The 144179-nt window shown below is 39.0% G+C and overlaps 3 protein-coding genes and 1 non-coding gene across 4 annotated transcripts in view; 2 read left to right on the forward strand and 2 right to left on the reverse strand.

Annotated features, from left to right (window-relative positions):
• The first annotated feature begins 20472 nt into the window (after positions 1–20472).
• On the forward strand, positions 20473–22720 carry LOC113925871 (V-type proton ATPase subunit e 1-like). Its single transcript, XM_035726420.1, has one exon. The coding sequence runs from the start codon at positions 21953–21955 to the stop codon at positions 22175–22177; it is 225 nt and encodes a 74-aa protein (XP_035582313.1). The 5' UTR covers positions 20473–21952; the 3' UTR covers positions 22178–22720.
• Positions 22721–23725: 1005 nt separating this feature from the next.
• NDNF (neuron derived neurotrophic factor) lies at positions 23726–64623 on the reverse strand. Its single transcript, XM_027600542.1, has 4 exons — positions 64112–64623; positions 37305–37493; positions 27706–27830; positions 23726–25772 (listed from the first exon to the last, which is right to left on the reverse strand). Exons 2-4 carry the CDS (start codon positions 37490–37492, stop codon positions 24379–24381), a joined length of 1707 nt encoding a protein of 568 aa, XP_027456343.1. The 5' UTR covers position 37493; positions 64112–64623; the 3' UTR covers positions 23726–24378.
• Positions 64624–110051: 45428 nt separating this feature from the next.
• On the forward strand, positions 110052–110158 carry LOC113926060. The gene has a single exon (XR_003521145.1). It is a non-coding gene; the product is annotated as a U6 spliceosomal RNA (small nuclear RNA).
• Positions 110159–112014: 1856 nt separating this feature from the next.
• Positions 112015–144179, reverse strand: part of LOC113924546 (TNFAIP3-interacting protein 3-like) — a 33796-nt gene continuing 1631 nt past the window's right edge. Inside the window, exons 2-11 of the mRNA XM_027598436.2 lie at positions 142223–142303; positions 140463–140528; positions 138871–139002; positions 136811–136939; positions 131346–131465; positions 128008–128133; positions 123963–124013; positions 122973–123071; positions 120014–120074; positions 112015–112627 (exon numbers count right to left, since the gene is read on the reverse strand). Coding sequence (XP_027454237.2) covers positions 112596–112627; positions 120014–120074; positions 122973–123071; positions 123963–124013; positions 128008–128133; positions 131346–131465; positions 136811–136939; positions 138871–139002; positions 140463–140528; positions 142223–142303 — 897 coding nt within the window. The 3' untranslated portion in view covers positions 112015–112595. The remainder of the gene's footprint in view (positions 112628–120013; positions 120075–122972; positions 123072–123962; positions 124014–128007; positions 128134–131345; positions 131466–136810; positions 136940–138870; positions 139003–140462; positions 140529–142222; positions 142304–144179) is intronic.

Below are 144179 nucleotides of genomic sequence, written 5' to 3' on the forward strand. Positions count from 1 at the left end.
ACAAATAAATAAAATAAAGCTAATGGAATACCTTAGGCCAAGGGAAGTTGAGTATCGCTGAAAGCATTGTTAATCTTAGTTTTAGAATTTTATTTATTTATTCTACTTTTCCTGAAGATTGAGGGTGAATTTTTTGTTAATAAAAGCCAAGGCTTTGCAAAGTTCATTTAATAAGAGTCCTAGTAAAAGGTGTGCCCTGTCCCTGGAAAGATGGGCTAGTTAGATTTCCCCATATCAGAAACAAAAAAAAATCAAACAGATTTTTCACCACCACTTCCTTTCCAGTGCCAACAAGCCTCAACGCATCCTGAGAAGAAGCAAATAATGACCAAAAGATACTTTTTGCCCATTTGTGGGGGTGAAGAGGGCTGGAGGAATATAATGGAGCTCTGAAGCAGTGATTCCTGTCCGTGTCCCATCTTTACAGTCTTCCTGGGATTATGTTATTGGCAAGTAAGACATATAATGGAAACATCCTTGGCAATACCCTTTAGAAAATGAAGCATTTTTTTATAAACCCAAGAAGAGCATTTTGCATGATCAGACAACAGTTTTGTGAACGACAATTATCTTTAAGCAGTGTGTATTATGATTTTTGCCAAAGTTTTTTTCTTTCTTTCTTTCTTTTTTTCTTTCTTTCTCTTTCTTTCTTTCTTTTTCTTTCTTTCTTTCTTTCTTTCTTTCTTTCTTTCTTTCTTTCTTTCTTTCTTTCTTTCTTTCTTTCTTTCTTTCTTTCTTTCTTTCTTTCTTTCTTTCTTTCTTTCTTTCTTTCTTTCTTTCTTTCTTTCTTTTTCTTTCTTTCTTTTCTTTCTTTCTTTCTTTCTTTCTTTCTTTCTTTCTTTCTTTCTTTCTTTCTTTCCTTTTCTTTTTCTTTCTTTCCTTCCTTCCTTCCTTCCTTCCTTCCTTCCTTCCTTCCTTCCTCTTTCTCTCTTTCTCTCTCTCTCTTTCTTTCTTTCTCTCTTTTCCTGAACCAGGGGCTTACCTTTGGCAATGCATGACCTTTTTGAAATTCTCCAAGGCTTTTCTTTTTGAGGGGTATGGGTGCAATAATTTTAGTTATTTCTGCAGAGTTCAGGAAGCCTCTTTGATTCTGAAGCATTACCTACATCACAGCCCATCCTATACCCTTACCTACTATTGGTATAAATATTTGCACTTTAACTTGTGTAACTTGCTTGTCTCAGAGGAGAGTGATCAATTCAGCCATTTGGCAGATTGAACTTTTGGTAGAAACTCATACTCTAATGGTGAAGTTTGATCTGTGATAATATAACCTGTGTAACGTTTTCCATTTTTTATTTTTGGATACCGTCAAAATTAAATCAGGATTATCTAAGGGAGTTTCCAAAAATAATTTTTCCTACAAAAGTCAAAGATTATGGGATTTTCCTTCCTTAGGTAGAGAAAGGAGTGTTGCTGGGTTTCAGGGATTATAGCAATGGATACAGATATTTAAAAGGGAAACTAACAAGATTTCCTTGAATATTAGTAAGGTACCTAGCTGAGAATTACTGACATCTGCACATTATGGGGAGTCATCATATTCGAGGAGACAATAGAACTAAATCAGTTGAAATATTCACAAGCTCTGCTAGTAGAGCTTTCATGTGGTGGTGGATACACACGGGCCAACAGACCGAAATAAGCAATGGCTTCCTGATTGTTTTCTTGCAGTTGAGTCAATGTCCCAATGCCTGCCCAGGACATTTATGGTAAAAAGAATGAAGAGTTTGTAATAATTATGTAATATATGTAATATACATATATAAGATTGGGGGTTGTTGGAAAGCTTTCCTTAGTTTAAAAAAAGTGCGATCGTGTTTGGTTTCCCAAAGAAAATGCTGAGTGTGATCTCAGCAGAATTTAGCATTCTGTGCCTACAATGTCCACCTAGCCTTAAAAGTCCCACATGCCTTTTGGTAACTGATCTAGAAAATTCTTAAATTATACAGTTGACTCGTTTTTTTTTTTTTTCTTTTTGGGGTAATGGCTAAATGTGGCCTGTTTCTGGTCTTTTGCTATTAAGATAAGGATGCCATAAATACCCTTGAATATTTCACAGGTGTACCAGTCTATTTAGAAATGGTAATGTCTTCAGAAATAGCTGGATCTGGGGAAGATGAATGCTGGAAGAGCCAACTTCTCTGCCCATCCCGGGCTTCCTTCTTTTAGGCAGGCTCTTCCCACGTCGCCTAGAGTGGCTCTGCAGGCACAACTCCCCAAGTTTAAATGCTGGCTCTCCCATTTACCAGTTGTGTGATTGTGGAAGTTACTATATTTCTCTGTTGCAGTTTCCTCATTTTAAAAATGGAAGTAAAAATAATCACCATTTTATATGATTATTTGGGGGATTAAATGAGATTATACATGCAAATTATTAATACATGTTTTATTAGGGTTCCTGGATCATAGTAAACACTGGATAAATATTAGCTATTATTATTGCTGTTTTTTTAAATGCTTATTGAACCAATCAAAGGCTAAATGCTCTGATGGAGAAAAATCAACCCAGCTAAACTATATGGATTAAGAATAGCAAAATTTCTCAAAAGAGGTGCTAGAAAGAATAAAACGGTTATATAAATACACATATATTTACATACATATGCCTAATACATCCTATCATAAAGTACAACATAAAACTAAAATCTAGGCACCTGGGTGACAGAGTTGGTTAAGTGTCCAACTCTTGGTTTTGGCTCAGGTCATGATCTCGGGATCCTGAGATCGAGCCCAGTGTCAGGCTCTGTGCTCAGTGCAGAGTCTACTTGTGATGATCTCCTCTCTCTCTCTCCAAAATAAATATTTTAAAAAAAACCCTAAAATCTGAATAAATGTGCATAGAGAATGAAAACAAATTGTCAGAAATGTAATAGTGCTTATGTTTGAATGGCTGGATATTGTTTTTTTTTTTAAACTCCTATTATGTTTTCAAAAATGTCCATGACAAATATGTACTGATTTTATAATAACATAACCAATAATCCATTCAACAAAATCTGTTGGGAGTTCCTATTGGCTAGGCTCTCATCTGGGTGTAGGGAGGTGGGCAAGAGATGAAACTCCCTGCCCAGTGGAGCTCACATCTAAAGACAACAGCAATGTTACAAATTAAAAGAGAAGCAGACATGGATTTGAGGATAGAATTGCCGGCACAGTCTTAGCTCTGCTACTTGCAGCTGTATGACCCTCAGGAAGTCACTTAACGTCTCTGAGCCCCACTATCCTCAACTAAAAGGCAGGGATAAAAGACCTATGTAACAAGGTTACACTGTACCAATATATAGGGTGTGACTAGTGTGGGGTCTTCTACACTTGTACAGTGAATACTGTCAAATTTTTTTATGACAAAATGTGTCTTTACGAAGTACTAAATGGTGCAACATTTAAATCCTTTTTATTGGACTCGCTTAGTAGTGTGAACAGCTACCTGAATGTAAAGTTGCATCTTTAATTACGCTGGATGAAGAAACTGGGTTTTAAACTATCCAAAGTCTCTTTTATTACTTAAGACTGGAAACATGAAAGAATCTCTGGGTAAAGCTCATAGCCAAAGTTTTTATTATCTAGGAAAACTGTCAGCTTTTTTTACCACTCCTGAAACACATTTCCTAATTCTGCCTAATTTGCTAAAGTTTTATGAACTCTTCTTCATTTAGATATTGCTGCATATATAAAATGTCGCTTTTTTGCTCTGCCATTTCCTTTTCATCAAATATTATTTTTAGTGATTTCATGCAAGTAAAGCGTGCATAGAATCATTTATATTATGAATCAGAACTTTATTATTAAGTCACCCACAGCCAGTGAGCCCCGCCCCCCACCCCCTACGTGGGGCCCAGGGGATTTGACTCCTTGCCTTGACTCCTTGCCTCCCAGCGCCGCTTGGCAGGCGGGTTAGGGCTGGTTCTGTAGGCGGCCAGACAGCGAGACCTGCCAACAGCCTATACCTTTCTGTGGGTAGAGGCTCCCCGGGCTCGAGCACTGCCCCAGTGCTGTAGGAAATGAAACCGGCATAGTTACATTGTTGGATGACATCCGTGCTGTTTTCCCATAGAAATCATTACGATTTCTGTGGTTGAATTTTTTTTCAAAGGTGGCTTAATTGAATTTGTCTTTTCTCTTTCTCTTGGTCCCAGTTGCATTGTGCCCCACATGCTTCCCTTCCAACAATCAGGCTCTGGAATTCGAGAGGAGAGCAATAAAACATTTCCCTCTCAGCTTCTCCTTTCGGGTTAGATTTATACCTTCATTTAGAAGGAAACAAGAGGATATCTTCTGTAGTGTAAACTTTTTATACTTACTTTTTCAAGCAGCCCATGCCATGAGTTATTGCTAAGATTCTAATTTCACCCACTAGTCTTGCTTGAAATCCCCCCAATCTAGATCTTAGAGACAGGAAAAACAAAACCAACAACAAAAGCTTCCAGAGGTGCTCCCCACTGGTGCCGGGAACCAGTGTGGTCTCCTGCCAGGACTATGATAGCTGGAGAGACGCCGAAGGCCCGCCGCAGAGAGCTCTGCGCGGGCTGCACCGCGCTCTGCTCTTCCTGCTCTGCAAGGGCTGGCCTCTCCGGAAGGCCTCTGCGTTAGTCCACATGTGACAAAACCCAGCAGCGGCATCCTCTCCTCTCCCCGCTGAAGCCACCCTTCTTTTGTGCTGTTTGTGGCTCGTTCTTACTTGAAAGGACGGAGGGATGTAGAGTCTCTGGTTCTGCACCAGCTCTGGCATTTATGAGTCCACGTTGCCTTTGGCTCTGACAAGCCACGTGTTTAGTTCCACCCAGAAGCCTGCAAACAACTGGTACCTCGTAAGTTTCACACGGTTGTTACTTCTGATTACCGCCCCTCTGCACCTGGGTTAGTAGGAACTGGTCAGGACTCATTTACCGAAAGAAAATAGACTGATTAGACCTGGAATGCCGCGGAAGTGCGGCTAAGAGGATAACTGATTATGGCACATTGGTAAATACTATTTCTACAGTAAAGCTCCAATGTGAGTATTTCGAATGCGCGATGTTATTGCAAGTTGGAAAAGTGGAGAGGAGTGGAAGTATGTGTATATATATATATATATATATATGTACGTATATATATATATATATCCCTGACCATCACTTTTCCCACCGAACTCTGAAGTTTATGCTTGCATGGAGTTTTGATGGTTAAACATCCTTCTGAAAAATAATAATGACTATCAGGTTAAAGTTTGCTAACTCGTTTTGAAATTGCGCCTGTGAGTGGAGGAGTCAAACAAAGGAAATATTGTAGAAAAAAAAAAGCCTTTGAAGACAAATCAAGGAACAGCCTCTGTAACTTGCTGTGTGACCCTGGGCAACCTGCTTAACCCTCGGAGACTATTTCTTTGACTTTAAACTGAGGATGTTCCACTAGATTAGCTGAGAGAGCTCCTCCAACATTAATTATCTATAGGAGTCTCTATCTCTTGTTTTATGACTTGCTAGAAATTACTTGGTGTGGAGGGGCAGGAGTGTTTCCATTCTGTTTCTGAATTCTTGACAAGGTATATTATTCATGTCTCATCATTTGAGCCCGTCCGTAACACTGTAGATTTACAGCCCTTGTCTCAAGGCACCCATGTTACCTATATTGCAAATGTGGAGGGTCACAGAATGCTTTTAATAAGTTAGGACTGAAACAGCAGGACCATTACATAAGCTTCTCAGAACAGGGACGGGTTAAAGAAGCTAATCACAGAAGCTCAAAGTCATAACATTAAGCAGACCCCAAAGAGGGGCATTTACCCCCTTTTGCAATGTCATTTTTAGGTGGCCCTCGGTAAAGTGTAATGGTTGGACAGTACATTTAAATGGTAGGGTTGGCCAGGTCCCCATGCATAGGTTATTATTAACACATACTTTTCTCTTCTTCTATAGAAGTGATAAATTTTCCACAGTTGTTTTGTGATGGAGGCCATGGGAAGTCATTGGATTTTTATAGTTTCAAAATGGAAGTGTTTTCCGAGACTCTGCTAGCTGTGTTTTCTGGGGACTCCATTCTGGTTTATAAGTAGGCAAAAGAAGTGTGAGAGGAAAGTGTAGTAGAACTAACGTCAACACAAAGAAAAAATCTGAAGGCTAACGTTTAGTTTCAATGCAATTTTCTCTTTTGATCCTGATGTCTGCAATGGTGTCAGCAACCTCGAGCTTATTTATGGCTCCTTGGTATAATCTAGCTATGTGTGAAAGCCTGGTACCAGCCTTCCCTAAATGCCTTGGTGATAAAGGTCAGTCCAGAGCAGAGGTATGAGGGGAAGCAACTATCTTTACTCTGTTCTGTTTGACCTAGCAATAACACATCTGGCCGAAGTTAGAAGTGGGTTTCTACAATAGATGAACATTTAGAGGCAGATATATAGATGTGTATCTTATAGATTAATACATATATACTTAAATAGGCATTCAAATATGCCCTGGTAAGTTGAATTTGGAAAGAGAAGGCTGAGGTCCAAAGTAATAAAAATTCAAAGAAATGCAATGCCCCAAAACATTGTATTAAATACAATTTTTAATTGTATCTTTGGGTCTGCAATCAACGCTAATGCTTAAAACCAAGAGAAGAAAGTCAACAGCACAGAGGGAGTTTCCACATTCTTGAGTTTCTGGAACTTAGATTTTATACCTTCCAGAAAACTGACTCCCTTAAAATTTTGACTTAACATTTGTAAAATTTTCTTAAACAATACAGCCTCTACCTAAACCTGAAGATCGAGTATGAAATACAGCTGAAATAACACCCCTAAAGGTTGTTTTGTTTAGTAGCATCTTTCTTTTATCAATTGGAAATGAGGAAGAGATATTTGTTTGGGTTTCTAAATTCCATGTGCTCTGTTAAAACAACATTGCAGCCAAAAGACCCTAATGAAAGTTTCCCTGTGACAAGCCTAAACAATGATCCAAGAGGAATGAAAAACCAAACTAATGAGAAAATGATGTAAAAGGCCAGCTTTCTGCTCTCCCCACAAGGATTTTAATTACAGAGAAATCAACAGCTGTGCCAGGGGTAACACGGGAGTGCTGGCCATGCAAAATAACACCTTGGAGTGGAATGAATTTGAAGTAAATGGGCTGGAAATATTGGCTCTCCAAGCAATCAACAACAACACATGAGGGGAAACATGGAGTCTTTAATTTGGTGAAGTGTGCTGATCGCAGACTTCTCTGTAGCAGCTGACTCTGATGAGTGCTCACATACTCGCGATCCCTGATTAATGGGAAAATAATCTTTCGCTTAAACTGTCCATCACAGAGCTGGGAGAGTACAATGATGTTCAGGATCTTACAAGCCCTTGTATACTTTCTCCACTTATAAAAGTGAACGTTCCCTTGACTTTATGACTCATTGTAGAAATATATTATTCTTTATCGTCATTGACTTTTTGGGCAGCTCAGCTTAGGCAGAATATTTTAAATAAAAGTTTTCCCTCAGTTTCAGAGGGCTTATATCTTTCCCCCTTGCTGTTTCTTTCTATAGGAAGGTTATAGTGAACTTAGGTAAATTACCTAAAACATGTTCTTATTAATCAGCCCACTAATGAGATGGACAGATATGCCAGTGAGTATCTGAAATACTGTTGCGTCAACCAAAAATGTCATGGGATTTCTCAAATGGGTTCAACATAGTAAAATAATGCAAAATCCAAAGAAAAAGAGAAGTTGTTTTCAGCTTTTGTGACTAGAGAGTAACCCTGACCTTTTATTATTACTTTAATTTTTTACATGACTACTGGAATACCCCTCATTTACTTGAAGGTTCTATTATACGTTGCAAAATGCAAGAGAATCACTCCAGTTGAGGGAACTGATTCAGCACTTTAGTTCACCAGTGCGGGGCATGGCAAGGTGTGGCCCCACTCACTCTGGACCTTCTTCTCTTGGGGATAGGCATCTGACCCTTTGTGGGGACACTGCCCAGTCCCTCAGGGTTCTCTGCTCAGGAAGGCAGCTCTGGGAAGTGGAAAGGGCCTGTGCATTCAAGTCAGAATGACTCCGAAGCTCAGCCTTATGATCTGGGCAGTTTGCTTCACCTTTCAGAGCTGCGGTTTGCTTAACAAAGCCACTTGTCCAAGGTGACCTTGTTAGTAGATGAAGGAGCTGGTATTTGAATTTAAAGCTGTCTGACGTTAGACTTGTGCTAATTTAAGCTTTATTTTCTTGGTGAAGAGGCATAGCTCACATGTAGTCAATATAGACGGGTTTAAGCATATATGGGTTTCACTAGAAGGCTTTGCTTCCTTCCTGAATGCTTTGCAAAATTCTGGCTGCTACTCAAACCATAGCAAACTGGCTCCCAGCTCCCACACCTCTGGGCTCTGACTGAGCGCTCTGTGGCTGTGCCCTCCTCTGCCCCCCGAGACCCAGGCTCTGCTGTGTGCTGTGACCAGGAGAACAAGGCCAAGGTGGAGAACTTCCACATTTTCACATGTATGCACATGTCAGAGTCCAGGCCAAGGTCACTCAGCCCCTGAAAAACAGGGCAACATTCTGTCAGTTCCTTTTACCTCCTTCTCTTGTTTTATTTCAATTATATCTTAATGATTGAGACGGCTTATAAAGAACTGGATGCTTTCTTCTCCCTTTCCTCTCCATGCTAAAATATTTAGGACTCAGAAAATATTTGGGCTGGACTTTGGCTCTCTTGGCTGAACATTGCTACTGCTGGAGCCAGGAGTAAGCTCAGTGGGTATCTGCCTCAACTCGGTTGTCAAAAAGAATAGTTGAGTGTTGGCTAGACTACACTTTCTGGGAAGGCAGTGATGGTATCTGGTTTTTCCCTATTATATACCAAATACCTAGCAGGGTGTCTAGTCCATAGATGGCACTCAATAAATATTTGCTGAATGAGTGAATGAGTAAAAAAAAAACAAACAAACCAGTGACTTTAGTTTTACAATGGTTTATATATTCATTTACTCATTCAGCAAGTATTCAGTAATCCGAATACAGTGGATACATCCATTTAGGAACTTAGGGATATATGTACACCTAGAACATTCTGATGGATTCACTAGAAAACTATATTTTTCAATACTTGACCATGTTGGAATCATTTTTAAGGTTTTTCTAAGGTTAAGAGGCAACATTTACTTCTTTTAATATATTCCACTTTTTCTTTTATTTTTTTTAAAGATTTTATTTATTTATTTGACAGAGAGAGACAGCAAGAGAGGGAACACAAGCAGGGGCAGAGGGAGAGGGAGAAGCAGACTCCCCGCTGAGCAGGGAGCCCAATGCGGAGTTTGATCCCAGCACCCTGGGATCAGGACCTGAGCTGAAGGCAGACGCTTAACAACTGAGCCACCCAGGCACCCCAATATATTCCACTTTTTTTTTAAAGATTTTATTTATTTATTTGACAGAGAGATACACAGTGAGAGAGGGAACACAAGCAGGGGGAGTGGGAGAGGGAGAAGCAGGCTTCCTGCTGAGCAGGGAGCCCGATGTGGGGCTCGATCCCTGGACCCTGGGATCACGACCTGAGCCGAAGGCAGATGCTTAACAACTGAGCCACCCAGGTGCCTCATCTATTCCACTTTTTAAAACAATTTTAGATTTACTGAAAAATTGTGAAGATAGTACAGAGGATTCCTATACACCTTCTACCCAATTGTCTTATTATTAGCATCATATATTACTATAGCACATTTGTAACTATTAATGAACCAATACTGATGCATTATTATTAACCAAAGCCCATACTTCACTGATATTTCCTTAGTTTTTACTTAATGTCCTTAGGCTCCTCCTAGCTGTGACCATTTCTCAGATTTTTCTTGTTTTTGATGATCTTGACAGTTTTGAGGAGTACTGGTAAGGCATTTTGTAGAAGGTCCCTCAGTCAGAATTTCTCTGATGAATTTCTCATGATTAGCTTGGGGCTATGGGTTTTTGGGACCCGGGAAGACTATGGAAGATGATGTCAGGTTACTTGCTATCAAGATCAGTATCACTGTCGATGTTGACCTTAATAACTCGAACCTGAAATTCATATATTGAAAACCTAATAGTTAAGCTGATGGTATTAGGAGGTGGGGCCTTTGGAAGGTGACTAGCTCTTGGGGGAAGAGCCCACATGAATGGAACTAGTGTCCTTATAAAAGAGACCCAGTATGTTAGCTCATCCCTTCCACCACGTAGGGACACATGGAGAAGTTGGCAGTCGGCAACCCCTCCTAGGGCCTTCACCAGAACCTGACCATAATGGCACCCAGATCTTGTGCTTGTAGCCTTCAGAACTGTGAGAATTAAATTTCTGTTGTTTATACACTACCCAGAATAGTGCTTTGTTATAGTAGTCCAAATAGACTAAGACAGAAACCAAGATCTGGGTGTCAGCTGTGCTTATTGCTACTGGGGTATCATTGCTTCTAGGCCCTCTCAGCTGACAAAGCATGGAAATAGATGTGTGTATGGTCATCTGTGTATCTATATTGATAAATTTTTCCCAGCTGTCTTAATTTAAACATGAGTTTATAATGGCATCTCCAACTCTATTCCATTACCACATGGATCACTCTAGCCTCCTTGTCTCCTTGCTTATTGGTAAACTCCCATTCCAACTCCCAGTCTTTCTATCTGCCATACATTTTATCTAATTGTACAATTCCAGTATACAAGCATAGCAGTGTTAGAATTAACACTTAGCCTAATGGGAAACAACTTTATCAACTGAACTATAGTGCTCACGTAGTTTCTTTTGCTCTCAGTCTTATACACATTTTCCAAAGTAGCTTAGGTCAGCAACTTTCCCCCCATTCCCTACAGTGGGATTGTTTCATACATCTGTAATACAATTAGATTCTCTGGTCAAAATCTGTATTCCATTCTGGGATTCCCTGACCTCTTAAATGATTTCTTAAAATTTGCATGCGTTTAAGTAAGGTATACTGGTAGAATATAACGAAGTAAAGATAAATAAGCAAAGTGATCAACTCACGTGATTTAAAAAACCGTATAAAAGCAAAGAAAGAAAAAGGAAGAAAGAAATGGAGTTAACATTAGAAATTAACATAACATAAAACCCAGCGGAGGTGGTCCAAGATGGTGGCAGAGGAAGATACTGAACTCACTTCCTCCCACAGACACACCAAATCAACAGTTACATATGAAATAATTCCCTGAAAAAGACTTGAAAACTAGCTGAACAGCTCCTTCACAACAAATGATAAAAGAGCCACATCAAGATGGCCAGAGAAGCAGAGAAGCTGTCTCACAAAAAACCCACCCCAATGCTGTGACCTATGATCGGGAGGAATCTCACACATCTGGAGCTTCTTCCTGAGGAGTGAGGGGTTTGTGCCTTACCTGAGACATCCATACCCTCGGGTCCTGCAAAGGAGGGACGAACCCCCAAAATGTCTGGCTCTGAGAACCAATAGAGCTCACATCTAGTAGACCCAAAGAGAACCAAGGGCTGTTGGGAACCGAAATCCTTCTCAGTTAGAGCCAGGCGGAAGGGTGATGGGGGTGGGCAAAATGCATGAAGGGGGTCAAGAGGTACAAACTTCCAGTTATAAAATAAATAAATTGTGGGGATGTAATATACCAAAAGGAATGAAAGAAAGAAACAGTTTAGAAAATTTAGAAGATTAAAAAATTTAGAAGCTTCTGCTTTCTTTGAGAAAAATAAAACAATAAATAAGCTCATGAGAAGCTTTTAAGAAAATAATAAGACATAAGTAATTTGAAAATAAAGTAAACTATATAGAGAGAGAATATTTAAAGACTGTAACATAATACTATGAACAGCTTTGGAGCAGGGTATTTGAAAATGTAATGACAAGTTCTATAGGAAAATATGAGTTAAAATTTTGATTGAAGAGGGAATAGGAAAACTGAGTAGAATACTATTAGTAAATAAACAGAGTAAGTAGTCATAAGGTTCCAAAGGATAATAGAACCAGATGGTTCCCAGGTGTGTTTTATCAAATATTCAAGAAACCAAGAACCCCTAATATTATTCAAATTGTTTCTGAGGATAAAGAGAAAAGGAAAGCTCCCCGATTAATTTTGTGAGGCAACGATAACTTTTGTAAGAAAACCAGACAAAGGCAGTAGGAGAAAGAAAAATTAGAACGCATTCTCATTCTGGAACACAAGAGTATAAATCCAAGACAAATATTTTATGGTTATTATATTCTATACATGCTTTTTGTAAATAACTTCATATCCTCTGTGTATTTACATAAGATACATATAATTTTTTGTAAATACATATAAATCAGATGTACAATGAACCAGATGTTGGCATAAACTGTGTATTTTATCTTACCCTAAATGCAGATGTAGTAATAATTTTTATTATACACTCTTTAAAAATACTTTTCAATTCTTAGTTTAGTCCAGTATAGGTCCCTTGAGAGTAGTTTCATTTTACTTTTTTATGGTCGCTTTGTTTAATCAGAATTTGGAATGAGCATGAAATAGGAATATTAAAGCTATTTGCTCAAGCTCTTGTTAGAGAAGAGTGTGTTACCCTAAATAAGGAGGTAACTGAGGCAAGCTCGAATGACCAAAAATTGAGCTTACTTGGGAACAGCAAAGGAATTGCAATTCAGGAAATGCAAAGTGCAGTAACCTGTAAGGAGGCCATTGAAGATCTGAGGTGTGTTGTACTTATGGGCGAGGACTGCAGAGAACAGGAAGTCCAGCCAATTCCGGTCAGTAAGTTCATTGGCTTGAGAATGGGGAGAGATCCTTGTCAGATGTTTGGTGGTCAGGATATAAGTTTTGGTTTTCTGTGGGAAATCAGTCTCTCAGTTCTTAAGTTTCATTTTCCTTAGGGTACATCCTCAAGGTTTCCCATTTCACATCCTCTGGTTCCATTTTAGATTGAAATCTTTTCACAGGTGGCTTTCTATTTAACTCCCAGGTGACGGAGACGCTGTTGGCTCTCTTTCGTGCCTGCCTTATCAGTCCCCACCCTGAATGCTCCAAGAGCAGCAGACAAGGAGAAAGCCCCGAGGTGACTTGGCTGTGGTTGTCATTTGCACCCACGGCAGAACTGTTTGGCAGTAATGGTGGAAAGATAAGAGACTTCGCTTCCTCACTATTCCTTCCCCAAGTAGGAAACTGATTTTAGCTCAAGACACGTACAGAGTGAAGAGTCCTTTGAAAGGACTCCTTTCCTTGCTCTTATTGGACTAAGTGGGTTGGGGGGGGGGAGGTTTGTGAGAGCGATAGTCAAAGAGAAGCCAGAGGGTAACCTGCTTTTAACCCAACCTCTATGTCACATGGATTCGGGGACAATGTAGGTCGTCATTTTTACTTGCCAAATGTCAACTTGATTAGCGTGGAACAGAAACACGGATCATCCCAAACAATGTTTAATATAAATGTTAACATGAAAATCCCTTAACCTGGGCTTCAGAACATTTTCTTGGAACTCACATTTGAGTATATTTCTCTGTTTCTTAGAATTATGTGTGCGTTCACCCCTAAGCAAAATTCCATATTGTGGGGGTGAATACTCCCGCAAAGATGCTGATGAGGCGTAAGATGAAGACAAGTTCTGAGAGTTTTTACTTATGTTAAAGAAAGTTATTCTGACATCTGTTAAAAGGGTAAGACAGACTTTATTCAAGACTGTTATGATAGGTCTTAGAGACTACTGCAGTGGGGTTTTGCAGTTGGAGAGAGAGATCGAGCTAGAGTCCAGATATAACAAAGAGAAGTAGGGATTCACAGCCAAGTGGCAGGGTGGGGAAGGGGTCTGTGGATGGAAAAGGACGATAAGAGGATGGTTATTCTGGCTCAACTGACCGAATAGGACTCTTGCTGCAGGCAAGCCAAGACGATAAGATATTATCTGGGGGGTGGTGAAGAATGAGGTTTGGTGAGATATCAAGAGTATCAGATATCTGGGGTGGGGGATTCTAGCAGGATTCTTTTTTTTTTTTTTTTTGAGAGATAGAGATAGAACATGAGCGGGAAGGGTTGGGAGAAGCAGACTCCCCGCGGAGCAGGGAGCCCTATGCGGGGCCCGATCCCATGACCCTGGGATCACGACCAGAGCTGAAGGCAGGCACTTAACAACTGAGCCACCCAGGTGCCCCTCTAGCAGGATTCTCGCTAAAACTGGCCAATGCAGAACCTACCAGGAGGACCCTTAAGTCCAGGCCTTGATGGCTTTAGATGACAAGCCTCGGGAGTTAGGTCAAAGAGAGTCATTGTCACTTGTTGGGAGAGAAAGCTCATGTGTCACAGTGGACACAGGGGAGGTAGGTGCTGATTCAGCACTGAATTTGAGGATGGTTTCATATGTAACTGAGGTAGGTCAGCATAAACACCAGGTGTTTATGCTGATAACAGACTTCACACATCTGAGGGCCATGTCAGGGAAGAAGCAAGGTTTTAAAAAAAAAGAATGAGTGGTCCTCTCTGGCATGGGCAGCATACAAATGGCTAACAGACACATGAAAAAATGTTCATCATCATTAATCATCAGGGAAATTCAAATTAAAACCACATTGAAATACCACCTTACATCAGTTAGAATTGCAAAAATTGACAAGGGAAGAAACAACAAACATTGGAGAGGTTGTGGAGAAAGGGGAACCCTTTTACACTGTTGGTGGGAATGAAAGTTGGTACAGCCAATTTGGAAAACAGTGTGGATGTTCCTCAAAAAGTTAAAAATAGAGCTACCCTATGACCCAGCAATTGCACTACTGGGTATTTACCCCAAAGACACAGATGTAGTGAAAAGAAGGGCCATATGCACCCCAATATTCATAGCAGCAATGTCCACAATAGCCAAACTGCGGAAAGAGCCGAGATGCCCTTCAACAGACGAATGGATAAAGAAGATGTGGTCCATATATACAATGGAATATGACTCAGCCATCAGAAAGGATGAATGCCCAACTTTTGCATCAACATGGATGGGACTGGAGGAGATTATGCTAAGTGAAAAAAGTCAAGCAGAGAAAGTCAGTTATCATATGGTTTCACTTATTTGTGGAACATAAGGAATAGTATGGAGGACATTAGAAGAAGGAAGGGAAAAATGAAGGGGGGGAATCGGAGGGGAAGATGGACCATGAGAGACAATGGACTCTGAGAAACAAACTGAGGGTTCTAGAGGGGAGGGAGTGGGGGATGGGTTAGCCTGGTGATGGGTATTAAAGAGGGTATATACTGCATAGAGCACTGGGTGTTATGCACAAACAATGAATCATGGAACACTACATCAAAAACTAATGATGTATTGTATGGTGACTAACATACCATAATAGAAAAAAAAAAAGAATGAGATCAAGCTGACATGGAATGAGGGCCAAAGTATCAAGTTTGATGGTAAAAGCCAGTTACAAAACTGTATATTTAGTATAATTCCATATTTGAGAAAAATGAATAATAATAATAAATATTAGTTTATGTACAGGGAAGGAGAAAGCATTGGCATGTGAACAGAATTGTTAGAAAGTAGTTTTCTTTGGGGAGTGAAGATTCAAGTTTCATGTTACGTGTTTTAGTCATGTTGAAGGGTTTTTTAATACCAAATGTTGCCTTAGGAACTAGGAGAAAATATTTTTAAAGTGGGGGAGGGGCAAGAGAGGCAACAGGGCCCTTATCCCTCCTTAGATTTGTCCAGGAAAAAGAGCACTACTAAAGAAGCCAGCCACATCAGCTAACTTACTAGCCCCAAGCGCAATACCTGAATCTTGTTATCAGCTCCTTCCTTCCCCATGCAGGGCACAGAGTTCACCAGCTTTCTGTCTGGGACTCAGGCAAAACAGCTATGTGAGCTTCTTAAATGCGAAATACATAGGAAGAATTTGTATGGGAGTAAAGATGTAAGAAAGTGTATCAGAAGAATATTAATAGCAAGTACCCAATGCACCAACAAAGCAAATCCTTAGTAGAATGAACACAAGACCAACATACTTTAAAAGTAAACGTGTGCCAGTGGATGCCATAGAAACCAAAAGGAAGGAACAAGAGTCATCCCTTCCAGCATTGGCTTTATCTATAACCCTGGATTTGACACTGGGCTCTAACCCTTATTAGCTGTATGATGTTGGGGGAGCACCTTAACTTCTCTGACATTTGGTTTGTTTCTTCATCAGTAAAATGTGGACAATAATAGTATCCACCTCATAAGGCTGTCCTGTGAATTAATGCCATAATGCCTCAGCTCAGGGCTTCTTCTATAATGAAGGCCCAGTAAGTTTCTGCCATTAATAAAACAATAACAAAAGAAGGCAAATATGTATAAAGGCAAAATTGAAACAAACTAAAAACAACCACAGACACCTGTTTATATGCTAAAACACAAAAGCGTTAAGTAAAGGTTTATTGGCATCATATTACTGACACACATTATATCATATGTAAGTATTACAGCAAATTCTGCATAATAAGGTCTATAAGCAAATACCGAGCAAGGTTGTTGTGGTATAGTATAAGACATCATTAAAGCGGAAAAACTCTGCCCAGTAAGAGGAATTTGGCAGTGTTTTGTGAATTATTTCTCTTCTGTCTCTAGCTCTCTGTATTTATCTATGTCAAAGATCATTTGTTTCTGAATGTCCAGGCCAAGCTTTAAATGTATTTTCACTTTTCCCCATTTTTATCAATCTACTCCTCATGTATTCTATTCTGATAAAATTTTGGTTCACTAATGAGCACTAGAGCTCACAACCACACAAGTGGGAGGAGAAAGGTGCACGACTTTGGAGCCAGATGTATCCACTTTGTATCCACTTGGTGACCTTGAGCACATTCTGCAATTCCTTCCTTCTTTAGGTTACTTGTCTGTTCCGTGAGACTACAATAATGTCTTCATCTCAGAGTTGTTAGGATTAAATAACTGTATTTCCTGTGCCTGGCACTCAATATGTGCTTAAAGGTTGTTCGTTTCCCTGCTTTTCCAAAAGGAATCTTAGAGATCATCAGTCTTCTCATTTTACAAGTGAAAAAGCTCAAGTCCACAGAAATTAAAAAACAAAACAAAACAAAAAAAAACCCCACACACCCAAAGTCCTGTTTCTACTACACTCTTGCACTGTCCTTTCTCCTAAAAGCTTGTTTAACTTCAATGGAGAAGAGAAAACTCACTGGAATCAAAAAGTATTCTTTTCCTCTTTTTAATATAGGTAAGCCACCAAGAAATTTTTAAAGTGGGAGTACGTTTTATGAAAGGTAATAAGTAGACTAAGAACTGTCTTAAATCCATAGAGACATTAAAAACAGAAGTTCTGTGCTTCCAAGATTTCCATAGCAGAGCATAAGTATTCTGTATGCTTTGGCACCAAAACCCCCTGAACTGAGTATTTATCTGCACATTTCAGCTCAGGCCTCCCGGAATGCTTGCCCGTGGAATTGGCAAAGGAGCGGCCGTTCAGAATTTAGAGCAGTCAAGTTTGCTCAGCACACAGCTGTATTTGAAGCACGGCTCTATGCCATTAGTCCATGGACCTTGCACAAAACACAAGCAATTTAAATGTCAATGTTGTGATCTTACCCTGCTGTCGAATCTTTGTCATCTTGTTCCATGCCTGAAGAGATCACCCGTGGATAACCTGAGAGATCCCATTATCATGTACATGATGGAAAAAAGCAAAAATTCGGCAACCTGTAATTTAGATCTTGGACTCTTTCTTTGAGAAAGAATGGCAAGCTTTCTTCAGCAGGAAGGAGATATTCAATACTACCATTTAAAAATAGCCTGCCAAAAGAGTTTGTTATTTCTTTAAAAACTGTTCTTAAAGTGCCCTTTTACCATAATAAAACTGGTTACATTTTATCTGGTTCTTTAAAAAGTATATCCATACTTGTTTGTCTCTCTCACTTGTCTCTCATACCTCTTGTCTCAGGTATCTTTCTTACTCCATCCAGAAAGAGCAGGACATATTAAATGTAGCTGCTATGATACACGGGAACACAGCCATTGGAAATGGGCCATATTTGTGACTATACCAGTTGCTCTTAGCAAACTGCTCATGTGGCAAACTAGATCTGTTGTTAGAACCATTACATGGCTAAGCCACAAGCTGGTCACTTTGCTCTGTGGATCTGCAGATGAGCATGAAATGGGTCAGACACACAGAGAGGCCTGTGCGATATTTCTGTGGCTCTTGAGGGTAACAAGCTGCTTCTAAAAACTGCTGTTGTGCTGGCATTGTGGGACCTTTCCAGCCTGAATGTAAAAGTAGCTATTACATTAATCTTATTTAATAGGTCTGAGTTCTTAAATTTAATGGGAAGGGATGAGACCGAAGTCTAACCTCTAACCCCGCTGTGTATTAATGTACTTGGTGCTGTTTGCTATGAACAGTTTTTCTCAGAAGCAAAACCCTGTCAGTTATAATTAAGAATGGACATTTGGGGTTTTGTCAAGTATATCTTTTTAAAACAACTGCATATGGGGGGACCTGCGGGGCTCAGTCAGTTCAGCGTCTGACTCTTGGTTTTGGCTCAGGTCATGATCTCAGGGTTGTGGGATCGAGCCCCGCATTGGGATCCGCGCTCAGCGCAGTCTGCTTGAGGTTTCTCTCTCTCTTCCTCTGCCTCTCCCCCCACTTGCACTCTGTCTCTCCTCTAGAATAAATAAAATCTTTAAAAAACTCATTTAAAAAACTGTATATTATTCTGTGCTGCCTTATTTACACAAGTTGGATGGGTTATACCAAGAGCTAACTATAGATAAGAAATAGATAGATTTGCTTATTTCCAAATTGTGGCAACATTAATCTTGGCAGGTATTTACACAAAAAGAGAGAGAACCAAAACATGTTGAAATTGCTGCTTAAAACTCAGTTTCTGACAATAATATCGGACTCAGAATCAAATAATATCAGACTCATCACATCTCTTATTATAAAATGATATTTTTTCCCCAGATCTTTCTGTCTAGATCTCATTACCCAGTGAGAACTGATCTGCTCCGACTTCTCTGTATTATACCTTTGTCTCAATTCAAATATTATTTCAAATTCTGAAGTCTTGGGACACAACCACATCCTGGGAGGGTGTTTGATGTGTCCTTGGCTCGTGGTCTCTAAACTTTACATTTCTGACAATTTTCAAGAAAACCTGAAGCTTACCTGAAATTCTCCCCTGTAGCCTAATGGGATGATGAGTTACATTCATCCTTATTTCTGTTTTTTTAATGAGTCTTTTCCTAGGACTCAGTGCTCCTTCTTGAACTACTTTCCTCCCCCTCTAACACTCGTGGGGTAGCTGATGCCATTGTATCTTCAGTAGTATCTGAAAAATGACAAGATGGCAATATAACTGTGCCTAAAGGCCGTGCACTCTTCAATCTTGGAACCAATCATTTGTCTGTGATGGCCATCAATAGCCTTCTATTTATTTTACACTTGGAAAACATATCTAAAAATATCTTTGAAAGAGGTAAAGGGTGGATATGAAAAGCCATTCTAAGTAACTTTATCTCTAAAGTTTGATTACTAAATTTGTTTCTCAAAGATTGGGAAGGGGGAATGTGAATAAACAGAACTGAAAATCTTTCCCAAATGACATGGTCAACACTTCCGAGGAAATGAGAATGTCAATCAGTGGATACAATTTTAATAGAGTGGATGGTGATCTAGGTCAAATTTTCCAGGTTAATTTTGCACATAAAACAGAATCCAAAATCTTAATAAAGTTAAGCTACAGGAGATCTCTTACTGTCCTTGTTCTCTCAGACCCCTTAGAGAAAGAAATTAGACAAAACCCTAATTTTCTCCATGCTCCATTTCATCTCCCTGCTCTCCTCTCTCCCACTTTCCATCTTCAAAACAACAAAGGCCCAAATCCCAAACCACTGTATATTTTTCCGGCTAAAATGCTCTGGGAAGAACACAATGATGAGTGTGCCCTGATGCTTCCCAGGTCCTATGGACAGATACAAACGGAGGACAGCTGAAGTCTGGCCATGGTCACTTCTCTTGGTGCTGGTGAGAGGACCCGAAGTCAAGTTCCCAGACGATTTTATCTCTATCACACCATATCGAAGTGGGGAAGGAAGTGGTTGGAGATGCTCCAAATGACCTTGTTTTTCAAGTTAGATGCTAACGTGTTTTGTTTTGCTTTGAAGCCAGCCACGGAATAGAGACAAAGAAGTATACTCTGGATGAGTCACTGCATGCTTTCTGAAGTAAAGAAATGCTTAGAATTAAGTCCTAGGGTGAACGTTAAAACGGGAGTATAGGAATCTGGGCTCTCGTCTTATTGGGCCTCAATTTTTTCATCTGTAAAATGAGGTAGTAGAAATAGATGATCTCTAAGAGGGGTTGGTAAAGTATTGGAAGAGATCCTGATTAGTTTCGGGTCCATCAAACCCTTGAATTGTATACAAAACTAAGTGCGTGTGTGTGTGTGTCTCTGTGTGTGTGTGTGTGTGTGTGTGTGTGTGTGTGTGTTCACGGAATGCATCTGGACCTCCCAATCTATTAAGAATCATTAAGCTGATTTCAAACTGTAAAGTTCATCTAAGAGATTTTTTTGTTTATTGAAGTCATTTCATTTGGCTTTTCGAGATGCCAAAATCATAATTTTTTCAAAGATACTCTGAGTAACGAAAATAAGAAATGGATATATCCTTTCCAGCACATACCCTTTAATGCATGCACATTTAGAAAATTAATCTAGACATTAATTGTAAAGTAATTTAACCAAGAAAATAATTTGCTATGATTTTTTTATAGATTCTGAATAGTTTTAGATATAGGGCTTATCATTACAATTGATTAATGATCTCATAGCCTGAAGTTTGTGTGTGCATGGAAACCTAAAACACTCTGTGTCTTTGAAAATAACTAAACAATTTTTTTCTTACACGTTTGAAGTTGTCAGTTATAAGTTACACACATATTCTTAAGAAAATCTGAAATGGCCTTTAAGAATAAGTTGCTTTGCAATAATAAATAAGACAAAAAGATTATTTCCTTTTGGAAAATGACCCACAAGTGACTCCCCTCCTCCCCCAAGAATTAGTGATCTATATTCAGTAAGTATTTTGGAATCTGGGCAATTCCACTACTTCTCTGTTTCGACTATGAGAACTTTATTTCTCTGGTCTTCAATTTCTTTTGCACCTGAAAAATAAAGATTGTGACCTTGAACTAAATGTCCTCAAAGATTCTTCCCTCTTCGATGATACTGTGACTATCCTTGGGATTCTAAACGCCCTGTTCTCAAAACAGCTATCCTAGGATTTTAATGAAGACAAGGTGGTGCTTTTATATTAGCGACTTTCTAGTTCTTTGTTAATTAAGAACAAGTTTCTCTTTCTTGACTCCAGTTCACCTGAGTGCTCCTAAAAATCTAACACATTAGTAAATGAGATCTTTATTTTTAAAAGGTTTTTTTCCCTTTCTTTATGAGTGATAGAAGTTTCACAATGTGTACTTAATTTTCCTGTAAGTTCTAAAAGGCAAATTTCACTGGGGCCATGAAAGAATTCTCAAATTTATCCAGACTATGTAGAAACCACCATCACAGCTGGCTGAAAGGTAAAAGCTTGGTTAAATTGACTTGGCCGGGTTCCCAGGGGTTCGCAGGCATTAAGCAATAGCTGAGAGTAAGTCCATCGCCTTCAGAAGCTGCAATAACTCTTTGATCCACTGCCTTTCTATTTAGCACGCTGCTCTATAATAACGTATTTGTGAGTAATAGGAGAAAGTCGATTCTCCTTCCAAATGCACCACATTTATAGCCTAGGATGTAACATCTCTGGGATGTTGTCAATTTTAAAGTTCTCCTTCCAGGTTGATTGGCTACATGGCCACTGGGCACATGTCCTTTTTTTTTCTTTTTAAACATTCTTTCTGGCATCATTACTGTTTTATATAGATACGATCAATTTTCTTTTGATTTCATAACCCAGAGGAATTGGATGGTGGATTTTTAGGGGAGATATTCTATCCTCAGGTGATCAGAGGACCTTTCAAAACGACCGCCACAGAGCTCCGGCGGCAACCATGGCGTATAACGGCCTCACGGTGCCTCTCATCGTAATGAGCGTGTTCTGGGGCTTTGTCGGCTTCTGCGTGCCCTGGTTCATTTCTAAGGGTCCCAACCGGGGAGTTATCATCGCCATGCTGGTAACCTGTTCAGTTTGCTGCTATCTCTTTTGGCTGATTGCAATTCTGGCCCAACTCAACCTTCTCTTTGGACCACAGTTGAAAAATGAAACCATCTGGTAGCTCAAGTATCATTGGCCTTAAGGAGGAAGACCTGCTCTCCAGTGTGCCATCATTGAGGTCACGAAGAGAATTCCTCTAGATGCAAAATCAACTCCAAACCCAGACCACCTTCTTTGACTCACCTCTTTTGGCCGTCAGCTGCCTTAAATATTCACACCATGTTTGAGTATCTTATTCTACAATGCAGTATTTTTCCTGTCACCTTTTTTACGTTTTGACGAATTATGTGCCTACTTAACCTAAACTGTGCTGACTCTGTAAAGTGTTTATGCACTCTTCTGAGATAGAAGGTGCTATTCTTCTGAGAAATACATTGCTCTCTCCTTGGAACCTGTGAATTTGGAGATGACTCCTGCCTGGTCACAACATGGGAATCAGCAAAGTGTTTAACTGTCACAAGACAGAATCCAGTGGGGCAATCAGTAGAAGAGCATGTTCAAAGGGGCTGTCGGTCCCAAAAGAATTGCACCAAAGTATATTTTCAGGATGACTTTCTTATTTCTGCCATCTACTGGAATAAATTATTTTTCTCTGTGGGAAAAAAAAAAAAAAACAACCGACCACCACATACACTACCTCAGCCATAGTGATGCTACGCTCCGTAGGAATGCCACTGACGCATGCCTGCCATAGGAAGGGTGGTGCCAGCATGTAGGGGACAATGCAGAGGTCAAGAGATTGCATCTGTCCCCACTGGTAGTTACAGAAGCGCTTTATATTTTCAGAATCATAGAATTCTACAAAAGACAATGTCTTATAATACCAAGTATCTTCTGATGTCATCTTATCCAAATCTGTCACCACCCAATTTATAAATGGGCAAGGGGGACAGTGGGAGTTAACAGATTTTCCTAAAGTTATATAGCTTAGGTGATTGCAAATTCTACACTCTTCTGAATCCTGATCTAATGTTCTCATGACAGTTCATGTACAGAACTGTGGAGAATGAAATTATCTAAGGGTGTTCTTTGTGCAGTCTTTGCTAAATGGTTTCCGTTATTATTTGCCTAAATTTCATCTTACGCCTGAATTACTTTGTGAAAGTTCGTGAAAAACCAAAGTATCGGATTGTTAATGTTATCAAAACAGTAGCTTCTGTCGTCTCCTCATTAGCAAATAAAGTCCTAACTGGTGGTTGCTAGATTGCTTCAGATGGACATTGAAATCGTTATCTTGCTAATATTCAAGCAGATGGAAAATACTTGGGATATCCCAATATTGTACTTAGAATAGATGCCTATTTTTAAAATAAATGTAATGTATTTTTGGCTCTTAAGAACGACTTGTTGAACCCTTATTGAGCTACAGTGTTTGGCTTAGCCTATCCTTTTAAAACAAGTCTGTTGGAACTCCTTCAACTCTCATGACACCTGGCTCCAATTCAGTGTCCAAAAGCGAACTGTAGTAACTATTTCTAATGCCACAGTAACTTTAGAGAGATGCAGCATGCTCTCTTAACCATTACAAAATGGGTCGATTCCGGTGCCAAATTATATAAGGGCGCAGTTTTATGAACAGAATAGAAATTGAATACACCGTGGTAGCTACTTGGGAAAATGAACAGTATATAATCTAATATCTTTAATTTTATGTACATGAATATAATGTATGTCAACTTTGTACATGAGATACATACAGTATTTAAACATTTTACTCAACAGATAAGAATTTACAATAGCAATATAACTGACTAGAGGGCTGTCCACTTAATTATATACTTAGATTAGATCTGTACTTTAACAGGAAAAGAATTTAATAGTTTACAATCATAGAAACACTGACATTTAAAACAAGACTTTATAAAATAATTTATATATATCCTAGCATCTATAGAGAGGAATGATTTGCATTTGTGGATGTGTGCAATGAATGGCATATTTTAAACTTTCATGTAGTAAAATAATTTAGAAGCAGTTCATGCAGTGGTCAAAACAAGGGATGGCAGTTCCTTCCAGATGCCCTCTCGCTGTGATAGCAACGGGCAGCAGACGCACACTAGGTACCACCGAGGCACACTAGACACCAGGTCTTCTCAACAGTTACTCATATCAACACCAACATACACAAGTTGATATCCTTCCCTCCGTGGTCCGACGACCAGTCACCACTTCTCTCAGCCGAGGGATGAGTCAGTCTATCCTTAAAGTGATTCCATGTCTCTCCTGCAGGTCTATGGAACAGCATCTCTCCAGACGAGGTAACTAACAAAACTTCCTGGTTTTCACGACTTTGCTCTGATACTTCACTGAGTGCCCCCCGTGTCCGATGACATACACATCCAGCAGGTAAGACTTTCCGGGCAGAAGCCCTTTAATTGTTTCCGTGGTCACTGCTTTCTGTAGGTTTTGACTGTGGAAATATTTACAGAGGACTTTTTCCGACTTCTTCCTTGTGTCCGGTCCTAGGCATTGGTTTTGCTCTCTTCTCTTCTGGTCCTGATTGTAGCTGTCGTCCACTTCCTTTTTGTAGATGCAGAACTTGTTCCTGTCCTGAGTGCCCAGCCACGCCACGGTGGCCGAAGAGCAGGTACGGAGCTTGTCGAAGGCTTTAATTCTTGTGTCTTCAGGAAGAGAGGGAAAAGGCTGCTTGCTGGGCCTTGTGGTAGCCAGTATCTTCAGCATCGATGCTCCTTTCTTGTGTCCTTTCAGGCGGATGAGATACTTCGCTTTGGGCTTTCCTCGAAGCTGAAACTGCCGAATGCCTTCCACATTCTGAGACAGAAGAAGTTTCCCGTCCCTCCTCACTTGGATTTGAACAGCATCCAGACAGGAGTGAATAAAGAAAGTGACTTTTTGGTGAGAAGAGACTGGCGCAAACCGTAAAAACTTCGCTCCCTTCCGTTTGACGAACACATCCGTAACTTTCCCGTCCTTTAGCTCAACCGTCTTCTGTTTTGCTTCCTCCTTGGTCCTGGCAAAGGTGCCCACGTACGCCGTACTCATGTTGCTGTTGCTGTTGGCCACGAAGACATCGAAGTAGTACTGGGTGTCGGGTTTCAGATCTGAGACGGTGAAGATGTTCTTGTTTCCGATGCAAATTTTCTGAATGTCGACCTTGGGCCTCGAGTTGACGTGCCGCCCCAGTTTTGGAGAAGGCTTTGCTAGGAAGCTGCGTTCTTTACCCGAATTCTCTGAAGGAAACCCAAAATGGGCAAAGTCAAAGGGGCTGAAGTCCAGACCGGGTTTTGGAGCCATCATGAAAGCATCATCTGCGCTCAGTTTGGCTTCTACTGCACAGAGGCTTTTGAAATTGTGCTCTTTGTTGATGACCACACAGTACTGAATGGGTTGTTTCAGCAAGGAGGCCGTGGGGCTCGGTTTCCAGGCCAGAGTGACTGTGGTGCGTCCCAGGGAGGTAACATCTACCCTTGGGTCGTAAGGTAATTCGGGGTAGGGCTGATCAGACTCTGGAGTTGTGGTGGCATAGACTTTGAAATGGGTGTCTTTCTCTGTTGAAAGAAGCTCCAACTGATATAAACCAGATGGAGAACTAGAAGATATAAAATACTCCACATCGTTGCCTTTGTAGGAGAATAATTCTGTGCCTTCCTCATTAATGATCTGCTGCCTCTGCTGCTCCAGAGGCTCTGGGTCACCTAGAAGACACGAGAAAAACACAAGCTACATGTCAGGGTACGTACTGTGGCTTGCTGATCTTAAATTCTATTTTCAAAACTATCTTCTTTATTCTCTGTTATAAAAATAATAATGTGGGGCGCCTGGGTGGCTCGGTCAGTTGAGCATCCAACTCTTGAGTTCGGCTTAGGTCATGATCTCTGGGTTGTAGGACTGAGCCCCATGTCAGGCTCCATGCTCAGCGTAGAGTCTGCTTGGGATTCTCTCTTCCTCTCCCTCTGCCCCTCTCCCCACTTGTGCTCTCTTTAAAATAAATAAATAAATAAAAATTTAAAAAATTATAATGTTCTCAGTAGATAATTGGGAAATAGAGAAAGAGAACAAGATAAAAAATCATCCATTAATATTTTGATTCATTTCCATTCAGTCCTTTACATATTTTTATGCAATTGGTGTTGTTTTTCATCTTTCTCTATAACTTAGTAACATTTATTCTCATACATATATGTTCCCAGACAAACCTCCATCTTGAATCCTGTCTTTCTCACTTAATATTATTATTATATAATAAAATAAAAATTTAAAAAAACAATATTTTCATAAATATGTAGATAATACTGTTGGTCAATTTTTGACCGTTTAAGATAATGCCTATATACATATATATATATATATATATATATATATATATATATATATATATATATATATATATTTAAATTTAGGCTTCAGGATAGACTCCAATTACTGGAAGTTTCAGGTCAAAGACTGTAAACCTTTTAGAGATTAATCCCTACCATCAATCTGCTTATCAAAATGATTCAATCTGATTGCATTTTGATGGCCAGCCTTTTCACTACTTTTACTCCTGTTACTAGGACTGGACAGTCTTTCATTAAAATATAGAATATAAAGCACCAGTAAGAGTACCTAATTTTCAGTGTAGAGAACACATGCCTAGGAATAATAGGAGGAAAGTATTGAAACCAAAGTAATTTTTTCTGTCTTTTTATTGTTAATATCAGATATCCTATAGATGCCAGATACGTTTACAGGACTTAGTGAAGGATTGAGTAGCCAGTGTGGGAATGTACCTTGCTCAGCTTATTGCTGCAAGTTGAGTGAGGGATGTAGAATTTCATATTCCTAAACCATGAGATGAACAATCTCACGCAGTTATTTATTCTCTGTCTCCCCTGATGACATACTTCCCATCTTTTCCTAGTTACAACTCTCTGTCATCTTATCCCTACAAGTAGCGCATCTTCCTAGCATCCTTTGCGTGGCACCAGTCACCGAGCCTTCACATTTAAGCTATGATGCCTTCACCCCTTAAAGGGAGCAGGTCACCCCAGGGCCTCATATGGACTCTTCTCATTTCCCTGTATCTTGGTATTTGCTTTCCACTATTGGCATCTTCTTTAAATGCCTAACATACCCCTCTTACTGACTTTCTTGTCATCCTGGCCTTTCAACAGTGCTCAATGCCTTTTTACTCCTCTTTCTGGTGCCACCCTTTACTCCCCAGAGATCTTGGCTGCATACCGGAATCACCTAGGGGGAGATTTTAATAGTCCCAGTGTCCAGATCACACTCCAGGACAATTGAGTAAGAACCTCTAAGGGTGGGATCCAGGCATCAGTAGTTTATAAAGCCCCCAGTGTTGATGCCAGTGTTTGGGTGGGATTGCAAACCACAGCTGGAGAGGCTAGTCCCAACCTTTCCATTTTCCTCACTCCTCAGGCTCCAGGTCTGCCTCCCTTAACTGTTTATTTTACCAAGATCACCGTCATTCGGTGCCATCCCCCACTTCTCTCATCCCCATTGTGAAGTCTCCGGCGTCTTCACCTATGCATCCACGCTGCTTTTACTTACAGACCGAAGGCAGTCTATGTCATAGGTCTTTTAGCTATCCATTGAGCAGTCTGGGGCCAGACTTAGCATGCTGCTTACCGGAGCCTTCCCCGCTTGTCTCCTCTGGTAGCTCTTGGAGACTCAGCTTCCACTCTAAAGGTGCATCACAGGGAGTCACTGTGACTGATAATGGAGTATTGTCTTCTTCAACCACGAAGAAATACCTGTGGGGAAGTAGACCAATTCAGACTGAGCTCATTCGTGCTAGGACTTATAATCAAGAGTCACTGGAAAAATCACTGGTTTTGTTTTTATTCATTTAATAGACCTACTCTGACCCCTTAGGGGAAATATCACATTCCTACCCATGAAGCTCTCCTTCACACTTCTTCATTTGTCTTCAAAGCACTTATCACTACCTGACATAGTATCTATTTCTTTGTTTACCTTTTTATTTTTCCATCTCCTCTAACTAGAATGAAAGCTATAAGAGGGCAGGGCATTCAGTTCATTGATGAAGACTTAGAGACTAAAATAATTCCTAATAAATATTTGTTGGATGAATTGATGAGTATTTTAGACTTCAGCTTTTTGGGGAAAAGTCCTTAATTGTTTGCAGAGTCTAAAACTTCCTCAGTGATGGGGCCCCTGCCTACCTCACTGGCCTCTCCTCTTCTGTGCTTGAATCACATGGGGCTCCCCTAGTTTCCCAGAATCTACCCCATATTGGCACCTCTGGGATGTTGTTTCCTATGCCTGAAATGCTCCCCTTTGCCCTTACTCATATTTAAGTGTCACTTCTGAATTCAGGGCTGTGTTTTCTGACTCCTAATTCTGGGTCTGGTTCTCGTATACTCTCAGAGCATCCTGTACTTTTCACCTGGGGCACTTATTAAAATTTGTGACTATATATTTGTATTATTTGATTGTCATTTTCTCTACAAAGGCCCACTTAGAGTTCCTGTGCCATGTCATTGTATTCCCAGCACTTAGCACTGATTTCTGCATGTAGTAGGTACTTGATAAATATTTTTGAATGATCAATTACTAAATTAATGAATAGAACCCAAGAATCCTAACACCAACCCTATTGTTCCAGCTCCAGGAGACTTACACCTCAAGTCTGTTTCTATCTAAAGATACAGAATCTGAATGGCACTATCCAGCACTTTCCCCCCTCACTATTCAAATAAGAATTAAAAGAAGGAGGGTAGGAGTCAGGCAGTGGGAAGACAAAGACTCTATAAAAGTAAAAACAACTTGTTCATAAAATAATAAAGTCATCTAGACAAAATAACTATACTATTTACTGGGTAGGAAGTCTATGTATCATAAGCATCTTTCAAGACAAGATGGCTTAATTTTCAATTCAGTCTACTTTCCGGACAGTAGAATTTTGCTCCTTTGGCCAGGCTGCATGGGATATATTAACAATACACACACAACTGAACCCATCTATATTACAAAGAAATAGGTACAACAAAATATTTTGTTTGGCATCATGGAAGTAAAAAAATTTCAAAACTTCTAGGGTTAGATTTTTATGTGGGTAGCAGAGCTAACTGCTGAAGCCGAAATCAATGTGTCAGTTTATCTACTACCTTCTGTTCTCATTTCAAACAAGGAAGTAGCTTATTTCCCAAAGTAACTGTGTCTTACTAACTTAAATACAGGCCATAGGCAACCAATGACAAAACAATTCTTGCATTCCACAAGGTATTCATTATACATACAAAACAGCAGGGAGTCCCTCTAACTCAACATTTTCATATGGAAGCATTTACGATTAGGGATAAAAGATAATCTGAATAAACTTTAACAATTTGACAAACATTTGTTGGCTACCATACACAGAGCATTTGTGGAAGAGAACAGCAATCAAAAATAATAGGGCCTGATCTATGTGCTCCAGATATTTACTGGCTGGTGAGGTAGACAGAAATGTAATGAATAACTAAGAAAACATGGCCCCAAATTATAATGCCAAAGCTGAGGGATAAACACTCCATGAACCATTTAGCCTTTGGAATTTATGTGTAAACATAAGAATAATTAATGAAAAAAGCTATCCACTGCTGCTACATTTTATCTGGAATTTCATCTTTAGTTGTAATATCAACAATGTCTGTGAGTGCCTCCCACTGTGTCTTTCACTCCTAGAAATGATGTTTCTATTGTTGTTGTAACTCTCAACTCAGTGTGAGGTAACATTTCATCCCAATGTAGATATCAAAGCCCCTGATCATTATTTGTGGGGGGGAAAAAGCCAAGAAAGGATAAACAAATATATATCATTTTTCAAGGTCAAAATATTTAGAACTATTATGTGTGAGCCCAATTTGTTAATGGAGTAAAGGTAAAGGAACTGTGATAGTTTTTACTACAGTTTGGTTTAATATTCTCAGAACCTAATCATATTGTTCAGAGAAATATTATTATTATTATTATTTTTTAATTTAAGTAGGCTCCACACCCAGCATGGAGTCCAGTACAGGGCTCGAGCTCACGACCGTGAGATCAAGTCTTGAGCTGATATCAAGAGTCAGATGCTTAGGGCACCTGGGTGGCTCAGTTGGTTAAGTGACTGCCTTCGGCTCAGGTCATGATCCTGGAGTCCCAGGATCGAGTCCCACATCGGGCTCCCTGCTCAGCGGGGAGTCTGCTTCTCCCTCTGACCTTCTTCCCTCTCGTGCTCTCTATCTCTCATTCTCTCTCTCTCAAATAAATAAATAAAATCTTAAAAAAAAAAAAGAGTCGGATGCTTAACCAACTGAGCCACACAGGCACCCCAGAAATATTATCCTTATAATGCAATAAACCCTTGAGGAATCATATGTATTCATTTAATTTCATATTTTTTTAGCTATTTAAGCCCTGTTTTATTGAGATACAGTTGGAATATATTAGTTTCAAATGTACAAAATAATGATTTATGTATACATTGAAATGATCATCACTGTGAGTCTACTTCCCCCTTGTAACCATATAAAATTACATAATACGCAATATAATATTGACTGTAGTCACCATGCTGTACATTACATCCCCTCATTTTCTTTGGATAGATACACAGAGGTGGAATTGCTGGATCATATGATAGTTCTAATTATAGATTTTTGAGGGACCTATTACTGTTTTCCATAATGGCTGTACTAATTTATACTTCCACCAACAGTGCCCAAGGGTTCCTGTTTCTCCACATTCTTGTCAATCTTTGTTATCTCTTGTCTTTTTGATAATAGTCATTCCAACAGGTGTGAGGTGGCATCTCATTATGGTTTTGATTGCATTTCCCTGATGATGAGTGATGTTGAGCATTTTTTCATGTACCTATTGGCCATCTGGATGTCTTTTTTGGAAAAAGGTCTATTCATATCCTCTGCCCATTTTTAAATCAGGTTAGTTGTGTTTTTATTTATTCTTTTTATTTATTTATTTTTAAATATTTTATTTATTTATTTGTCAGAGAAAGAGAGAGAAAGAGCACAAGCAGGAGGAGTGGAAGGCAGAAGGAGAAGCAGGCTCCCCTCTGAGCAGGGAGCCCGATGCGGGACCCGATCCTAGGACCCTGGGATCATGACCTGAGCCGAAGGCAGCTGCTTAACCAACTGAGCCACCCAGGCGTCCCAGCTGTGTTTTTATTTTTAAGTTGTATGCATTCTTTATATATTTTGGATTTTAACACCTTATTAGATATGTGATTTGCAAATATCTTCTCCCATTCAGTAGGTTGTCTTTTTATTTTGTTAATGATTTCCTTCACTATGCAGAAGTTTTTAGTTTGATGTGTTTATTTATTTTTGCTTCTGTTGTCCTTGCCTTTGGAGCCAGATCCAAAACCAACCAACCAACCAACCAACCGACAAACCCAAACAAACAGAGAAAAAAAAGAACCCAAAACATTGTTAAGACCAATGTTAAGGAGCTTACTGCCTATGTTTAGATTAGTGATCCAGTTTCATTCTTGGGCACGTGGCTATCCAGTTTTCCCAACAGCATTTTTTTAAATAAACTGTCCTTTTCCCATTGTATATTCTTGGCTCCTTTGTGATGAATTAATTGACCAGGTATTCATAGTTTATTTCTGGGCTGTCTATTCTGTTCCATGGATCTATGTATCTGTTTTTATGCCAATACCGTACTGTTTTGATTACTATACCTTTGTAGTATGGTTTGAAATCAGGAAAAATAATACCTCCAGTTTTGTCCTTCTTTCTTAAGATTGCTTTGGTTTTCAGGGTCTTTGTGGTTCCATACAGCTTTTAGAATGATTTGTTCTAGTTCTGTGAAAAATGCCATTGGAGTTTTGATAGGGATTTCACTGAATCTATAGATTGCCTTGGGTAGTATGGACATTTTGACAATATTAATTCTTCCAATTCATGAACACAGAATATCTTTCCATTTATTTGTGTCTTCTTTAATCTCTTTCATCAGTGTCAGTTTTCAGTATACAGGTCTTTTTCATCCTTGGTTAAATTTATTCCTAGGTATTCTATTATTTTTGATGCAATTGTAAACAGGATCGTTTTTATTATTTTCTCTTTCTGGTAGTTCATTATCAGTGTATTTAAAAAAACAACAGATTTTTGTATATTGATTTTTGTATCCTGCAACTTTAATAAATTTGTTTATTAGTTACAACATTTTTTGGTGGAATCTCATGGGTTTTCTATATATAAAATCATGTTGCCTGCAAACAGTGAGTTTTACTTCTTCCTTTCCAATTTGAACACCTATTATATCATTTTGTTCCTAATTGCTTAGGCTAGGACTCCCAATACCATGTTACACATCAGTAGCAAGTGTGGGCATCCTTGTCTTGTCCTTGATCTTAGAGGATAAGCTTTCTTCTTTTCACTGTTGAGTGTGATATTAGCTGTAGGCTTGTCATATATGGCCTTTACCAAGTGGGGGTACATTCCCTCTATACCTGCTTTGTGGAAAATTTTTATCATAAATAGATGTTGAATTTACCAAATGCTTTTCCTGCATCTGTTGAGGTGATTATATGATTTTTATCCTTCATTTGGTTAATGTGGTATCACACTTATTGATTTGTGGATCTTTAATCATCCTTGCATCCCTGGAATAAATCTCACTTAATGGTGGTGTATGATTTTTTAATGTATGATTTGAATTGGTCTGCTAATATTTTGTTGAGGGGTTTTGCATCTATGTTCATTAGGGATATTGGTCTGTAATTTTCTTTCTTTCTTTCTTTCTTTTTCTTTCTTTCTTTCTTTCTTTCTTTCTTTCTTTCTTTCTTTCTTTCTTTCTTTCTTTTTTTTGTGGTGTCCTTATATCTGGTTTCAGTATCAGGGTAGTGTTGGCCTCATAAAATGAGTCTGGAAGTGTTCCATCCTCTGCAATTTTCTGAAATATTTAGAGGAGGATAGGTATTAGATCTTCTTTGAATGTTTAGTAGAATTCATCAGTGAAGCCATCTTGTCCTGGACTTTTGTTTGTTGGGACTAGCAATCTTGCTAATAATTGGTCTATTCTGATTTTCTACTCCTCATGATTCAGTCTTAAGGATTATATGTTTCTGGGGATTTGTCCATTTTTTTACTAGTTTGTCCAATTTATTCGCATATAATTCTTCATATTAGTCTCATATCTTTTTGGTATCAACTGTAACTTACTTTCTTTCATTTCTGATTTTATTTGAGTTCTCTCTTTTTGTATTAGTGAGTAGAGCTAAAAGTTTATCAATTTTGTTTATCTTTTCAAAGAACAAGCTCTTAGTTTCATTGGAATCTTTTCTGTTGTCTCTTTAGTCTCTATTTTATTTATTTCCACTCATGTTTATTATTTTCTTCCTTCTTTTAACTTTGGGATTCATTTATTCTATTTCTCTAGTTCCTTTAGGTATAAAATTATTTATTTGAGTTTTTTTATTTCTTGAGGTAGTCCTGTATCACTAAGAACTTCCCTCTTAGACCTGCTTTTGCTGCGTCCCATAAATTTTGGTGTGTGACTTTTCCACTTTCATTTGTCTCAAGGTATTTTTTTATTTTTTCATTGACCTACTGGTTGTTCAATAGCATGTTTTTAAATCTCCACATATTTGTGATTTTTCCAGTTTTCTGTTTGTGATTGATTTCTAGTTTCAAACAATTATGGTCTAAAAAGATGTTAGATGTAATTTCAGCCTTCATAAATTTACTGAGACTTTTTTGTGGCCTAACATGTGATCTATCCTGGAGAATGTTCTGTATGCACTTGAGAAGAATGTATATTCTGCTGCTTATGGATGGAATGTTCTGTATATATCTAGTAAATGGTCTAATGTGTCATTTAAGGCCAGTGTTTCCATATTGATATTGATATTCTGTCTGGATGAGCCATCCATTGATGAATATGGGGTACTAAGTCCCCCTACTATAATTGTATTGCTCTCAACTTCTCCCTTTAGGTCTGTTAATATTTGTTTATATGTTTAGGTGCTCCTATCTCTATTGGGTATATAAATATTTACAAATGTTTAAAAAGTTAAAAAATATATTTACAAATGTTTCATCTTCTCGCTGGATTGACCCCTGTATCATTATGTAATGCCCATCTTTGTCTTTTATTATAGTCTTTTGTTTTAAAGTCTATTTTTTTCTGATATAAGCATAACTACCCCAACTGTTTTTTGGTTTCTATTTGCATGGAACACTTTTTCCCATCCCTTTACTTTCAGTCTCTGTGTGTCCTTACATCTAAAGTGAGTCTCTTGTAGGGACCATATAGATTTAAATCCATTCAGCCACTCCATGTCTTTTGATTGGAGAATTTAGTCCATTTATGTTTAAAGTAATTATAGGTAGGTGTATACTGCCATTTTTTGTTGTTGTTGTTTTTCATTGTTTTCTGGCTTTTTTGTAGTTCCCTTCTGTTCTTTCTCTTTCTCTTGCTTTCTTCCCTTCTGGTTTGATGGCTTTCTTTAGTGTTATGTTTAAATTCCAGTTTCATTATCTTTTTTGTATATGCCATAGGTTTTTACTTTGTGGTCACCATGAGACTTACAAATATAAGCCTATGTATATATACCAGTCTATTTTAAGTTGGTAACAAGTATGAACACATTCTGAAACTCTACATTTTTACTTCCCAGTCCCACATTTTATGCTTTTGATGTCACATTTTACATCATTTTGTGTATATACCCTAACTAATTGTTGTAGTTTTAGTTATTCTTTCACTACTTTTGTCTTTTAATCTTCATGCTAGCCTTAGAAGTGATTAGTTCACTACCTTTAATATATATTTACCTTTAGCAGGGAAATTTTTACTTTCATATGGTTTCTTGGTACTAGTCAGTGCCCCTTCTTTTCGTCTTAAAGACATCTCTTTAACATTTCTGGTAAGGCTGGTTTAGTGGTGGTGAACTCCTTTGGTTTTTGCTTGTCTGGAAAAGTCTTTATCTCTCTTCAATTCTGAAAATCTTGCTGGGTGAGTAGTCGTGGTTGGAAGTTTTTTGCTTGCAGCACTTTGAATATATCATGTCACTCTCTTCTGGCCTGCAAAGTTTCTGCTGAAAAATCTGCTGATCATCTTGTGGAGGTTCCTTTGTTTGTAACAAGTTTTCCTCTTGGTTTTAAGATTTTCTCTTTATCTTTGAATTTTGACATTTTAATGTGACATATCTTAGTGTGGATCTCTTTAGGTTCATCTTATTTTGAACTCTAGGTTTCCTGGACATGGATATATGTTTTATTCTCCAGGTTAGGGTAGTTTTCAACCATTATATTTTCAAATAAGTTTTCTGTTGCTTTCTCTCTTTTCTCTTTCTGGGACCTCTAATATGCAAATATTGTTCCACCTGATGTTGTCCTATAGGTTTCTTAAATAATCTTCATTTTTTCAGATTATTTTTTCTTTTTTCTGCTCTGTTTGGTTGAGTTGCACTGCCCTGTCTTCTGGGTTACTGATCCTTTCTTGTGCTTTATCTAGTCTGTTGTTGAACCCCTATAGTGTATATTTCAGTTCAGTTACTGTATTTTTAAGATCTATGACTTCTGTCTGGTACTACTTTCTTATATCATCTATCTCTTTGCTGAAATTCCCTCTGTGTTCATCCACTCATCTCCCAAGATTGCTGAGCATCCTTATGACCACTACTTTGAACTCTTTATCAGGTAAATTACTTATCTCTGTTTCATTAAGGTTTTTTTTTTCTTTTTCTTTTATTTTTCCTCCCTGGGGTTTCATCTTATTCTTCATTTGGAACATATTCCTCTATTTTATTTTTGTTTGTTTGTTTGTTTTTCATTTTGTTCAAGTCTCTGTGTTGGTTTCTATGCATTAGGTGAAAGAACTATCTCTCCCTGTCTTAAAGGATTGATCACAGGACAACTGGGGTGTCTCAGTCTTAGTCTTTGCAGTATCCTGGTGGTGGTAGCCTGCCAAGAACTGTCTCCCTGATTATTTTAATCCCACGGGGCTCAGAAATGTAATCACCCTGGTCGGTCACCAGACCCAGGAATTCAAGGGGCATCCCCTGTGTGGCCTGTGCACATATGCTGGCTTTGGTTGGGCTGTGGTAGAGTGCCAGGCTGGGGCAAGTCCACCTGTCAGGTTTAACAATGTGGTAAACAGGTTTACCAGTTAGTGGTGCTAACAAGGTAGAGGGAGAAGGCAAAAATGATACTTGCCAACACCTCCATGCCTCAAAAGAGTTCCAAGAGACCCCTGCCCTTCCAGCAGACACTTTTAGATTAGCCAGTGAATCTCCTTTGTATGTAGTCTAGGCATTTTTCAACTTATTATGTTTGCACTGGGTCCTGGGGTGAGTAAATCTGTGCATATGCCCTTAAAGAGTGGAGTCTTAGGGAGCGCCTGGGTGGCTCAATTTGTTGAGTGTCCTACTCATGGTTTCAGCTCAGGTCATGATCTCAGGGTTGTGAGACTGAGACCCGTGTTGGGCTCCACGCTCAGTGGGGAGTCTGCTTGAGATTCTTTCCCTCTGCCCCTCCCCCTGCTCTCTAAAATAAATAAATAAACCTTTTAAAAAAAAAGAGTGGAGGCTTAGTTTCTCATAGCCTTTTGGGTCTCCTAGATATAAGCCAGATGTTTTGGGGATTTGTCTCTCTGGTGCATGTCCCAAGGGTTGGGGTGTCTGATGTGAGGCTCAAACCCCTTGCTCCTCAGGGATGTGCTCTGTATTTGTCAGAGTCTTTCTGTTTGTGAATTGCCACACTAGGGGTAGGGTTTTTTGCAAGATCATGCCTTTGCCTCTCCTGTCCATCTCTATGTGGCCTTTTTATCCTTTGTGTGGAGGAACTGTTCAGCTAGTTTTCAGATCTTCTTCAGAGAGAATTGTTCTATATGTAGCTGCAGTTTTGTTGTGTCAATAGGAGGAGGTGAGCTCAGGGTCTTCTTATGCCTGTTTTGAACCCTGTTCTTGATTAATTTCACCTTAATCCTACAGAACCCTTCTTAGAAATTTCCTGCTATCCCAAAGATAAGAAAATAATCACTCTAAAATGTAAGAACTACAAACACTGCTCTCTCCATCCCAAAGGAGATCACAATCAGCAAGGATCAAATAGCCTCTACTTAATGATTAAAAGTTGTGTTGTCATTTTCTTTTCTTAGAGAAAATAGGCAATATTATTCAGAAGTTGATTGTAAATTATCTAATCTAAGTCTAAATGGTTACTTTGCTTTTAATGAACTTATTGATAAAGAAGGTACTGTAGAGGGAATACCTTTTGGGTGTGTCTCTAAAGAGATAACTGCTAATTTCAGCTCCATCTGGAATTACTGATGAATCATGAAAAAATGCTTTGTCCCGGATCTGCATCTGAAAAAGTTCCTCATCTCGAGTGGGTAACTTCTGAGTCCTTGAGCTGAGTGGTAATAGCAGCCACAGCAGACACCAGTGGAGAGGCACCATCCTGGGGCAACAGAAATGATTGCTTACATTAGTTCTGCAGGTAGACACTTGGGCAAGTTGCAAACTTTCTAAAGGGTTAAGAATATTTTAGTTTTGACAGAAAGTTAGAGTTGTAGTGTGTATTTTGGATACATACATGATCTTGAAGACAACCTTCCTGTTTTGTTTTGTCTTTTCCCGAAGTATTTCATGGAATTGATAACAAATTCGCTAGAATTTCAGATATGAAAAAGATTTTGAAATGAAAGGACTCTTGGTGCATTAACTTCTCTGGATATTCAGAGAGAAAATCTCCACTTCACTATGGTAGAAGCCAATATGGTTCTTGTAGAAATGGGTATACAAATGTCTCAACGGTTGAACCATACCATAAAAAGACACACGACTCACTGAGAGTCCATTACCATTGCACAATTATTTTTATTCTTCCTTGAAATTTGACTAAGGATTATACATGTATAGTATTATTCTTGTTTCCAAGATCAGATTTTCATAAACCAGAGGTTTTAAGAGATGATAAAGTTAATTTTGTTATAGGTTAAGCAATTTGTCCAAAATCAAAAGATAAATTATTTGCTGATGTCTAATTATTATTCATTAGTAGACTCTTCAACACAACATTTAAATGTAAACCTTTGCCATATTAGAAGTGGGCTTGGATTCCCTCTCTCGGATCAAGTGAGACCGTTGGAAAGTTGTATAGTTAGGTCATTTGTCTTAACCTCCAGCAGAGTTGTATATTTACTACTCCAGCAGAGTATTTTCACTGAGTTACATTTTGGCATTCAAACTGACTTTCATCAAAGATCCTATAGGTAATTATGGATCACTCTCTACTGCACGCTGCTGTGGGGATATTGTCAAGGACACCATCTTCGACATGTCTCAGTGTCCCTAACAGGAAGCCTCGTGTAGGCAAGTTCTTTTGATGTCAAGTACTGGCGAAAGGCTTTCTTTTCTCTGTGGACTTGGTGCCTTTCTCCCTCACAAAAAGAACTCTGTAAGAAGTTGTTTTCCCTTATCTCTTTGACAACATACATCAGGGATTTCAAGCATTAGGGAAACATAGTGTGTTTACACTTAAGTACTTTAAATAGTGAGAAAGTTGAATGAAAATATTTGCAATAATTTGAAATGAAGTGAAAGCCAGTTTTATTTCTAAAGAGTCATTACTACAGCTATGAGATCACCTCCACTTAAACCATCATTTAACTTTAATTTTATCTTTCTTGGAGTGCTATCAAAAATAGATTCATATAACTAAAAATATTTTTTGAAGGGAATAAGCTTTTCTTTTTTTATGAGAATGTGAGAAGTAATTTTCTCACAGTGAGCTTACCCAAAAAGTAAATTTAACTTCTTTTTTCAAAAAGTTTTTTTTTTTTTTGCCATGTGTTTTGCAGTTTTCCATATAAGATATCTATAGTAATTGAGAGTTACTATGTGCAAAACAAGGTGCTAAATTCAATAGCTGCATTATTGCCTTTAGTCCTCACAATAACCTGGTGAAGTAGGTACTCTTCTCATGTAAGAGTAAATCACCACTTATGTAAGCGGTGAAAGGATATAAATCCAGGTGGATCTGACTGCAGAGCCCAAACGTTTGTCCTCTGTAATATCTCTCAAGAAAGCCATCATAATTTCTTACAAGGGGCTCTTATTTCTCATCCTTATTTCTCAATTGTATTGTAATTGAATGAAAACTTGACTTGAGAGCTAAGAAATCTGACTTTTTAGTTGCAGCACTAACTAGATGTTTAATCTAAGGCACTACAGTTAGCCATTCCAGATGGACCTCAATTTTCTGAAGGGTTAAGGTAATGATCTCTAAACTTTGAAAACAAATGATGATTCTGAGACTGAATCCTCAACTCCTCCTCCCAACTAGCAATTTAGGAATAAGACCAGGCCTTCTTAAGTTTCATTAAGTAATATGAACCTCACATATCCAGATAATTGTCAGGATGGAATCGAAGGGAAGTTGGGGATGGAAAGCGGGAGCTCATATTAGTTACGAATAGCAGATGAAGCTTATAAGTATAAAAGATGGCTAGATGGATCAAAATCAAAACTCAATGAACCCATTTGAAACAAACATGGACATGGTTGACCAAACAGAATGGGACCTCTACTCACAAACCTTAATCCCTCCCCTCTGATGCCCTCCTCCTGTAGCTAACAGAAGTGAACAATTTGATATGCTAGAATTTGCTTGGCTGCCCCTGTTAAGAAATAATTATTATTTCAGCATAATGGAATATATCCAGTTTACTTTGTAGTGGCATCCCCGAAACTTTGCCTCCTGAGAGCAGAAGCCAGACAATAAACTTGGTCTCTAGAAATGGTTAGAATTTGGCTTTCCATACTTATTAGGAACTTAGAGCAAACGTGCGATGGCAGCCCTTGAGTATGAGATACTCAGGTGTATTTGCTCTAGAACCACTCTCAGGCAGCTTGACCTCATTAGGCACTAAGTTTGCCCAGAAAGTTGTCAGTTGCACAGTACCACAGTATGAATGAACAGGACAGGCTGCCCAATGCCCCAGGATATTTGGGATATTTAGGTCAGTTCCAGAGTTAGGGAGGTAGCTAGTTATGATTGGTGGGAATCTTCCCAGCTTCCTTAGCCATCCATGGGAAGAATTTTCTCTTTATTAAATCAGTGAGTGATAAGAAATGAATTTTGAGTTAAAAACAACAATATTAGTAAGTTTTATTTTATACATGCTGCACTCTTCTAAATGCTTTATATATATATATATATATATATATATATATATATATATATATATAATCTCATGTAATGCTAGCAACAACTCTATGATGTAGGTGCTATTATTTTCTCATTTCAAAAATGATCAAACTGAGGCTTGGACAGGTAAGATCACATAGTGAATACAATATGATGTAAGAAATACAAACTATTTTTCACGAGTAAGTTAAAAAATATGGAAAATAGGATTATTGCATATTTGCCACATCAGCTACTTTTTCACTTATAAATAAATAAACGAATAGCAGTGAACAGCTTCAGATGGTAGGATTCTACAAAGTAAGTGTAGAGAGATAATTCTCCATGGGTCTCTGTGCTTGTTTTTGCACATCTTGGGAGCAGAGGAGTTCACTCCCTTTGCTCCAGATTATCTTCTCAAGGATGTCTGTGCAACGAAAAGCCTTGGAAGATAAAGTTTCCTAAGCCAAGAGCAGACATGATCACTATACCATGGAAGATCTGGGCTCCCCAAGTTCAGGGTTCCTCTCATTAAAAAACAAACAAACAAACAAAAAAACCTATTTGGGGCTGGTGCTATCTGGCCCTCTTTTCATCTGTGGGAATTGGGGGTCAGGGAGCCAGTGGGGGAAAATGTTAATACTGTGGATTGTGCTATGGATGGCTCTGAGTTGCTCTGAGTACTGCTTTTGTCTCTGACCCGGGAGTCTCATGCCATCTAGCATTGATGATGCTGTGTATGACAGGCTAACTTGTTAGCTTACAAGCAGAGTAAAATCTCAAACTCTTCACAGTTCTTGACACTCCGTCTTACTTGCTAAATTATTTTACTGGCTTATCTACTTTACTGGCTCAGGCAGAAGTTTTTATTTAGATTACCACCAACAGGGAGTAGACTCAACTCTATTTTTTGCTTTCTTTATAAAAAAAAAAAATCATTATTTCTCCAGCTAAAATTCTATCAGGTCAGCTTTTTGTTTCTGAAACAATTTTCACCATTTTAATTGCCATATATTATGGGCAAAACAGACACTTTTTGGAAAAGTGTTTAAAATTAGTATGATCTTTTTTTCTTTTCTTTTTTTTCCTTTGTATCTCTATAAGAAGACGGATGTTAGCTAAGCCTATTCTGGTAATCATTTCATAATCTATATAAATCAAACTATCATGTGTGCACCTTAAATTTACACAGCGATATGTGACAACTGTTGTTCAAAGAAACTGGAAAAAATTAGTATGATCCCAAAGCACAAGTCTTTATATTCTATAGGATTATCTCTTTCAAAATGTTATTTAATAACATTCATCTGTTGTTGGGGAAAAGCATACTCAGTTATTAGGAAAAGTTAACCATTTGATCAATTTGATCAGGTTACAGGCAGAATTATTTTAAACAAAATGTATTTAAAAGAAGCATCAAAGATAGCTAATCAAAAAACTATTATGCAGACAGACTGTATATATTTTTACAACTTCTATTTACTGATTCAGGTTTCAAGTGTCACTTAGATATTGTTTAAAGGATTGTTTTAAGATGCTATAGATTTTTTTCCTCTACCAATAAAATACTCTCTCTGACACTCAGCTTAAGAATTAGTCATTTTAAATAAACAACTAAAAATACATTCCTCTTAAGAATAAGACTTGGGTAAGCTAGTCTATAAGAACTGACTTTTCTTCTAAGATTACAAAAGTGCCCTCTAATGGCGTAACTTTTCCTCTCATTTATTTTTGTTACTTCTAGGTATCCAGAGCTTATCTAGATTTAAAGTTTAAGTTAAATAACATTTCTCAGAATTTCTCTTTCAGCATTATTTCTTTTGTCACGGGCGTCTGGTAGTAATCTCGGCAACCTATCTGTATAGCAAGAAACCACGCTATCTTTATATAATCAAGGGTCTAGTTCCAACAGAAGTAAGAAGTTGCTAGGATGATTCCAAATATTTTTATTTTTCTAAGCAGACCAATCAAGTTGGTCCCATAATTATTCACAGCCCAGAAAAACTAGCTGGTGTTATCCTATTACTGAGAAGATTGACTTTGTTTCAATTAAAAAGAGGGTTTTAGAGGGGAGGGGGTAGGGGGATGGGTTAGCCTGCTGATGGGTATTAAGGAGGGCACGTATTGCATGGATCACTGGGTGTTATACGCAAACAATGAATCATGGAATGCTACATCAAAAACTAATGATGTAATGTATGGTGATTAACATAATAATAATAAAAGAAAAAAGTTCTAATGGATCAAGTAATATAGATTCTAATCTAAAACTCTGACGTTGTTGATGTTGTCAGAGGCATATTCATATTTGGCACACACTTTCAGATCCTGCCAAGACTGAAGTGAGAAAAGAAAAATGATCTAATGATTTGATATACCTTGACCTTTAGTCTAGATTATGAGTAATCTAGGTTATTGGATAGTTTTATTCTTTGGAAAGCCCATGTACCCTAGATTAAAAGGAGAGATTGTTTTTGAAATATAATTGCCCAAAGATTAACCGTGAGTTCTCTACTTACAAAGTCAGAGAGAGGTGTGGGCGCTATAAAGTAAATAACTCTAAATATAATTAATTTATATGGGGCACACACACACACACAGACACCTAAGGTCAAACTATTTGGAAACATTATATGAGCCCAGTGAGCTGATGTTAGAGTAAAGGTAAATGAGCAGTCGTTCCAAAAGAAGAACTTTTACGGATAAGAAATTATTTTTATATTTGCTGCCCCCTCTCTGGCCAGTGGGTAAAAGCTACAGATCAAGAAGAGTGGACAGTGGTATTCTTTGGGCTGTTTTAGGGATGAGGACCAAGGTTGCTTCTCCCACTCCTCTCCTCCATCTTCTCTGCAGGGCTTTCTGCTCCCCCAGTCCACAGAGGGACAGGGGGAACAGTAGAGAGCCCAGGAAATGAACTCAAGACTGGTTCTGAAGGAAACGCCAATGAAGAGATATGAAGCATTTATGTTGTTTCCTAAGGGGTAAGGGGTAGAGCATATGATGGATAACTGAAAACCTGCAGCTCATTCTAAGACTTTATTTTCAGCAATCATTCAAACATTTTATTCTATCGAGGTTTTAGTGCAGTGAAAATAAATCGTCAAACTGACCTGGCATATCCTTTTACCACAAACCTGTGGTAATGTTTGAGAACTGTAAAATAGTCTAATGGTAAGCAGGAAAAAAAAAAAACATTAAAGGAAGCTCAAATAATTTGCCAATGTATCAGCTAAACACCCAGGATGACCTCTATCACCACAAAAACACAGTATGCTTAAGAGCAATAAAACTTGCCCCGGGGGTGTCTGCAGCAACTTCACTACTGTCATTTGGCAAGATTTGTCTTTCATTACCTAAGACTGGCCAATTAACCATCTTGGTTAATCCACTGGGTCACTTAGTGAACATAAGAATTTATTATTTGAAATTGTGTAAGCAATGATTATAAATAAATAAATTGCGTTATTTTTTTCATTCCTTTTAAAAAGTATATTAGGTGTACTTGACCACAGTCTTAATTGGTAATCTCGTCTTAAGAGTAGGGAAAGACTTCAAGCCACTAAAATGCTCCCCTTTATATTTATAGACCACTGTTTAGCTGTATTATCTCACTCATGTAAGGAATTTGCAAGTGTAGTCAATAAAAAGTTGTTTCAGGTTTTCAGGGACTGTCCAAGCTCTCTGAGTAGAAGGTGTCATGCACGTATTAAAGACACGGCGGCCTTGCTCCGCGCTGTAGGCTCCTCAGAAGAGCAGCCAAGAGCTCAGCCCCCCTGCGAGTGGTATGCTCAAAGCTAATGCCTCTGTCCTGGCACCACCAACCACCGAGGGCCGGCACGTCCCTTGCAAAAACATGTGACATATTGGCAAAAAATGTCCTCAAGGTCTTACAGATATTAAACGTTGCAAAGCTCTGTAAGATCAGATTCATCTGTATAAACAGGCCATGCCAAGCGACCGATTAAAGAAAAAAAAGTCTCCATACTGTCATTAAGATTCACTTAAAAAACGAGTCAGTGCACCCAATACATGTAGGCCACAAACATGAAATAAATTTACAATCGCCAGAAAGAAGGATGGGCATTCCGAATTTACTTGCGGCAAATGCATCTGGAGTAAATGAAATCTAATGTTTAGTTACAGGGAGTGGGAAGTGCATGATTATAATTGAGTGAGGATGACTTCAAGAAGTGGTGGGCCTCAGAGATTTCTGTTCTTTTCCTTTCCTTTTTAAGTGCAAATATTTAGTCTCTCAACTTCTATTTTTAAACTCAAGGGCATTTGTTTTTGTTTGAATCATCCACGCCACATCTGATAATAAATCTGAAGCATTTAATGTAGCTGTAAGGAAAAAAATGTAGCGTTCACTGGGGGCCCAGCCCCCGTGTCTGGCACAGCCTGCTCTGTGAGCGAGGGGGTCTGTCTGTGCTCTTTAAGAGCACGATGCCCAGCATGGACACACAGCTGCCCTCCAGGCTGACATTTAGCAGTGAAAAAAAGCTGAATTCCCAGGAGTCGTCCTGTTCTGTTGTCTTTTGCAAACAATGAAAATTGCAAACATGAAAAATATTAAAAACAATAACTGAAATTAGTCAGTCATTCTTATCCATACAGAAACATCCTCTGCTGTGGTTGAAAACTGGAGGGAAATAGGGCATCTTGTGGTTTGGGGTGTTTCTATATTAGCCAAGGGGAAGATGAAGCCAGCGGGAGGAAAGGCCCGCCTCTAAGGAGTGTTCTCTGGCACGTGCTAGGTGAGCTCTTGCTCTGCCATGACTGCAGGGCCCAGCTGCAATGTGCTAACCCCAACAGAGCCAGAGCCAGAGTTAGGCACACGATCCACCGGCTAAAGCTCTCTAAATGCAGTCTGTCATTACATAGTGGAATGATTATTAAGAGTTTTAGGAGTTCATTATGTCAATAATCTATGGATTAGGGACCCTCACGTGCATTTCCATGACAATGATCCCAACCTCCTCTACCACTTCTCTAAATGATTGCCAACTTTCATTCTGGAAGGAAATTAAATTAGTATGAAAAAGCAACGTAAAATTAAAACATGCCAAAGATCTGAATAAAGTTTCCATTCTCTCATCTCCTCCCCTCTGATCCTCATGACGTGTAGTTCACAGCAGGGCCGAGTCTAGGGCATTCTAATTGTAAAAGATGGTCATGCCTATAGAATAAACTTGAAAGGGGATCAGATTTTAGAGTAAGTGATCCTGTATTCTCACCATCACTAATGCCAACAAAAAGAATAATGAACAAGAGAAATGGCCAAAATAAGTGTACTATAGATAAGAGTAGTCTTTGATCCAGGAAGCCAGACCCATTTTACTAAACGAAGGAGTAGATCTCCTAAAAGGCATCTGATTGGTGATTAGAAGATATGATAAATTCAAAAGCGACAGAGAAGATAATACAAAGTAAAACTGGAACAAAAGGCGGAATATCTTCCTCCTATCAAACTTTGCTCTGCTTGTGCAAGTGAGATAGCTGGAATAATTTCCACTATCTTAGGAGAAGCTAATGATTCCTGGAATAATGAAAGATCCTAAGGGGGGAATAATATGCTTGGTTGCTTTTCTTACTGTAGTTTGGCAACTAAGCCTTATTTCCTGTTGATCTGCAACAAAATGAAAATGACTTCCTGTGCAATGCTCCCCAAAGCAGTTAACAAACTGAACACCCCATCCTCGGCTGAAATTTAGCTAAGATGTAACATGACAACATGCCAGGAGCATCTAGCAATAGCACCTATCAGCCCAGAAGATAAGACATGAATTGTCATGGGCAACAAATACTGAGTCCCTGCTGTGTGTAATACACTAAAAGCACAAAGTCATTTCATATAGATTCAGACTGTTCTGCTGCTTAAATTGAATTAAGTGAACATTAATTCCAGATAAAAGTACCCTGCAATGTAAGATACCAACAGGAAACCAACAGGAAACAGGTGGCTCATATAATAAGTGCTTAACAGAGGTGGAGTGAAGACAGAGCAAAACTCAGAGAGAGAGAGAGAGAGAGTGTAGGATAAGGGGAGAAGAGCTAGATGCGGGGAAAGGAGATAGATGGAGGTGGGAGCCCAGGGGCTGAAGCACAGAGACAGAACTGCATCAGTCAGAGTTAACAAACAAATGTTAATTGAGCACTTCCTTTGTGCAAGACACTGAACAATGTGCCAGTCATATAAGACGTCCTCTCTTCTTGAGGTATTTATGGTCTAGAAAGAAGTGAGGAAGAAAATACTTCTAGACGTAGGTAAAGCGAGATCAGTAGGGAACTAATTGTAAAGGTTCATAAAAGCAAAATGTCCCCTTATAAAGGCTGGGAAAACTTAGAAAGCTAAAAGGTGATTATCTAATGGTTTACCATCTATGTTTCTTAGCAACTGCTGCGATTCCTGGGAAGAATTCTGAAGAGGGGCCCTACAGTTCTGCATCACGTCCTAAGACCACAGGGAAAGACGATGGGACAAGAACAAGTATTTCCTCAAGACAGGCTACTTTTTCCAGAGTACTATTTGCAAAACTTCTCTTTTCCACACAGAATTTCCCTCTCCTGCACCCCCAAGGTTAGGAAGCATGGTTCAGTGGGAAAATCACAGATTGAGTTAGGACACTTCCACTGCAGGCATGAGAACTATCCACATTGGTGGCTTATTGGCCCAGATGTTCTCCTCAGTGCCCTGCAGTTGTGAACCCTTGAGAGTCTAGGTTAGCGCATCACACCTCTTAGGGAAGCTGGCAACGTGAGGCAGTAACTAAGTTTCACAAAGATGCACACTATGACTTGGGTTCCTCTCTAATTCTAAGACAAAAGAAGAACAGGCTAAAGACTGAAGTGAAGAAAAAGCAACCTACTTTTATGGAAATCTGTCCATCCATTTCATGTACTGAGTAGTTACTGCTGTACGTTAGCCTTGGGAGAGGGTTTACCACAACTGCGGTAACAGCCCTTAGAAGAGTATTAATGTGAATTTCTATTAGTGAGTAAGCCCACTTCCAATTCCTTTGGAAATAATCATTAGGACAGTAGAGGTGAGTTGTTGTAGACTCACTGGAGGTTAAGACGATAGCATGTCAATTTTGAATTTGATATTTTACAGTTATTTTAACCAGGAAGGGAACTTTTCAGTAAGATACTCCATAGACTTCTTAGGACACCAAAACAAAATAAGATTAAAAGAGCTAAAAATCAAGAGAACAGGAGTTTTCCAAGCACTGACTCCATATTCCGAACTGAAGTAGGTAACATGAGGACCCAAAAGACATATCCTTGGAATTTATAACTTACTTATAAAAACAAAACTTACATATCCAAGCAGCAGAATCCAATAATGTCAGTATATTCACTCATTCATTATTTTTTTACTCAACGTATCTGTCATGAGTCCTTGCTACATGCCAGACACTCTTCTAGGGACACTGATAATCTCATGAAGCCATGTTCTAGTGGGGGTGACAGCGCATACACAGAAACATCAATAACCAAACACTACTAGTGGCTGGCATTCACTGCTCCATAGAGAATTAAAATAGGCCTGCATGAGAGAAAGCGATGGCTGCTTTAGGTGGAATATTTAGAGAAGGTTTCTTGGAAGAAATGACATTTCCTCTGAGATACGAACCAGAGGAAGCGCTTCCAGTGAAATAAATGTCAGAGGAAAGAGCATCCTGGGCAGAGAGACAGCTGTGGTGCAAAGGCCTGAAGTTGGCACTAGACATGAGTACGGATGAAGGAACAACTATCAGTGTGGAACAAAGTGGGCAGAAGGGAGAGCGGAAGGCAAAGGGCAGGTCACATACAGTTCTGCAAACTATATTAAGGAGTTTGGATTCTATTCTGAGTATGAGGAAAAGCCTTTAAGAAGCTCAGGATCAGGACCCTTGGGTGGATCAGCGGATTAAGCATCTGCCTTCAGCTCAGGTGATGATCCCAGGGGTCCTGGGATCGAGTCCCGCATCGGGCTCCCTGCTCAGCGGGGAGCCTGCTTCTCCCTCTGCCTGCCGCTCCCCCTGCTTGTGTGCGCGCTCTCTCTGACAAATAAATAAATAAATAAAATCTTAAAAAAAAAAAAAGAGCTCAGGATCATGATCCAATCCATGTTTTTTAGGAATAACTCTATTTTGTAGAAAATGATGTTAGGGAAGAGATAACTATAAAAGCAAAAACCAACCTCATCTTTGTAAAAGCAACAAGATCAGAAGAAGGCCACAGCAGACACGGTGAAGGTTTAAACCTGTGGGGGAGACAGAGAGTAATGGAAAGATGGGCTGTGTCTTAACAGTCACCGTCACCAGAATGGGCAGGTGAGTTGGAGGCAGGAAGTGAGGAAAAGATAAGAATCAAAGATAACACCTTGATTATAGGAACGTAGGTGCAATAAAATAACAAAACGTTGGAAGAAATCAGAGAGAAATGAAATCAGTCGGGCAGAATTTCCAGATGGCATCAAATAATTCATGAATGGCTGATCATCTTAGATGCAGTTTTTAAAAGCTAATTCTTATACTGGATAAGGTATTAGAAAAGACAAAAACAGGAGACACTGTCTTGTTGTTAATAAGAAACATAAGGGAGCACCGGCCAAGGTGGGAAGTAGCAAGATGTGTGGGTTGAAAAACCAAAAATCTTGAGGGGATCCGCTGGATGCAGGGAAGGTGGATGAGACATACTGGGGGAAGGCAACAAGTATATGTGCGCGCGCACACACACACACACACACACACACACACACTCACACACACTCACACTCACACACACTCACACACACACTCACACACACACTCGCACACCAGAGCTGCTGCTTTGAATTTAGATGTCCAATGAAGGGTGCATATCATCCGAGGCTAACTAATTTATCAAAAGTTCTGGTAAGAGGTTGTTCATGGTCAGTGAGGAGGAAGCTAAGAGAAACAGATATGGAAGTTAAGAAAAAAATGTGACCAAAAAAACACTGCAAGTTGGCATGTAACCAGACCTCTTCCTAGGCTATGTCCAGATGGACAGGCTCAATAAAACTTAGGACTCTTCCTAAGAGCCCACATCTGCCAACGCCATCTCACGGATTCTATTGGGCACTTTTCCGCAGAACGCCGCCGTCCATGGAGGACGAACTGCAAACACAAGAGGCTGATAGGAGAATGAGGGGAACTGCGCAGGCAGGCGGTGAGCTCAGTGACAGGCAGGAAAAAGCAGGCTGGAGAAAGCCAACAGGTCAGTGGTGGGGTCATTAGGACAGACACCAAACTTTGAAGTGTAATACTCCAAAGGAGAAAAGTCAGCAATCTTTTCCGGACATTCTGTAATACACATAGCAAGGGTTTACTAAATACCAATTGACTGGTGGACCAAACTGAGTGATCACATCTTCTGAACGGAGATCATTACAAGTTTTGTGTGCTGGTGACAGCAAGGATAAAACAACAAGGGTAAAACTGTAGCGGGAACAAAAAGATTCCACAGATAATCAAGCTCTTCACTCATCCATCAGCAACAACCTTACATTTTTATGTATTTTCCCTCTATCTCAGGTAATACATACCACCTTCTCAAAAGAACTTCAAAATTTAAAAAGCTTTTTCCGTTCTACTTACCATATGAACAAAACCAGTTACTTTAATTATTCAGGCGCAGTGATATTCCTGTTCTGATGACAAACCTGGTCTCAAAAATTGCTTTGGTAATTCTGCCAGCTATGTCTGCTGAACACATGGGCTGAATCTTCCATAATGAGGTTTTGATCAAAGAAATCTTTATAACCCAGCTTCTAGTGATGTAATAAAAAGCAATACTCATCAACAAGGCAGTGACAAGAGGAATTTTTTTTCAAAGAGCCAGCATGATGGAATTGCAGAATTCATTGGCTGATGCAACAAATGTTTATTGGGCACTTACTCTGTGCCAAGCACCGCCTGAGATACTGGGAGCATGGCCTTGGACAAGATGTGTGATGTCCGTGTGCTTGCAAAGCTTGCACTTTGGTAGGTAAGGGAGAGGATGAGCAAGCAAACATCAACATATAACCATTCCAGAGAGCAGCAGCATGGGCTGCTGAAGAGGTTGGAGGGGAGCCACGCGAGGAAGGTTGCGGGTAGGGAAACCTTCTAGGCTGAGTGGTCATGGAAGGCCTCTCTGAGGATGTGACATTTCAGCAGCGACTTGAATGGAGAGGAGTAAATCATGGAGACTGAGGGGGGAAGGACCTATTTGGTCTGCTGCAAGTTATGTCCAGGCATCTTGCCCCACCTGTGCCTTAACCATAACCCTCAGCCACTAAAGGGGACACAATCGCAAGCCACAGAGACCAGAAGACAGCCCTGACTCACAGAGGCAGCTGAAATCACATCTGGTGAGGAAGGAATGGCCAGTGTTAAATCCAGGAATGCAGGGATGGGCGGTGACACCAGATGTTTTAAGGCCTGTTATCAGATGAAAGAGGGATTACAAGCAGTCTGGCTGGCCCAGCTAGTCCCAGCGGCTGGCATGGGACTATAAGGAAGGAGTTTGGGACTAGGTAAAATAAAAGACTCAGCTGACAAAGCCGTTAAACTGAACAGAGCAGTTTAAAAAGTAGAAGGTGTTCTGACAGAGGAAGGAGGTTCCTGACTTTCTGGAGTAAGACACCAAAAGAAAAAAAAAAAAAGCTACAGGAAGAATCTGTAGGAAGATTCTTAATAGGATTGCAGCCACGTGGTATTTACTTAGACGGTTTGCTATCTGAGCTCTCTCTGTACACTGTCAGTAAGTGAACTAGTGTTTATTAGTTGCCTATTGCAAGTTCCCTGGGGACATCAGAGGTGGATAAGGCAGAATCAAGGTCCTCCAGTGAGACCAGAGACCTTGATTCTTATGGCACTTTCTTATCTCACTTGAATTATAGCTATTTTTAATATTTTTTCTTGTCCTTAAAAAAAAGCTCTTCATAAGGCTTTCATAACATGAGTTTACTCAAATAAGTGCCCCTTAGAAAAGATTTTTTACTCATCTTTCTATCTCTTATATAGACTTCTGTAGTTCTTAAAGTAGGCACTAAATAAATATTTGCTTAATTATACTGATTTCAAGAAGTTTATTGCAAAGAGTAAGGTGGTCTGAAATCTCTCTCATCAGATTCTGGGCTATGCAAGGAAGTTGGGGGTGGTTGTTTGCCAAGGCCTCAAGGCTGATTCTTAGCTCCAGACCCATTTTTCCTCCTGATGCCCAGGACTGAACACTCAAAGGGGTGAAGTGGCTCAGCACTGGCCTCACCAAGCCAGACTTGGGCTGCAGTGGGAATCTGGGCCCTATTCCTTCCTCTGCCAGAACACTTCTATACCCTCGAGTCCATGGGCAGATTAAGTAACTGAGACCACTCCTGAGCTGCCTTGGTTTCTTCCTGTGTTTGTTGACTGAAATGGAAGAGTAGTTCTCGGCAAGGCTGCGGAAGGGTCATCGGATGCTGCATGAAAACCAGCACACGTGAGTTTTACCTCAGCAGCACTGTCCTGCCAGGTGCCACACTAGGAACCTCAACATTATCCACTTGTTTTCAATCTCCATCCCCCGCTAACCAACAAATCCTGCCAGCCTCCCTGCTGCATATTCCCTCAAATTGGTTCTCTCTTCTCTATCCAAACTGCCAGTCCCTCAAATGATCCACTTACCGCTTCTCATACCCACAGCCATTTCCCACGTCTCTCCTTGATCATTTTGCACAGTACTGACATCATTATCTTTATAACCAAAAATGTTTCCTTCTTCTGCTGACAAAAATAAAAAAGTCAGATGGTTTCCTGTGACCCGGAGGATGAAGTGCATGCACATAAGGTCCTTGCCCTCACTACTCGCTCTACCAAGCTCATTTCCTACAACTCCCCACACTTGGCTTCCCCTTCCCAGCATGTGCCTGCCACCCGCCCTGGGCACTGGGCGGCCTCCTTTGTAAGGTTGTCTCTGCTGCTTCTCTGGGCCGCAGACTCCTACTCATTCTTCACGACTTACACATCTACAACCACAGGGCAACTTAGCTGTGCACTTTTCTACTGTGCATCTTTCTATTGCAGACCTTTTCAACTTCTGTTTGTGCATGTTCTTGAGATGCCCAGGTTCTGCAGAAAGGAAATGCTCTCTTTACAGCAGGTATAATGCTGATCATGGAACCTAAACACCAAGCAGATGTTCATGGCATTTTGTGGGTAACAAATGAAATCGAAAATAGTAAGATTGATTATTATTGCTGAGTTATGGAATTTGTTTTGCAAGAGATATTATAAGCTAAATAGGAAATAAGTTATGGATGCTTTTGACAATTTTATGGGTATACTTTGTAAAACCTAAATACTTGGGAAGTATTTCTTTAATCTTTTGAGGTGGACCTCATGGAAACCTGTTGGCTGGTTGCTATTAGATGGGTGGTATGTGCTGGATGGTCCAGGAACCTGGTAGAAGGATGCATTTTTTTCTGTCCTTAAAAACACAGACATGTCCTAGTAAGAATAACATAGTGCATTACTCAGGAGGACCTCTTTCCTCTGAAAACATGTAGAATATGGTTTGGTTGGGATACATTCTGATCAGAGAATAGAACAAATACTATGGACCAGTGCTTCTCAAACCTGAATGTGCAGTTAGGACCCAGCTTTCCTGTTAAGTTGCAGATTCTAATTCAAAAGGTGTGGGGTGGGCCCTGTCACTTGGCCTCTCTAACAAGCTCTGCAGTGATGTGGATATTGATATTTCATGGGCTGCACATTGAGTAGCTCTGTCTCTTCCAATCACATGACTGATTATCTGGTAATGGTGGCACTATGATTTTCTTCTCCAGTATTTTCACTGTTCTCACTTTTTAAAAAATATTTCTTTTTAAGTAACCTCTATTTGAACTTACAACCCCAAGATCAAGAGTTGCATACTCTACCGACTGAGCCAGCCAGGCACCCCTCCCCTCATTATTTGAACTTTCTGATTTCTAATTTTTACCCATTACCAAATGTTAATGTTTTCAACATCTGTTCAGCATGGATGACATGGAGATTATACACACCCTTTCCTCCTTTTACTTTGAGTACTATTATTACATCCACACAATTTCACAGCTTTCGAGGAAGAAGAAGAAGAAGAAGAAGAAGAAAAGAAGAAGAAGAAGAAGAAGAAGAAGAAGAAGAAGAAGAAAGAAGAAGAAGAAGAAGAGGAAGAGGAAGAGGAGGAGGAGGAGGAGGAGGAGGAAGAGGAAGAGGAAGAGGAAGAGGAAGAGGAAGAGGAAGAAGAAGAAGAAGAAGAAGAAGAAGAAGAAGAAGAAGATGATGACGGCGACAATGATGACAGGCAGGTATTTTGCTCTGGGGAATATGTTTATATTAAAGCCCAATAATGGCCTAGTGGAATTTTTTAGGAGATGGTGCCAAGATTCTAATTTGTTCATATACTTAATGGAGTTGGCAAATACTAAGAAATAAGATGCTGTCAAGAAGAAATCATTATTACTATAGAATAATAACTACCATAGACTAAGAATTGGCATTTGATTCCATGGATCCAATCCCATATTTTCCCAAATACCTGATGGTCCTGAGCTTTGCCTCTTCCCCTGCCCCCCGCCCCGGCACATATTTTGATAAGACAGCAGTAAAGGCGGTCTGCTGTTGAAGAGTTTTTGAGGTGGCCTCCAGGGCCAACGCACAGGACAAGATCAAGGTTCTGATTTAAAAATAACTATAATCAGGATAATATAATCCAAAAATAGAAGAGTGAGAAAGATGTACCAGGAACCTTAAATAGTTAAAATAGTTAAACCCTAAATTATTCTTATTTCCAGAAAAAAGAAAAAAGTGGGGGGCACACAAGTATGCAGTTGTCGTGTTCTTGTAAAAAGCAGTAAGTTAAAATAACAGTTTTCAAATATGTATTTCTTCTGTGATCCCTCTTACAAAATCCAAGGCCAAAACAAACTATAAACGTAGAGCCCTGTCTTTGGAGAGATGAGATAATACTCTCCAAGGACACTGGTTCGTGACAATCTCGCAGTTGAGAGAACCTCAAAGAGAGGGTGGTTAACATATCACCTCTTTTCTTTCTGTAGCTCATTCTGTGGTCTCATGTCTCCAAGTTTGGGAACAGTTAAAAGGCTGCCAAAGTAAAACAGAAAATGATCGCTGGACTTCGAGTAAGAAGATCTGAGTCAAAGAAGTTCTGACTAAACCATTATTGGCTTTTGTACTTTGAGCAAGTCTCTTCATCTCTTTTGGTCTCTGTTTCCTCATCTACACAAAGGAGACAATTATTCCCAGAGTTGTTTAGAGGTTTAAGATAGTGGATGTGAATGCCCTTTTTAAATAAAAAGAGGTCCTATTTAGCTATAAATAGTATGAAGCAGCTTCTCTAACTAGTTGCAAAATTTTATTCAACAACAAAAGATACATGTTTTGACCTGCTCTTTAAACAGGTATCAGAAGGTGTCTCAGCATGGGGTTATTCTATCTGAATTTACCTAATCTATCAGGTTAAAGATTCTTATTTCATCAAAGACTGACAGAGGAAAGGCCAAGATGTTGAGTTTTTAAAAATAATCACATAAACAGTAGGAAATTCTTAATATTCTTTTTGTTAGCCTTGATAGACCATATCTGAGGGCATCAATATTGTTTAACAAACAAAGATGGATTCAATGGATTCAAAGGTGAGTGTGCTCGGGCTTTTTAGGGACTAGACCTAGCAAAGGATTTCAGACGCACGTGTTGGGATTAGAGAGCTGAGGATCAGGCTCAGTTCCTGGGATGTTCTGCATTATTATTTCTGGCTTAAGAGATGATTAAAGAACAGGGCACTCAAAAGGCAGATAATGCAGGCAGACCCCACGGTCACTTTTAATGAAGAGTTTATAGTAAATTATGGTGATATAACACAAACACATAAGTCTACAACAATCAGAGAGATGACAAACCACACAATGCTGGACCACAATTATTTCACCCCTTCCTCACCTCTCCCCAAAAGTAAGATATACAGTTAGGTGTGCTTTTTCTTCTTTAAAAAATTTTTTTAAGGGACGCATTAGGGAAAGGCTGCAATGGTGAATGTTGGGGGTCAACAGTGATCAGTGGTCATTACACAACATAAAGCCTGCCCAGAGAAAAAGATGTTTCAAAACTGCCTCTTTGTTGTCATTGCTTTGTAAGTGTGAATAAAACTTTAAGTATAGGTATTTTTTTCAATTAGAGACTGAACTTGCTGGCTGAAGTGTTAATATGTGTGTGTGTATAAATATTTTCACTGTTGGAGCTTACTTATTCCTCATTACGTTTTAAAGGGCTTTAAATATCTAGGATATTTGGAATATCCTATCATATGCGTCCATAATAACCCTCATTACTCCACTGAAATGTATAACTTCACGCAATTTGGGGGGAAATAATTCATTAAAAAATTTTTAAAACAGATCTAACTTCAAATCTTATCTCTTAAAATGCCGCTGTATTATTAGTAGAATACTGGAATGACTGTAGAGGTGAATTATTATGAATTACCACTAATTTAAAAAGGGATTCTGCAGATTATTTTTTCAGTATTGCACCTTAATACACACTGATTTAAAAGTGGAAAAGTGTAATCATCTTCCTTTACAAAATTACCTAGTAGGTTAACTATTACCAAAACCAGTAAACATTTAGCACATAAGCTGTCTACGATTAAGGTCTTGTGAATTTAGACTAAATTAATGATATTTTTGAAACACTAAATTGTAACCAAAAAAAAAAAAAAATCCAAGCAAATTGTGTCCTTGCAAATTAACTTGGATACTAATCTCAATTTAAAACTTTTAGACATTTCCATCAATTTTGCTTCTGGAACCAGAGTCCCCACTTTATTTTAAAAGTTTGTGAGTGTAGGTAAATCTCTTAACTGAAACTGAGTCTCAGATTTCTCAGCAGTAGTATCTTCCTCACTGGGTTCCTGTGAAGATTAAGGGAAATGATGGATGTGGCAGTACCTTGTAAACAACTGAGGGTTTTACAAAGTTATAATATTGTTAATAAGTAGGGTAATTTCCATTCATGTTGTGAAATTCAAAGCACAGAAACAACTTGAACATAAGTTAATAGCTGGCAACTTTACTGAGAGACAATAAAATTTTAAATAAAAATTTCAAAATGTAACACAATATATATTTTTACAAGAGCATTAAGCAGGTTAGATTTTTTTTTTTTTTTTAAGTCTTAGAGTACTGAATTTTTCAGAACACAATGGAGTGTATTATCTGTTGACTGGTAACAGAGGAATTATCAAATGCTTATACATATAACTAAGAATACTTGAAGATAACAGTGACTAATTTATTTGAGGGATCTTTCAGCTTTCTGTTTAAAACCTCTGGCTCTGTAATGTGTTGTTTCCAAATCTTTTAGAATTGGGATTTAATGTACATATAACTTAAGGCATTCTATACTGTGATGAGTATCACAGTTGATTATATTGGATGAACTCCTATACTGCACATCTTTTTTCTGGTTAACTTGTGGGTAGGGCTGACTTCTTGTCAGAGCTGATTAGAATGTCATTATTTTCACTGTTATTTTTACTTCACAGAAGCTGTCACCTCTATCATTATTGATTTTTCAATGACCATCCAATATGCTGAGTAAGAGTGCCTTTGTCAATAGATATATTACATAATGTTAAAAAACTTCTTTTCCTTCTTTATATATAAAAGTAAGTGTAAATAGAGTTTTGATATTTTCTCCTTTCATTACAAGGAGACATCTTGTGAGGCAAAGAGGACACTCCCTCTTAGAGACCACTGCTTTACAAGATCAACACTATCAAAAGCTAAATACCTGTTCAGTATCTCAACTGTTTTAAAAGTGTTCTGTTTCTTTCATTTTACTGAAAAGATAAGTTTTTAAATACAAATAGTCACTAGACCAAATCTTGCAAAGAGAATCTCAAATGTCCTTACCAATTCCTTAACATCAAGAGTCCGTATCTTAAGTTCACATCAAGGTAGAAGGAAGATGAGTTACTTATTTTGTGGGCCCAGTATACAATGAAAATTTGTGGGGCTCAGTGCAAGACCTCTTGTTCAAAAATTAAGAATTTCAAGATGGGGACAGAGGAGCATTCAACTAAGCACAGGGGCCCTTCCAGGTGTGGCTTATGAAGCGGGCCCTGGGTATAACTTATACTAGAGTATAAGAAACTGAGAAGCAATGATCAAAGGAAGAGAAAAAAAGAGCAGGTGTACTCTGAAGTTAGGCTGTCCAATGAAGAAGGAGCTAAGAGATCCAAAGATCAGCATCTCCCGTCTCTAAAATTCTGTCTTCAGCTAGCCTTCCCATCTGGCTTTGTCTAGCTATTAACATCTTTTTAAGATGTGAACTGATAGCTGCTTACCCTGTTTCTCATCCTAGGGGTATTTTCATATTTATAGCGGACACTGAAAAACAAAATTACTTTAAAAGTGAAAAATCATCTTTTCACATATAGTGTTTTAGTACCCCGAGAGGCCCTGGTAACATTTGGGGGCAGGGTGGCTTCCCCAATATCTCAGGCCATCTCCTATGGGACCTGCCTGCTTGCCTGCCACTGGGATCATCAGAGGGTCAAATCCTTGTCTTCTATTGAAGGGACAGTTTCATTTTCCATTAAAAAAAAGGTTATATATTTTCATAGCACATTTTAGCAAACTTCGAAGGATCACCCCTAGAACTAAAATATCTGAGCCTTGGGGAGGCCAAAAGATAAATGATTGCTGTTTTTTCTCAGTTTGCCAGGTGTTTTAGCTACCACTGCTGTTTCTGGTCTCTGTCACCACTGCTGGCAACAGATCTCTCTTCAGTTACAGGATCCAGTTACTTCTGAATCAATCCCAATTTGAAGTTTTTGATAGTATCAGTGAATTTCAGTGAATGCTGTGATTTAATATGAATAGCAACATATGAATAATATTTAGACTTCAACCAAGACTATCTACTAGCGTATCCTTATGAGCGAAATGTATTTATTATCTGTCTTTAAATGTATTTTAAACAAGATAACCAAAAAGGATCAAGTACATTTATGCTTATGTGAGTTGGGTTTTTGTTTTGTTTTGTTTTGTTTTGGTATGACTCTGATAATTTAATCAGAAACACATTTTATTACAGAAATAAAATGCATAATGTTACATTTGGCAATGCCCGTGAGCTTCGAGTACACATGACCTGAACAAAAGGGAGTAATCAAAGCCATCTCCTAGGTTCGTATGGATTGCTGAGGTTTATTTTTCACTTGGACGTGCTGTGAATTGTAACCATCTATACTCCAGGAGCCACCTAACATGTGCAGCACCCAAGTCAGAGAAATTAACCCTAAATAAATTAATCCCTTTCACACTAGCTTTTCCCTTTTAAACATAATATTTTCAAGTAAGTATCACAACGTCGCCCCTCATTTAGTTTGTCAACTCTCTGGACACGGTATTCTCAATCTTCGCAAATAAACACTTGCTCGTAGTTTCTGTGTTATAACTTCAACAACAGTCATGGTGATTTCAAAAACAAGCTATTACCCTTCACAAATCTTTCTAATTGTGGGTTCAAGTTTTACTATTTCTTTCAGAAAAATGATAAAATTCAGTCTCATTTTACCTAGATCTGTATGCTTAAGGACAATTGCCTCAGAGAACAAGATCTATGTAGTTATGATGATTTTCTAGTTATGGATAAAAACACGCATTTGAATGTAGTCCATATTTTTTGGCTATGTCTTTAGAGTGTGGAATATATGTCCTCCGAGCACACAGCTGGAGGAAGACAGTGTTGCCTCGCTTTCATGTTAGGGAGAAGACAGAAACTTGCCTGGTTACCATATACTCCAGTCAGTCACCACTATTTGTGGTATTGGCAGTAATCATTCCAATTAGAAAACAGACATGAATGCATGTTGCTAACTCAATTTTTGTTATTTGGTTATTATATTTAAAACCTCCACACTGCAGAGGCAGTGTCTAAGAGGTCCGTTCGATTTCTAATCATGTGTAATCATATTTTTATTGCATGCATTCCTTCCAAACTTTATATAACCCATTGTTTCTAAAATTTTTTTCTTTTTTTTTCTTTCATAACTATATAGAAGCAATTCTTTCAAAAGAATAGCAGCAAATTCTTTGAAAGGAACAATTAAGGGACATTGGAAAAGTTAACTATATACGTTCTGCCATATTTTTCTTTTTTAAAAAGATTCATTCAGAGTTTTCACAAGTGAAACTAAAAAAAATACTTCAGAGGAATATATAAAGTATTAAATATGTGTCATTTTCAAATTTGATACGGGAAAAATTAACAAATCAAAACCAAAAACTACTCACCAACTTACTAAAATAAATCAGTTTCTAAAGGATCCGGAAATTGTTGAAGGAATAATGACATGTAATCTTGGAAGTATCTAGATATAAAAACTTGAGGTCTGTGGACTTTAAAGTTTAAATCACATTTAGTTTAGTGAGTTCTTAAAAAAATTGACATTGTAACAGGACCCAATATCCAGCTGTTCTGTGGTCAAATCTGTGTCTTTATCCCAAAGGGAAAAATTTGCAGAAACATATTGCCAGTTCGCTTTTATTCCATACTGATCAAATACCTTACTCTTAATTTTTAAAATGTAAAACAAGCAACATGTTTTAAAATCTTGGGTCAATTAATATTATATATTTTATAATTTCCAAATATTTCAAAATACTAAAATGCATGGATTCGTTGGCTTGCAGTTTTTAGTGATACAAAAGAAAGAGGGAAGGTGTGAATATAGCATCTTTGGGTTTAGGAAATGTGTTCAGCAAGTAAGCAGCCAGGAATATACCTTCATTTGTCATTGGCTTGGGCATTGGTGGGCTACAGAAAGCAAATGTCAGGTGTCATCTCAGAACAGGCAAGAGATCTATACACATATCCAAACACAGCTTCATCCTAAAATGGTGTGGTTTTTCCCAGAAATATTAACTGAATTTAGGATCAGCATACCACCATATGATGCAATAAAAGATTAGCAGTTTTGTTCTGTATGTCATGCTATGTGATTCTTTTGAACAATAACAGCAAAGTATTTACTTTTCTTCTTAGGTGAAAATTAACATGTGGAAGCATGAGTGTGTGTATCATGGGTGTCAGTTTGCACTGTAATATAATGTTAAAATAAGGCAGAATTTAGTCTAACTCCAGGGTTTAAATTGCAAAGCATTAAGTGGAGTGTTTAAATATTGGAGCACTGTAATTTTGAAATCCATTTGAAAGTAAAGATTTAGTGTGATTTCCTATTTACTGCTCAACTATAACTTGTTTAGTTGTTGCTTCTACTGAATGATTGTGAACCAACTAGAAAAGAATAAATTATATTCTTTGGAATAATTGTTCCAAAATAGACATTTAGAGGTTCTAGACATTGTTTTGAGGTCAAGTGAATAATCTGAATGACTTTTGTAGATTACACTTGCTTTTGACCCCATATGGATGGCTATGGGATATGCTTTCTTCCTGGTGACTAAGATGATGGCAGCTGACCCTGGCGAGGTCCATTCATTACTTGGATGCTACCAAGAGTGCAGGGCTCCTCAAAACAAGACCTAACACAGAGATGGGGAGCAAAAAAAAAAGTGTGAGAGCACTGCTTGGTCACTAGACTCAACCACCTTGTCACTGGAATAACTAAGGGAGAAAGATTAAAATAATTTTAGTCAGTGCACATTATGTGGAATTCACACTACTCCTTGCTATCTGTTAACTCAGGCATAGTCCTTACGTTTCCAATATCTACTCATTCACTGTTGCAAAGTGAAAAATAAGTTCTGTCCTAACAAGGACAACAAAAATCAGTTTGAAAATAAAAATTCTGGCCTCTTGATACACTGAATAGAAATACTATAGGAACAAACACAGGAAGGTAACAATGGACAGGTACATTTTATTTCTACCTTACAAACTCCTTCATTCCAAATAGAGTTCTACAACACAAGTTTTCCCTTATCGCACAGAGAGTCTGGTCAATAAATCCAAGTGAGAAAACTAATATCGGAATCACCGGGTTCAGGAAGCCAGCTGAAAAATTTGCTACATTAAGTTATCTGCAGACTGATCCACGATGGATGGCTACCTTGAATGTAAGCATTCCCTCAGCATGGTATTGCCAAGATTATGACATCACTCTTTGCTTTTTACTATTCATGTTACCGCATGAATGTTCAATAGACCCAGGACAAATAAAATGAGGGTCAGGGCTTCCCTCATTCTTAGAAGGATATTTTTCAATTATATATTTTGTTACATCTTAAGAGATAAAAGCTGTGTCTGCAAGTGATTAAAAGATGTTTTATATTCATGGTTTCATTTCTGCTGAAATAAATGCATAATTTAAACCACACATAATTCCTAGCAATTTAGGCCCATTACAGAGTTCTAGCTTCTTTTTTATGATAGTTACTAATTAAAACAGAGTGTTGCTGCCACGTGGAGCCTGCGACTTCCACATACAGGTTTAATGAATAAAATGTCCTGACATAAAAATGAAAACAACAGAGACAAAGCTGCAAGCTGTTGTGTTTCTAGTGTATGGTAAAGATTAAGGACCTTCGCTGAAGTTAGGAATTATGCAGAGAAAACACTTGTTAATTTTGTTCTTTAAAGGAAGCATTAAAGGGTTTTTTAGTGAAATCTGAAATAGTCACTAATTTTTCTAACTTCTGGACCCCTCGTTCCCAGCTGACTCCTCCTCCCAAATAGTTTAAACTCATCAGAGTCACGTTTAAAGGATAAATGATGGGATATTTTAATGTAATCCTGCATATAGGTTTAGATTGAAAATGGGAATTGGGACCATAATTAATTATGTTGCCAAGTTTTTTGAACTTTAAGGAGACAGACTGAGGCAAACGAGGGCATTTCATAATACTGCAACCTTCTAAAAGTTCATGGGTTAAAACTTTGGTAAAATGACAGTATCTTTTTGACATTTAATTAATTCCATATGCAGAATGAGTGTGAGGAATTAATACCCTTTTGGTGTATTCACTTTCTGAAACCACTGTAGTAAGAGACTGACACAAAATCAAAACCAAATATAAACAGGGTCTTCAGCTGGGGTATGGCCTTATTATCACACTTAATAAACAATAATTAATAATGATAAATACTGAGATCCCTCAGTACACTCTGCTCTCGCATCCATCCATCACATCTTTCAGGATAATAAAACAATTCAATCCCATCAAATCCTCAAAACCGCTCCCTCTGGAGGGATGTTTTATCTCTACTTCTGCCAGCCCAGGGAGGATTTTACTTGTTCAAAGGGGGCGGAGAATGGAGCGGGGTTCCTATTTATTTCCATTGACGACTCCCCTGGTTCTCACAAGCGCTCAGGGACCGGGTGGGAGGAAAAAAGGAGGAGGTGCGGAGATTCCCTCCTTCAGAAAAGAAAAAGGGTTCAGGAAGCGAGGCAAAAGAATGGGTGGGCGAGGGCGGTGGGGGGGAAGAGGGTAGTGTGTTTGGAGAGGTCAGCGACTAAATGAAAAAAATAAATTGTTTTTTTGATATAGCAGGATAGAATGATGATGAGAAGTAGACAAATTAACCAGCACAACTAAGTTGCTAAAAGGAACTATGTTAAAAAAAAAAAAAATCAAACCCAGAGACATTTTCTCAGGTTCATTTCTCGCTCAAGGTCTTGGTTTCAGGGAGCTCCTTGTACCCAGAGCAGGAGATGGACAGCGCCCCGAAGGGGACCCGGAGGGGAACCGCGACCTGGCCCGAAGGACAGCTCAGCGCCCTTGCAGAGGTGCCCGCGGCAAACTCCAAGGGCCTCGGCGACCCGCGTGGACCTGGTGCTGGGGGCTGCGGCGAATTCTCCAGCTCCGGGCGGGAGTACAGGGGGGAGGGGGCAGGAAGGGCGCACAATGAAACGAAACCGCACCCTAAATTGTGCAGTTTGCGAAGTGTCCCAGGAGAACAGCTGGGACCTGGAACCACTCGTTCGGATTCCTGAGTGTCGGGGCCGCGCCACCTCTCTGCTCGGTGGTACTGAAGGTCGCGCCAACTAGAGCGGACACCGACTGGTGCACAGACAGGGCTGGTGCACAGACAGGGCTAGGGCACGACGCCCTGTCGGCTGGGTCTGGGGCGGGAGGGAAGGTCCCCTCGGTGGCTGCTCTGGTACCCCGGCAAAAGCAGGATCAGGTCCCAGGCCTCCCTGCCCAGCTCGAGGAAGTTTCTCTAACGATGCTCGCCTAGTCGGCAGAGGACTAACGAGGAGCCAGAGCGGTGGGGGTTCAGTTGGCGGAAGGGGACCGAGATCTCAGAGCCCCGGCTGCGGGGCTGGGGGCCGCCCGCCAGGAAGCCGCTCCTGCCCTGCCCGCGGGCGAGCCCCAGGCGCAGTCCAGACCCCTCGCTTTTCGTCCCACACTCACGCGCCTCCAAGACCCCAGTCCCGCAGACTTTCTCTAGAGGAGGGTAGAGGGCATGAACCTGAGGGGGAGGCAGCAGCTCTCCCGGCAGGCGGGCAAAGTAAGTGTCCAGGCCAAGTCCGGGATAAAGGTTCTGTGGCTCTCCGAACTCCGCCGCGCCCTGGGTACCGGGAACCCAGTGTCCCCGGCCTGTGCACGGTCTCTCCACCTCTAACACGGTTCGCGCCGCCCAGCCACGAAGCCAGCGTGGAAAACCGAGAGAGACCTGCTCCACGCCCCTTAAGCCCTCGGCTCCTCGGGATCTGGTGCCCTCGTCCAGCGGTGACGGAGAACCTCGCTGGGTCCCTCTGACTTAGGGGACGCGCGCCTCCACCCCCCATCCCAGATGAGCCCTCGGGTGTGAACACTCCCTGTGCCAGGTCTTGGGGTGGCGGGCTAAGGCGTCGGGGCGTCAGGAGTTGGCTTTCCTCTCGCTACTTACCTTACAAAAATCTGTTTGATTTTCCTGGGAGGGGGAGAGGAAAAATCCCTCCCCGAGGTGTGGTGTGCGAAACAGTCCACGTCCCCGGCACCGGCCAAGATGCTAAGCACCAGTACTCAGGAACCGAAGGGGCTGGGAGGCGGAGGAGGAGGCAGATAAAAGAGAAAAATTAAATCGGCCGAAGTGTCCCAACTTTGCCGTGGGCGCTGCAAACTTCAAAGGCGGGCGAGGCTGGCGGCGCGCGGCCGCCGAAGTTGCTGCGAAGTGGAGCGGGGAGAAGCGCGGGGCTGGGGGATCCCGGGACAGAGCGGGGAAGTGGCGGGAGGTCCTTTTAAAAGGCGGGGAGCGTGCGGGGGCTGGGCGGCGGGAGGATGCTGCCGAGCCCAGCGGGGCTGTCGCGGGCTCCGCGGGCGGCCGCTCGGGGCACCGGCGCCTGGCTGGAGTGCGACGCAAGGAGAGCCGGGCGCGCGGCGGCAGCGGGTGCGCGGCTCGGTTCGCTCCGCTCTCTCGCGGCTCCGAGCGGGGAGTGTGTGTTCGCTCCCGAGTGTCACTGCTGAAGCCCAGAGCCGCTCCCCCTCCCGCCCCACCGCTGCCCGCCCGCCCCCTCCCTCCTCTGCCCGATGCCTCCCCCTTCAGTTCCTCCCTCCCTCCCGCTGCGCGCCACCGCGCGCGCGCGCGCAAACACACACACACACACACACACACACACACGCACGCACGCACGACCCAGCGCTCGCCAAACAGGGACCCGCGGGCGGCATCGCAGGGGACACCCCACCGTCCTTACCGCCCCCCGTGTCTCGAGGAAGAAGAGGGAGACCCACCGAGACCCCCTCAAAGCCACAAAACCTAGGGAGAGGCGTACGCTGGGCCATCGCACCGTCAGAGAGACCCGGGTGCACAATAAGGGGGAACTCTTGGGTTGATGGGGGGGGGAGTGGAGAGACGAGCTAAATCCAGAAGGTTGGAGGCGGAAAGCAGAGTGTGCAAACTGTGCATTCATGTCCCACTTTTCACCCTACCGCCTGCCTACCACAGCCTTCACTCAGGGAGCGCTTCCCCCTCAGCGCACACCGAGCCTCCTCCGTTTTGAAACTCAGCAGCTGTTTTAACAATTGAAAAGCGGCCCTACAGGACCAGTGAGAGACGGAGCAGAGTGTGTGAAGCCATTAAGGCTGACTAGGTAATTATGATAAGAAGTTACCTAATTAGCAACCTGGCCAGGGCATAGAAAAAAGGCGGGGGGCGGGGGGAGGGGAGTGAGTGATTTAGTGATCTCATTTTCCCAAATGCGAACCTAATTTCCAGCAAACCTGGTTTTTATACTCTCGAATTTTAAGTTCTCAGAGCATAGTTTATTAAGATAGCGTGTCAGTATTGAAAGTGTGAAAAATACTTGCCCTCTTCTTATTGCCACCGAGAAATGGAGATAAATAAGATGAAAATCAGCCTTACCGAGGTCATATGAACAACTATGGTCTTTTTGTTAAATACCTGGTCACAGGGGGCGGTGCAATGAGGCTCCCGAAGTTTTGTGGCTCCTAGGTGAGAATACTGCTGTAGATGGATTTATGAAACTGTTTTTACTCCACAAAGTAGTTTTGTAAAAGCCATGGAACGTTTAGACGCCAAAAGAGATGTTGATATCACCATGCAGGTTTGCTTATTTATTTATTTAGGATATGAGACAATGAGGTGGGAAAAGGGGATCTCTTGGGCTCTGCTCAGAAGATCTGGACAAGTGACTCCAGCCCTTACTTAACAGATGTGACCCAGAGCTGGTCCTTGGGCATTCATTAACAAACATTTATTAAGTGCCTACTGTGTACTATGTGTATCTTTGTGCTGTGATTTCAAGGTAAGACAGAGTGCGAGCTGACTTTAAGGAGCTCACAGCCTGGTGGGGAGACAGAGGCATTAATGTAAGTAGAATTATCCCCATAATAAATGTACCTGTTGGGTACATTTCTGTGTAGGACCATTGGAAAGGAAACAGCTAATTCTTCCTTAGAATACTCTTGATAGAGATTTTAGTGTAGAGTCCTGAAGGATGAGGAAGAGAATGCAAGGCAAATAAGGATGGGGAGGGAAGAGCATTCCACTGAGAAAAGCAAGTGAAGAGGTTAGGAAAGTGTTAAAGTACTTGAGGTATGTCCTGGGAACTGGGAGAAGGTAGGTATGGTAGATTGCAGCTGGAAGTAAGCATGGCCAGGCCACACCAGGCTCTACAGGCCCAAAGAGCCAAAACTCTCCTGAAGGTGGTGCATGGCTGGGAAACTATTAAGGGCTTTATGCAAGGACAGATTATAAGGTTTCTAACTGTCATCCAATAAGAGTTTTAGAAAGTTTTGTCTGCTCTTGTTGTGGAAGACAAATAGGAGAGAGATGGCAGTGAGGAGGTTATTTCCAGAGAAAAAGTTAGGGCTCAACTAAGGCAATGGAAGTACCAGTTGGGAGGTTGGGACAGCTCTAGAGATATTTCAGAAATAGAACAGACAGGACCTAGTGGTTGATTGGATGTAGAGGGTAATGGAGAATAGGAGTAGTCTAGACTGACATGGAGGTTTCTGGTTGGGGCAAGAAGGAAGGAGATGGTGCTATTTGCCAAGAGAAACAACATATAGAGAGGAGCAGTTTTGGTAGGAATGTAATGAGTTCTGTTTTAAATTTCTTGAGTTGGGGCCGAATGTGGGATATCTGAGTGCAGCACTATTTAGGCTGTTGGAAGGAGTGCTCCTAAGAGAGAGGATCCAAGCTGGAGGATCCACGAGGAATCATCAGGATTCAGGTCTTTCTTAAAGCCAGGGAGAAGAAGAGGGCAGCCAGGAAGAGACTTAGAATGGAACATGGCAGAACACCAATGTTCCATCCATGTACGAGTAGATGGAGGAAGAGGAGCCGGCAAAAGAAAGAGATGGAGACTAGAGAAGGAGATGGAAACTGGGGAAGAGCAAGATTGATGAAGCCAGGAGAGGAAGGGACTGTTGACCAGTGCAGAATGTGGCAGAATGATCAAGGCAGCCAGACTGAGAAGCAACTGCTACTCCTTACAAATGTCTCAGTGATCTTCACCTAAGCAATTGTAGCTTATAGCATATGCGTGTGAAAGATCCAGATCATAGCAGGTAGACAAGGTGGGGACCATGGGGACAGAGAACACAAGCTCATTTTCCTAGCAGTTTGGCCTTGAGGGAAAGAGGAAAAAGTTACAAGAAAAGCACTTGTGTAGAGGTTTTACTTTTGTTTGCTTTTCTTATGTGAGACGCTTGGTCTTAATTTCATGATACTAAGGGAAAAGCAAGTGGAAAGGGAAAGGCTGAGAAGTCTATGAAGTTCTCTGAGGGTCAGTTCCCTCCTCAGTATGGACAGGGCACCCTCCCTGGCCCGTGAATCTCACAGAGTTAGTGGGGAGTTTGAATAAACCAGAAATGGAGATAGTACTTTAAAATTGCCATTAGGAAGAAATGGAGTCCAAAAGGTGTGAAAGTGACTTATCATTAATGCAGACAATTCATGACAGACCAAATCTATGTGACAAGTTCTGTAAGAACTCTGTAAAGGATATTTTTATGAAAGTTCCTAAAAATATTTCTGTTTTGAACATCAGGGTTTGCGTATATCAATATATCTTTCTTCTCGAATAATATATATGTCTTAAATATCTTTAGACTTGGGTGATGTGCTGTATTAGATAGAACATGCATTATTTAGTCAGACAGACTTGTATTTAATTCTAGACTCAGGTAATTATTTGCTATGGGGTAAATAGGTTAGCCTCACTGAGCTTCAGTGTTTTGTTTTTTCAAGTATAAAAATGGAACAAATTATAGCTGATTTACAGATGTTTTGTGAGGGCGAGGTGGTATGCCATATTGAAGTGTTTGGCAGAGATTTAGTTATTATTTCTGAAATTACTTTTAGATTATGAAATTTATTGTTATTTAATTGGGGGAAAAGCCCCAAATGATTATAAAATTAAGAATATAATTAAAGTCTGTGTAAGAGAACTCTTGGTTCAAGCCTGTGTCTTAAAGTAGCAATCCTCAAAGTATGGTCCATAGGCCCTTTGGGGATTCCTGAGACCCTTTCAGGGAGTTCTGCAAGGCCAAAGCTATTATTATGTTAATTCGAAGATGTTAATTTTCTTTTTTTTTTTACTATGTTGACATTTGCACTAATAGCACAAAAGCAACGGTGAGTAAAACTGCTAGCACTTTAGCATGAATCAGGACAGTGGAACCAAACTGTCCTAGTAGTTGTAGTCTCCACTGTCACAAATGTCACTTTCACTTAAAAATGTCTTTGATGAAGCAGTAAAACTTATTCATTTTATTAAGTTTAAACCCTTGACTCTGTCCTTTTACTATTCTGTGTGGCAAAATGGAAGGCACACATAAAATTCTTCTGCGGTATCCCAAAGCACAGTGTTAGTCTTGAATTAAAACCCTCAGGTAATTGGGTTGTGAGCTAAACTAGCTGCCTTTTTTCATGAGACATATTTTTACTTGAAAGAACAACTGACAGACAAGCTATGGTTATTTACACTTGGATGTTTTGCAAATATTTTTTTTTTCAAAACAAATTAAGTGAGCCTGTCACTTCAAGGTAAACAACTGGAAGTATTTATTTTCAATGAAAAATATGGGCTTTCAAGTAAAAAATAGAGAATTTAGAAAACTTGTCTCTGCCACCATGAGCTTGGTAGCTTTCCTATATTCAAAGTCTTTTGTATTAAGATTGTGATCATTTTAATTAATGTGTTTTTGGTATTGTAAAGCGAAAAGTATTGACATTTGGAATATCTTCATGACTCAGTGAACCAGTATTTTCCAAATGACCAATGACGGGTGATGTTATAAAATCATTCATGAGTTAAAAGATCCATTCAAAGTACAAGATAGATCGAAGAATTTTAATATAATGGAGTATGAAAATTTAGCTGACACAGTTTCATATTCCACACTGAAATTAGAAGGTTTAAGAAACTACCACTTGTTGAATCTTGGTGTAGCATCAAAAAAGAATATCCAGAATTATTAAAAGTGTTACTAAAATGCTGCTTCGTTTTCCAACTACACATCTGTGTGAAATGGGATATTCTTCATCTACTTCAAACAAAACAACATACTGCAATACAGATTGAATATAGAAGTGATATGAGAATCCAGCTGTCTTCTACGAAGCCAGACACTAAAGAGACTTGCAAAAATGTAAAACAATGCCACTTTTCTCACTAAATTATTTTCTTTGGAAAATATAGTTATTTTCAGAAAAAAATGTTATGTTAACATGTAGCAGATACACCATAGTTACTTTAAAATAAATCTATGAATAGTTTAAAATGTTATGTTTACATTTCTAACATAATGAATACTGATAGCAATAACCCACATAAACCAAAGTTCCTTGGGTTCCTCAATAATTTCAAGACTGTAAAGTGTTCCTGAGAACCACTATCATATGGAATAAGCTCAATCATGAAAATAGATTGAAACATTATCAATAGACTGAATGATGATTGTTGGAAAGATCAAATAGACTGAAGATCATCCATGCTATTAGAGTATTCTGCCTATCGATTGGCCACCACCTTAATTGTATCTCTACAATATATTTCTCATTTCACACATATACATACACTTTCTATACATATAGGTAACTTCACAGAGTGTTGTGGTGGACATCTCCACTCTGGGGACTGGGACAAAAGAACTGGTGGAAACCATCGTACAGATCCTGAAGCTTGGATGAAACAGTATCATAGTCCTGGCCATACCACTGAATCGGTACTGGGTAGTCTTTTGTCTGTTGGCTCATTTTCAATCCCTTTCCCACCCCAACCCACCCTCTCCATGGCAAGGGTTGTTACACAGTTCTTGAAGTGGGTCTCTAAATTTCCTTTGAAATTAATGATTACCTCTACTTTGATGACTCTTACACACTGAACCAATGTAAAGTTGAAACGTTAAGCCTGAGTCACCTTCCATTCTTCCTGAGGGCATTCACTCATGTAATAAATATTTGTTAAGCACATACTATATGCCATGGATTAGGTTAGCTGCTGGAATAAAAAGAATAGACAGGGCCCTTGCTCTCCAGAAGCTGTAGTTTAGTGGAGAATTAGGTAATTACCGTGTGATATAATAAGGGGTGGGGGTGTGATGTGCAAGTCCATGAGGAGGGTGGGAATGGGACATCAGGGAAAGACTCTTGAAGAAAGTAATATCCAAGTAGAGACCCAAAAGATGGATCAGTCATCTTGGGCTACAGGATGGGGCCGTGGAGTCAATGAGGGTTTGAAGGAAGAAAGAACTTATCTAGGGAATGTTATCTACTGGGGACATATGTTACTTTAGGGAGTGACATATTTAGGGAATGTTACAAAGAAGCCATTACTATAGAAAATTGCCTTAATTAAATCACTTAAATTATAAGGGTCTAGATAAGATCAACACAATTTTCTTGAGTTTTAGTTTGAGAAAAAAATGGTATATTTAAAAATTACTATAGTATATTTAAATACATTAAACTTAAATCAGAATCACCATTATCTTATAAAAGCATCACTGGATTAAAAAATATTTAATATTTTTTAGAAACCTCAAACATTTTGCATGGATTTTCAAAGATTAATTTAGTACATGGAAAAGAAAATTACTCTTACTTTGTTCAAGGCACTGTGGTCACTGCTGAAAGAGATACCAAAAAAATACATAGAATAGTATGTATGCAGGACAACTCTGCAAGAAGAGTTCCGACATTTTTTCTTTCCTTTCTTTAGACATTCAATAAATATTTATCGGACAGATCCTGAGGAAGTATTATTAAAAAGACAGAAGTTGCCCCTGCCCAGAGGGCTTACAGCACAATGGTGCCAAACTAGTTGGCTTTCAAATTTTGGTCACAACATCAGACAAGGGATAATTGCCACGGGAGTAGTAAGCATCATAACATAGAACTTACTCACCTTGGGAAAGGTTTGGATCAGTGGAGAAGAGGGTGAGAGCATTAAAGCCACAGAAATGTCGTTGGGAAAGGTTCAGAGGAAGGAAATACCAAGAGGCATTAAGAGGCAGTGAAGAGTACAGTTTGGCCAGGATGGGTATTGCTAATGGAATTAATATAGAAAAAATAATTAGATATATAGGTTGGACAGATTGGAGTGACCGTGGTAGAAGAGGTCTGGAGTCGATGCTCTTGGCAATGGGGAAAACTTAAATAAATAAAACATTAAAGCAAGCACCATTTGCCACACTTAAGAAGGACCCTCCTGGTTTGTAAAAGAGGCGTTCTTTCGATTATAGTAAATGAGTTCCTCTTACAAAAAATCCCCTATTTGTCTCACTTCAAAGTAGGTATCTGTTCCTTCATTGCATTTCAATCTACCTGTGCATTTCAATATATATTTTAATATATCAATTAATAAAAGCAACATTTCTGATATATTACACTTTATCAGTTATGTGCTAGAAAAACTAAAATATTTTTAAATGTCAATCCAGAAAACATTTCCTGAGAACCTCCTATATTCTAGAAGAAGGAATCTACTGATGACATTGAGTCTCAGCCTGTGGTATCCTATCACTCACTATTCTTAATTGGTCCAGGCTGGTTGACCAAATCAGCATGGATTGCTGTTTTCAGTACCCCGCACCAGATCAATTATATAGCCATGACAAACAGTGCTAGCCTCAGCTAATAGCAATATTGTAAGGATATTAAAGGTATATGCACACAAAGATAGATAAGAAAAGTCTGGAGTATAAAAAGAGCTGAAAGAAACAGGGGTTAGGATGCATTCTTAGCTATAACAGGGAGTCCAGGGGTATGTGATTAATATGCTCCTATAATGTGGGATCATTTAAAAATTGTTTTATTTTCTATATCTCATGGCTTGTTTAGGCACAGCTGAAAAGACAACTCTTTCGTGCGGGCAGTTTGGCCCAAGTGCCCAATAGTTCCATGCCAGTGATATCATACTGCCTTAAGGCCACACAGACACCAAGCCTGGTTATTTTTTAAATGTTGTGAAGCTGAATGGCGTGAGATAGAGCGGAAAAAACACAGACTTCTGAGTCAGAGATCTTGGGTATGATTTCCTACATTGCCTCTTAATAACTCTGTCACTGTGTGAACTTGGAAAATTATTTAATCCCTCTGAGGCTGTTTTCTTATCTGTAAAATGGGGATAATAGAATTTCTCTGGTAGGGTTACGGTCAGAATTAGACAGTTTTAAATATGTAAAGTGCCTGATACAAAAATAAGTACTAAATAATTGGCAGATCTTATTCCCTGGATTCAATTTGCCTTAAATTTAAATTCAACTTGCATAAATCATTTGCCCCTACCTAATCAGAAAACCGTTTTTAGGTGAAAAAATAACATGAACGGAACATTCAGAACCTGCTCATTAGGATGACCAAAATGAGAGATTCGTGTTTGACAAAATGTACTATATCTAGTACTCTTCCCTTTATAAATTTTATCTAGTTTATTCCTTAAAATATCCAGCGAAAAGGACATAATTTTCCGTATTTCTCAAACGAGGAAACAGATTTAGAGGCATAAGTGGCCAGGCTGGGGTCTGATCCAAAGCCTCTGCACTTAACCAACTCTCCAGGCTGTCCTGATACACTACGTGGAGCCTTTCTAGCAACTATTTTCACAGATTCATTTTTCTCCTTTTGGAGCTGTCGTGTTAATGGGCAATTTTTAGAAGAGGATTTTACCACAGAATTTGATTTGGTGGCTCCTTGTTGGCACTCCATAAGAGCAAATGTAACCACACATACTATTTTCACAAAAGCGTCCGATTTATCAGTTCTGGCCACAAACCTCTCAGGTCCCAAGTCTGGAAGATTAAACCAGAGGGAGGTGGAGTAGTCCAGACTGAGTCAGCCACTTGAGTCTTTTACTAGACAACCATTTAAACTCCATCCTATTGACACAGTAGGTTCTTCCCTAAAGGTACTTAACAAGTGAGCTTGTCTATGAAAAATGGGATGGATAGGAGGCCTAACATAATTTCAAAAATCTTAACATGTGCAGCTCATAAAAAAAATAGACATATGATTATACGTACCTTTGAGTCAACCAGTTTTCATTGCTAGTAATTTGTTAACCCTAGAGCTCAATTACTTAAAAAAAAGAAGAAAAGCCATCTCCACATTAATGCTTTGACTGTCTAATCCTTGTATTGAGTGGTGTCTACATGCTTGCTACTGTTACTGCTCACTAGTATGCACAAAGGCCATCTTCCAGCGGTATTATTATGATCCCCATTTTAGAGATGAGGCTATTGAGGCTGTCGGAATTGGTCGTATTTCTTGCCAAGAAGAAATTTGAACCCAAGCAGCATTTTCTTCTATGACACTCTCTTCTCCCCTTTTGGAATAGATTCAAGGTGGTCCCTCACAAATGTGGGGAATGAACTAAATAATGAAAGAATAAGTCAACTCCAGTCATAGCAACATCCATTTTCAGCTATTTCTTATAAACATTTTCCCTTTGAGAAAATAAAACTTTTCTTGAATAGAATAGCATTATTTAAAAATTCCATTAAGCTTCTTTGGGTGTGTTATCAGACTCAAATACACTAAATTCCTTATTGGATTAGAGCAGTTAAGGTTGGATTTTGTCACATTTCTAGTTTTAAATCTAGGAAAGAAATGTATTAATATTTACTTCAGTGTGCCAAATCAGATTCTGTTGTAAAACTAGATCAAATATGAATCACTTCTCTAAAATTCAACATCTCTATGTTCAAGGTAATGAGAAACAGAGGTGGTTCTCATTTTCTGAGCGTAACTTCTCAACTCTTATTATGCTCTATTGAAGAAAAAGATTGCATTATTTCGGGTCATGTAAAAGGAGTTAAGCCATTTTTTCTGGACAATAAATTGTAATTGAATCACTGGAGTTATTTGGGGAAAACAGCTTTCGTTCCAACAGAGTCTGATGTGACTCTGAAAACTTCTGCTGTTATAAAGGAAAATTTTGATTTTTGCTTATGTAAGCTTAAATGATTTAACCTAAATCACCTTCATTCTTCAGATTAATCCTTATATGACATTTTCTCCCTATAGAATATAACCAATATAGAACCTTGAATTTTTCTCTTTTGTCTTCCTAGCATTTTGTCAGTAGCTGTTGATATTTCAAAGTGCATATATTTCTCTTAATGTGATAATCATAGTGGTACTGTATCCATTCCAGTCCCTAAACCTGAAACTGCCCAGTCAAAATTGGAGGGGATTCCTATTGTGAAGGAACTGCAAGTTGAGGGGTTGGACATTTTTCCACAATTAGAAGAAAATAACATCATGAACATTCAAATAGGTTAGAAATTCAGAGGTCATTTGAAATACTAAACTCCAAGGAACTCATTTGTGCATCTGTCAAAACATAGGAAAATCATTCTGATTTTGAAAGAACTTTTCAATGACCTTATCTATGTGGGAAATTGCACACTGACCTCTAAGGCATATGTAATTTGTGTTAAACACCGAGTCTCATTCAAAAACTAAAGATAATCTTATAGCCAATCAATTCTAGACCAGAATGTTTGTAATTTGACTGGGAAAGTTCTTAAGGGAATAAGTGATCCAAATCCAGAAGGATCCAAGTGCAGAAAGACCTTCAAAAGTGCTAAAATGTCTGACTCTATCTTTGCGTGAACAAACACATTTATGAGCCTCCTACTTGCTCTTCCTCTGTACTTTGAGCCAAGTCCAGCAAGACACATGTAGGGGAAGAAATACAATAAGAAGGAGAAGAAAAGCAGTGGGAAATAGGGATAGAGAGGCGAAAGTAGTGAAGAGAAGAAGAGATAGTGGTTAAGAGTTTAAAATAGAGAGTCATGAGAAAGTAAAGAGAGCTAGCAAAATGGTTAAGGTGAAGGACAGTGGCAGAGGGCTCAGAGGCAGAAGATTTAACAAATGAAGAAGGCAAGAAAATAAAGAGCGAATGCATCAGAGGAGTGGAGAAATCCAAGAAAAAAAAGGGGTAGTATGTGACTTAGCACCAAATCTAGAGTAACATCATAAAACCAATATTTATACAATGGGAAACAAATCGGAGTAGGGACAATGACATTTACTGGTGGTGGGTGTGGGCAGGGTAGACTATTTCAAGAATTTCCACCTCCTTACCAGTTAGGAAAGCTTCAAAGAAGAGCTTGATTTTCTTCTGAGTGAAAGGAAAAGGGATAGAAAGGTGAAGTAAGGAGGATCTTGAAGGTAGAGGAGTCCTCTTAGAAAAAGGAGAGAAAGTAAATTGGTTCGTATATTTGTACCAAGTGGGATTTGAGCCAATATGCCTTAAAGCAGAATTTCCCCAAAGTTCTCTGTATTTAAACATAGCTTCTACTATTACTTGATTTGTTTAAACTGCAGACTTTCTTTTTTACTAAATAGCTTATCTAAAAGGGAAATTAACAACCTAAACAGTAATATCTGTTTCGTATACTGGTTATATTCTTCTTTTCTCATACACATAAAATAAATAAAATATTTGCCATGGAACCAGTCTAAAGAAATATCTCATGACATGCTGCTTTGCATGCACGTGAAGTGAGACAGTCCTAGGCTGAGAAGAAGGCAGGATGGATCTTGTCGAATCTACAGTGTTGGGAAGCTCCTGAAGTATCCTAAGGAGACAGGAAATACAAGAGAGCAATGGGCAGTGAACCCCAAGGCCTGGAAGAAAGGGGGCAGAAATGAGGAAATGGCCCCTTGACATCTGGAATGGAGGTCTCTCTCACCCTGCCACTTCTGTCTCATTCTGTTGATCAAAGCACCTCACGAAGCCAGCACGGTGTCAGGAAGTGAGGAAGTAGACTCCACTCCTTGATGGGATGAACTGTAAAGAATTTGTGGCCATTTTTAATCCACCTGGACTCATATAATCACGGGCTCAAAAACTTAAGAGTCATCAACATAATTCAGAAGAGGTGATATGAATCTGGAAAGTCATTTTCATGTTTTTTTGGAGACATAGTATGTTTGGGGCTGACTTTGACAGAATTAGGTCAGGTAGGAGAGGAATGGATCGACAGTTTTATTCTAATTCTTGCCCTTATTTTGGGATGCCGAGTCTCGTAAATCCTGTTTGACATAAATACACACCACTCACGTAAACACACCCCTTCCAGGTCTGTAGGTCTATTGTAGGTTTCTTGCACTATCTTTGTTCCACTGAACTAGAAAAGCATTATAATATAATATGAATGGGAAGAACCAAATTAAAGGCCAACTTAATTTATTTTAACCTAAAGTAAACACAAAATGGCTTGTTTTTATATGACATCTTTCTGTGGGTGAAACACCCAATTCAAGCATTTAAAGAAACAAATATTCATTTAAGGTAGAAGAATAGCTCCACTTCAGAGTGGAGATGGAAAAAGGATTTCTATTCCCCTTAATTCTTAACTAAGAGTACTATTGTGGTGTTTTATTGAGCACTTCTAGAATATTATTGTTACCTCCAAAGTAGAGAAGAGAATAATTTATACATTCTGTTGACCAATAGTTAAGAAGCAGTGGAAAGTTCACAAATCTTCCTAAAACAATGGGTTAACTGAACCTTATTTTTTTTTTTACGTCATTGCTAGGGCTTGGAAATGATGCTTTTCCTTAAGTCTAAACATAGATGAGGCTCCCTCTCGAATATATAAATGTGTATGTTGCATACATAATATATATCATTTTGTGCCTGGTATTAAGCTCTTTTCACTCCATTTTGTACTTGCCTCCCGCTCCCTCCCCTGCTTTGTGGTGTTGAGGCTGGGACCCTGCATAACCCACTTGTGCTTTGCCTTTGCCGCTGCTCGGGGTCGGGTGGGGTTCTGCCAAGGGGGTGCAGGGTGCGGGGTGCGGGGGGTGGGAGCGTGCAAGGCTGGAGGGGGAGAAGGAGCTCATTCCTTCTTCAGCGCTTCCGGTTTTACTCCGTGGCTGCTTTCCTTCCTGTGCCTCCCTACCGCACCCAGACCACTTCTCCCCTTGGCAGTGGTGGGGTTTTGCAGTTCCCAGCCCTTAGAGGCAGGCAGCCTCGCGACACCCCCTCAGGGACACAGCGCTGCTGCGGGTCCTGGCGGGGGAGGGAGGAGGAGGGGTCTGGGTTCAGTCCGGGTTTGCAGGCCAGCAGGGCCCTCCCCCACGGGTCAGCGACCGCAGCATGAGCCTGACTGGGCCTCGCCCTCAGAGTGGGGCATTTCAGCTGCTTGGAGCTCCTCCACGCGTCTACTCCAGGCTCTTGGCTTTGGGAAGTCCATCTCTTTGTGCCGGTGGGAACCCACTGCTTTCTCACTTGCTACCTCTGCGAGACCTCGGTGTCCCCCTTTTTGCCCTTCGTGTACCCTTTCCAATTCTTTCATACTTGGCTATATTAAATTCTCTCTGTTTTAAAGAACAGATCTGATTTCTGTTTTCTGATGGACCTTGACTGACACACATGATTTCTTGTTTGAAAAGAAATTCGAATTTTTATATCAGCTCCTTTCTTAGTGAAGAAATTTTGGTCAATAAAGTGACTGAAGGGTAACATAGATGATAAAATAACAATATAACGGTCATCTTGATCATTTTAGGCACAGTCTTTGAAGTTCAGGATGTACCTCCCAGAAGGCTTTAAAGAATACAATCTTTAAGAAGTTTCAGGCTTTACCACAGTGGGAGTAGTTTAAGATTAGGGAGACTCTCTAATATGAAAACTACATAACATAATGCAGACTTCTTACCTCAAGATTTGGAAGTGCTCTGTAATAGGGACACTTAAATTAGTTAATCTGCACAATAATCTTGTGACTACGATAGGAGGTAAATATCACATACCTGTCAGTCAAAGATTGGGATTGGGATACCAAACAAGGTATACTTCTTGTTTCAAGCTAATAGAGGGGAAAATCCAAATAAATCATTTCATACACATCTAAGTTAAGCAAGGGCATGTAGAAGAAAAATAAAACAATTGATTTTCGGTGGATTGCAGCTTCAGTTGGAATGTGTGAGAATAGGGACCATTTAAGTTGTTATGGTTCTGAGCAGAAGATGTAGCAACTTTGGGCTTCACTGGGCCCTGTGTCCCCTGTGGGGATTGTGTGCCGAGAAGGATGGTCTTTTCAGACTTGTGACAGAATTTTTCTCAGTGACTGAGTGATTCTTAGTAGTAAATACAGTTAACAGAGCAAGTAGGCCAATCGTAGGTGTCAGCCCTGGGTGTTGCTGGCTTTAAAGGTGTTAAGTGGAAACTTAGGTTGCAGGAAGGTGTGGGGGGCAGTTGAAGAGTTTATTAAAAGGTACATAATAAATTTCATATAAATGTAGTATCTGTGGGAGTATAAATTAAAAACTGATGATATCTCTTGTCCTGAATGAGGGATCTGAGTGGCTGGAAAGGCTGGAAACAAGACTGGGAGAGGACTTGCCTGTTACTGTGCATTTGTATTTTTTGAATTTTATGCAAAGTTTACATATTACCTATTCAAAATTAAAAAAAAACCAATTGTTTAATTCATATTTGTATTGCTCTCTACAGTTTCCAAATGGCTCCAACTTCCATAATTCTCTCTGCTCCTTACAAAAAACCTGTGAGGTGAATATGGCAGGATTCTCCTCATCCTTATGCAATGCAAATGTCTGACTTCCTCAGTATCATGCAATCATTTAAAGCTTAGGTTAAAAACAAGGGTTTCTTGCTCCAAATTGTTCTTCCATCATATTGCACTGCCTTAGGTGTGCAAAGGATTACAAAACAGAGTGAATAGAAAAAAAAAATCTGCCTTTACGAACCAGAGTTTACAGGCCAATCTCTGGGCCATGTATCCCTCGATGCCTGGTGGAAAGACAGTTACTGCAGCCACAGCAGCCTACAGACCAGAAAGCAGAGCAAAGCTCCACGCTGTGTGCATTAAACCGATCACGTATTAAATAATGATATACCTCTTTACTAGTTCAGGGCTGAGGACCTTATGCGCATTATTTCCCGTCTTAGCCGAAGTATTACAAATAGCTCTTCTCCCCAGTTTTTGTAGTTGGGGAAATTGAGATACAGAAAAGTTACATCACCAAGAGATGAGGTCAAAAAAATTATAAGGCTAGGATTTGTCTTCTGTTCGTCCTTCCCAAAGGCTATTCTGTTTTCAAAGCACTGGGCTAGTTGTTCTGGTGGATGCATAGGTAAGTGACAGCACAACAGTCTTCAAAATGGAAGTGTGCAGGGCGCCTGGGTGGCTCAGTCGGTTGAGCGTCTGCCTTCCGCTCGGCTCAGATCCCAGGGTCCTGGAATTGAGTCCCGCATCGGGCTCCCTGCTCAGCGGGGAGCCTGCCTCTCCCTCTCTCCTTGTTCCTCCCCCCATTCATACTCTCTCTCTCTGTCAAATAAATAAATAAAATCTTACAAAAAAAATAGAAGAATGCATTGTGGAGAGGAGTGGATGGCAGAGCAGAGAGAAGACAAGTACTGCGAAAGCTGTGTAATGAACCCAAGTATGATAAAAGGAGTCTGAGCAAAATGCCATGGGGTTTAAAGGATGAAGCAATCTCAGCCTCCTTTGGGTGAGTTTGACATGACTTCATGAGAGAGCTAGGATGCGAAATAAGCGTTGAAAAATGACTGAGAAATTGAAATATGGAGTGGACTTGGAGTCATGAAAAGGAGGAAAGTGACGCACTGCAGATGAAATGTGTGAATGTTTTTATGGCTGGCCAGTGCCTGAAACATAAACTATGTTAATAAAAAGAAAGATTTGTCTATTGATTCCCCAAGATCAGGTCTCCAAGCAGCAGGAGTAATAGCTGAGATGCTGGGGACCAAACCCCCTCAGGGGAAAAGAGTACTAAACAAACAAACAATTTAAAAAATGTTAAGTGACTACATATAAGGCAACAAACAGAAAAGAGAGCACCATAGCCCCTGTCCCCCAATTTTCTATCATTTTGTCTTGGGTGATCTCTGAGTTATATTACTATCTTATTGTGGTAATTATTATTTAGTGCTTGCTTGTGATAAAAACAAAACAAAACATGACAACCCTCCACACTATTAAGGCACATAAGAGCTCAAGGAGAATGGCAGAATCCAGAATTCCTGTTGCCAAATATCCACTTCCCTCAGGCTCGTTTTCCAACTCTGCTCTCTAGATATGTTGGACCTTTGAAAAGGCTTCAGGAATTCCACAATGAAGATTTAAATTGCCTGGAAAACTCATCCTTTGATTTTTTATCTGTTTTTTTTTTTTATTGTAGGTCCAGATAAGATTTTATTGTTAGTAGTAATTGTATTTCTTTAGAAACCCAGCTAGACAACACATGTCATTGAAATACATCCTCAGCGTTGCAAGACTTAGAAATTCTGAGCCAGGCAAAGGGCATTTAAATGAGATGCAAAGGAAGGGAAATGAGGGAGGTCAGCAACAACACAGTGTAATGGAAAGAGCCCTGCGTAGGAAGGTGTGACAGTGGTTTCCACTATGATCCTACTAACAAGAGGGGGATTTGCCTTTATGTGGTGGCATGACCTGAGCAATGAAATCTGGCCTCTTGGGACTCCTTTCTCCTCATCTATACAGTGAAAGAATTGACAAAGACGACCCTCTCTTGTCCAGCTATTGCCAATTAGGTACTGAATACTTTCTAGGATTAAAACACACTGTTACTTATTTATTTCTTTTATGCAGTTAGCTATTTTAGACAGTTAAAAATGTTACATTTCATGTGACTCTATAAACTGAGCTGAAGAATTCACTTTAATTTGTGATGGCTAGAATTGTCCAGCACAAAGTAAAGTGATTTCTCCAGTAATTCAGTATAACCTGTATAAATTGCTTCTTTAATACAAATGTTACAATATATAAATACATACAAAGGCTGGGTTTAAATTTATGGAATGTACAGAGTGTCTCTTAGCCAATTCTTTTATTTTGATCCTCTTAAAGGTCATTATTGATTACGATAGGATGACCCACATGTTATGATGTGGCAACCTGTGTAGAGTTGCCCATCTATGTATTTGTCAAAATACAATTTGATAGAATCGCCCTACTATTCCATGATAGAGCTTATGTATATGACCACGTAGTTGACTTCTTAGATGAAATTGCTATTGTTTATAGTTAGTCACATGGCAAAAAAAAAAAAAGACAAAAAACTATTAACCAACTACAGATGGCCTTTTTCTCCCCAGTGTCGTAGGTTTGATTACTTTTCAGAATTCATCGCATATATACATTATTGTGCACCTACAATCGCTTCAATATGTATTATTCACCTCTTGTGCCAGGTGCCATATTAGGCACTGTAGTTATGGCAGTGCAAAAAATAGACATGATCCCTATATACCAATTCCTGAGCATACCAGTGTTTGTAAATAGTCAAGAACAATTAAGTATAATCTATAAAGTGTAAGATGTTATTGGAGGTACGTAGGAAAAATACCTGACCCAGGTATGGTAGGTGAATGGAGATTTTCTGGAGGAAGAGATGTATAAAGTGAAAGGCTTGGTAGATGGAAAGAAGTTAGCCTTTCAAAGAGGTTAAGAGGTAAGAATAAGGGTGATCTAGACATAAGGAACACAATGTGTAAAGGGCCCGAGGTGAGAAAGCATGGTATGTTGAGGGAACTCGAAGACCTTAGAAGAGCTGGAATGTTGGGTTTGAAGGGATATGATGACAGATGAGGCTAGAGAAGTGAGCAGTGCTCAGGTTATGAACACTAATGTAAACGATTTTAAGGAAGTTGGATTTTGTTCTACGAGTCATTAGAGTGATTGATGTGTTTAACCAGGGGGGGATGATCAGATTTGTATTTGTCAAGTTCACTCAATCTTCAGTGTGGAAAATGCATTGTCAAAAACCAAGACTAGAGGCAGAGTGAGTTAGAAGATGTGGTAGAAATCTAGGTGAGAAATTATAGTGGTCTTAACCAGGGTAATGGGAGAGAGATTGGAGAAGAGGGGCCATATTCAAAAGTTTTGTAGTTGGTAGAATTAGCAGGGCTCAGTGTTTGATAGATTTTTTGGAATAAAAGAGAGGAACAATCCAGGGAAGATACTCTGGTTTCTGGCTTGGGAAGCTTGATAACTGGTACAGCCTTTCAGTGTGATGAGGAACAAAAAATAAGCAATAGATTTGGGTGAAGGGAGAAAATTTGATGAGTTTGTCTTAGAACATATTGTACCTTGGGTGCATATGGACCATTCAAACAGAAAAGTCTAGCAGGCTTTATGTGAGTATAAAGCACAGAAGAAAAGACTAGGATAGAGATCAGACAAAGATACACAAATCGCCAATCTAGCATCTGAAGCTATGGATTAGATGACCATTCAGCAAAAGTGTGTGGGCTGAGAATAGAAGGCCAAGGCCAGCACACTGACTGAAGTCCACATTTTAAGAGCTGGGTTAAGACACAAGAGGAAATCCAGAAACAAAATGTCACAGAAGTTCAAGGTAGGAGGGCACTTGAAAGAGGAAAGAATGGTCAATAATGTTAGGTGATATAGAGAGGCCAAATGAGGAAAGGTTCAAGAAGTACCCATTGGATGTAGCAACCAGAAGGTCATCGGTGTCTCCAGTGGGAACAGTTTCACTTGAGTGATGGAGATGGAAGCCAGGTCACATAGGGTTCAGAACTGAGTAGGGGCCGTAATCGTGGTGACAGCATGTGTAGAAAAGCCTCTCAAGAAGTTTAACTGTTAGGGAGAGAAGAGAGAGTGCTATTTGAAAGTGTGTATCAGATGGTAAAGAAAAAGTAAAGGAGAGACTTAAGCATAATTATATGCCCTTGCAAAGGAGCCAATAAACAAGAGAATAGCCAGTGGCAGGAGATCCCTAAATAGGGGGGAAGAAGGGTATGAGATGGTGCTCAAAACATTAGCCTCTATCACGAAGAGGAAATCCCTCCAAGTAGCAGGAGGAAGGAGTGATGATTGTCCAGATGGTTGGGTAACAGGAGATAGTGTGATAAGAGCTTTCGAGACACAAAGATGAATATGCCAGGATCCCAGTCCTCTCTCTGTTTGAGGAGGGAGATAAAACATATGCAAATATTTCTGTTATTAAGTAGAAAGTGATACATGACACGAATGACCTAGAAACAAAAGGCAATGAATAGTAGCTCAGAGATTGAAAAGGTTGTTTCTGATTTGGGATGGAGTAGAATCTCATAGAGGAGGTAAAATCTAAGATATGTCTGGAAGAATGCAAGAAACTCAGAGGTGTAGACCATTACATAGCAAGAGAAGAGTTTAAGGAAAGGGAAAATGTCAATAAAGTGAAGGTGGTGTTTAGAGAACAATGCGTAGATAGTATTTGAGTGAAAGGTAAGCTACATGGCATAGCAGTTGATAAATCTCAAAATGTAAGGTGGGAGCTCTGTTGAAGAAAGCCACTCACATCAGACCCAAGAGTTTGGAGTTGGACTTGTTTTCAGTGAGTGGTGGGAAGTTACAGAAGATACATTTATTTTAGTGTTTAAAAAGCAGAATATTTGGGAATCATATTAGAAAGGTATGACAGCATACTAAGAATAAAGACATGGAAAATATTGAATGCTAAAAGAGGTATATTAGGAATTTGAGAAATATTGATTAATGAAGGGGTAATTGGGTGGATGAACAAGTAAGGGAATGCAGTTATTCAAACACTGGAACCAAGAGTGTGTTGTTTTGCACTTACCACTAAAATCATGTGAAGAGGCCGCCTTCCGCTCTATGTCTACTATTTATACCAAACATCAACGGTGTGCAGTCATTTCTTTAACAAGCTCGCCCACAATCCCCTCGTAGGTGAATTTAGTTGGGTAGTCCTAGGACTGGAAAATAAGCTTCTAGATGTTTCAAAAGTACACTTGACAAAGTGTGAATGCTTTTGTATTTGTATGTATAATAATCAAAACCTAATATTTGAAACTTCCTTTTGATGAATGATTTAAATGAAGAATATGAAATTACTGTTAGTTTTTGAGAACCTTAATTTATTTGCTAAATTTTACTGCCAAGTAAATTATGCAAGGAAGAATATTTACTCTTAAAACTTTAAAAATATTTTTCAATAGTGAGGGCTTGAAAAACATTTTAAGAATGTATTATGAGTATTTCAGTTCAATTTTTTAAAAAACTTCCCTCTGCTTTTATAGAGAAAAAAAGAACCAAAGTATTTTCAATGACATCATGGTGACTCAGGTTTGCTGTGTGAAATACCCACTCTTTGATATTTCAGATTATAAAGAGTTGGCCAAGGGGCTGATTGATTTCTCTTTATCAATTGTTGAAAGTATTATACTTGTGGAATGACATGTAGAGGAAGCTTGTCATTAAGGTGGAGATTTGAAGCCGCTAACTAAAATGTTTTTATATGGCATCATAACTTGGCTTCCTCAGAATTACAGTTCTTAAAGATAAGTTAATAATTAGCCCCAAAGCTATGTTTAATTATAAAACATAATACGCCATAAGACATTAAGTAAATGCTTTAAAAATATTAGTCATAAACATTATAGTAAGAAAACAACAAAAAGGCTTTAGAAGCTGCCTTAAGTATACTAAACTAAGGGCAAACCATGACAAATTTCAGTTAATAAAGAGAATTTTTATATTCATGTCAGTAATTGCAAACCGGAGTGGAATGTAATTTGCAACTTTACTATGCCATTTGCATTAGCAAATAGTAAAACAGGCCCTTTAAATACAGTTGTGTACTCCGGACAAGAGTACGTGAATGCACAATACTGTATTTTTGAGCACTTGACAGATATACCTAATAGACACTCACATTTAATCTCTGTATGTGTGTTTCCACACTTGACAGGTTTTTTTTTTATTTTAATATAAATATATATATATTTTTTTGCTAAGCCCTTTAGCTGTAGGGTTTTTATTTAAGCTCTGTGAGTTATTTCTGGCTCATTAAGCAAGTTCCCAGGATTCTTATTTTAAGACAGATTTTACAACTAAGATATTTTCATTTGTTTTCATAAACCTGTGAAATATACAGGAAAAACTTAAAAAATAGGACTCAGTATTGAGACATCTTAACTAAAAAATTCGTAGAGATGAAAAGGTTTTCAGAAGGTAAGCTGTCAAACGGCATTTATTTTAGGTGCTAATGTCATTTTTATATATAAAAAAAGTAGTTAAAAAAAAAACAGAAAAAGAATGGGCATTCTCTATCAGTTTTCATGATGTAACTTCCAGTGAAAATGTTTTTAGAAATGGGCTCTTTCTGAGGCATCTGTCTCATTCTTTTGAAACAATAGTTCCATCTAGTGGACATTGTACTTAGAAACAAACCTTCGATTCCAAATGTTGGGGTTTTTGTTTTGTTTTGTTTTGTTTTTCTTTTAACAAAATCAGCATTAGAAGAAAATCACTGGATTTTAGCAGAGATACTTTTTTTAAATCTTAAATTCATAAACAATGAACTAGAAACCAAATGATTACGTTCGAAAACAAACAACAATGTGTACTTGTAAAGAAAACACTTTCCTGTGTTTAAGAACACAAGAGAAATTCGGCAAAGATTGGGCTCATTTAATTGATGTAGAGGACCGAGCTCCATGGCACTGGAGTGGCTGAGATGAGTCTGGTACAAGTGTTTCCAAAAGTAAAAGCAATGGAGATCGTTCATTCGTTCATTTCAGCAACCGCACTTCTTGGGCTTCTGCTTCAGCTATGTGCTGGTCCCTTCCTAGCACCTGGGATACTGACCCCTGCTTTAGTCCTAGGGCACAAGGAGGCCTACCTACCAATATCACTGGCACTACAGACCGGGCATATAAAAACCTGACCTCTGAGAATGGCTTAATTTGCAACACATGAGCAAAATAGCCAATCTATTTAGATGTTTCATTCAAATATTAATCATCTGGACGTATTCCTAAATATTAACATGCTTGGATTTTTAAAATTGGTCTGGCAGGGGCGCCTGGGTGGCTCAGTCAGTTAAGCGTCTGCCTTCAGCTCAGGTCATGATCCCAGGGTCCTGGGATCCAGTCCCGTGTCGGGCTCCCTGCTTGGCGGGGAGCCTGCTTCTCCCTCTGCCTGCCGCTCCCCCTGCTTGTGCTCTCTCTCTCTCTCTCTCTCTCTCTGACAAATAAATAAATAAATAAAGTCTTAAAAAAATTTTTTTTAAAAGAGCTTTAAAAATAAATAAAGTTGATCTGGCCGTGTTACTTCTAATTACATTGTCTCCAAAAGCAGATTGAAGGCCTACACAGTAAACTTCTAAACACTTGGAATAAAGTAAACTGAAGTCTCAGTTCTTGTCATTGTTATCCTCCTGAACTTAAAACCTGACTCTTCTATGAATGGCTGTATTAAGTAGAGCTATCACTAATTTCATTTCAAAAGACCAAAACAGTTGATTGAATCATTATTTACTTTTAGCTTGGTTTAAAATTAAAATGATGAAGGTCTGAGTAAATCTTTTAAAATGTGCAGATTGTGTGTCCAGGTGCAAGGCTCTTTGCATTAAGGTAGGGCATTTCTGGCTCTCATCTATCCCTTCTATGACTTCACTATGACTGGCTCAACCCAGAGCTGACAGAGCACCAAGGTAGTCTTAGGTTAAGTAGTATGTCTGTACCTCTTTTTTCACATTGGAACCAATCCCAGGGCCTCCTGATGTTATTCTCGATTTAGGCATGTGACTAGTAGCCCTCCTTGGATCCCCATATTATTTGTGTGGTGACAAAAGGCCACTTTGCAATTGTAAAACAGTGGTTCAGTGATTCGGTCCTTGGAAGTCTTCGATCTGGGTGTCAGAGGTTAATTATCCTTGCCCTTTCACCAGGGTGGAAGGAGTCTTACCAACTGTCTTTGTTACCACATAAGTACTTTTCAGTATATGAGCCTCAAAGTAATTCAGACAGACATGAATGGTCTTGAACCTCTAAAAATATATTCTCTAATGATCTTTCTCCATAGTAGAAGTTATAAACTAGACTTGAAGGTAAACATGCTGGATAGAACTTTTAATGAAATAGTAAACAGTTTAGAAAATTAAGGAGTGTTATTGTGATCTATGCAAACGATTGAAATCAAACTCTTCATAGCGATGAGAGAAAAAGTGGGAACAAAGCCCCGACCTGTAGCAAAGGGATGAAGGAAGCAGCTTGGTTAGTTTAGAAATGTAGGGGCTGGAGGATGGGGCCATTTGGAAATAAAACCAATGACTACCCTGTCACTCTTGTCTTACTTGGCACCAAACATTATACTGGGTACTTCCATATGTTGTCTCATTCATTCTCACAACACTCTGGGCAACAAAAATTATTGCATTGATCCATTTAACAGACAAAAAACTTAAGGTCTATAGGAATTAAATTACTCCCCCAAGTTCACACAGAAAATAGGAGGCAGAATGGCCTTTACTGTCTGACTCCAAATCCTCAGTTTGTTCTTCACCAGTGAAACTATTATTTTCACCCTCAAAGGAAATGCTGATATATAAAACTAATGGAACTTCATGGAAAGTGGTTGAAACCACTGCAGTACTCCACTCAGAAAAAACTTTACTATTCACAGCAACATTATTCACAATAGCCAAAAGGTGGAAACAATCTAAGTGTCCATCAGTAGGTGAATGGATAAACAAATGTGGAATGCACATACAATGGACTATTTATTATTCATCCTTTAAAACGAGTGAAGTTTTTTCTTTCTTCTTGAAAGGACTGAAGTTCTGACACATGCTACAACAGGTTTGAACCTTGAAAACATGACGTGAATTAAGCCAGATACAAAAAGACAAATATCTTATGATTCTCCTTATACAAGGTACCTAGAATAGGTAGACTCACAAATACTGAAAGCAGGATGGGGAGACATAGGAAGTTATTGTTTAATGAGTACAGTTTGGGATGATAAAAACAATTCTGGAAATAGATAGTGGTGATGGTTATACAACATTGTGAATGTCCTTAATGATACTGAATACTTAAAAATGGTTAAAATGGTAAATTTTATGAGTATTTTACTACAATTAAAATATAAGAGAGGTGCACCTGGCTGAGTCGGTTAAGCGTCTGACTCTTGATTTTGTCTCAGGTCATGATCTTAGGGTTGTGAGATACAGCCCCGTGTCGGGCACCGTGCTGAGTGTGGAACCTGCTTAAGATTCTCTTTCTCCCTCTCCCTTTGCCCCACAGTGTCCCTCACCCCTGTTTGCGCTCTCTCTCAAAACAAAAAAAAAAAAAAAAAGGAAAACAAAAAAGAAGGCTTTATTGAGGATGAAAGAGATTTGAAGAATGGTCAAAGATTCCAAAGAAAATTAGGAGCAGTGGAGGGGAGTAAACTGTGCACTTGCAACACATCCTGAAAAGTCAGAGGATAGAGCTTGAAAGTTTCTGGGACTGAGTTGGGATCCAAGGATTAAGCCAAGTCTGAGTACAGATAATCAAAGGGAAAAGTGTACACAAAGAGGACATCAACCTACCTAAGAAAGTGTATTGATTTGCCTGTTCAGATCCTAATAGCTGAACTTGCTCCTGACTCAACCAGGAATAGGAGATATGGTGCTTTGTTTTCACATACGTTATGGGCTGAATTATGTTTCCCTTCCCCGTCAATTAGTAAGGTGAAGCCCTGACCTCCAGTAAGTACCTCAGAATATGAATGTATGTGGAGATAAGATTTTTAAAGGGGTGATTAATTTAAAATGAGGCCATTATGGTGGACCCTAATCCAATCTGGTAACCTTATAAAGCAGAGAAAATTTGGACACACAAAGAGACACCAGGGATGCTTACATGCCAGAGGAAGGACTGTGTGAAGCCACAGGGAGAAGGTCACCATTTGCAAGCCAAGGAGAAGAAACCAAACATATGGACACATTCATCTTCAAAACTATGAGAAAATACATTTCTGATGTGGCATTTTGCTATGATGGCCCTAGCAGCCTAAAACAAGTAAAAACCTTGTTTCTTTCTTTTTTTTTTAAGATTTTATTTATTTGAGAGAGAGAATGAGAGATAGAGAGCACGAGAGGGAAGAGGGTCAGAGGGAGAGGCAGACTCCCTGCTGAGCAGGGAGCCCGATGCGGAACTCGATCCCAGGACTCCAGGATCATGACCTGAGCTGAAGGCAGTCGCCCAAACAACTGAGCCACCCAGACGCCCCAAAAACCTTGTTTCTTGAGGTATTCTTGGTCTATGGTAGAGTACTTTTAGAGATGTAGGAGCTAATCCTTCATATGCTATGCTGACAAGGGACATGGAAGGGGAAACAAAGGGCTATAACTCTAATAAAAATCGTCTTTGGGTGACTTGAGAAGCAGTTGTCTGGATAGCAAAATGCTGGGACAATTTTCTACAAGTGTCACATGTTCTTGGCCCTGGTGTTTCACCCATATATGTCCAACTTCCCAGTATCCTTAGACTCTTGCTGGATTAGCATCTTAAGAGTCCAGCCATGTTCATTCCTTTATCCTTTTCCCACGTAGATCTAGAAATGGAAGTAAACGCTGCCCTTGACAAATCACAAGGGGCTTGAGTATTTTAATAAACAAATTTTATTATTTAACTAGGAGTAAGCAAGACCACTGAACAAGAGGAAAGAGCACATTATTTCAGGCACAGTAAGAAAAGACCTTTTCGAGCATGAGTTTTTGAATTGACTGGAATTTTACGGAAAGAAAACGGCTAGCCCAGGACCCTTTGGGGAGGCACCGATTCCTGGCCTCGTGACTATTTTATTCTTTGCCTGGTTGTTTGTGTCTTCTTCCTTTGCTTCCTGCCATGAGAACTGAGTTCCTATTGCGGACCAAGCACTGTGCTGAGGGTACAGAAATGAAGTCCAGAAACACAGTTCCTACTCTCAAGGAGTGCCAGTTGAAGTCATGGAAAGAGCCAAGTAAGCCAATGATTTCCTGCAGTGCAATACATCCCATCACCCAGTGATACAGAGTCCTGCGAGGGGGCACAGCCAGATAAGATGGAGGCTGGGGGAAGCTTTTCCCAAGGGCAGTGGGGGGAGGGTCCTGAGTTTAATTTTGATGGAAAAATTCATTTATTCATCCAACCAATAAACATTTACTGGGTACCTATCATGTGCTGGGCATCTTCTAGTGTGTCCAAAGTTAGGAGTGGATCAGAATCATCTGGAGGGCTTATGGAAACACAGATTGCTGCTTGCTGAGGCAGAAGGTCTACAGCACGGTTCGAGAATTTGTGTTTCTAACCCACCCATTTCTAGGTGATAGTGCTACTGGCCCAAGAATTATACTTTGGGAACCACGGCTTTAGACAGAGCAGTAAGTAATGGGGAAGAAGACAAGCAACACCATGGGTTGGGTTGTGTAGTGTTAGCATGAAACAAGGCTTGAGGACAGGTGGTTGTGGCAAGGGGCCTTGAAATCCAGCCCCTTCCACACTTGCTGAGTTCTCAGAGCTACCTCAACCTGAGGGAAGAGTTACCTGTCTAATTTGTCCATTTGGCAGGGCCCCTTTGTAGAATGTCTGTCCTGTGTGTCTTTTCATCATTGGTCTGCTCAAAGGGACCACTTTCTTTTATAACTTGTATAGAAGCATGGAATGTGGAAATGATGTGCCAAGGAGGACGTGGGAGGTAGAATTGGAGATAGTTCTGAATGCTCAGAACACACAAGCCATGGTGAAGCCATGGCACCATCTTGGCCAAGCCGACTTCTACCAGTGGTCTATTCTCAGCAACCTCGATCCTCTTTCACACACAGATGCTGTGTTAAAATGCTTCACCCACAAGGGGGCGGTCCTCATCTCACCGTGTCTTAGATTCACGCCGTCACTGTGGACAGCTCTTTAGTTTACCTACTTACAGGACAAGCGATGCTGCCAGATATTAAATAGATGCCAGAAAAAGGCAAAGATAAGGGACCCAAAGGACCAATCGAAGGACACTAATAAAATAATGGCTTAGGTGAAGATAGTCCACTAACAGAGAAGACCACATAGGACCAAATTGCCTGAAGATGGCCGCAGGATATGCGGGCTCCAGGCCCGAACTTGGGGACTCACGTGAAAAGATTAAAGGGAATGACTGGCATGGCAAGTCCATAAACAACAACAGAAAAGATGATTAGAGTGACTGCATTTAGAGTTGACCTGAGAGGATTAAAGAAACTTTGCTCTGAGAAGAAAGCCTATTAGGAAACCAGAGTCCTTGGGCAAAACCCATTATGAATAAGAGATTTAGCTTCAGTAATGAAGAGAGAGAAAATCCTGCACATGGAGATTTGTATTTTTTAAAATATTTAAAAGAGGCCCATAGCCTGCAGGTCACTTTGGGGGAACCAGGCTGGCTATCGCTATCTCTGGGGCTCCCGTGGCCTAGAATTGTTCACCCCCGTCTTTTCAACAGGACTTGTGGTGTCAGAGAATATGATTCATGTGCTAAAAATGGATTTAGGTGAAAACTAGAAAATATTGGGGCGCCTGGGTGGCTCAGTCATTAAGCATCTGCCTTCGGCTCAGGTCATGATCCCAGGGTCCTGGGATCGAGCCCCGCATCGGGCTCCCTGCTCCGCGGGAAGCCTGCTTCTCCCTCTCCCACTCCCCTTGCTTGTGTTCCCTCTCTCGCTGTGTCTCTCTCTGTCAAATACATAAATAAAATCTTAAAAAAAACACACACAAGAAAATACTGAAATTTCACCATTTCTGGAGTAAAGGCAAAAGGCTGAAAAAAGATGATGTAACGTCTTCTCTGCACTGCTTTATTAAGACTTTCAGGCACACAAGACCCTTTATGTTATCCAATTCATGAGCAGGTAAAATCTGCTGTCAGCTAAGTATCTCGCATGTGAGAGCTCAGCATGCATCAGGCCCCTGGAGGGATTGTTCAAACAGATTGGTAGACTCCCACTTCTGGAGTTTCTGATTCAACTTCTGGGTTGTGACCCGAGAATTTGTGTTTCTAGCAAACAAGTGCCCAGCAGATGCTGATGCAGCTGGTCTGGGGACCACACTTTGAGAACCACTGTTTGTAAACACTAATAACGTCATTTCTTACAACAAGGAAATCAGTGTTTAAATGGCAAAAGTCACAGCCTTTGGACGGTTCATGAAGCACTGTGGTCAAGCCACTGGGTTAAGACAACACTTGAGTAAACGTGAGCCCTTCTCAAGCTGCTGTGAAAAGATCTCGCCAATTTTGGCCAGCCTGTTTCCCGAAGATTTCATACACAGGACGAGACGTGCAATATGGAAGCATTTGATAAATTTTACCTCAGTGGGAGAGAGTTGATTATCATTTTAGGCAAGGCTGATTGGGTCATGCCAAGTAAATGCAGGATGTGAAAAATGCAAACATTTGTTTTGAATTTTCTATTAGATGATAAAAAGATTCGTTACAGGTAAATCTGAGGGCATGTATTTGCTCCAATCACCAATCAGAGCACACCCTGCACTATATATCCGTTTGAATGTGCCACTCCGTTTGAAGAACACTGTCAGTTGGAGACAAGCACAAAGAGCCTAGCACAGAATAGACTGCCTGGTGGTGTCCACAAGCAGGTCCGGGAACCCGCACGGATCTTAAATCAAAAGAGCCACTACTGAGATTCAGCGAGCTACAGCTCACCCGTGCATTACTTAAGCATTCCTAGATTAAGTGGCTTCATTGGCCCCAAATAAATCACTGAAATAATCGGAGACTGAAGTGGCTGTTAGACACTGTTGTTCTTTCTTTGACTGCTGAACACATCTCCTCAATGAACAGATTTAACCCAATGAAATGATAAGTAGATCAGGACTCCTATGGAATAAGCTCGAATTGGTGAAGGGGTTTCCAACATTCATCTGTGAGCGACCAAGCCTTCACTAGTATATATTATGTCTAGAAACTGACCTGTTAATATGTAGCCTTCATTCTACAAGCTAATTTGGGAAAGCAGTAGATGATGGGGGATATTTCAAATGGACAAGTTTAACGTAACATTTATTCTAAAAAATAGCACCGTTGGTTCCAAAAATGAAAATGTGAAGGCGCTGAATAAGTATCATAGGAAACATTACAGAGTCTTATTAGGAATGCTGTTGGAAGTAGCTGCGGTGGGAGGGTGGGGCTCAGTCCCTTTAAGAGGAAGGTTGGGCCTATTGAGTTCCAGCGGCTCCTCATTAAAAGGGACTTAAATGAAGACTCCTGACTGCGCTGGGGAGGCCAGCCAGGCTGGGTGAAGGAGGAGGCTTCGGCTAACAAGCCTGGTATGGGGCCTTACACAGAAAATCAGCACAATTGACTTCCTTTGTTGTTTCTACATGGACTGATGTATGGGAGAGAAGGCCCTGATGGGTTAGTTAGGGGTATCCCTTTTGAGGGAGCCCTAGAAAAGGAGCCAGATGGTAAAATAAAGACTAGCTGAGATCAATGTGACCCAGCCTCCATGGCACCCTTTAGTTATGGCTCTGTCATACTGGAAAAAATGTGTTTGTTCCCCCTGTAGTTACATGCTATGCTGGGTGGTGTGATGTCTTGAATGTGCCCATATAAATGCAAAACGCTAAGACCAATGTAGAGTGTTACTTCACTGTACACACAAAGGCACCTCGATTTAGCCCTCTTTCCATGATGCAAGTATTTGCATGGTCGCCACTCTGCAGATGGGCTAAAGCCAGGGAACCACAAATCCCAGATGGACTGATCGGGAGAGACCCACTCCTAGCCCACTTCAGTCAAGCAGCTGGTGTTCTTCTAAGCACTCACCATGTGCTTGGCACCCTTATGTTCTCAGCTTTTGTGAGTATTTGGGCTTCTCCACCATGGAAGATGACCCGGTCCCCACAGTTTATTCCCTTCTGCTTTGCCTTCAGAAAATGTGCTCATCCTAAGTGAGTCCAAGAAAAAGATCAAGTTCAAAACCAGATAGTCGTTATTGTAGGACTGTTTTCATTAGGAAAGTCTGAGGATATCATGCATAAATTTGTTTTTCTCTTTTCAACCAAATAGTGTTTTGAAAAGAGCTGTGAAACCAATGGGAGAGAACCTGAAATAAAAACAGCAAGATGAGTGTCCTAGAGACCAGAAATGACACAATGATGGTAATTGTCATTTTTCTGGCTTCATTTTTGTTGCTTTGCTGGGATTCCCTACAGAAGTTTGTTTATTTCATTGAAGCAAGATGGCTGACTCTTTCAGAATATCTATTACCGACACTCACGCTAGCTCTCCAATTTGCCAAATAAGAATTCTTGCCTTATCTTTGACATCTTTAAAGTAGCTCTTCTCCTTATCTTCAGTCAGTGCCCGATGGAATTTGTTTTTCATAGTTTGGAGGCTGAAATCCAGGATCAGTGTGCCAGCAGAGTTGTGATCTGGTGAGACCCTCCTTCTGGGTTGTAGAACTTCTGCCTGCTTCTCTCTGAATCCTCTCATGGTGGAGAGGCAAGCTAGCTCTCCGGAGCCTCTTTTGTGAGGGCACTAATCCCATTCATGAGGACTCTGTGCTCATGACCTAATCACCTCCCAAAGGCCCTAATACCATCACCCTGGGCATTAGGTTTTCAACACAGGAATTTGGAGAGGGACGCTTCAGACCATAGCACCAGGGTATCTTTAAGCCAGAAAGGGACATGGTTATGGGTTGAATTGTGTCCTCTCAAAATTTATATATTAAAATCCCAACCCTAGTACCTCACAATATAATTTTATTCAGAAATAGGGTAATTACAGATATAATTAGTTAAAGTTAGGATGAGCTTATACTGGAGTTGGATGAACCACTGATCCAATATGACTAATGTCCTTATAAAAAAAAGAGAAATTTGAACACAGACATGCACACACGGAGAACACCTTGTGAAGATGAAGACAAAAATGGACTGATGTTTCTACGAGCCAAAGAACGCCAAAAAAAAAAAAAAAAAAAGTCAATTAACCACCATAAACTAGGGAAAAGGCATGAACTGGATCCTTCTCCATATCCCTCAGAACAAACAACCCTGCTGGCACCTTGATCGCAGATTCCCAGCCTCCAGATCTGTGAAATGAGAAGTTTCCATTGTTGAAGCCACCCAGTGTGTGGTACTTTGTCACAGCAGCCCTGGCAAACTCACACAGATGCCATTGCCTAGCAGTTCTTCCTCCATGCTGATCCTATATATATGTCACACGATCAGCCACTTGTCAGGACACTCTCTGCAGAAGGTGGCGGTGGCGTAGAGCATGTTGGGAATGATAGCCTGGGTAGCAGGGGGCAGGGTCCTTCCTATTTACCTTGGTCAGGTCCACGCCTGCTGAGAAGTTTCTGAGGTAGTTTTATGTGAGGATGTCACCTCTGTAGGTCTTTTGTTTTCTGGTTTCCCTAGGCCTGGGAAAAATTCTGTAAGGAACTCTAGGCTGAAATTATTTACCATGTCAAGGGTGGGATTGGGGAAGGAGATGTTCTTTTCCTTCATTCCTTCAACCCCTGAACTTTGACCTACAATGATGGTAAATGGCCTAACTTGGGGTATCCTGAGAGCAGGAGCGGAAGAAGTACATGCAGAAGGCTGTGGAGGCCCATTGCTTTAAGTGCCTTTACGTCAGACATTTGGAATGAGTCTTTTTTCCTACCTCAAGTTTTGTCACCAGATTAGTTAAATCTAAGTACATTTTCAGTTTCCAAGTAGAGAATAGAAAAAGCTAAATGGAATTTGATTTTATATGGAAAAATATTTACCTCTTAAATGTTAGATTCATATTAAAATTAATTACAACGTATTAAAATTAATATTATAACTTAATAATACAATTATTAATAATAATGTTCAACACCACCATATTTATGTCATGGTAATAACGTAGTTTCTGAGGCTTTGCTGAAACATGCCTACCGCTAATAATTACTGCCTTTTGAATGCCTCCTATGTATCAGGTGATTTATCTGCATTATTAATCTTCCAAAAACTCTGTCAGATGTGTAAGCCTTGCAATTAAGATATACGAACTCTGATTTAAAAAAAGAAAAGGTCAAGAAAATTGTTTAAGATTGTTCAAGTAGTAAGTGGAAGGACTGGGATCAAATGTAGTAAGTCTGTCTGACTCCAACTCCCACGAGTTTTCCACCACAACATTTTGCCGTTATTACTTTTTTTCTTTAAAAAGAGAGAATGATTTCCACAGTGTAAGAGGGTTCCCCTTTCTCCACATCCTTGCCAACATCTGTTAGTTTCCTGTGTTGTTAACTTTAGCCATTCTGACAGGTGCGAGGTGGTATCTCATCGTGGTTTTGATTTATATTTCCTGATGATGAGTGATGGTGAGCATCTTTTCACATGTCTGTTAGCCACTCTGGAAACAGTATGGAGGTTCCTCAAAAAGTTAAAAATAGAACTACCCTATGACCCAGTAATTACACTACTAGGTATTTAACCAAAGGATACAAAAACTGATTCGGAGGGGCACAAGCATCCCAATGTTTATAGCAGCATTATCAACAATAGCCAAACTATGGGGAAAAATATCTATATATATCTATATATATCTATCTCACCTCTTTTATATATATTATATAAATATTACACACACACACACACACACACACACACACACACAATGGAATACTACTCAGCCATCAAAAGAATGAAATCCTGCCATTTGCAATGACATGGATGGAACTAAGATGTATTATGCTAAGCAAAATAAGTCAGAGAAAGACAAATATCATATGATTTCATTCATATGTGGAATTTAAAAAACAAAACAGGTAAACACAGGGGAAAGGAAAAAAAAAGAGGGAAGCAAGCCATAATAGACTCTTTAACTATAGTGAACAAATGGAGGGTTGATGGAGGGAGGTGGGCAGGAGGATGGGCTAGATGGGTGATGGGTATTAAGAAGGGCATTTGTTAGATGAGCACTGGATGTTATATGTAAGTGATGAATCACTAAATTCTATACCTGAAACCGATTTTACCATACATGTCAACTAAAATTTAAATAAAAATTTGAAATGAAAAAAAACAATGATTTAAATATATTCAGAAACAATCATATCTTTTTATTAAAAAAATTCAAGTTTGAATATGGCATAATCTATCATAATAGCAAGTTTGGTATCCCAAACTCCAGGAAAATAATGGATGCTTTCCTAAGATGCATCCATCACCCTCCATTGATTTCACTAAATTTCACAAAGCTTTTTTTTACAGCACTTATCTGCAATTTTACTTCTCTTAGATTCCTACTGGAAAATATCCTTATTTTAAATAAAGCTACTTTATGCCTCTTCTACGTTTATGATGCTTCTTTTTAAATGTACTAATATTAACTTATGGACATCGAACTAAAGAATTTGTACATTCTGGTAATTTCTATGAGGTGGTGGCACCTATTGACGACGTGTGATATTGCAGTCTAACATCTTTAGAAACAAATTCTTAAGATTTTAAAATAGGAAGAAACTATTTTGTCAAGTTTTAAAACTACAGAATGCATATTCCTTGAGAAATATGGTTTATCTGGAATATAAATAAAGTGGAGTCACAGAATATGCATGGTGCATCTTTCTGACATCTCAATTTTAGTCAATATTTACATACAAAAACAAATATATATCATGACTTAGACAGCAACATTGGCCTAAGTATTTTATCTATGATGGAAATCTTCCACAAAGTGTTTGTGTTGCAAACATTTTCATTTTTGCTTTGCCATTAGAGGAAAATTTTTAGAAAAATTGGGTCAAGCTCATCTTCCTTGTGTGAAAGATGAGAAAATGATGTTCCAGCTCTAAGTCTAGGCTCAGTGCAAAGAAGACAGAGTTCCAAATTCTTATTCTACATTCTTTCCATATAAATTCACCACAGGATCCTCATTTATATAGTATATACCCAATTAAAAGTAGAAGAAATGTTAAAGTTAGAATCACAGAAATGTTAAGGAGAATCACAAATGTGTGGTCAAAAAATTGGGGGAATATGACAAGTTCCATAACCTTGGAGTTACTGGAAATTGGTAGTGATGCTAGAATGAAAATATCCCATCTGAGAAATCTTTGCAAGTTCTCAAATAACTGTGAAGAATATTAGCAAGCACATTTTTGAACCTGATAGTTTCTTTTTGCTGGAAATTTTAAAATTCAATTCTCCCTGGAGGAGTTTTTGGTTGGGAATATGCCTTTAATTTTATCATGTCAAACAACAAATAAATCACCAGCATTAGCTTTATAACATAGCTATTCCATATAATAAACAATCCTCAAATTTATGCCAAAATTTTGAGTTCAAAGAGTAACTGTGAAATAAGACTGTGGGAGAGTCTATTTATTTGTAGCTAGTTAGATCTCCAGATTTTTTTTCTCATATATGTCTTTTGTGTTCTACTTTGCTTGTTCAAAAAGCAAAGGGATTTAGATAGACAAGAGACAGACCACTTAAAAATTCGAAGTGATTCCTCAAAATGAAATCATAGACTGAGGTTGGCAAAGATAAGAACTGAAAACATAGAAGGATGTGTTACTATTGCAAATAACCAAACCTGTCTCAAAAATGCACACATTAGCTGCTACCATATTGCAGAAGAGGCACATCTTCAGCTTTTATTCAAAGTGGCTTGGTCAACATGGAAACTTTATTGTTGCACATAACTAGTGTCTCAGATGGAGGGAGGCTCCAAGTTCTGTTAATTCAGCAACTTAAGAATGCCAGTAAATACTCAGTCATTCCTTTTGTTCTACTAGCCTTGGCATCTTGGATAGGCCTTTCATGTTTGCAGAATGACTCTATCTGCAAATTATACATCCTCACAGATCAATGTGCAGAGGAAAAACAAACAAAAGAGTCTTCTCTCATTAAAAACAAAAAACAAAAAACAAAACAAAAGAGTCTTCTCTCTATGTCTCTCTTTTTATTATTTATTTTTTTTCTAATGTCTCTTTTTAAGAGCATAGAATCGTTCCCCGGAAGCTACTCCAGCAGATTTCTACTCATGTCTTATTACTTAGAATTGGATCAGGTACCTCTTTCTGACTCAGTTTCAAAATGGCAAGGAAACAGAACTATTGTGCTATGGTTGATCGAAAGTAATCAAGATTCATCCTCTGCGGCTGAGACTGGGGCAGGGCTAATCTTCCCTGAGACCTAATACCGGCACCAAATATGGGTTTTAACAATAAGCAAAAAGACCCAGTAAAAAAGCAAGTGTCTGCTACACAGCCCATCATAAAGCAACAGAAGTCAACTTCCCCAAAGACCAGTGGGGAGAAACTTTTAGCGTGGAAGGTACCATCCTAAAATAGAATGTGTAAGTGAAAGATACACTTAGAGGAACTAAAGAAAAGAAAAACAAAACAAAACAAAACAAAACCATCCAGCCAATGTTTTCATTTATCCCTTCTGCTATTTGGGAATTTAATCTCTGACTTCAGATTATCAAAGGCGAAGGCAGCCTACGATCTTATGGCCACTTCGCATAGCTCGTGTATATGAAGTATAAGAAGAATTATGACTTGGCTTGCAGAATGCTGGGAGAGCGAAAGAGTCCACCCCAGCTCCCTCTCTCTCCCGCACCACTCCGTGGCTTCTCTGTGCTTACACATACACAACTTCATGAAAGCTACATCTAGCACTGTTGTGTCCTGATCCTGGGCTTGCAGTATCCTGTGGCAGAACAGGCCCAGGGGATGACAAGAAAGCCATTTGTTCTCAGGAAGAATCATGAACATTCCACGCATTCAATTTAAAAGTACTGTCAAAGGACGTAGACTGTGTAGATAACATAGTGGAAATTTATGTAGATCACTTCGTCCATATTGCATATTCTTCTTATGCTCTGCATTATCCTTGGAAACTAGATTATAGGATTTTTTTTTCTCAGACAAGATTAAAAGGGTCAAAGGGATATTATTTTAATAAATCACTAAGCCAGGATCACATGATAGGATCACTAGAAGAGTTCTTAATCTTCTCTTTGAAAACTTGAAAAACATTAAAGAAAGGCAAACCTCAAGAAAAGTTTCTACTAGAAGCTGGTTATAAACCTTTCTTAGCATAAAATAAATACTATACTTAGAGAGCCTATCTAGTAGTGAGTAATGTCCTAAAACCATGTTCAGCTAAGCCATATTTATCTATACTAAAGAGAGCTCAGACTCCTTTCAGATACTATGATTCCAAGAAGTCTGAGATTCTATGAATTACTGAAGTGTGTGTTGTTCTCTTTGTTACTGAGTATTTCGGAATTATATATATCTTCATTAATTCAACAAATATGCACCGAATGCCTAATATGTTCCAGGCACTGTTCTGGGTGCTTGAGATACATTGTGAACAAAATAGAGAAAAGATCCAAGCCCTTGTGAGTTAATGTTCTAGCAGGGGTGATACACATAATAAATTAATAAATATACCATGATAGAAGGTAGTAAGTGTAATGGGGGAGAAAAAGAGCAAGAGAGAAAAATCTAGAGCACGAGAGATGTTGCCTTTTTAAATGGGATGGACAGGGTAGACCTCATGGAGAAAATTGTACGTGTGTGTGTGTAATATATATTTACATGACTACAGAAATACAGCCTAAATTAAAATTAAATATTAACTATATATGTATACATGTATTTTTATACTGAATATCCATTAATATATCCCTCACTATTTTTAAATATGTGATAATCCAAACACTAAGTTGGTTAAATAATTTATCTTTGTGTTTTCCATGAAGAGCTTCTAATATAAAATAACTCCCAAATAATGTTTTTGTAATTTTTTTGATTTTTCTTCGTTCTAAAATTTTGCTTATTTTAGAAAATTCAGAACATTAAAAAGAAAATAAAATCAGCTATAATTCCACTCTTCCTAGATAACTACTAATATTTTAGAAAAAAATTCCTCTTTTTCATACCTGCACTCTTTCCTCTTCTCTCCTCCCTTCCCCCTCCCTTCCTTCCTTCCATCTATCTATCCATCCTGATAGAATGAAAAATAAATATAGAGATGGATATGTCCTTTTTTTTTTTTCTTTTTTAGTTGAGACTGTGCATAGGTCTTCAATCCCTTACCTGAAACTTTTGGAACCAAAATATGCTTGGGAATTGAGAATTGATAAGCTATAAAAAGATAATATGGTATAAACTGCATATTACATAATAACCCTAGTGTGGTCTGGGGCAGGAATCTTTAATCAAATACATTAATATTGAAATGTCTGAAGTTTACAATAAATAAGATAAATAAAGACTATAAATAGCCTCATATGAATTCAGGTCATATTTTGCTATTAAATGAGTTACAAAATAGTTTTTATTGCTTGGAGCTGCTAAATTTCAGAATTGTAGATAATGAATTGTGAACCTAAGTTCATTTTTTTAAATGGTGATTTTTCTTTACTTAAAGCTAAATTAACATTTTACTATGTTAACTTTTTGTAAATAATTTTAATAATGATAAAATGGCTCTTAGACGTGTTTCTCAATTTATTTAACAACTCTCATGTAGACCTTTGATTACATTACTGACTCTTTAATTTAGATTCTTAGAAGAGGACTTTACTGGATCAAAGACTGGAGCATTATTAAAACACATGATACATGGCATCAATTGCTTTCCAGAAAAGGTAAACTAATTTATATTCTCTCTACTAATATATGAAGATTCCAGGCTCATTTTAGGTAGCATAGAATATAAGTGCTTAACAAATATTTATTAAATAAATGTGCTTTTAAAGATTTATTGAAACTATACATTAGACATGTTAGATAATTGTCCATCATATTTGATGTACATATGTATTTCTGGTTAATGTTTACATATTTATGTTGTTTTTAAAATATTCACCTATATGTTACATGTAAATACCAGATACGGTATTTATGGTGTTTACCTACATGTTTCCTCCTTTATATTTACATATTTATGATTGCATTTTATAGATCAAATATATTGGTTTCAGTTGTTGTTTCTTCCATTTTGCTAAATATTGCTTTTAGGGTTTTATATTTTTCTTTTTACTGTTTAATCCATCTAGAATATGTTCTTTAGCTACAAAGTATCTTTAAAACATTTTTTTCTTGGACTTTCACATGGGTGAGATGTATTCTGAGCTTCTGTATATGGGAGCTCATGGTACAAGATTTTGACAAGTACATTGGGTCACAATATTTTCTTTTTAATATTTTATAAGGATCCTCTCTGACTTTTGAGAGCTGGTCTGGCTCAGAGAGGTGCTCTCAGCCACGTAGAAAGCTTAGGAACACCGTCCTGACCCTCTGATGGAAGGACTGGTGCCGGGTCAGCATGGCTGGTGCCGGGTCAATATGAGAAGGTCCTCAGTCAAGTATCGTCTTCAAAAAACGAAAGACAGTAATTGTGAGTAAATGAAAAAGTGAAGAAAAGAAGGCAGCTTTTTTCTTAAGAAAGTTTGTAAAGAGTGAAAGAAGAAAATCCACGGATTTTGGTGAATGCCAGCATAGCAGAGCAAAGACAGCTGTTTTCTCTTACGGGTTCTCAGAGCTGACCTGATGCTAGCAAGGAACAGAGAAACTTCTTAGGCTGTGAACTGTGTGCTAAGATTCAAAAACTCCAGAAAAGAACATGATGACTCATACCATGAGCCATACAGATAGCATTTCACAGAACAGTTTTCTGGTGGCTAGCCTGGTTGATGGTCACCATGTAGCTTGTCGTGGGTGCTAATTTACCAGAGGACCTCAAGGCTTCAGAGACATTGGCACTTAAGTTGGCTTCTGGCTGTAATGCTCCTGGAGTTCTCAATTAAGTGAAGCTGATTGGTTTTGGTCATGGATGTGTCAGATGATGGGTGTTCATTGATGTCACCCTTCCTCAAACTCACCTATTAACCCCGCATCTTCTCTTTGTCGGCCAGCTCCTTTCCCCTTACTCCCAGAGCCTAGTGAAATCAGAAGACTGTGCAGGGGCAGCTTAGAAAAAGAGAATGGGAGAAGAATTTTTTTTAAGCTTACTACACTCTGAGTTCTGCTTCTGATTCTAGCAATCCTCTGTCCAAGAACATGTAAATGCCACACCAGCATGCCTGTTTCTAACTTTTACAAGCTACATATAACATCCTTAGCAATCGATTTGGATATCCCATATAAAGAACCTGAAATGGGGAGCCTGGGTGGCTCATTCAGTTGGGTGGCCGACTCTTGACTTCCACCCAGGTTGTGAACTCAGTCAGGGTCCTGGGATAGAGCCCTGCACAGCCTCTGTACTCATTTACGAGTCTGCTTGAGATTCTCCTTCTTTCCCTTTCCCTCTGCCCCTCCTCTTGCTCGCTCCTGTGCACTCTCTCTCAAATAAATAAATCTTAAAAGAAAAAAAAAAGAACCTGAAATGTACCAGGTGGCACATTTACTGGTGCAAAAAAACTTTCAGAAAGTTACCAGAAAAAAAAAAAGTTTTATCAAAAGTTTAGTTCATCTTTCATTGTTACATTTCTGTTAGAATATTTTCATTGTCTGTTTTGTGCTCTACTTAAGATATATATGTGATATTTAATATGTATAATTTATATATAAGTTGTTTTCACAGATTAATTATAAAGAAAAACATTTGGATTTTATGCTTTTTTTTACCACTAATTTCCTGTTACTTCAATAGCTTCAGGTATATCTATGGAGTATTTATACTTCTAATTTTTGAAATAACCTAATTAGGAACTTGGATGAAACCAATCAACAATTTAATTGTCTTTTGGAAACTGGAGGCGCCTTGCAGACGTTAATATGAAGAATGTGCCTAAAGTTTCTTGACTCTGGAATATTGACCAAAATCTCCAAAATTCCTCTATATAAAGTGGCATATGTAAGTTTGGCTTCATTGGGGTGCCTACAAACTAGAAAATTATATAAAAAGCTGCAATTCTGCTAGATTGGTAACTCTATATTGACATCTGTGATTCAGTTTCTCCTTCCATGATATGATTTGTTTTTCTAAGGGAGATAAACATGAAATCTGAGTTTTACTTGAAGTTCTTCTGAATTGCAAGATAGAATAAAAATTATAAAAAGGATTTTGTGCAATGGCCAAAATGTAAAATGCTCTTAGGTTTCAAAAATAAACACTTCTTACTCAATTAGTCTTTGGCTTTGAACTGTGACCTATATATTCTCTATATATAGAATATATATATATAATATATATAGAATATATATATATTATAAAAGTAATAAAACCTTCAGATTTTCAAAAATTGGAAGATAAACTCTCAGAGAGACAGGCTTCTTGCAGTATCATTGCTACATTCTAACTAGCCATAGATATGGTAAAACTTAAATGTATTTTTAGAAGTGCAAATATATATTACTAAGAAATAAGGTATTTATCTTTTTATTTTTAAAAGATTTATTTAATTGGGGCTGGGTGGCTCAGTCAGTTAAGCGGCTGCCTTCGGCTCAGGTCATGATCCCAGGGTCCTGGGATCGAGCCCCGCATCAGGCTCCCTGCTCAGCGAGAAGCCTGCTTCTCCCTCTCCCTCTGCCTGCCTCTCTGCCTACTTGTTCTCTCTCTGTATCTCTCTGCCAAATAAATAAATAAAATCTTTAAAAAAAATAAAAGATTTATTTAATTAAGAGAGAGAGTGCAGGCAGGGAGAGGCAGAGGGAGAGAGAAACTCAAGCAGACCCTAGCAGAGCAAAGAGCCTGAAGTGGGGCTTGATCTCACGACCCCACGATCATGACTTGAGCTGAAATCAAGTTGGATGCTCAACTGACTGAGCCACCCCGGTGCCCCAGAAATAAGGCATTTATAATTGCCTTATAATAAGTTTTTAGGACATTATAGAGCAATTTATATAAAATTTAATATAATTTCAGTATATTATTTATATATATATTCAGTATGTTATTTGCATTGATACCTGAAAGATGAGTGAAAAGATAAATGAAAAACAGGAGTATAACGTAAAGAAAAAAAGACAAGTGCTATTCCATTATCTTCCTGTATGTCGCATTGTTCAGGATTGGTTGGTATCCCTCTATTGTTCCTTTATAGACCAATTGATTTTTTTTAGCTTGGAAACTTGTATGAGGATTATTTTTAAATTCATGATTATTACCTTTTCTTTGTAATACGAAGTTTTCCAGAATGTGTCCAGATATTCTATTTTGTTTCATTCTTTCTGGATCAGGATAAGCCCTTTTGATTTGCATGCTTTGATCCATTTTCAGTCACATTCATCTTGAATACCATTGTTACTCCTTGTTGGATTTTCCTGGGGCTTACATCTAAATTGATCTTCCCTTGTATCTGTCACCTTCTATCTGGCATAGCACACCCATTCACAGGGCTGGGCTTCCTCCGATCATCTGCACCTGTCCATCCCATCAGGGTGTATACCTCCTTTTTTGTTTACTTCCTTTTTTGTCCTTCTACACTGTCCCATCCCACGGAAGCTAATCTTAATGATACGTGATATCGTAACATTTTCTGTGTTTGGTCTAACCTTTTAATAAGCCTAATATATCTAAATTTAGTTGAGAATTTAGAATTTTATGCCTCTGTCTTGCAGAGATTAATCTTGAATGGCATCGGGTTTTTGTGTTAACTCTATGTATGAACTTATCAACATAACTTGTCAACGTAACTTAACATCTTAACATGTTGGGAACAATTCACAAGGTAAGTAATGTCACATAAAGAGATATGAGTAGTGTCCTACAGTAAAAGCTGAGTTGGACAAAACACATTTTATATTCATGGGCACGGGCAATCCTTTCCTGCACAGCTCCTATTTCCCTCCTACCAAGGACACTTTGGGAAATGCTATCTGAGAGAAATCTCTTTCACCATCACAATAAGTGGAAGGAAGCTAACAAATACGGAACACCACCCAGTGCCAAACGTTACATGTTTGATATGAATTGGTTTTTACAAAAATCTTCTGAGAGTGTTTTCTTGTTGTCCTTTCTCAGTTATGGAAACTGAGGTTCACTAATTTCGGCACACTTGTTCATGTTCACAGCTGGTAAAACCAGGAACAGAATCTATACCTGACTCCAAATCCCATGCTCTTTCTACAAAATTTTGTTATAGCCGCTCATTACATTTTCTTGTAGCCACTCATTACATACATTTGATAAAAGTGGCTCTCTTGAAGGATTTAGGATAGAAGTTCTTAAACTACTGTGACTACTTCTATTGGTAAACAACAAAAAACCCACAAAAACTTATTTTTACATGATTGATTTTTCATTTTACTGGAAAGTAACTTAGCACATGTCGTCTCCCCAGTTGGTAGAGGAGGTGAAGGAGATAGATGTTAAATTATTTGGTGATGAAGCAAGAAAGAATGTCCAAAGGAAAGTTAAGTTTGCTCAATAGCGTTAATGATAATTTTCTTTAGGAAAATATGATAAAACAGGGAAAAGTTAATTTAAGTCAGAACACAGACTCTCCACTTCCTGTATTTAAAAAAATCCATTTTGATTTTGTAAATTTTCTTTTTTTAAAAGGTTTTATTGATTTATTTATTTATTTGACACAGAGAGAGAGAGAGAGAGGGAACACAAGCAGCCAGAGGGAGAGGGAGAAGCGGGATCCCCGCTGAGCAGGGAGCCCGACGTGGGGCTCGATCCCAGGACCCTGAGATCATAACCTGAGCCGAAGGCAGATGCTTAACTACTGAGCCACCCAGGTGCCCCAATTTTGTAAATTTTCTTAATAAGTAATCTATATCCTGGGACTAATTTTTAATGTTTTATGGAAAAGATGGATTTTTGTCATAGTGCTAGAGCCTTATGGAGCTAGGAATAATATAAAAATAAATTAAAGGCTGAGGGCACATTCTGCGTGGAGCACCGGGTGTTATGCACAAACAATGAATCATGGAACACTACATCAAAAACTAATGATGTAACGTATGGTGACTAACATAACAATAAAAAATTATTAAAAAAATAAATTAATTAAAGGCTACTTGCCCTTTTGGATAAAATGATTCTAGATTCTGCTAATTATTGAAAGAATACATTTTTGTAAAAAAAAAACTTACAAAATTTTGCTAAAGCACTTGAGTATTATAATATTTTGCTCCATATAAATTGCCAAATTCTGACTGTCTTCTGTGCTTTACGTAAAAATATGATACTTCTAAAGACATTGAAAGTCCAAAAAATATGTTGGAAATTAAAAGGAGCTTTACTCTCCCTGGCTTCAGTGCATCCTCCCTACAGCTGCTAGAATAATTTTCTTTAGACAATAGAAAGAATAGAAAGTGCCTCTGTTTCTTTTGCATGGCCCATCACTGCACACACCATACGTTTTTATAAAAACGAAACACATTTCTAGTAAATGACATTGACAAATAATAACATCCAAAATAGATATTTGATCAAGGTGAGACTTAGGATATGTGTAGAATTAATCCATTATCTAACACTGTACTGACTCAGACAATTTTGAAGCCATTCAGGAATTTTATCTTAACTTCTCATTGAGGAACTACTCTGCATCTGAATTAACATTCTGCTACAGAATAATCGTAAGTTTATAATGTTAAGAATTTAACTTTGCTGGGAAAAAAACCCATCATCCCACTGAGATGTTAAAGCAAAATTCACTTGGTATAGTTCTTACATAAAGGCCTTTTATTTCCTGTAATTTATTTATTAACAACCTATGAAAATGTAAATTATTAGTTATACGCAAGTTAGCACTTCAGAAAATGAAATAAGGAAGTTAGACGTGGGCTTTGGTGGTTTTAGTTCATTGGAAATTTTACCAAGTTTGCCTCATTAAAATATTTTCCTAGGGGGCTTTTTGGATATAGGAGAAAATTCAAATGAAGAATTGTATTTTATTTTTTATTTTGGTGTTTTCCATATTAAAATATACTGCACAATGATCCAAGGTAATATTTTGTAAGACTGGCAAGCATAACATTTGAATTAACTTATCTGATTGTATTATTATAAGGTTTATTTTCCACTTTAAAATATATTAAAAATGTGTGTGTGTAACATATACATATTCCTCACAATATCCTTGACAGTCTCTGAGCTTTAACTCTCACACTTGTAATTAATGAAGGTTCTTTTGTTTCAAACAAGAAAAACTCTGACTTGAAGAATTGATTGGAGAGACACTGGGTTGCTCGTATCAAATACATGGAAGTTGCAGAACACGATCAAATGTAAAGTGCCGTGTAAGGACCATGGCCTCCCCAGGGCTATGTGGGCTTGAAGTTCAAATTCCAGCAATGGAGTGTCCGGTTAGCCTGGTTTGGATCGCAAGGTTGCCTCTTGCCTAGGAGAGGCCAGGGCACTTTAGATCAAACTGGGTCCAATGAGGAAAAATAACTTTCCTAAAGGATACCCTGGTGCTATTCCAAAACAAAACAACAAAACAAAACAAAAACAAAGGAATGGATGTTTGGAAACCAAGAAACAAGTCTCTCAAACTCATTTTCTTCTACTTCAGCATAGCCAGATATGCCTGCACAGGTGTCTCGGAGTGACAGGGGGTGGGTGTCTCATTTTTTAAAAAAGATTTGTTTGTTTTAGGTGGGGTGGGGGGAAGGCAGAGGCAGAGGGAGAGAGTCCCAAGCAGACTCCATGCTCAGTGCCACCGAGAGCCCCACTTGATCTTACGACCCTAAGGCCATGACCCCAGCTGAAACCAAGAGTCAGAAGCTTAACCAACTGTGCTGCCCAGGCGCCCCTAGGGGGTCTCATTCTTATTCTGCCAGCTGTGCGTGTGTCTGTGGTTGACTGAGGTGGGTCATCAAACTTCGGCTGCAGATAGGAGAGAGAGGGGAGCCATGAGGTTCCCCCACAGACGTGCAAATTAAATTGCTAGTCCATCTAAGCACACTCCTGCCAGGCAAGAGCAGACTCAGGAAAATCAGTTAATAGGATGGATTCTTTCAGCAAATTAATGCTCAGTAATAAGCATATCCAGGAAGCCCTAAGGGTTGGGTTTAGTTTACCAAATAGTATTTCCTGAGACCCATAAATTGTGCTCCTCCTTCTGATATTGGAATGGAATAAAATCAGAGGAGAGCAGAGAAAAATTATCTTATAATTTAAATTTATATTTAAACTATAAAATAATTTGTGCAGTACACAAATTAGTCAAATTCACACATTCCCGTAAACATTAAAAGTCTCATATTACTTAGCAATTACTGGCAAATTATTTGGTTCTAGATCTCAACATTATTGCTTCCTGTAGGAGGCCTAGGATGGAGTTGGTCAGTATTCTTGGCAATATATTATACATACAGGGATTTGAGGCAACGTGAAAAAAAATTAGCTTTATCATGCAAAATTTCCCATTTGAATAAATCTCCTCGGTCACAAATGGAGAAAATGAGGACAAATAGGTAAGAAGGGAGAGGCAGGGTGTGTGGAGTGTGTGATACATGTGCACGTGTGGGGTGTCTGTGTGGTGTGTCTGTGTGTGGTGAGCATGGTGTGTGGTGTGTCTGGGTTTTGTCTCTGTGCGTGTGTGTGGCATATACGTGCACGTGGTGTGTGTATATGGTGTGTGTGGTGTGAGTACAGAGTGAGTGTGTGGGTGTGTGATTTGTGTGTGCTGGTAGAAATTTCCTTTTTTACAGAATCACAGACACCGGGAGTACAATTGTTCCCCCAGAATACCTTTCTTCCTTGGAACAAAAGACTGATGGGAGTGAAGAGGGAGGTATGTAAGAAGGAAATGAAGCAAGAGAAATTATTTCTAAAATTATTAAAAATTGCAGCAAATATTTTCTTTTCTTTTGAGCTGTATAATTGGAGCTTAGGCAATTTTGAGGCAGGGAAGGGAGGATCGTAGTGTAGCTGCAACAGCAATGCACCTGATTCTATATCTCCTTCGGATCTAATATTGTTGGGGTCCCTGGGAAGATGGAAATAAAAATGGCAAAAATGAAAAGGGGGCAGAAGGACCCCCAAATTGGGGAGAATAAAAGCTGCTAAATGGCTCTGTCCTTCCCTCCAAATATGGATTCAACCAAAAATAGTGCATAAAGACAGAGGCAGTGTGTGATGTTTGGCGCTGCCTAAACATTTTTGAAAATAATGGGTATTCATCTAACAATTGTTGTGCTGACTTAAGCAGCGCATATACTAAAATTGGGATGATAGAGAGAAAATTAGCATGGCCCCTGAGCAAGGATGACACACAAATTGGTGAAGTCCTCCATATTAAAAAAAAAAAAATTAATAAAAAATTGTTAAATTGAATTACTGAGTTGGGAGGTCATAATGTCTTTTAGATTTGATTTCACTCGTGACTGAGCTACATTAAAAGTATTGATACATGAAAGCGACCATTTAGACCCATACTTCTACCATGTAATGCACTTGAACATTAAGTGATAGAGCTCAGTAAATAAAGAAAATTACCCGGAAGTCTGTTCATGCTTCATATTAGCAATTTAGTCCGAAATATCCTTTTTGTCAGAAAAATGGGGTCAACTAACCCCCAGACCTTACCAGACCCAAAGGAAGGTTTTCTTTTTGACTTCATGTCACAACCAAGACAAGGTGAATATACCTTTTTCTTCATGTGATACCTTCAAGGTCAAATTCTCCATGATCATCAAAAACTTAAAATGTGCCCTCATGTTCCATTTCCGGGATAAAAGAGACTGTGTGGTACGACTTCCTCTCCTTTCAAAGGACACAGCTGTTCCTCACATAATTTCCACAAATTGTGTATGATAATGAAGCAAGTGCCACAGATGAGGATGACCCTTATCATGGGCTGAGACAGAAGCCCCCAAACAAATGATATGGGGAGAGGGACACAGGAGGGACTGGCTGGCTCTTGGGCCAGGGCTGTAGAAATCTGTCTTCTTGTAGAAATTCTGTCTTTTGTTGCACTCTGAGCAAGGGCTCCCCTTTCTACATTTGCAGTCACCCACTGGGAATTCAAATTAAATTAGGTCCCACTTAAATTGGAGTTCTTCCCATTACATTAGCATTTGCATAATCTTGCCAATGTTTGCCAACTTGCTAATTAATAATAGGATGACTTCAATAATAGTAGTAGGATGGTTAAATCATGTTTTATTGCTGTTTGATTTACCTAGAATGAATCTGTCAAAGGGTACGTCTTGTATGTATGTTCAGTTTTTATGCCAATAGGTACAATCTCAGTTGGCAAACTTAATCCACCACTAAAAGTTGTTATTGCAATGACTTCTCCACGAATCTGAGGAAATGGAAATTAAAAAAAAAAAAGCATCAATGAAACTGACTTGTAAACCCTGTTGTTTTTCTGATTCACTTATGCTGAAGTATTGCTCAAGAATGATTTGTCTCTTTAATAAGTAGCAGCAAAAACAAAGCTTTAGAGAATTAACGTAAGAGAAGGATAATTCTTTCCCAGGAATTATCTTCCCAGTAGCCAGACTGAGGCTGAAAGTATTTAACTTTCTAAGGCTGGTGCACCTTCCTGTTACACAAAGCTGCAAGTATATTCAGAAGTTGAAAAAAAGGAAAGAGTCTGAGCTGGAATTAAGTAGTATAACTTCTGGAAGCTGGAGCCAGATAGTTTTAGCAGTATGTTGGATTGTTTTTTTGACAGCAGTATGACAGCTTTGTTTTATTTTCTTTCTTTAGGTGCTTCTAGGATTACAGATATCCACGGATCTCACACTCATGCTATACATCTCCTCACAAAGAGGACCTCCAGTTGGTCCTAGCAGAAACCTTATTAAATGGATGAACGTAATACTTTTAAATCTGCTTAGTCTTTAGACATCTGTCATGCCACTGTATAATTTAATTGCAATAGAATTTGGATACATTCATTTTTTGCTTTCATAGGTTTGAGAAGTCAGACGTGTTGTTCATCAATAATTACTCAATCCATGGGAAGAAAAAACAGATTTCACCCCAAATCCATGTGTCTCTGAACTACTACTGTAAGTACATATGAGCACAGCAAAACCATCATCATCACAGTAGGGTTTTATCTTTCATAATCTATCCCACCAAAAAAATGAAGGAGGCTCACAATTTCTCCCCACCTTAAAGGAAGGATCTGTTGAAAGCATAGTTTTGAGGTTACCGTTTTATTCAGATTGAACCATTCATTTAGTTTAAGGACATCTATACAGGTCTTCAGTCCTATTCCCAGGTTCACCAAGGTCAACAATGACGAACACAGTATCTAGTCAAACTGGCTAAAGAACCAAGCCCTACAGAAACAATAGGAGCAGTGTTACAAATTTACAACTGCAGAAACTTTTCCCCCAGGGAATATATATTTCAATCAACAGAGAGCATCGCTGTACCAAAAGTGGAGTTGCTGAAATCATGAAATCAGTCTCTGTAAATCCAGCAGCAATATGCTGAAGAGAGTTTCAAAGAATGGCACATAATCCATCTGCCACATCTCATTTCGAGGAAACTGGACGTTGCGTTGGGTTGTGTAATGCTGGCTTCTCAAACTTGATCGGGATCTCAGCTGTCCCAAGTCTTTTCCTCTCTCCGTGCCAAAGGGAAACACTACCGCACACAAATCATGGAGTAGATGATGTGCAGTTGTGCCGACACAAGCCACCAGTAAAAAGAAAAATGAGGGCCCTCAGCCAAGCTCTCCCTTTGGCCGGTATGCTCCTCCACTTGTGTGCGTTTCTACTGATGGGCTTTCTTTTCTGAGGAGAAACCTATGAAAAACAGAAGGAAAATGTTTCAGATTAAAAATTAAAAATTCATTTCTTCTGGCTCAGGGCTAACATAAACTTTGAGGCTGGCAAAAAAAAAAAAAAAAGAGAGAGAGAGAGAGAAATATTTTATTCATGAGCTCCCACAAGTTTACACTGAAAAATCAAGAGGCGGGCAATGGAGGGTTATTATCTTAAGCATTGACATATGCTTACCACTTTGTGAAATCAGCTGTGGCCTAGTTCTACTCGTGCCTGAAGAGGAATATTCTGTACTACGTCTCATCTTTGCTGACCTTTTGGTGGCTCAGGCATTTGCTTAGGAAAGTAAGTCGTATATGTTACTATTAGGTTTGGTACTTAGCCCACGGGAAGGTAACTGCCACATAAACTACTTTGAGTATGGCGAAGGGTACATTATCATCAAAGTGATAGAAAAGATCGCAGTGCTTAAGATGTGTCAATGTACCATGAAGGCCAATAATGAAAGCCGCCGTGTATTTCAGAAGGACTAGAATAGAACACCACAGATGAGCACTATAAGGAAGACACAGTCGAGGAGAGCTACTCACGGTGACAGAAAAAATACATATAAATTTCAAGAAATAAGGTATTTTCCTATTCATGATAACAATTGAAAATATGTTAAATGTTTTATTCTTGCCACCCTGTATTTGATATTTCGAATAAACAAATATTTAAACTAACAGTTTTCTTTCCAGGCTTAAAAAAATATACTCTTCTAAGGATGGTGGCCATTACACTAAAAAGAAAGATACCTAATATGGTAAGAGCATAAATTTGGACCCAGAACCATAATCCACTGGACTTTAGATTTAATCCATTTATGATGCCTGCCCCTAGATATCTTAAAACATTAAGAAAACTTAATTCCTTTGTAGTTTTTATAGCACTCTTGTGAAATAGGTATAGAGGTGAGGGTCATTATCCCCATGTTTTAGACAGAGAGAGGTTGTGACCCATGAGAGGATCCATGGCAGAATGGAAATGTGAACAAAAGCAAAAAACAGGTCTTCAGTTCCTTGAAGGGAAGGCGGAGGGTCCCCAAGCAGTGAGTGTGGGAAGAGACTTCTGTCATCAGACTTGGCTCCATGGTTTGAATGGCAGGGTAAGAGAAACGCCACCAGGGAATCGTGGGTTCTCACAGCGCTAGACACAATCCGCTGTGCCTTATTGGTTGGTAAAGAATTCCATTCACTAATTGTGTGCCTTATTATTTATTAATGGTATGCGTTGCACTCTATCCTTTTATGTTCACAAGAGTGCACGTTAAGTACCATGACGCGGAAGTGATCTGAATAGGACCCAGAGATCTTGGTGGCAGAGTCCATGTCTGCCTCTACATCAGGGATCGGCCGAATCTAGAGTCCTCTGTGAGAGGAGGATGCACCAGTGCAGCAGACAGGTTCCAAGGGGACTCTGCTCTCTCTACATGCGCACTCACCTCAGAATGTGCATGCTTATGCAGCAACAGTAAGGAAACATACATAAGTAAACGTTCTTACCAGTTGGGATGCAATATCCAATAGAAACCTTGTTTCCCAACAGATTTTTATTTTCCATTTAAGAGAAATAGTGCAGTTGTATCCACCTAGTGGAACTGTGGCTAGTCTAGCCTTATTGTGTGCATTTTTCTCATCCAGTCTCTATCCATCCACCTCCCTACCTATATCTATCTATATAGAACATTAATCAGAATGTTTAGTCTTTGCTTATAAATCGGTGTCTGCACAGGAATATATTTACCACCTGTATTTTCATATGTTCCTGTATATATAAATATACATTGACACTTTATTTAATATTCCCTTAGCAAAATCACTTAGTTTACCAATAAGCCGGCCTTTACAGCATTGTAAGGTGAGGATGCATTCCTCCTGCAATTCTTCTCTACAAATCCAGAAATAGACATAAAACTATCTGTCTCTAAATTTTTATTAATATTTTTATTAACTGCTGGTAAGGTAAGTAATGTATTTTATAAAAGAAAAATATTAATATTTTATCCGTCTGTATTGAAAATCACACAAGTACAGTCTCTAAGTTTCTTCTGTTTCTTACACCTCTTAGGTAACTTCTACTATTTATACTGACTCCTATATCCCTTCATACTACTGAAAAAAAATCCAGCTAAGCCAGCCATTTTACCGAACTAAAATGATCTGTAATGTTCAGTTATAAAGACAGTTATGAAAAGACACAAACTGAGAAATAAAGGTTCTGGCTTTCAGGATAGGGCCATTAGAATTTATTTAAATAAAATACCTCCAAATGATGACACTATTATATTTTAATATGTAGCCTGGGGTTGTCCATATTGCTCGGTGGTTACAGTGTGGGCTTTGGAGGTTGACTGCCCAGCTTGTCTATGTCCTAGCCAATAACCAGCTATGTGGACTTGGACAAGTGACATTATCTCTCTGTTCCTTGGCTTCCACAATTTTAAAACAAGAACAACAGTAGTACTCACTTCATAGAGTTGCTATAAGGTTTTGATGAGATAATATACAAATAGATACAGTGCCTAAAGTAGTTTCTGGCACATGGTTAGTATTATGGGTTGAATTGTGTCCCCCCCAAGAGATATGTGTATGTCTTAACCCCTGGTACCTGTGGATGTGACCTTATTTGGAAATTGGACTTTGCACACATAATCAGGTTAATATGAGATTATACTAGATTAGCCTCATCCAATATGACTGGAGTCCTTATAAGAAGATGAAAATTTGGACACAGACACAGAAAAGAGGGAAGATGGCCAAGTGAAGAGTGAGGCAGAGATTGGAGTTATGCTGCCACAAGCCAAGGAATATCTGGAGCTACTAGAAGCAGGAAGAGGCAAGGAAGGAGACTTCTCTAGAGACTCTGGAGGGCGCATGATCTGCCCACACCTGGATTTCAGAATTCTAGCCTCCAGAGTGTGAGAGGATAAATTTCTGCTGTTTTAAGCCATCTAGTTTTTGGTGCTTTGTTATGGTAGCCCTAGGAAATGAATTCAGTCAGTATTCGGTTAATTAGTTATTACTAGACATTAGTAAAGGCCAATTATAATAGTTAGGCTTTAATCTTCCATATTGTAAAGAAATAATTATGTTTGCTCGCGACACAATCTCACATGCCTACATTTCATGTCCTTTCAAACGTGTAAGAATTGAGCTCTAGCTCATTAGACGAAGTTCAACTCTGCACCATATGAAAAATTTGGAAGGTACAGAAGAGACTGGCATGCAATGTAGTTAGAAAACATAGCCTTTTGACATTTCACAAAGGAAGAAACAAAACAACATGTTTTCAAGGTTATACTAACTCAACTATGCCATAATTGTTCTAGAAACATGGAATTCATTTTGCATCCTATTCTGATAACAGATGAAACAAGATTAAAATGTTCTTCATAAAATCACGTTTCTAAACAGAAACTGTAACCCCTTAACATCTGTGGACTTCGATATATAAAAATGTGATTATTTAGTGCTGTGCAGAGAGAAAGCCAAGTAAGTCTTAAATGTCTCGAAAACCTTTATTTAAATCTTTAATTTTTGAAAGAAGAGTTAATCTCCAACATGTCCGCAAAGCATTCTAAACTAACCAGAGACAATAACAGAGCAAAACTGGAAATTAGTTGACCCAAAGACTGTTCAATAATACTCAGTACCTACTGACTTTAGTCTTTGGTCAGGAAGCCCTTCTTTAGGTCCGCACTTTTAGAGGACCCTGCTCTGGCCCTCTTCCAACCACCTTCCTCCCCAGTGTGAGTCTGCCTGATTCTAGAACAAGCTCTTGGTACCCACGTGCAGACCCCAAAATCCCTGCCCAAGTGACCGTGTTTCTGCTTCTCGGCCTCATGTGGTCCTCTTTCCCAGGCCTAAAGCCAAGGGGTGCTGTTTGTAGCATAATGAGGGGTATATGGATGAAGTTGGGATGTGCCAACTGGGCTGTACTCAAATTCACACTCAAGATTCCTCCCAGGTGAAAGGTGGGAAGAGAAGGGGATGGGCCATGGCTCAGGTCTTCCTGTGCCATTGTGTCCTGGAACAGAACTGTTTGGAATGTGAGCATTTTAAATGTCACTCTGCCCTTCAAGCTATGTTTATCAATAGGGGAATAGACTATAATAGCTTCTATGCTTGATTCATGATGTTTCAATATTGAACCTGAAGTACACAGCTCTCCATGTATTCTTGCCTCAGGGAATGTTAAAGGAGGATCTAGTGATCACAGCAATTTAACCACTCATTACCCACTGTACATTTTAAAAATCATAAGGCTACTGCCCTGCAAACACTTCACGTATAGATGTCAGAGGCACTATTTCAGGTTAGATACCATGAGAGGAATTATAAGGATGGATACTAGGATCAAACTATAATGTGCTATATATATTGGGATCAGAAACGTAAAATTTGTCGGGAGTCATAGGAAAGTAATAAAAACTGAGAATTAGGACAATGTACAAAGCACACATACAGATTAATATTCATTTAATTATCTATATTTCTGAAAGGGTCATTTTCACTGAAATACAAGTCAAATACTTCAGTACTTATTTTATGAGTAAAATTTATGAGTTTTAAAAATACTTTCTGTTCATAATTTACCAAACACTGAGCCTAACTTTTCCACTCATTTTTTCTTCCATTGTTTGAGTTTGGGTATTTATAGCCCAAAACACAGGGTATGCTGACTAGCAGTATATTCCTGAAGAGTGAAAGATAAACATATTAGCCAAATAATGAGTCAATGAGTAATATCATAACAAAAATGTCTGTATAATAAAAAGATTTCTAAATTCCTATTTAACAATACCACAAAGTTACTTTTAAGGATTCTGAGCAACTGCATTGGACCTACAAATCAAAAGGAGCTTTCCAATTAAATGACATAAAAAATAAGAAAAATCACCACTGAAATTAAATAATGGCACATGAGAGATTTTGTTTGACGAGGGTGATCTCAGAGCTTTTGCCAATTTTTATGAACTGGCTTGAACCTTGAGATAGCATCAGCTTTGGAAGCTAGAAGAGGAGAAATAGAAATCAAAAACAGGCAGATTTCTGAATAAGGCATTTCTTTCTCCAGTGGTCCCCTAGCCATGACCAGCCCTCCTCGCAGACAAGCCGCAGTGAGCTGCAGAGAAGGAAAGGGTTCAAATGGCAACATATCCCATTGGTTTCTACTAGGGCTGACCGAGCATGAATTCGTTCATAATGTATTTATTACATACTTAATCTTACATAGTACTTTGTCTTTTACCTGTGATACTCAAAATACCAAATGAGTAGCACAAATAACATGCTATGGCTTCACAGGAAGAAAAGATTATTGAGGGATAGGTTTAAGTCATATAATTATCCAAGTTAAATCCCCCATTCTCATTTTATATCTGTCATCGTAGAAAATTCTAATAGAGTGAGAGAGGTAGGTTTTCGAGGGCACTATAGGATGTGATTCAAAGCACAGGTTTTGAAGTCCTATACATCTGGAATCTCATCCCAGGATTAAATTTTACCAACTGTGTTATTCAGGCATGCTACTTAAATTCTCCAAGCCTCAGTTTCCCCATCCATAAAATGGTATAATATAATAAAACCTATTTTATAGCATTGTTGTGAAGATTAAAACGTCTTAAAAATACTGAGGTTGCTACATAATAGAGGTTTATTTTTCATTGTAATTTTACATCTGTAGACTCTTAGCATGTTTACACACTGCAAACTTCATTATGTTTCTTCCCAAGCAGACAAAAATCACTAGGTCTTATATACTGACTATAATATTCTATTTTTGCATATGTAATTTAGTTTCCGAAGATCATCACAATTCACTTTTCTACCTTATATGATTATTAGCTTCTATTACACTTGTCCAAGAAGAATCTATTAGTGATACATAAATGGCTCTATGATATTACTGAATTCTCTCCTGCATAATTGTATTTTCTAGTGGTTAAACTCCAATTCAGGGAGAAAATATCTTTAATATTCATTCCAGACCAATATAATACGAAGTGGAAAATTATAATTGGGTGGCAGCTCAGCTATTATACAACAAGAGATTTCAAAACCACAGACATTATGCAACAATCATTATGGTTAATAGTATGCCTTTCTAATAAAAGCTCTCTACTATGGCTGGAACCCAAGAACTTCATTAAAACCAATGGTTATATTCATAGTGGAAAGAAAAGAAAAAAAGAGTCCTACAGTTTTCTGATAAATACCTAGACATTTTTTTATAGAGTTCTCCCTCTTTATCTTTCTTCTCTATAATGCTACTGTAAGCTATGGCCCTCACCACTCTTAGTGCTGCTGTGTACGGCTGTCCAGGTTGTGTATTGTGCAATGCTAGGAGGTTCCACTTACAAAGATAACCATGAAGAACTTGGACTTGTGAAGTACACGGCCTGCAAAACTACATGTGTTATCCCTGGCTTTCGATTTCTACTCCGTAATGGCCTCCTTTTGGTAAAAAATAGAATTCTATGATCTCAGATCAGAACTAAATGAGATCAAGTTTCAAGTATGGCCTGAAATTGGAATATGGCTCATCGTCAGCTTTTCTAGATAAATTAAAATCTCTGGAAATTAACAACATAGAGTCACAGGTGTGTGTCATATGAGATTTTTTAAACATGTAGCAGGCATGGCTGACTTTTGATTATATGTGATGAGAATAAAGGTGGGATTATGGTTATAGCCCAGTTTATACAGCCCATTCCTGAGTGGTCTCATGAGACCACAGAAACAAGCAGTAGAAAGTGTGGCAGATGCTGGAAAGAAGAGGAGAATGGTCAACCAAAGAAAAATACGATAAAAGAGTACTCAATTGTGAGTACTTGATAGGTGACTTTTTTAGTGTTTTTTTCCAGCATACTTAGGAGGTGGGTGTTGTGGGCTACCTTGGCCTAAACTTGGAGTCTGACATTTAGTCATTAGGGAACACAGTTCTGAGTCTTTGGTTTCCTCTGTCTGTCTGCCAGTGACATTTAAAACATCTGTCTAGCAAACTCAACCTGGAATAGTGGATGTGCATCTGCCCTTTGTAGTGGAATCCCAGAGCTTTGCTGTTGTTGTTACAGAATAGCTCCACTTGAAGTTTTCATTTCTAGCCCCAGATGGAATACTGACTCTGAGCCTGGAATGGGAGCAGCAGCCAGAACTGAGATTCCTGCATTTCTCCATTCGAACATTTTCTGTTTCTTAAGGAGTTCAAGTTAACCCCAGGTGCATCAAATTAGAGTTGTGTATGCAACACAACTTTTTAGAAGGCCCTCCCTGAGTACGAATGAATGTATGTTGAGTAAACATCCCAAAAAGACCCCATTAAAATGTAAACATGAAAGAATGCTCAATACAGCTGTGGTCTTACCATTCGCCTTGTGCTGCACATCTGGCGGAAACTGGTCAGGAGCATACCACTGATAGTCTGGCTGTGTGGAACAATACAACATGATCATAGCAATATGGACTTCAAGCAAAACATAGTGGCGTATTAAAAATGTAATTACACTGTGTGGCTTTTGTTACACAGGCAGCACAAAAATCCTTTCTATCCAAACCTGTTGCCAATCTTGCTCATCTCTCTTACCTCCTTCATCACTATTCCCATCTCCCAACCCACCCCCCTCTAAATCCACTCTGTGTTGGCCAGAGTTTCTCCTACTTCGGGGTTGTGGCATTTTTTTTTTTTTTTAAAGCAGTTGTGTTTTGGATATCTGCAGAAGTATAAACACTTCTGTAAAACTTACTACAGCCCATAAATAAAACAGAGCAGTTTACCATCAATAAATAACTATATTTAAAGCCCTCACACAGAAGGCAACAGAGAGACCAAGAACACAATGACAAGTTTTAATGTTTCGGGGTACAAGGAAGAAATCTAAGCCTTTTGGTGCGGACATGGCTTATAGAAGCTCAGGATGGTGAAGCAGGGTGGATCTTTCCCTTAGTAGTACTACTGTTCCTCCGTGGAAACTACTCTCTAGATTGTTCAGAGAGTTTAGACTAGAGAAGCAGTCAGAGGTGAGAGCAGACTAGGATTTTTCTTGTGGGATTGTGTTGTAGGCTTCACCAGTTAAGAACCCCTAGATATTGAACATCGGGGAACATGTCAAACAAACTGCTTTGGATAATCATAAGCTACAGACCTGAAGTTCAAGATACAGTTCCAAGATGAGTACCTCTGTAGTTAACCACTTGGAGCAGAGCAACCCAGCTTCACCTGCCCATGAGGATGGTCTGTCTTCCTGCTCCTAGTGCTCACCCCTGCCTCCTACTTCCCCCCCCCGCCCCGCCCCCGCCCAGACACAGAGAATACAGACCTTTTGTTCTATTAATCAATTACCTCCTGAAAATAACTCCGGGAAAATGTCTCTACCAATGAGCCAGCAGGGAATATTTACAGGGCTGCCAGACCACTGAAAGTAGCCTTAAAGTTCAATTATCAGACAAGACACTAAGAAACGCTGCATTTAGTACAGTCTGACCCCACTTTACCCCCACTCAGACACCTAGGCTCTTGGCTCCTTTTGGTCCATGAAAAAGCTAAAAGAGGAAATGAGATCACCTCTGTTTTTTATCTCCTCGTTTATTTTTAGATGTCTCAAATAACACGTAGGATAAGTGACGTGAGCCTCAGTTTTAGATTCCAGGAGAGTTGCCAAAGGAAGGCGAATATACTGTAATTTTACAAACACGACTGCTTGGGCTTTAATTCAGGCTTAGAAATAAGCATAAAACACAAAATATTCTTTTTACATGAACTCCGGGAGTGAAATTCTACTGTTATACCAAGATTCTGTTTAACTGAATACTGCTTGAAAATGTAAGACATTATACACGGCTTGGAATCTTTTTTCAAATCCTTTATTTGGTGACAATTTTACACAGTCTGGACCACCTTACCTCTTATAATTGATCGGGAGAGTTTGATGAGTTTTTATAGTAGGTGAATTTCTGCTTTCTTTCCGTAAATGAGTATTTGAAGAAAATAGTCATTTTTACTTCTAGATAAACTTGCATGACTCATTGGCTTTATCGTTAACCTGTCACAAGACTATTTCTCCAATTCCCCAACCCGTAGGAGCTAACTCCAAAGTAAACTTCTATCTCTTTATGTTTCCCACAACATTAATTTACTCCTACATTCTGAAAGAAAAAAAATTTAAGGAATGATAGCTGTGTTTGGGGAGTCCCAGAAATGTTTCTTGTAAAGACTGAAAAGCAAGCAAACAGGTAAAGAAAAAAGGGAAATGGGGCGGGTGAGCAGACAGAAGTGACAACGGGCAACAACACAAAAAGAACCCAATTCACAGCAGTGCGCTGTGTCACACCGGGGTCAGAGAAGGGATGCTCATTAAATTCTGACAGGTCTCTGCCACCCAAAGAGTCGTTACCTCCTCCCTTGGGGAAAGGGCTTTGAGTCACACTCAGATACAAAAGTATGGCAACCAAGAGAGTCATGCTCTCCGTAAATGCTCTGCTAGGAAAATGCTGGTTAAAATCTCAAGATTCTTTGCATAATTAAAAACGCAATACAAACTAAGGGGGAGGGGAGTTGTCTGAGCATTTCCAAAATGCAGAAAAATGCATAATGTTTTTCCTGTGTAAAGATGCTGTCTGTGTAGCCAAAACACAAAGTAGAGACCAGCATCCAGACCATGGGGGAGGGTAGGAGGAAGAGCACTATGGAGAAGCGAAGGAAGGATGCTTTGGTTCTGGCTTATTCAGGCTGACTGTCCAAATCAATTCCACTCACGAATAATTGCTCCACTGTTCATTGCATTTTGCCTGGCTAGACACACCACGGAGAGCAACTTAAGTGGGTCACTTTTTCTTGGATCCTTTAAGAATATCCTTTTCATTGGAAAACGTCAAAGACTATATTGCACAGATGTAGCCATATCCACAGTAGTTCAGTATAAGTTTACAACTGAAAAAGGCATCCCTCAGACTTGCTATATTCACTTTGCTTCTCTTAACGCACAAAAGTGCCCTTTTGGAAGAGTCAGGTATGTCATTTAAAATGGCCCTTATAAAATGTGGTATGTTTGTTCAAGAATTACAGCTCAATTTGATACCGTTCAGTGAATTTATTCATAACCATGCGTGTCCTGTGGATGCCGTGTGCCAAAAAGATAATCATAGTGTACAGTGACCACTGTAACTCTCTAAATTAAAGGCTGAGATAAAAAGAGGCTCTTTCTGTGGACAATAGTATGCGCCCAAATTACAGAGACAGACAGCATTTCTACCAAAAAGAAAAAAAAATACTAGAACTTATTAGGTAATATAAGCACTTCTGTGTTGAGATGCAAGCTCTTACTTACTGGGAGCTTCTGTTGATCCTGTGCAGCCCCTGGGCCTGCTGGCGCACGTAGATTCCGCAGGTGGGAATTCAAGCCACAGTTACACATCGGGAACAACCTCTGAGGAGGAAAATGTTGTCGGTTCATAGGAAGTGGGTGAAACTGGGGAGTCACACTGACACTTGCTTTATACAACCACAGGTTTGGCTGAAATCTTAAGGTTCAGTCAAACTCTCGCATAATCCCGACTCGACATAGTGGGTGCACAGATGTAGGCTCTGGACTGATAGAGATGAGGCTCACAGGGGAGATTTCACTTAAGGTGAAACTCTAATTAGCCTTTCATGTTGGAGACATCAGAAACACTTAAAAGGTATAGAGGTAACTTTATGTTTCTGAGTTATCTTCACAGAGGGTCTTCGTTCAAGAAGAACCAGCCATTAAGCCATAAAACAAGTTTTAACAAGACTCTTACAGCATAACTAAGTCCAGAGAGTAAATTAAGAATCAAGAGAAATAATATTAATTCCTGAAGCCCCCTAGAGAACCAATGGGACAGAACACTTCAGTGCCCAAGAAGATACTGTATTTTCTCAAAAGAGGCACAGACCTTTGATGTAATTTTTCCACTGTAAATTGTGTAAGCAACTGCAAGAAATACCAAGGAAATATACTTCCCAGGCGTTCATGGGTCAATGAAGAAATCTCTATTTGCGTGAGCACACACTAAGGCATGTGCTACTGGTAACATGTTCTGGAAAGCATGTGTTTTTCATGAGCGTTAGGGCTGACAGGCCTTGGTGGTACCTAAGCATTAATCTATCCACTGGCATTTTAGTCCATTATGCAAAGCCTGGGTTGTTCTGGAACATCCGTAGCAGAGCTTGAATACACCTTTAATTGGAACCATGAGGAACTGCTGTGCTCAGGAATAAATGTGGGGGCGGAACTTAAAGTTGCCACCTCAACTACGACCAGAAGATTGGTGAATTTAGGTAAGGAGCAACGTACCTGTTTTAATTGCTTTTCGAGTTTTTCTTTCTCCAGCTGACAAGCTTTTATCTATGGACAAAAAAACAAAGGCATTTGTTTATCGAAAGAGTTCACATATTTCGTTCTAAAGTTACTCTTGACCCAGCTGTCAGTGACCTGCTCAGAAGCCCCAGGGGTGAAGCTCTGATATAGCAGTCATGCCACTGAAAACTGTCACGTTTTGGATTTTCCAGACCGGCATCGGTTCTACCTCGAAACGCCCGAGTGAAGTGCGGAATGTAGAACTGTTCTAAACTGTTATTCCGATTTGTGGAAATGACTGTAATTCTCAGTTTTAGGTTGATATCCTGAGACACAGATATAAATGTAGAGACATGGGGAATAGATAGAGACACAAAAACAGCTTCCACTGCTTATTGAATAGGACTGTAATTGGTCAGCTGAACATTCAAGAGCCGTCACTGTGAATGCTAGAAGTTGTACATGCACTTAATCCATGCCGGACACTGATCTACAGCTTTACATATAATAACTCATCGACTCCTCCCAATGCCTCTATGTGATACTTCAATGTTATTATCTCTATTTTACTGATGAGGACACTGAGACGTGAGATACTAAGGAACTTGTTCAAAGTCACACTGCTGTACTTTATGGCTTCTCCCTATGTAAGACCCAGTCTCATCTGGCAGAGTCACCCACCGTGAAGTCCTTCAACATCTGACAAAACTAGAGAAGGCTGTTTTTGCTTTGACTCATTAGTCATGCTATTGTCATCCCTACACGCCCTGTTCCTCATCCCTGTAGGGCATATATCCCCACGGAATGATACCGTTCCAAGTCCTGCCTCTCTCCTTCCTTTGTCCTCCCATTTAGCATTATACATTTTCCCTGCGACTTTTTGTAGTCCAATGTGTACTGTGTACAATCAGTTTTCATTATCCACAGGAGTTATGTTCTGTAAAGTCACCATGAACACTGGAGTAGTGAGAACGGAACCACTGCTCCTTGGGAAATGCAGGGTTAGGTTCCCATGAGCCTCTGGTCAGACCATTTTTGTTGACTGATCAATAGAGAATCCTGTTTTATGTGTCTTTCTATTAAAGGCATCTTGTTGAATATAGATTGTTGGCCCACTAACATGGGACTCTTGGCCTATGGCACTATGTTAATCCCTGAATGAAGCTTATCTAACACACCTTTTCTCCATAAGGCGAGCATGACCTTCCTACCACGAGTAGCACCTCAGCACTCTGTTTGGGGGCCATTTTAAGCAATGCAATAACCAACAAAAAGGACAAAAATGAGAAAATGTGGCATGAAATAAACCACGAAAAGGACATTTGTTACAGTCTGAGAGCCGAAACAAGGAGGCAAGGCCTTGTTGGACCTCAACTGAGAACAAGTGTGTAAGGTGACTCAAGTTTTTTTCTGCTCTGTACATATTCACAGATGGATTTAGTTGGCACCAGTATTGATTTTTGGAGTGACAAACACATTTCAGTAAGCAGGCAAATTCACAAATATGGAATCCAAAAATGGTAAGGATAGACTATATATGTCCCCCTTACTATACTGCAAGTATTTAATAGCAAGGATCATTCTTTTAGTTCCTTATAGTATATAACAAATGCCTTGCAGAAAGAAAGCATCAAAATTAAATTACAAGAAACCATATGTGGCATATTAATTATACAACTAACTGACCCTATTTAAAAACTCCTCCTTCCAACAAACTAAAATCGTTTGTGAAATACCTATGAGGCATGACCTGAGCTTGATGTTTTTGTGTAGATTTTTTTCATTTCACCCCGAGAACAACTGTGTGAAGTCATGAAGTGGAAACCATCATCTATATTTCACAGGTGAGTATACTGAGAGATTTAGTAACTTATTTTTAGAGACAGAGGTTTTAGAATTATAAGAAATATTTTAGAGACCATCTGGTTCAACTTTATCATTTTACAGATAAAGGAAAGGAAGCACAGAAAAGTTGGAGAACTTGCTCGGTGTCATCCCTGATAGTCAAAGCAGGCACAGACATGAAGATTTTACCCTACTCCTATTCCCAAGAATCTCGAAGTATCTTGCTCTTTACCACACTCCTATTTTACTGGTCATTGGCTTAAAACATCCTTAGTGATAGAATGAATAAACTCTGGTATGTAAGAAACTAGTGCCAGAATAATTTGACCTAAGAATTCCTTTTCTGGGACCACAGATAATATGCTATTCAAATAACATCATGTCCATTCTATTACATCATGGCATTCAACCTGCTGTTAGTACATTAAACATGGGTTGTTAAGCCATCTACTATGTCTCTTTGTGAATTCTATCATCTTTTGACCACAGCGAATGGGACCTTCGAAAAATAAATGTTTGGGGGCACCCGGTTCATTCGTTAAGTGTCTGACTCTTGATTTCGGCTCAGGTCATGATCTCAGGGTCGTGGGACTGAGCCCTGTGTCAGGCTCAGCATCCAGCAGGTAGTCTGCTTGAGATTCTCTCCCTCTTCCTCTACTTCTGCCCCTCCCCCCACTCGTGTGCGCTCTAGGGCTCTCTCTCTCAAATAAATAAATCTTTAAAAAAATGAAAAATAAATGCTTGAACTATCATTATTTAAAAAAAATTTTTGGTAGTTTTAAGGCATCACCAAGATTATCCCTTAGTTCATTAATACAATTATACCATACTCTACGTAGACAATGCACTGTTTTGTTGATATCAATCAAAAATTAGTTTATAGATGATAGGGAAATGAGAATTACTTGTGGATTACAGTCTCTAATATATTCAGATTGTTATGTGTTTCTGGAAGCACTAGAACGTCTACAATGGCAAGAACATTGCCAATCTTAGACACGAATTTATCATCAATCTGAACTTAATATAGAAGAATGAGCAAATTAAAATATGGCTGAAAGTAAAATAATTAGTGCAGTGACAACTCAGAAGAAATTAAGGGAGCTCTGCATGTAAGACATACAAATTGAGAGTGATTTCCTCACTGAGAGTCATGAGAACATTTTCTCACCCCTTGTTTGTACAAAGTAAGGTGCATGAATTATTTTCAGAAAAGCATTTGTATTACACTTTTGCCACTGTTTTATCCCTTTTAATTTCTTAGAAAATGGTTCTGCCAAATAATTTTTGCATGTAAAATTAGGAATTTCAAGTGAATCCTTGACAAAATGTCAGAAAAGAAATTAAGTTTAATTCACCGTATACTTTGTATTAGGAAGAAGAGGATGACAAATAGTTAAACATTTCTTTTGAGACTAAGAATCCTGCAGCTCCAGAGCTGTCACAGCATGTCCCGTAACAATTTCCTATTTACTGAAAAGCACTGGATGATTTTGCAAATCAAAAATTCTGTGGTTCATTTTCTTTTCTTAAGCCAAAGTTGTGTTACCTATATTTTCCTCATTAACATCAATATTTACCCATCATGCCACTTTCTGAGTCTACTTCTAATATATCCTATTACATTTAATTGTAATATGCTTACATTTAATATATTCTATTCCAATAAACTAACATTATGTGGCTTCCTTGACAGTGCTCCAGTTACATTTAATAGGGGAACCCAATGAACAAAATTCTCGGTTTCACTGTATGTTATATATATAAATGACATTTAGAAATATGTATGTTTTTGGAAGACAGGAACATTCCAACCTAGCCCTTCAAAGAAAATGACAAGAGTTTAGAAACAATTTCACTATGCTGGAGTGTTTTGGATTTGAATTTTGAGTACTAGGTAGTTCAACTCCCTTTCTACCAAGATAAATATTATGAGGAAAAAGATCAAAAGAATTGGATTCTATAAAAGACTTTGGAATCCAATTTCTTAGGTAACTCCTTAATAGACTTAAGTTAAAAGAAATCTCCAGTCATTTTCATCTCTTTACACTATTGTTTAAGAATGATTTCATCCCAGGGGCTTACCTCTCAAAGAAAATCAATGTCAATTAACAGAAGCCAAAGTCTTGAATTTTTTTTAATGAAAAATAAAAAAACACATATGTGCTGGCAAAGATTATTTTGTTTTGACTTATACCTGAGAATTCAGCCTGTTCAACTGTGACTGAGAAGTTTGATTAATTTGCTGTAGCTCCTCTTTCTCTTGATTAAGTCTTTCTCGGTCTGATCGCTCCTTTTTGAAGTCTTCTTCGTATATTTGCACCTAGGAAATATTAACTTGCTGTTATTGTTAGCATCTTTTTCTCTAAGCCATTAAAACGATTTCAGAAAAGGTGCTATCTGGGCTTGTCCAATCTGAGTAATTCCTATCTTCTTTTCATGACTATTTCTTCATGGTGAGACTCTATCCTATTTGGATCTGGCCATAATTGTATCTCTTGCTTTGTTTACAATGGCAGTTCTCAACTTTTTCCTCCTTAAGTATGTGTCAGGAATTCAGAAGTAAAGTAACAACATGGATATTTGGGAAAAAAAGCTCCCCTCACCCATTATTCTCCTGCATATTTCCTTATCGTGATGAGCATCCCCCTCCCCCCCCCTTGCCGAGTGTTAAGTATCACTATTTTGGAGCAAGCCATCCATCTCCAACACAAGGCTTTGATGTAGGAATAGTGCTTGAAGTTCTAAAAGACAGTTTACTGACAATAGCTGTTAAGTGAAGCCACTAAATATTGGCATGCCAGTTTCCAAATATAAATAGTAAACTGAACACAAAATAGAAATGAAAGACTCATGTATGTGGAAGAGCGAAGTAAGATTGTTAAAAGGTATTCACAACTGGCCCCAGGAATTTTGAGGGTACATCATTTTTTAAAAAGTAGTAATATTTTAGTGGAACACCTCTTAAGAAATACTCCACATAAGCACTGGGTGTTATGCACAAACAATGAATCATGGAACACTACATCCAAAACTAATGATGTAATGTATGGTGATTAACATAACAATAAAAAAATTTAAAAAATCACATATTCCAGAAAAGCAATCAAACCAAAAGAAATACAGATTTAATCATTATTGTTTTTAACCGGCATAGGGTTGACTGATGGCTTGGAGGCTAGTAATGTGGAACTATGAAAATAAATGAAGCTTAGGGAATGAGGCAAAGGAATTCCTTTAAGACAATGAGTTAAATTACAACTTCCATGGGAACCTAGTAGCCAGATTTTTGTCTATTAATACTAATGCACTCTGCACCTTCACCACAAATAATGCAACACATTTTTAACTAGAGGCTTATTAAAGTCAATAATAATAAAACAAAATGTAATCGGCAAGAGAGGATGAAATTAAACATGTTATACAGCTCTAGATACAGATATAGACATTTAATTTTTAGGGTTTTATTCACCAGAAGTATTGCAAGGGAACTACACCCAGCTGAGCTGACATTTTGTTTTGGGTTTGGTTTGGGTTAAGATCTGAGGCTCAATTCCAGACATAGTCACACTAATGCTCTGTAAACAATTACCAGAGGCATTTGAAATGGGAGAAGCTCATCGGATCCGAACTGAACACTCTTTATCAAACACAACACTGATCGTAATGTCATCACTGCAGTCAGGTGGCCAAGAATCTAGCTCAGTTTCTTCGTGAATTGAAATCCTTTAGTGTATCACATGACACTCAGTGATACAGTGATGGTGGGTGTCCAATTAAAAATGTGCACAGTGAAGGGCGCTGGGGTGGCTCACTCGTTAAGCGTCTGCCTTCGGCTCAGGGCATGATCCCAGGGTCCTGGGATCGAGCCCTGCATTGGGCTCCCTGCTCGGTGGGAAGCCTGCTTCTCCCTCTGCCACTCCCCCTGCTTGTGTTCCCTCTCTTGCTGTGTCTCTCTCTGTCAAATGGATGAATAAAAATCTTTAAAAATAAATAAATAAATAAATAAATAAATAAATAAATAAAATAAAAATGTGCACAGTGAAAATGTGTACTCATAAAGTTAGCAAAAGAGTCACGCAAAAACTAAGGAGATGGATTCTGGACCTCTTGGGGATGATGAAAGAAAGGATACCTGTCATTGTCTGCATCCAATACGAGCTAAACCATTGCGGCAAACTCTGTGCATGTGTAAGAGTGACTCTCTTGCATGTGGGATACATTATATGGGAGCATCAAAGATGACTCAAGTGCCTGAACATAAGAAGTAGGTTTTTTCAGAGGAATCCTGGCTAGTGGCAATGGTACTTTAGGGGTTGAGAATTTGGCAGAACTTTAACACTCCGAATACTACCCTTATTCTCTTCATAGGTTTATTTTTAAACTATGTATTTGATCCTGAATGTAATGAGGCAGATTATTCAAAAGGGGGTTGATAGAAGAGAAAATGCAACTTTACCATCAAATGCTCTGAATTTTCTAGATTTTCAGATAGGCTACTTCCTAGGAAGTAATAACAATAAACAACAACTACAAGAGTACCTTTGCTTAATTCTTTGGCGTATGGCATCAAGAATCCTTGGAGTTGGCCTTGCTCAGAGCAAAACAGCCAACAAATCAGTTCCGGGGACATACTTCTCAGCCCTTTGTTCTATCACATCCTGTCCCCCACCACTAATATATTACCGACAATGTGTGCTTCAGAGATAGGTTTCCTGTATGTATCCTATATTTATTGACATCACCATGAACTGTTCCAGCCCTTTACCTTCATTAGTTTATTTAACCTCTTACAGGAAAAGAGATGTGATATGCATGGGTGGCCCCTCAGCTAAGCCAGCTCCAGCTGGCTGAACTAAATTTAGACCCAAATCGGTTAGGCAGTGCTATGTGCCTACAGCCCTCTATTGCTGTGGCAGTAAGCAGAAGCTTACTCCTTTAGTCTCTGTCCACTTGGTGACGTGGGTTGAGGTTGGGTGAGTGGGGAGGAGGAAGGCCTTGTGCATCAATAAATTGCTAGGTGGTGCCATCCACATGCAGCTGTAGATGAGCAGAGCGGGCTCTTCAGTGATTATGATCAGTGCAGAGTCGTCCCTTATTGCCCTCATTGTTCAAAGGCCTGGAGGCCAGTAGCTACAGAATAACAGTCTGGCTGCTACCATTTTCTGAAAAGGTCCCGGGTTTGGGGTGGTAGTGTTTTCAAAATAAATTGTGTCCACACGAAACTCTCTAGACCAGTGCTAATTAAAATCTCACCAAAAGGTTAATTAGGAAGCTCTTCTTCTAACTGTATGACCTTAGACAAACTGTATGACCTTGGACCCATTTGAAACTCAAGTCCCCCTTTTATAAAGTGTGAGTTGGGCCAGATCATCTACATTCTCTTAACAAGCTTTAAAATGAGATAATTCTAACGAAAATAAATGCAAGAACTTTGGACACATTTTGAATCAAAAGATTTCCAAAAATGTCCAAAGGAGCATGAACAATGGGCCCTGTGTTCTCCGCATGATCGTGCCACTTTCACCTTCTCACCTGCTGTTTGAGAACTTCCATTTCTGTTTGCATCTCTTCATGCCTGCACTCCATTTCAGACTCTCCCAAACGGTCCTCAGGAAATGAAGAACACTCGATTTTCAAGGCATCTTGAAGAGCCTATGTTATATGATAAGCACACAGTTGAGCTAAGTTACCACATCTTATGAATTCCTCTGTAACTGTTACAATGATCTCAAATGCCCCCCTACAAAACAGAACTCCATTTTTGATGTTACTTTTCTGACTGAATAACTTTTCTTCTTTCTCCTTTTCTAGCATACAATTTTTTTTTTTTTCCAGAATCTCTGTCTTTTCTCCATGACGATGCTTATGTTATTCAACTGTCATTATTATTTAGGAGGGCTTTTGATATTGATGTCGGGGATCCCCCTCTCCACCAAGTCAACCATGGAAAGAAAACATATCTGTAGGCTTCCTCCAGATTCTCTGCTTCAGTCAAACACATACTTTATCAATAATGCTCAAACTTTAGAGAGCATCAGAGTCACCTGGGGAGGTAGCAAACATGCCCATCCCTGGGCACTGTCCCCAGAGATCCTGAATCAGTAGATCTGGGAAGAGTGTCTGAGAATCTGCATCCCTCAGAAGCTGATGCTGCTGGTCCCAGATGACATTGTAAGTGATGGTGTGCTATCCAGCTCTGCCCCCAACAGGAGAGAGGGAAACCCACGGAAATGTGAACCCAGGCAGATCACTACTTCTTAGATCTATTGTACTGCTGCCCTTCTGCCCTGTCCTCCTCAGTATACCATGCCCTGGCCTAGCCACAGTCATATTTATTCTCTAATAAAGCATCCATTAACTCACTACAGGGTGCAGAGAGTGCTCTGCTTCCTTTCTTTTTCTTTCTTTTTTCTTTTCTTCTTTCTTTCTTTTCTTCTTTCTTTCTTTCTTTCTTTCTTTCTTTCTTTCTTTCTTTCTTTCTTTCTTTCTTTCTTTTTCTTTCTTTCTTTCTTTCCTTTCTTTCTTTCCTTCCTTCCTTCCTTCCTTTCTCTTTCTTTCTTTCTTTCTTTCTTTCTTTTTCTTTCTTTCTTTCTTTCTCTCTTTCTTTCTTTCTTTCTTTCTTTCTTTCTTTCATTCTTTCTTTCTTTCTTTTTTAGAGAGAGAGCACAAAAGCGTGCAAGATGGGGAGGGACAGGGAGGGCAGAGAGAAGAGAGAGAGACTCTCAAACAGGTTCCATGCTCAGTGTGGAGCCCGACGCAAGGCTCGATCTCATAACCCTGAGATCATGACCTGAGCCGAAACCAAGAGTCGGACACTTTCTTGACACCCAGTACAACTTAGTGGTTTCACTGTGGGGTGGAGGAGGTGAAGGCAACAAGAGACACTTAGATTTGCCAACAAGATTACCATCATTATTCACTAGCCCATGATCTCTTACATTTACTATACTTCATCAGGTCATATAAAAGACATCACCTCTATTCTGAAGACCTTGGTACATGATGAGTTCAATAAAACATAATAAAATTTGAGACACAATACGCCTCATCCTGGTGTGGTCTGGGAGCCCACATACAATATGACTACTTGCTCATTATCAAATGAGTCCTTTATACAAATAGAAAAGTTTCACTTTCAGAGCTCCAAGATTTCACTTCCTCTGAATTTCTTTGGTAGCTTCGATGATGTGCCTTTGATGATACTATTAGTAACTTACTTTCCTGCATTATTGGGCCATATGGTTATAAAGTAGGAAAAGAAAAGCAAAGTTACTGCTTTAATACGTGTAGATAGGCTAAGAATTTCCTAATAGAATGTCTTTTAACGCTATGGATACTGTCTAGCCTGATTGTGAGTATCATTTTTCAGGAAGTTGTAAGAAACAAGAACTTCTTTCTTCCTCCAAGAAGAATTTAAAGAAACAACAAATGTTGTTTAATAATTTATGTTTTGTTAGAATTTGTTGCTAAGCTACAGACTTTTAGGAAGGATCATATTAGTTATAATTTTTAAAAATGTGTTAGTAGTAATGGAGAGAATCTAGGATGGGGTGAGCCAAATGAGTTAAGACTTAAATCAAAAATGCTGATTTCCTATCCTACCCCTATGAACAGATTATTTTTGTGGGTCTTGTTATATTTGAATTTCCTGGTCTACCTTTCATGCTATTCAGGCTTCTAGAAATTTTGCAAATGAGTCATAAACGAAAGGTGAGTTTAATCGACATTTATTCCATCTTGGGGTTTTCCAACTTCCTTGAACAAACACCTGTAACCTATTCTAGAATAGTAATTTACAATCAGCACAGGCAAACTAAACAGATCTACCCATCTCACAATGGTGAGATATTGGACAAATCCATTTTGCCCATGGGTGGCACTGGTTGACTAGCCTCAGGTAATTTTTCTCACTTTGGTTAAACATCTGGCTTCTCTTTAAGAACTCAATGAAAACAATGCCCTCGGGTATTTCCTTCAAAGCAAATAAGTTGAATTGAGTACACATAGTTGTGTGAACTTCTGAAAACCATATGTTAATTACTAAACTGACATGCTACAAATTTCTGCTGAGTGAATGGGTCAGCAGGCACTCTGCTTGTGCAAGTAGGGTGGGCCCCAAATTCCATGCTGTGATGGATGATATGCACAATCCGCTACCCAAATCAACATTTTGAATAACTTCTATTTATTACAGTGGTACAAAAAGAAAAGAAAAGGAAAGAAAAGTCAAGTCTACCGTGCAAAATTGAATAGTAATATCTTACATTTCTTTAGACACTAATACATGCACTAAATGAGAAAAAAAAACTTTTCATAGCTCATCACTTTATATCTATGCTTTTTAAATGACACTTTAAGGTACAGATGTGGCAGAAAAAAATCTTTTCTGGCTTGAAGTGCCCTTTTATTTTCATGTTTTTTCACTAGTCATAAGTAATGCATTATGCCTGCTAAAGCAGGAAACTCAGAGCCAGAATTGGCTATTGAACATATTATGTACTAGATAAATTATTTAATTAATTCATCTATTCAATAAATATTTAAGAACATACTGTGAGCAAGGCTCTGTTGCTGGCATTCAGAACACAGCAGTGAAAAAAACAGAAAAACTTAGGCCATACTATGACTATTGTATTTTTGAGCCCATGCCTTCAAATAAATATGTATTCAAATTGTGTTTTATAACTGCATTCTTATAAAGACCAATATATTAATATTAATATGAAAACTTTTTTTCAACCTAAAGGTCCATTTTTTTGTCCTGATTTTAAGGGAAATTAAACATATTAATAGGCCATTAGAAGTATCACGAGCCCTCAATACTGTGCCTACCAGTCTAATAGAGAAGTCAGTTCTTCAAAATTCCTATCCTCATGGAGCTTACAGTCAAGATCAGGAGATAGGAAACACATTTAATAATAGGAGACCCTGGGCGCCTGGGTGGCTCAGTCGTTAAGCGTCTGCCTTCGGCTCAGGTCATGATCCTAGGGTCCTGGGATCGAGTCCCACATCAGGCTCCCTGCTCAGCAGGAGACCTGCTTCTCCCTCTCCCACTCCCCCTGCTTGTGTTCCTGCTCTCGCTGTGTCTCTCTCTGTCAAATAAATAAATAAAATCTTTAAAAAAAAATAAAATAAAATAAAAATAATAGGAGACCCTGAACATATATGAGATAGCAATAAATTCCAAAGAAACATTAAAACAGGAAATATCAGTTAGGATGGCCAGAAAAGTCCTCTGAGAAGGTGACATTTGTATAAAGACCTGAATTTTACTCAAATTAATTGTTCTCATTTCCTCAATTTTATTATAATCACAAGGGTTAAAAATTTTTTTACTGATTTTTAAAACATTTCTGTTGACTATAGATACAGATACACAAAAATGAAGGGTACACATAGACATGAACAAAAAACAGAGTTCTTGGCTGTTCTAATTTCTACAGGGTTTATATTCTTGTGCCAACATTTACAGAAATGAGTTAGAGAACAGAAGAAAACTTATCAAATAATATAGCACAAATGGGAAAGATTTCAAATATAATCTCAATGCTAGTTCCTCTAATTCATCTGTGGAGGATTTCCAACAGAGAATAGAAGGGAAAATTTATTTGCCCTAAATTTGTATCTCTGAACATTGTTTTCCTCTCTTAGAGGACAGAGAAGTACATTGTTTATGAAATTAGTCTCTACTTTTCCATTTTCTCCTGATCAGTAACTTGTGTCACAAACAGATCGAATATAGTAGCACATTTGTAAAGCATCCTGTCAATTACACAGGCACAAACTTAACACTTTGGGGATCTTTAAATGATGCTCTGAACACTAGTTAACTACAAGATGCACAGTCCAAAGTACAGGCACTGAGCACTTTTTCAAGGCCAATTACCTACTCTTGTTTTAGAAGGCAATTTCTGTAACTTTGGTCAAGTAATATCCAACTTGAGGGGCGCCTGGGTGGCTCAGTCGGTTAAGCGTCTGCCTTTGGCTCAGGTTATGATCCCAGGGTCTGGGATCGAGCCCCTCATCCAGCTCTCTGCTCATCAGGGAGCCTACTTATCCCTCTCCCTCTGCCTGCCGCTCCCCCTGCTTGTGCTCGTGCTCTCTCTATCAAATAAATAAACAAAATCTTTTAAAAAAATGAAATAGCTAACTTGAGAGATGAGTATCTTGACTCAAACATGTACTACAAGTATTCCTATGGTCCACATCTGATGTGGCTCCCTGAAAAATCAACAGCAAAGGATTTGTTTCCTTGAACAAGTCAGCAATCCCTTCCCCAGGAAAATTAAGCTATTAGTCTACAAAACTCTCTCTCCCTCTCTCTCTCTCTCTCACCCCCGCCCCCCACACACACAAATGCACAAACTCTCCCTAGTCATCCTTTGGCAGCAATTCATAGGGAGCCCCTCAGAACAGCTAAGTTGAAGCAAAGGCATTTAACCACTCGTGTTTTTCTAACAGACTTGCCTCTCCAAACGCCCCCGCCCCCCGGACCCCACACCCCAATTAAAAGTGAGTTTTAGGCTTATTCTCTGGAAGGCCACCATCTCAGCCTTTGGTTTGGCATTTAGCATGATTCCATACAGCCTGCATCACAGCCAGTTCCATAGTGATGGTTTTAAAGAGCAGCCTGTTTCCTCAGGAAACTTTTGCGGTTGACCAAGAGGTATGCTATTGTTCACAAACACCCACTTGCTTTATGTGGTTCTTCGAACTAAAAAAAAAAAAAAGTTCTTTCTGCCTTCTAAAATTTCTCCTCATTTCTCCTTTTAATGATGATTCTTTGCAGGGACACTAATTCCTGAAAGCCTCCTTAGTCAAGTATGGCTAAAAGATGCAGATAGGAGTGATTGATAAAATTACAGAGAAGCTCCTATGCAAGCTCCCAAGACTAGGAGCAACACAGCAGCAGAGATTTGGTTGTGACTCTCAGGTAGGAACATGCTCTTTATACAGGGACCTCTCCTTCCATCTCCCTAGCTTGACCTGGCTGATACCTTATTGAGGCGTTTTATTTCACATTCATAACGTTCCTTCTTCTTGTTCACAAGAGCATTTTTTTCCTTCAAATACTTATTTTCTTTCTTCAATTCATGTAATTCTTCATTTAGGCTCTCCTTTTCCTTCTGGAGTAAACAGCAAGAAAACAAAATCGAAATCAATAAAATTCAGATGACATAATATTGTAGGAATACTTCTGAAATGCAACAAAAACAGGACCTGCTAGATTTCCTTTAATGCTCCATTTAAGCAATATTCTCTAGGTGGAGGACAGGGTTCAAATAGAGAAAATCTTTCTTTAATCCTTAGTGCTACTAAGTTTTATGATGCCGGAAAAGGCTCAAAATGCCCAATCCTCACTTTCAAGGGTCAAATGGGTCCACAGAAGAAGCTAGTTCCATGTACTGTTACAAAGTGATAGATAAGTGACTTAGTAAAAGTAATTAAACTTCTAAAAAAAAAAAGTATCACTGCAACAAAAAATACAAAATATCTCAAAACCCAATCCTGCCTGCATCATTCTGGACTGAAGAGAGGGAGAAGAGAATAAAACTTCAGGCAAAAAAGAGCCTTCACTACAGATAATTCTTCAGAGCACCATATTGCTGTGATTACTTTTAAAAGGCAGAGATCAAAAAAAGAAAAAAAAAGGTAGAGATCAATTAGTCCAACTGCCATCACTCCTCCATGTTCCAGTTAACCTTCAAGATGCCCTGTGTTTTAAATAACTGAAGCAAGGTTAGCTGTTTTGACACTAATGGGCTCTGGATTTAGACATCTGTCTTCTAATTCCTAATTTGTGTTTTAGATAGTAAATTTTTTTGTGGCGTGAACTGGACTCTTCATGGCATTCAGATTTTAACCTAATAAAATAAATATTACAGAATTTAGGTAAATCAAGATGAGAAATTAGCTAAAAATATGTTAAAGTATGTTCTTTTAGGGATTAATATTTCCCAATACAATAATTAGATTTAAGATATCTACTTTAGGTGATTTGTTTTTGTTTTTTAAGTGAGAACATTTCTATTTATTTTTACTTAGAATGAGCTCATATTTTGTTGGAACAATTGCCATGATTTCTGGTCAGGGTCTAAATGGAAAAGGAAGGGACTGCTCCAGGACCAGAGGGAGTTGTTAAACCTTGTTTGTTTTCCTCTGACTCACTGAGACACAGATACCCTTCACAAAATAAGAAAACCTACAGTGAGACCGTTTGCACTGATTTTAGACATTGCCTTAGGATTGGTGCATGAGTTAAAATACAGTCAATGCCTCACAATATCAGTCACAAGACCACCTGAGAATATTTACAGTTGTTTTTTAACACACGTAAAAAAAATGAGAGTCCATTAGAGAGTAAGGTTTTTCTCCCATTTTCTATAATATCCATAAACCCCGTAAATAAGAGTAAACCCAAGAGTATTTCAGAAGCCTGTCGCCTTCAAGACCACCATCTTGCTCTCAGCGGGGATTAATGGAGATTTAGTATCTGGAATTGGGGGTTCAAGTCCCATTTTCCCAGGTACTAGGTTGGCAAGGTTGGCATGTCATGCAACATCTTCACATCTCAGCTTTCTTATCCTTAAAATGGCAAAAATAATATTTTCCTCACAGATGGGAGGAGCTTGTTAAATGAGATGAGGGTGAGGCCATTTTTAAAACGGTTTATTTTTATGATGATAAAAGCAATGCCTCTTCATAAAACTCTGTAAGCTGAAAAGCAGCTGTACAAATACAAGGTATTGTCCTATTATTATTAACACTAGTAATAAAATAATATAGGTAATAAAATAATATACAGGAGTAATCTTCTGGGCTAGAAACGCGCTAGAAACATAGCTCCAAATCTCCGGATCAGCTCTCTCTGCCGGTTGAGCCTGGCACACGAACGCATGCCCATTTGGTCGACAAAGCAGGAAGCGAGCAGGCCACGTGCCCCGTTCGGATCGCGGAGAACTGGCCCTGCTCTGGGGCTCCGGGGGCGCGCTCGCAGGTGTGGGGTACGGCCCTGCCGCGCGGCGCCGGGGAGGTCGGCTCCGCGAGCCCCGCCCACCTCCTGGCGCTGCAGCTGCTCGCGGGTCAGGTCGCGCAGCCTGTCGCTCTCTCTCCGACTCTGCTGCCGCTCCTTCTCCTGCGTGCTGAGGAATCTTTCTGCGGCGTCCAGTTTCGTTTTCAGCTCGGCGACCTGAGGAAGTCGTTCACAGAGAGTTGCGGAAACCTCTTCTGAAATTCACAGCCCCCTCCCCCCTCCCGGATTTATTCCCACCCCGTGCACTCGGGGACAGACACGCCCCACTCCTGGGCGGGCCCCTAACGGGAGGTTCTACTTCCCACCCTTCTTCGCCAAGATCCGGACAAGTGCATTTAAGAAAAGGGCTTCCTCTACGGGAAAATGCAAACCCCCGAAACAGCCTTCAGCCCCTTCCCTCCTTTCTCCAAACCACACCACTTCCGAGGGGATAAAGATTTAGACCTCAGACGAGGGGGGGGGGGGGGGGGGGGGGGCACTTTTGGGCCTGTCATTCTTCCTAACTTTCAAAATGTGTCTTTTCCTGACCTGAAAAGGGCAGCAGCGAGGGGTAGGGGGTAAGTGAATGTGTCTGCACCAGAGAAAAACAGACGTGGCTTTTAACTTATCAGTAATGTGCAATGTTTGACCCGCTACGAAATGCCAAATTAGTCCTCAGAGTGACGCCGGTCCAGCTGAGAAGCCTTAGAAAAGGGTGCCTCATCAAAGATGCCCGTTGTTAACCCCGGGTCTTCACACACCTGCGAGCCCTTCTTCCTGAGCATCTTAAACATCTTCTCTGGGACCATGTTCTTTAAAATTTGGAGACGCAAAGCCTGCCCCAGACTGAATATAACAGGGTGACCTGACCATGGCCTGATCTAGTAGGAACATTCTCCTGCATTAACGAAATTTAAAAACTTCTGTCTATCAAAATGGGGAAGAAAAGAGCAATACTGCTATGTTACTCACTTGTGGTCAGGTTTCTTAATTCTGAATTATTTAGGGGAATTTACTTTCTCCTTTTCTCTCTTTTTGAACGTGGAATAGTTTAAAATGATAAATTGACTTTTACCTATTAAAAGGTATTCTCTCCAAAAAGTTTCTCACCAAAGCAAAAGATTCTTTGACAGAGAACATACTTTCGGGGGGGGGGGGGGGGGAATGCGCCACTTCTCCTCACGCTTTCATTGTTACCATTGTTTATTTCTTTATCTGTGGAAATAGCTTATGCTATCTAATTGATTAGAGAACTAGCCTAGCATAAAACAGTATGACCTTTAAACCATCTCTCACCTCACATATAACCTTGTGTGTTCATGGCTGCTAGTAACAGAGCCAAAGCCAGGATATTCTGTGAGCTATGATAAATGTGTGCATAAGAACTGGAGAGACAGCTCGAGAGGCTATTTTTAGTACTTTTTTTTTTGCCATGCTCAAGATAATTCACTGATATCCTTCATTAATCTTCAGTACCAAGAGGCCAATAATACACTCAGCACCTTCCCCACGCCCCCATCATTTTTCAACAGTTGGCTAGCCACAAATCTCCTTAAGCAGAAATCAGTGAGAATCTTCACAGATTTTGTCCCCCAGCTTATTGATCTAAAGCAAATACTAAATAGAGAGGTGTTTACCTTTCTTTCATATAACTCTTTCATACTTCTAAATTGCTGATCCCATTGCTGGTTAACTTCCAAGAGCTGAAATTATTAAAATTTGGTAAATCAATATGGATTTTTGCCCATTTGGAAATTTGGCCAAAATGAAATCACTTTTTGGGGTTACCAAGATCTTGCAAGCCATGGGTGAAGACAATATTCCTTTTGCCAAGTACTGGTAGGGCTGGGATGATTTAACTGAGTATACTTTTCCCATTTTCATAACTGTCTCATACATGAAAAGCTATTAAGTCTTTGGTATATCTTGACTAGTCAGCTGAACCATTTATTAGCAACTTTCAATTTTGCTTAGTTATTTGAATTTTCATCTTTGTTTAACCCAATCAAAATCCAGTAAAAATTTGTGACTATTGATGGTTTTCTGTAAGATTTATTAATATATGAAGGGTCTTTTTCCAAAACTTTCCATATTTTTCTATGTGCTTACATTGTTTAATATAATGAAATATTTCTTCTAGCTTTTTAAAAGCAGAATTTATATTAACAAATTCCAAATCACAATAACCGATCACCATGAGCTTGCACTATTGTGCTTCTTAAAATCAACGCATGATTTGTAATGTATACTCAGTGAATGGATAATATCACCTTTTTCAAAGCATAGATTTTCAAGGAATAATAGTGTTACCATAAGACAATATTTAGAAATAATTTAGCCTGCAATTTGAAAGCTTTAAAATTATGTGCTAGATAAAAGGAAGAAAAAACACTATGACCCGTGTTTTAGGTTTCTTGTAAGGGAAGTCTGTAACTTCCTACATTAAGAGAAATTCCAACACTTTCAATATGGGACAGAGATCAAGAAGATAGTCACAATGACTAAAGGGAAGCAAGATATTCTCCTAATTATAAAACAATATATCTAATCCACACAGGCAGTCACTAGGTAAATCTTATGCTGGAAATAGATATGGCTATTTAGTATAGACTATATAATATTACTATATAAGGATATCTGATCTGTTGGCATTTAAGGATTAACATTTCTATGCTATGGTAACATTACTCTGCTATTGTTCAGTAATTTTCCAGAAAGGCACAATATTTTATGCAGTATCAACGAGGAGTAGAAGGCACCATAGAGAAGACATGAAGGATATAACATGTATAATGGTTTAGAAAAGTAATTTAAAAATTGGTAACATACACAGTGCTAAAATTATTACACTTTTCACCTCTTCTTCTGTCAAGAATAGAGGTTCTAACATTCATTAAACTGAGAAAAAGAGAACTCAAAATAACGTCCATCACATCCCTAATGACATTTTAGAAAGAAACATTTTTTTTTATGATAATGCTCCTTAACCCCTATGTGGTTGGATGCCCAGCTCATGAAGTCATAATACCTAAGTCAATTACACTTAAAAGCCTGTGACAGTTTGGGTCTCAAGGTGTGTCAGGTTTCAAGGCATGATGGCACAGGTGATAAGCTCACATAGTCCATGTGGAGGAACATCTAAGTTTTGAGAAAATTAAGATTATAATTATCTGATTTATGACTGTCATTTTTCACTCATTTACACAAAACTAAGAGACTGAGTAAGAGAAATATATGTGAGTAAGAAAAAAGCACTCGCTCTCAAAATAATACTGTCCAATATCCTAGAGATAAATACTGTGACCCAATAACAAAAATAAAAGACTCTAGATATACATTCTATCTTATTAGTATTAAATCATGGTACATGTTGCTTCAACTAATATTTCTAAATTACCTCTTTTCTCTGTTTTTCCAAGCACCTTATCTTTTGTTCAAGAGAATTTGTGAAGTTCTTTCTGCTTGATGATTGATCACACTAAAAAAAAAAAAGAAAAAAAAGAGAGAAAAAAAAGAGTGAAATAAAATAGTCTATAACATAAGCAGGCGAAATATTGTCCTTCACAAACTCCATGCATTTGACCAGCTCTCCTGTTGTGATTCATAAACATATCTATTCTAGCAGTATCAACCCTTACACCATAGTCCCTCATCGAGACCTGTTGATGGGTAAGATTTATATTATGTTTCAGATTCCTTTATATGAAATAATTAACAAAATAATTCTCTAATAAATTACAAATGTATCTATACAATAGGCTAGCGAGAAATTGGGATTTCATGAGTTTGGATTAAAACGCTTTTCCAAAAAACAAAACAAAACAAAAAAACAACAAAAACAGAAATTAAGAGTATAATTCTTATAGAAATCAGGTAGGTTTTATGGATACATTTTGGGTGTTTCTATTAAGTCATAAACATTTCTAAAAAGTCATTTCTGTAGATGTGTCCATATCTGAAGAGTGGCCCTGGCAAAAGTCAGAGGAATGATAGAACCATCAAGAGAAAAAGACCAATACATATAACTAAAAGGCAGCAAATTGATTCTAAAACTATAATAAATTATCTACCTCAATGTCCATCATACAATTCTGTTATAGAGATGGTGGCATAGATTATCTGGTATTGTGTAATTTTAACCAGCCCTTTGAATAAAGCCAGTAGGTTATAAGTCTAGATAAATAATAAATCATTGGCACAGCATAAAAGTTAACCACCTTTCTTTTCAGCTTTTTTTTTTTTTCCCCAAAACTTTGGGGGTATTTATTTAAAGAAAGCACAACAGCTCTGGAAACTGTGGGCCATCTGTCTAAATGGACCACCAACAAAGTTCACTTAAGTGCTGTTTTCTCTATACTAACTCAATAGTCTTGTTACCATCTCATCTCTGAGTCATATAAACAGTACAGCTAATCTGGTAATGAGGATAGTCCTAAGTCTGCTATTCAGTTTTAGGCTCAAAAGTTACAGAAATTGATTACAGATATTCACGAACAATTAAATATTTTCAAAGTGTGTTGGCTTTTGCCAAAAACATTTATAGGAAGTGTTCTTTTACCAATCATCATGGGATTTCAAGGACTTTTTTCATTAGAAATGATTCATAAAACTATTCTATCTTTTCTCTACTTATCTATGTCTCACTCAACATTTTAGGTCTAGAGGATAATTTATATCCCTATGGATGCTGTCCTTAGTTTTCTTAGCTTCTTCTTATTCAGACCCATGTACAATTAAGACCAGATTTTAAAAGAGATATTCTTCTGTAGGTCAAAAAATTCAGAATTATTCTCCTTGTTTCTGACCTCAAGAAGCTGATTTTGGCTGAGTTGCAAAAGTAACATCAAAACCCCGGTGACAATATGTTGGGTCTTATAATTGGGCTTTCCCTTTTTTAGGAAGTCTAGACTCATTCTGCATCAGAACAGACTGAGTATTAGATGCTGTGAGCCAACTGTACTTAGGGTGTCCTGAGCTCAGCAAAGCAGAGGTGCAGTGAGACCAGATTCCAAACCAGTGGTTCTTAGTACAAGAACACATAAAAGTCACTGTGGGAGCTTGCTAAACATAGGGCACCATGAACACTGAAACAGAATTTCTGAAAAGGGGGTCATAGCACCTCCATTTCCTTCTTAATAAACTATTTTTTAGAGCAGTTTTAGGTTCACAGCAAAATCTAGTGGAAAGTACAGAGACTTCCCATGTGCCTGCTTCCCCCCCATACCTATGTATGCATTATCAACATCTGCCACAAGAGCGGTGCATTTCTTACAATTGATGAACCTCTACTGACACGTCACTCAAATCCATAGTTTACATCAGGGTTCATTCTCGGTGTTGTACATTCTATGAAT

Source organism: Zalophus californianus, chromosome 2 (genome assembly GCF_009762305.2).
Source record: "Zalophus californianus isolate mZalCal1 chromosome 2, mZalCal1.pri.v2, whole genome shotgun sequence".
NCBI lineage: Eukaryota > Metazoa > Chordata > Mammalia > Carnivora > Otariidae > Zalophus > Zalophus californianus.

Bases quoted from the DNA above. Each gene is read 5' to 3' on its own strand.
- LOC113925871 (XM_035726420.1), top strand. From the start codon at position 21,953: ATGGCGTATAACGGCCTCACGGTGCCTCTCATCGTAATGAGCGTGTTC.
- NDNF (XM_027600542.1), bottom strand. From the start codon at position 37,492: ATGGTGCCTCTCCACTGGTGTCTGCTGTGGCTGCTATTACCACTCAGC. The intron at 27,831-37,304 runs GTATTCCCTCTA...ACTTCCCCACAG, and splicing joins TTTAGAGACACACCCAAAAG to GTATTTCTTCGTGGTTGAAG. The intron at 25,773-27,705 runs GTAAGCAGCATG...CGTGTCTTCTAG, and splicing joins GACAAGCGGGGAAGGCTCCG to GTGACCCAGAGCCTCTGGAG.